Here is a 144179-nt window from a genome sequence, read left to right on the forward strand (position 1 = left end):
TTGTATTTCTTACCTTTGCCCAGTTGGGAGCAAACATACATCGTGACTCACTTCCTGCCTATATACCCCCTGCCTATATGTGATCAAGCATATACTGTACGGTTGGGCACAACCAACCTTGTTTACACAGGGACTTGAGAGGTGGCTTAATTTCTTTTTGCCACCTTGTCACAATGACTCATGGTTCCACACCAGGAATCAAGCTGTGTGTCCTCAAGATTGACTTGTCTGTCCTTAAGCAAGACTGGAAGGAGATCCTATACTGTTGCCATTTTATACTTGGGGAAACTGGGACTTGCAAACAATTCTTACCTAAGCAACTTGTTAGGTTGACAAGGACAAAAACCCATATTAAAGGCACTCAAATCTTTTCACAGACTCTAGCACGTCTCCTTTGTTTTGATTTGTCTCTTTTGTTTTCCAAGAAATTCAAAGCTGGGTGGGTAAAGAAAGGAATTTGATAAACTGCTCCAGCCTGGAGTTCTTCCCAGAGGCTTGGGGGCAGAGAACCAAGTTCTGCTGACACACCCACTCTGCCTGAAAGGCTTTTAAATAGCCATCCCTGACCTCTGGGTTTCTGTTTAAGGCACTGCGTAGGGGCAACCTGGGTTGCACTGTGGTTCTGAGAACTGTCTCTCCAAGATCCATGTACTCCTGACTGCATAGCCCACATCTTCCTAATTCCAAAGGCAAACTTGAGAGATGGTCCTGTCTGGACAATCAGGTCAAAGTGGATCCCAGGATGCAAAGTGACTTCTGCCAAACTACACAGCTTTACTGCCAACCCACAAACAGCTTTCAAAATAGTGGTGGCCTTGGGATCAAGGGTGATGAATGGAGACTGGAGAAAGGTTCCCTTCTTCTCCAGACCTAAAGAACGTCTCTCCTTTGTCCTAGTGTGTATGTAGCAGTTTGAACTTCCAAACAAGAACTTCTCCCCAGGATCAAGAACTCAGCCCTGCCCAGTAAGAACTCTGCCCCAGGAGACCTCAACTGGTGAGCAAAACAAGAGTCCACATAACACGTTTATTTTTATTGTTTCCTTTCCAAAACTCCAAGCCGCATTCAGCAACAGCCCGGACTCGCTCCTTGATAATGAAGGCCTTTTGACCTGGGAGACCTCTGAAAGCAGCTTTTCTCTGGAAGCAAAAAGAACACCTGTAGGAGAAGCCAGGCTCCAAGTCTGGTCACTGCCTTTTCCTAAGATGAGCTTGGTCTGAAGGTGCTTATGAGTGAGGGGCGCATCCTCAATGACCTTCAAGCCCGCTTATTAAATAGCTGTCTACCAACTGTAACTCTAGTTCTTTGGTCATCCAGGAATTTCTCATCTTTAAGTAATTGATCACATATGTAACTTGGCTGATGATCTTGTGCAAAGTGCTACACTCTTAAAAGATTTTCCTTTATTTTTATTTTATGCATATAGATGTTTTGCCTGCATGTACATCTATGCACCATGTGTATGCAGTGCCCTCAGAGGCCAGAAGGCATTGAATCCCTTGGGACTGGAGCTGCAGGCAGTTGTGAGCTGCCATATGTGTTCCTGGAATTGAACCAGGTCTTCTGGAAAAGTAGTTGAATGAAAAAAAAAATGAAATAAAAGAAGAGCATAACTACTCCTGAAAGATTTTAGGAGTAAAGATTTTTTACTGTAGATCTAAGGAAGAAAACAGGCAGAGAGATGAATCTAGGCTGAATATGACCTAAACCACAAGAGGAGAGAGGGGGAAGTCGGGCGAGGGAGAAGCTGCTGACCAAAAGAGGCAAGAAGCTTCCAGGACCAAGAAGGGATCAGTGAAGCCAAAATGACTGAGTTATACAGGGATCGGGCTGGGGGAAGGGAAACAAAACGCCAGCCCTTGGGAGGGAGAGGTTTAGGGTAAGCATGAGGCAAGAAATACTGGGAGGAGCCACAGGTATTAAGTGAAACATATCCTGGGTTTGAGACCTAAGAGTAGCCAGTGCTCTTAACTGCTGAGCAATCTGTCCAGCCCCCAAATATTACAGTCGTTAGACCTAAGCTTTCTCCACCAAACAAGAAGTGGTTCATCCAACTATTACCCACAAGTCAAGGTCCCTTTTCTTATTTTTAGATACCAAAGATGGCCTTCCCTTCTCGTATCTTCCTCTTCTGTTGTTCAAATACCGGAACCTGACATCGGTTGTCTCTGTGAGTTAATATTGGTTGGTGATTTGACAAGATCTAGTCTCAGCTAGCACGAGGCTGGCTGCTTCTTCCTTCAGCCTTCTCGGTGTTTGCTTTACACTGAGGAATCCTGAGGGTTGGCGCATGCCTAGTTTTAATTGTTTTACTCTATGGCAGATCGATTGATCTCTTATCATTGTACAGAGCCTTCAGTAGCTTATGGCAACTTTATTTTGTTGTAATAGTCTTGGTATGTAACCCAGGCTGGCCTCAAACTTAGGACCATCTAATGTCAGTGTCACGAGTGTTGTTGCATAGGCGTATAGCTCAACGTTCTGTATAAAAGAGTCAGTAGCTCTGTGATAGTGAAGTCTTGGCCCCTCCCCTCACACTCTGCAAGCACCTTGCCAAGCATGGAGCAGGAACTCTGTTCATTCTTTTGAATAAATACGGTTGGTGAGCATGTTAACATTTACCAAACACTTGCATTGGGTCAGGTGCTGTGTGAACGCATTTTGCTTCTGTCTTAGTTACTGTTCTATTGCAGGGAAGAAACATCATGATCCAAGAAACTTAGAAAAGAAAGCATTTACGGGGCGATTGCTTACAGTTTTAGAGGGTTATTCCATCATGGTGGGGAATATGGTAGCAGAGAGGCAGGGTAAGTGCTGAGTAGTAGCTGAGAACTTATATCTGATCTGTAAGTTACAAGGCAGAGAGAGAGAGAGAGAGAGAGAGAGAGAGAGAGAGAGAGAGAGAGAGAGAGAGAGAGAACAATCAATACTGGCATCATGTGTCAAATCACACCTTCAGTGACACACCTCCTCCAACAAGGCCACACCTCCTCCAACAAGGCCACACCTCCTCCAACAAGGCCACACCTCCTCCAAAAAGGCCACACCTCCTTCAACAAGGCCACTCCTCCTCCAACAAGGCCACACCTCCTGCAATAAGACCTTATCTCCTAATTCTTCATAAATAATTCACCAGCTGGGAACCACACATATAAATATGTGATCCTATGGGGACCACTCTCATTCAAACCATCACTGCTTTCATTATTTCTTTTAATTCTTCCCACAAATTGATGAAGTAAGGATAATGACTAATGATTGCTTGGTTACAGGGGAATAAAGGGGATTTTTCAGACTCTCTAAACTGGGAATAGCAAACCAGTAGTCAAACCCAAGGTGTCCAACTCCAGATTGAGCTTTTAAAACCCAATTATTATCTCATTTTGTTCCACGCAGCAGAATCCTCCAAAGAACTAACAACCCAGAGCAAAAGGAAATTGTTTATCTCTTGTTTGGAAAAAGCTGGACCAGGACAAGCACAGAGATCGGCACAGCAGTGGACCCGGCTCACCAGGACCTCCGAGTTCTCTTCTTTGTACTCCACCTTTGGAAGAAGCTGCCTTTCCAAAACCTCACAGCCAAGATACCTACTACAGTTCTAGGAAAAAAACCCAAAAAACAATAAAACAAAACACCCCCATTCCAGGTCCCTAGTGGTGGGAGAGAGGTAAGGATTGGGCACCTTTTGACTTTGAGGCAACTTTTTGAAGCTTACACATGTTCACATATTCTCTTTGTGTGTGTCTGTGTTGGTTAGTTTTATATGTCAACTTGACTGAAGCTAGAGTTATTAGAGAGGAGGAAGTTCCTTGAGAAAAAGGCCTCCATAAGATCCAGCTGTAGGGTATTTTCTTAATTAGTGATTGGTGGGATGGGGCCCAGCCCATTGTGGGTAGCATCGCTCCTGAACAAAATGGTCCTAGGTTTTATTAAAAACAAAAACAAAAGACAAAAACAGGCTGAGCAAGCCATGGAAAGCAAACTCATAAGCAGCACCCCTCCATGGCTTTTGCATCATCTTTTGCCTCCAGGATTCTATCCTGTTTGTGTTCCTGTTCTGACTTCCTCCTTTGAGAGACAATGATGTGGAAGTTTAAGCTTAATAAACTTACTTTTATGGTAAGTAAGTTACTTTTATGGTCATGGTGTTTCATCGCAGCAATAGTAACTGTAACCAAGACAATGTACATACACGTTTATGTGCAGGTGCAAGTGCATGATGCATATTTGTTTGTACATGTATGTGGAGGCCAAAGAATATCCTTTCGTGTCATTCCTTAATCACTGTCCATCTGCCTTGGTTGTTGGTATTTTTTATTTGGTTTTGTGGTTGCTGAGACAGTCTCTCACTGGCCTGGAACTCATTAAGTGCAAGCGTGCCTGGCTGGTCAGAAAGCTGCAGGAATCTATGTGCTTCTACCTCCCCAGTGCTAGAATAACAACCATGCACTGCCTCAGACATATTATTTTACATGGCTTCTGGGAGATGAACTCAGCTCCACATGCTTGCAAGGCAAGCCTTTTCCTGTCTGAGCTGTCTCCACAGCCCTTACCTACAGCGGTTCCTAGAGCTGCACAGTAAACCTAGCAGCACAGAGAATACACAACTATGGTACCAATGTCTCTGAAGCACGAGGCCAAGCATGATCCAGCTACCTTTAGAGTCTTAGGAGGCTACAATCCCAGTGACAATGGGCACAGACCTCTTCAGAAAATGAAGAAAGACTTTCTTCCAAGCTTACTTGTGGACTCTGGGGGTTGAGAGGATCTCATTCCTGTCTCTGAAGGAGCAAGGACATCTTTAATATTTAGTTATCTGGAAGCTAAAGCTATCCCAGCTCCTAGTCTTCCTGTGAGTCCTACCTTGTGGCTTCCTCAACAAGGTCATCTGTGTCATCCAGGGAGCAGGAAGGAAGAGCCCCCGACAAGATGACTCCTGAGTTCATCAGATGTTTTAGTTGGATGATTCTAACAGACTCCCATGACATCTCAGGAGATGAGATACTTACTCTGCTCCACTGGCTGAGACCTACTTTTGTGGTTCTATTAGGCACAAGGAGCATAGGGACAGCAAGCAGTTCATTAGTTGTTCAACTATGTCCATTTAGAAGGAAAGATCTGTTGCTCACACTGGGAGTATTCACAGCTGGGAGTCACCTCCAAGTCAGCTTGTCCTGCTGTTTCCTGTGACAAACAACAACAAAACAAAAACAACAACAACAAAAAAAAACCCCACAAAACAAAACTCTAAAGAAAGATCAATAGGAACAACTTTCTCTCTCTCTCTCTCTCTCTCTCTCTCTCTCTCTCTCTCTCTCTCTCTCTCTCTCTCTCGTCTGTTGTAATAATCTTAGTTAAAAACTAAAAACTAAAACACACTTCCTGTTTTTGAGAAGTTTCCTGTATGTGTGTATTTAGACACATTCATTCCTCATAGCCTGTATGACTGTCAGAGAATATCTTGCAGAAGTTGGTTCTCTCCCTGCAGGAGTCAAACTCAGATCCCCAGGCTTGGTGGCAAGCACCTTTAACTGGTGAGCCATCCTGCCAGCCCTTGTCTTTTACGTGGCTTTGTTTCAGGGTTCACCCTGTGCTTTATTGTAAAGTTTCATTACTTGGGAGTCAATGTGAGGGCTTGGGATTCTAAGGAAACACTTTGAGATAATTAATAAACTAATAGAACAGCCATGGGTACAGTATGGTCACTAGAGAGTTTGGTCTAGTGATTGGCATTTGCTACAACTTAGAAGCCCAGCTGTTATGTATCTAGCAGATGAGAAAAGGATAAACACCATGTGGTTATAGTGGCTGCCATAAAGGTTTTTATGATGTGTGTTTAGAAAAAAAAAGTCCTCTCAACACATTAAAGTTTTAAAGAAATAGGAAGGGCAGGAGTGTGCACAAAGCTGAGACTTCAATCATATAAAAATGAGTGATGGAAATAATCTGAAAGATAGGTGATAAAAATGTGGGCAGTGCCTATCTTCAGCTTATGAGACTCGGGAGGTAAGATCTCCGACGATGAACGGGGGTCTCAGCATTTATGCTCATTTTTGCATTCTCTACTTTAATAAGCAGATATCACTTCCAGCATAATAAAAAATGGAGGTGAAGTGTGTTTCTCCATAAGCACTATCAGGGAACATAGTCTCACCCAGTTAGAAGGGCATGGTGAGGCACAGCTTAAACGCCAGCCAGCTTCATGGCTCCTTCAGTCTCACAGAACGTGAACATTCATCTTGGACAATGATGAACTGGTGAGGGTCCCCGAATCCCTTACTCTGGCCACAGTCTCTAGTATTAGGTTCCAACAAAACTCTGGATAAGACTCACTCAGTACCTGTGGCTCCTCCTAGCACTTCTCACCCCTCCTGTACCCTAAACCTCTCCAGCCTGACATCTAGGATGGTCAGGAGTAGAGAAGAGTTAGATCTGGGGAGAGAAAGGTGCACCTTTGGTCCTACAGAGTTTCCATGCAAGAACAGCATCCCTGAGGAAAGCCTTTGCATCCTGCCTGCAGCTGATGTTGCTATTGTCCTATTCTTGTCCCCTCTGCCACCAAATGCATTCTCCTTAGAACCCATTTCAGCCTGAGCAGGAGCTGATGAGGTCTGTCTCTGCTGTGACAAAATGAATGTCAAAGAAATGGAATGAAGAAGGGAGGGAAGGAAGGAGTATGAAGGCAAGGCTGATTCCATGACATTCTTCAAATTGGCCTTTAAGGACACCAGGCCTAAGAACTGGGAAATTCCAGGCAAGTCCAGGCCTCAGAAGCTGCCCCTCCACTTGGCCTGAGGCAAGGACAAAGGGTCAGCAGCAGTTTCTAGATTTCCTCAACTACTTCCTCAGCCTCCCTAGCAAGTTTCCAGCTCCCACTCCCTGTAATGGAATGTCTGTAGAGATGGACCTAACAGATTAACGTAGAGGAATTCCCTAATGTGCTTTAAATCAGGCCTGCCAGCTTACTTAGTTGTCTCTCTATGCTGGTAATGGGAGACCCCAGCATGCTGGACTTCTGTAGAATAAAATCTTTTTGCAGTTATATGCTCTTGAGTCTAGGGTATCATTATTCGGAAAATCATTGAGCCCTACAGGAGGAGGGGAGGAGGTGGACATGAGGAAGGGAGGAAGGGAAAGAAAGAGGAGGGAAGGAGGGAGGAAAGGCAGAGGAAAGGAGCGAGGAAGGAAACATGGGTTTATTTTGGTTCAAAATCTGACATTACAGTCTGTCATGGCAGGGGTGGGGTGGGGGTGGAGATTCTACAGCAGGAACATGAGGCAGCTGGTCACACAGTCAGGGAGCAGAAAGAGAAAAAGGTCTGTGCTTAGTTCACTTTCTTCTTTTTATTCAGTTCTAGATTCTAGTCGACGATGCTCCCCACATTTAAGGTTGATCTTTCTACCTCAACTAACCTAGAAACTCCAACACAGACATATATTGAATGTTTGTTTCCCTGGCGATTCTAAATCCTATCAAGTTGACAGTCAAAATGACATCCCTGGGCCCATACATGGACCAATGTGAAGAAGCAGGAAGTGGTGGATGTAGGCCTAGTTTTCTTGCTCACCCTGTATCACATTCCAGCATGGTGATGGAGCCTCAGTGGCAATCTGTCCATTTCCAACATGGACATGCCCATTTTCCTTCCTCTTGCCTACAGTTCTCCAGGTAATTTCCAAAATAATCTCTTTTTCAGATTCCTTTTAACGTCTGATTCTTGGGAAGACCCAGCCTAAGGCATGATGTCACTACTTGCCTTGCATCTGGAAGATTCTTTACTCCTTCTGCGTCTTACTCCAGAGACACAGCAAAGCAGTCATCAACAGTTTGAGCATGGAGGCGAGGAGCTACAGGAGAGATGCTGAAGATACCCAGTGAGTTCATTGAGATGCTGAATCAACTCAAAAGAAGAGAGAGGATCACAGCACTGACATAGAAAGTAGGCCCTCCCCAAGTTAGTATCAATGGGGAACACAGCAGAGAATGAATGAGAACATCAGTGGGGAAATATGCAGAATCCAGGAGGCAGTAAAGGACACCAGAGGCATATGAAGGGGACATAATTCCTCACCTTACACAATGGGAAATTAACAGACACATCTTGAGGTAGGAGCCCTGGAAATTTCTGACCTCTGTGTTTTATAATACACAGCCAATCATGCAAGCTAAACAGTAGTTATCCATTTATATTTCATCTTTTGAGAGCTGTTTATTCATTTCATTAGTCTCTGTCACCTAGAGATTTATCAATATTACACCATCTTTTCCTCATGTATACTAAATAAAGTTCACGATCTTTACTGTGGCATATAATATGCTTCATGACCAGCTTGCTTCCTTTCTGCCTAGATTATTTTATCATGGAAAATCTCCTCTGACTGACTACACCTTGTGTATACATACCTACATACTCTAAGGAGCACTTGTGCTGTGTCCCCTGCCAGAGTCTCAACTGGCATCTGACCCCTTTGTGCTTTTGCCTCCTTTACCTAGGACTCTCTCTTTCTTCATTTTGCTCCTCTTTTTCTCTGCACAGAATTCCACCTCTGTTTCTCAAGCTCTTTGCTTCTTTGCTTCTTTCTTTGTTTCAACATCAGCCTGTAAGATCCCTGAGAAACTAGGAGTAAGGTACCACCCCTGAAAGAGTAGATGCTCAATAAACATGCTCAAAAGTGAGGGTACTGTGTGTCTTCATCCCCAGAGCCTGTCGATATGGTACTTTACCTGGAAAAGGGACCTTGCAAGCTTGATAACAGGGAGGATTTTAAGAGAGGGATACGGTTTTTGCAAACCACCATTCCTAGCTCTTTTGTACTGGTCCCGGGAGTTAAATTCAGGTTTTCATGTTTACAAGGGAAGCACTTTAGAACCTGAGCCATATCCCAGTTCTTGTTTTAAGATACAAAGTCTGTGGTTCATTCTGGGAGCCCCAGGATAGCACACGGCAGCAGCTAGCCCCTACTGAACCTCATATGCCCACCTCCTCCCTGCACAGGTTTCACTCCAATTCCTAGGACAAACAGAAGCAAAGCAACCTCATGTCTGGAAGCAGTTGGACTCCAATGCCTTGCTTTCAGCTCCTCTGAGTGAAAGGCTGTTGGAAGCCTGCCTTTCTGTGGCCCAGACACCCAGTGCTTGGTGACAAAGAATGCAGAATGGCCTTACTTTTTTCTCTAGTCCAGACCCCAGAGACAGGAAATCTGTTTCGCCTTTCATTTCTGTGGTCAGCTAAGAATACAGGCTGGTGGGGCATGGTGGCCCAGCCGGTAATCCTAGAGATAGGGTTGTATGTGGAATCAGGAAGATCAGGAAATCATGGCCAGTTTTGGCTCTTTAGTGAGTTGGAGGCCAGCCTGGAATACATGGGACCCAGGTTCAAATAAAGAGACAGCAGTGTGGAGTGGGCAGATGTTAAGGCTTACCAGAATCTCCAAGACACATCCCACTGCATCCCCACCTCAGTCTTTTGAGCTGCACCCCTGCCTTCATCCTTTTCTCCAACAGGCCTGACCTCCCTCTAAGAAGAAAAGGCTGATCATCGGGCCATCACTAGGGTGCCAAGTCAGCCTCCGGCACCAGTCAGGTGGGCTGTGGCTTTCCCAGAAGTCTTTGGACTGTGCCAGATTCTCCTGGAATCCACCTGTTCATGCTGCCAAGCAGATTCCTGTTGTGTGCTCTGATCTCCTCCAGGAGGGCAAATGGCATGGGGTAGAGTGGGAGAGAGGCTGTACTGGAGCTAGGGGCGGGCTTCCAGGCATGACTGCCAAGGCAGCTCCAGAGTCAGCACTCACTGGAGGTCTGCACCCTTGATAGTACTGCACTCTAGATAGTACCAAGTTCCCAGGAGGAGACAACAGGCTCAGAGAGAAGAGCAAAAGCAACATCCCATAGCTGCCTGCCAAATCCTTGCACCTGTAAAACTTACTGATAGGCACTGAAGGTCCTGACGCACATATTCTGCTCCAAACCCTAGACTCTGGGAAAGAAAACAAACAGAAAAGTCCCAGACAGAACACAACAAACTGAAAAGCAACCCGTTTTGGATCATGATTTATGTTGAAAAATTATTGTAAGATTGTTTCTAGGGGTAAAAATTAAGAAACAATACTAATCACATGGCAGGAGATCAGTTAAATGAATTTTAGTACTTCTCTGTGCTATTAGGCTAAACTGGCTGCAAGCTGAAGGTTTCATGACGTTTAAAACAGGATGACAGGAAACAGGAGGCAGACATGTGAGGCTATGTGATTCAGCAAGGAAACGCACACACACACACACACACACACACACACACACACACACACACACACACACGCTTCCGAAAGAATGCTCCAAAACACTTGGCACAGTTCTCTTTAAGGCTGAGATATAGTTTGTAATTTTATAATATTTAATTATCTGTGTTGTCTAAAATAACACATTAATTTATTTGTTTTTTTCTTTTTTAAGACATGGTTTTTCTGTATAACCCTGGCTGTCCTGGAACTCTGTAGACTAGGCTGGCATCAAACTCTCCCTGTCTCTGCTTCCCAAGTCTTAGGATTAAAGATATGTACCAACACACCTGAACATATATAATATATGTTACATTTTAAAAATACCTTTTTTTCTTGATACAAGGTTTAGGTCTGTAGCCTGGACTAGTTATGAATGCACATCAGTTCCCTTGGCATCCCAGGTGCTGGGATTACAGAAGTGTGCCACTATGTTTGAATAAATGGTTTTTTAAAATTTCTTTATTTGGTGTGTGTGTGTGTGTGTGTGTGTGTGTGTGTGTGTGTGTGTGTACATGCAGTGTGCCACTATGCTTGAATAAAGACGTTTTTAACATTTATTTATTTGGTGTGTGTGTGTGTGTGTGTGTACAGGCCCATGCAACAGTGCATGTGTGGCAACTTGTGGCAATTAGTTCTCTCCTTCTATTATGTGGATTATGGGGACTAAACTCGGGCCCCAGCTGAAGCAGCCACCAGGGACATTCTTCTGGAAACCTTCAGGGCTATCACTATCAGCTAGGGCAACAAGGTCAGCCGTGGACCAGTACCAAGTTGGCCTGACCTTTCACTTTGATGACATCCTTCCCCTTTTCTTCTTTAGAGGCCTTAGGTCTCTGAGTCTCCTGCATGGATGACCCTGAGCTCATTGGAGTTGATGTCCACTTTTGGGTCCTTAGATGGTATCCAGATAATCTCATGTATTTTCTTTCCATTCTGACACATGCCCCACATGCTCCTGGTTAACACTGTTCCCTGAGCAGACATGAGAAATTCCCACATGGATTCTGGGATTTTTAGAGGTAATTCAATGGTGCTTCCAAAGCTAATAGGGAGAATAAAGTTTGGGTCCCTGGCTAGCTGGTTCAGGACTGGGGTTTCTCTGTCCAGAGGACAGCATGTATTCTCAGCTCAATCCCCAGGGAGTTGAGGCCTATCAAGCTGTGTTTATAAAAGGCAGGTAGAAGCGTTAGAACTCTGGTTATTCATTACCCTTTATGAAATGCTGATATCTCAAATCCTCATAAATAGGCTAAGGGCTGGTGAGTCACTCAAAGGCCAAACCAGACAAATGAGCGCCTTACTGATTAACCAGCCTTGCAGCAACCTGCCAGCTGCCTAGCAGCATGGAGGAGGTTAGGGCCCATGCCTTGCCAAGGTGGCCAAGGGTCATAGTCTGCCCTTGTTCTATGGCTCTTGATCATCAGGAAACCAGACATTGCCCTTGGATTTTGGCAACTCATGGACTATCTTATAATCTTAAAAGCACAGAGGAGCTGTCCTTGAGCCCTGCCTTCCTGGACACCATGAGGCCCATGTCCTACTGAAGACATATTGGGACTTTTTTCATCTTCCTGTTCACTGGGCCTAGGGGTCCACTTTGAACTTCTACTCTGTGCCTTTAGCTGAATCAGAGGGAAGAATACAGTTAAACATTCTTGGGCATCCCTAGGACATCTAAAAAATTCTCTGCTCAAAGTGTTCAATAACAGTCTTTGTGTTAGAAACAGAAAAAGATGACCTATGAGGGACATGAACCACCAGGGACACAAAATTCCAGAGACACTGTCTTGGTTGATAGTTGGATGTGGTTATAGTTTAAGTGTGAACTATCTCTCTGAATGCTTGGTTTCCAGCTGGTGACATTATTATCAGAGGATGCCAAAACTTTAAGGTATAGAACCTGACTGGTGGATGTAGGCTGTTGAAAGGCTGATTGTAAGGGGTGGAGCCTTGGCTTCTTGATATAATGAAAAGCCTTCATTATAGGCTCTCAGCATCACAAACTCCATTGAGCCTTTCCACCATGATGGTCTGTACCCATGCACTAAAAATGTTTCCTTTCTTCCTTAAGTTGTCACTGTCATGTCAGTAGGTAGACACTGGGCCTGCCTCAGAAACCCAGAATAAATTCCCATATCAAGATGCTTAATTCATTCATGTATGCCAATTCCCTTTGGCTATGCTGGGTGAAGTCCTTGATTCTGGGGATGAGGAAATTGACATCTTTGAAGCTAAGTTCTGTCTGCAATGGTCAACTGATGGAACCTTTCTTCTAAGGATTTTCTAGCTTCCCAGTAGTCCAAAGACACAGTGTTTCAGACTCTTTTCTTAGATTTCTCTCTAGGGCTGGCAAAACAAGCCCTGGAACTCTTAACTCATCTCAACAAGGTAGGAGGACCTTATACTATAAGGTTTTGGCTCCTTAATAGAAACCTGTGGACACCACCCACATCAGGGTCCTGGTGATCTTGGCTTCTCTCTTGGTTTGAGTTTAAACCAGACTAAGCTAAGACAAGGCCACGAGGGACTTTAGGCAAACTGATGCCACCCTCATGCTCTGTTTCTACATGGACATGAAAGGGCCCAATGACATCCCATCTCTATAACTTTTATGGGAACAGCCTGAAATTTCATTGGGTAATTTAAACACCAGGAATGGTGTCCTGCCCCCTTGGAATCAAGCTAAAGTTTTTAAAGCAGTCTCTGTTCCAGCAACCCCCCCCCACACACACACAGTAGGTCTTTCAGCCCGTCCTGGGAGCACATCCACTTAAGAACAAGAGTCTTTCCTGGAAGGAAGTATGCTATAAAGAAAATCTCTGGAGTACTGTATGGTTACATCACTTGTCAATAAGAAAACCTGTGGCCTATAGGAAAGGATAAAATAGAAGGTGTGATGTGGTAGACAGAAAGGATTCAGGGAGAGAGAGCTAAACACAGGAGGTTAGCCAGGGAACATGGAGGAAATCAGAAACATAGGAGCTGAGAAGAGGTAACCAGCCACGTGATAGTGCTTAGAATAAATGGATATTAAGCTATAATCTAATCAGGAAACAGTCAAAATTTATGGCCTAGGTATTTGCAATTATTTTTGACTCTCAAATTTGTTATTCTGGGAACCTGAGGCCAGGAGAGAAAACTCAGTTTTTACACCAGGCCCTCTTATATTTCACCCCAACTCATTCTTCTCACTTTTGAGGCAGCAGCTACACTTGCCTAGTTTCTGTTCCTCAAACTCATTAAATATGTTTCTCGTTCTGAAATATATATTTGCTTTCTATCCTGCCCAGAGCACTTTGTCTCAGCTACTGGGCCATCTGATTCCTACTCATCCTCATCTTTTCATCCAAGCTCCTCCCCTCCTCCTTGGCCTCAGTAAGACTTACTTTTCCTACTGGTTCTCTATCTCCCTTCCTCTGCAATTTCTTTCCTATACTTGTTGTGTTCCTTCTTTTTCTGAAGCTAGCTGGCTCCATGTCTAAGATATGCATTCAGTGGGTTGAGTATGATGTGGTCTATCTCCAGCCCTAGTTTCTAACTCTGTGATCTTCCCAGCTCACCCTAGTCAGACAAGGTGCCAAGCGTCAGGGAAGATTAGGCTTCCTACCAAAGGAGAAGTCCTAAGATTTAGAGCTTGAACCCTCAACCCAACGCAAGACCTCTGATAGAAACCCCTGACAGATTCCCCATGACCCAATTATGCAGTTTTTGTTTGGTGATTTTACTCTTTTGGACTCATTCATTGCCCGTCTTTTCCTCTGAAATATAATACAAAATCGGGAGAGAGCTTGCCCATCAGGATCTTATTAGCACTAAGCATGGTCTCTGGCCTGTTGAAGGTGTATACCCAAAGCTTGCTGAGTAAACAAGCAAGTCCAATGGCCCAACTGCCCTTTCCAAGCTCTGTGGATGTCCTCCTCCCCCACTCCAGAGTCCCATCTCTACAAATTCCCAGGTATTTAGGCCAAAGGGTTCAGAGGTCTACAGTTCTTATTTCCTTCTTATTGAAAATTCAAGAGCTTTCTTTCCATCTCCACATTACAGTAAGTCTTATATCTTCAACCTTTTCTGTCATACATATATTATATCACAACACACAGACACATAGACACAGACACAAACAGACCAACAGAAAGACAGACACACATAGACACACACAGAGAGAACAAGAGAGAGTGTGAGCGTGTGTGTGTGTGTGTGTGTGTGTGTGTGAGAGAGAGAGAGAGAGAGAGAGAGAGAGAGAGAGAGAGAGAGAGAGAGAGCTTCCCGAGGCCTTTTTGTACAGGAAATTCAATTCGAGTTCAGGGAAGGGTGTTCACCCCCACAGCAATGCCTAACGCTGCCAAACGAAATCAACAAGCAGTTTTCAGCTTCCAGGGCTCTTGGACTCCACTCCTCCATTGGGCTAGGTATTTTAACTGGCATTTCCTTCCAGTATTGTTATTCCTGCAGGCTACTTTTCTGTTCTTCCTTTTCCTCTTTGGCCTCCCTTCCACCCCCTTGATACCAACTATAGTTGTTTTCAAGATGAATGGAACCTTGTTTCCCATCTTCCACACTCTTCTAGAGCCCAGCCCTGCTACCCTCTTCTATGAAGAGGGGATGACCCATGGCCTCTAAGACACGGCAGCTTCTCCCTTGCCTACTGAAATGCTGCTGCTGTGGCTTCAGTGTGTCCCCAAGATGTGTGCATTGCAAACTTAAGCTGTGATGTGGCAGTACTGAGCAGACGGGGCTGCTCTTGCCAGGGGCCAACGCCATGACCAAAGATTGGGTTACTTATTTCCTCCTCACACTAGGATGAGTTTGGCTCATTCCTTTTCCTTCTCTACCACCTTCCTCTTCACCTTTCTTTCCAGCCCCCCCTCCCCCATCCTCCATGTTCTCTTCCTTGCCTGCCTTCAGCCATGGGATAAAATATTTAGCAAGAACTTCACCAGATCTAAGCAGATTTGATCTCTTAACTTTTGAATTCCCAATCTCTTCCCGGAATGGTAAGAGACAAATCTTTATTTTATTACTTGCATGTATTTTGCGTAGGTATGCATGTACAGAACTATTTATGTATTTATTTAGTGTGCGTGTGAGAGAGAAAGAAAAATACAGAGAGAAAAAGATAGAGACAGAGACACAGTCACACCGGGAGAATTTGCTTCTCAGTTCTCTCCTTCCATCACGTGGGTTCTGGGAATTGAACTCAGGGTTAGCAGGGAGAGTCCTTTACTTGCTGAACCATCTTGCTGGCTCAAACCTGTTTTTAATAAATGCTCTAGTCTCCTGTATTCTGCTATGGCGACATGAAACAGATCAAACACACTTTGTTTTGAAAATCAGAGTTGACATGTCAGATCCCAGCTCTGGCTGTGATATTAGACGGAAGTTCTGGCCACATGATGCTCTCTGATAGATGTCCTGGTCACAAGCCCCTTCCAAAGGTTTATCTGTGAAGAGGGTGAGTGAGGTCACAGTTTGATGAATGATTTTGCTCATACCACAAGCTGAGGCCCCAGGCATCATGGGGCATCCCTGCCGGGCACTGTCCTACTTCCTGACCCACAGAATTTCTGAGCATAATGAAATTGCCATTTGACGTCACTAGCTCTTTGGAACATTTTGCTTTATAGTAAAACAGAAACCAAGCGGTTCCTTCCCTGTTCTCCGTAGGCAGGATGACCATTACTTTTCTGAAGCAGAACTGTGGGGTCACTTCGCTTTTGTTCTGTGTGTCCTGGTCTACCAGTCTCACATACTGCCCCAATGTGACTTATCAAGATGTTTTCCTAAACAAACCCTCCCAGGGGTGCCGCTGATGCCAGCAATTAAAATAGCAAAGACTTTTTTTCTATGCCAAGGTTTTGAGTCCTTGGCACAGACACAGGGACACTCAATTACTGTTGGTTTTTATAATTCCTGCTTTTCTTTGAAGTTGAGGAGCAGAGGGGTGAGTAGGAGAGAGCAGGCTTAGGGAAGGGCCAGGGCTAGGAAGGCAGGAATACACTACTGACTCACATCAGGCCACACATCTGTCTGGCATGATTCAGCTATAGAAGAGCTCCCATAGAAACATAAGGCAGATGAGCAGGTACCACATGCTGGGGCCTCTGAGATGCCTTAGGTGTAAGCTTGCCAGATAAAACCAGGTAGCTAGTGAAGTAGGCCGTTCAAGCAAAGATCCCTCCATCCCAAGAAATGTATGTCCCATGAAAATTTGAGAATGATTTTTACCCAAAAAAAAAAAGATTTTGGATTTGCTCTTTTCTCTCAATGCAAATGTATCCATAACAGGGCTTCCTGTGTTTTCCTTTGCTAATTTTGGTAATGCTACTCTGGGGACTTACTGGGAAATCAGAGGTTAAAGCAACAGGGGGCTTCCTTCCCTGGGTTACAGGATGGGAGGTGCCTGAATTCAGGGGACAAGGCTGTCCTGTTAAGTGACTCAGGCAGGCCCTGCCTGGTAAAAGCCAGGATGAAGGAAGCCCTGTCCATCTCTACTGTGGAGATGTTGCCTGGGCTGGCTACTGGAGCGTAACTCCATTCCAGCTTCTCGCCATTCTTGCTGTTCCCTGGTGACAGCAGGAGCCACTGGCAAGGAATCTTTGGAAATGTAATTTGTCAGAGTGACTCCTGTGGGACCAGCAAGGCACAACAAAGGCACTAATCTCTACACTCTATATTTTATTATATTAGTAGTAGCTATTATATTAGATGTCTAAAACACTTCTTCAATCTTCATAGTGTTTGCAACACTGTATTAAGCAATCTTAACACATGCTTTCAAATTCTTCTTCACACTCATCAGGACATTGAGGCTCAGAGAGATTAAGAAATTGGCTGTGATGTGTACACAGAAGTGGGGGTAGTACCAGCCCTTCTTACACCAACAGCATGGTGACCTGTTAGAGGAAAAGCAGAAGACAGGGACCCATTGACAGCACTATTTGCCACACAAGGAGGGTCTAGAAAGGATGCTATCATGACCCTGGCCCACATGCTTATCTGCTAGTGCACCAGAAATGGCCTTTCATTCTTATTCTTCATAAGAACATCAAACTCAAGAGTTCTTCTTTCCTGATTCTCAATAGACGTGTGCTGGCAGCCATGTCTACTTTAGGAAACAGCATGGAGTCCAGTAAAGCTACAACTGAACTCAGATGTCCAGTGAGAATCCTGGCTGTCAGTTAGTAGCTCTGGGCACTGGGCAAACTTCTAAGGTTGTCTGTGTCTTCAGTTCCTTGTTGACATGATGGAGCTGGCATTACAAGAATAACATTCATGGTGATGATAGTGTCCACATCACAGCTGGGCCCACCAAATGCAGCCGTATCATACAAGGTTCAGGCTGTCTCTGGGATGAGGTGGCAGCTGCCCTGCCTGCTGATATGAATGGTTGGTGGATCTATCCATAGCAATCCAGGGCCAGTGTGGCCAGGAACACAGTCTGTACCCTTAACATATTGATTCCTTATTAGATACATTGTAGAACCATCTGCATTGAGGGTTATGCACTGGGACTCCAGGACACAACGCTGAAGGTGCCATGCCGTGACATGAGGTAAGCATGTTGTACTGAATGTTTATTCAGCTACCATCATGAGCCTCTGAGCAGACAAAGCACAGAAGGGACCAATTCTTACTGGCAGGAAGATTGGCATTCCTGTCAGATCATAGAGGAGGCAGTCTTGCAGAAGACATAGGATTGGCATTAGAATCAGAGCAGAAAGGTCAAGAACTGGGCAGAGAGCAGCCATACAGTGGTGAGAGTGCTGAGCTGTGGCGTATTCTGAGGGCAGGGTGAGAAAGCAGGGTGACATGAGGCACAGACCCCCGAGAGCTCAGCAGGGGGCATTTGCTGTGAGCCTACTACGAATGAATGAATGATGACTTGTCTTCAGTAGCAGAGGTTGCTTTCTGGTTGGGTGGCTGGGAGAACAGGAATGAGCAAACTAGAAGGAAAGACTCCCTCCTGCCCTTGGTACCCTTTCTCTGCTCCCAACTCATTGCAGCCTCTCCTCAGCCTGCCCTCTGTTCCTCTGACCCCAGTCCCCAAAGGAGCTTCCAGTCTTGCAGGGTGCTGCATGCCAGAGATTCCTGCCTCATCTACCTCCTTCCAAATAAACCCTACCTCTTTCTCCCACCCCCAGGACCCACCCTGCTCTGCTCTGTGGTTGGTTAAGCAGTCCACCCAGAGGTCTCTGGCATCCCAGCTTGCAGAATTCCTTCTAGGTCTATTTTGCACTGGACAGAGAACATCATGGTCTCACGAAGGTTACCAGGGTTGTTTGCTGTGAACCCATGGACACAATCACTGTCTACACCTTCCCAATGAGAAACTTTGTGGCCTCTCCTCCTTGGCTCTCAGCAGGGTTTTAGGAAATAACATGGATTATGGTCGCTGAAGTACACAGGAAAAGTCAGAACTTGGAATACTCTACAAAATTCCTGAGCACACTTTGGTCTAGCACAAAGAGATCTTTTGTTCTAGGCATCAACATCAAGAGGACATTCTGTAGGAGGTCGCTGTCTAAAACTCCCCTTTGACCTGAGCCTCTGGCTGCAGCCTTTCCTCTCCATTCCACTTAAGGCATAGGATCCAATCTTGCAGGGTGCTGCATTCCAGAACACTAGAATGAGAATGGGGAAAGATCTTCAGAACTCCCGCTATGTGTCAGAATTCGGCATGCCTACTGCCATATAGTCATAGGCCCAATAGCTTGCAGCTTTGTTGGGGGTTGAGAGGAGGGGTGAGGTTCCAGGAGATGGCTCAGCAACTAAGAGCCCCAGCTTCTTTCTAGAGACCCAGGTTCAGTCTCAGAACTTACATGGCAGCTCACAGCCATTTGTAATTCCAGTTCCAGGGTATTCAAATGCCACTTTCTAGCCTCTATTGGCACAAGGTACATATGTGGTGCACAGACGTACCTGCAGGGGAAACACTTGTATATATAATAAAATAAAATAATAGTAAAGAGTTTTTCAAAGGGTTTTTTAAAAGGAGGAGCCCATTGTGAGGAAGTTAAGTCATTGGAGACATGCCATTCAAGCAGATGTTGTGAACCTGCCCCATCTCCTTCTCCCCGTTTTTTCTAGGTAACACAAGGTAAATGGTTTCTATCTCCCCAAAGGTCCTTAGTACAGTATACTGCCTTGTCACAGATACATGTCCAGGAATTGAAAGCTCTGAAAAACTGTGAGCCAAAATGAAATTATGTATCTCAGGCATTTTGTAACAGCACCATAAAGCATGCTGGTATACCTCTTAAGCTCCAGATGAACCCTGGAGTGGTCTTAGAGCTTTCTAGTGAGTCGGGGATGACACCCTTTGTCTTTGTTTTGGGCGCCAATACTTCCTCTCACCTGCATATATACCTATCTACCGTCTAAAAACTGATGCCTTTCTCTACTTAACCAACTCTTCCTGAAATTAGGTGCCAGGCTTTGGACTAGGCCCTGAATGTACATGGAGGGTTCCCAGAGCAAAGAAAGAATAAAAACATGAATATGAGAATTTGGGGGAAGGGGCGTTTTTCTTAAGTCATGTTGAAGGGATGGGACAAGGTGACTGATCCTGCTGATAAGAATGGAGAGTCCAGAATGCTGTTCCTTAGATTCAAAAGGCTGTTCGTGTCCCTAAGAATCATGGCAACTAGTCCTGCTGGCCGAAGGACAGGTGCTGCAGGCTGTGTGGCTCTTCCCACCACAGCTTGGATTTAATCTTGGGCATGTGGGCAGAAGGAGGAGGATTTTGTTCAGTGCTAGTTTTCTAGGACACCGGCCATTGACAATGCCTACGTGTATTAGGACATCTAAGTGTCTGCTGTCCACACCATAGTGGCTCCAAATGGCTTCATATCATATTTTCCACCTTCATTCAGTGAGTTCAGCTGACAAACGGAGGCTGGCTTGTGCACCAGGAAGTCCATTTCCAGGACGTGCAATGCAATCTCAGCTCTATTTTTGGAAGACTTCTACGAGTTCCTGTGAGTTCGTCAGAAGCTCACACAAAGCCTCTGCAGACCAACAGGCAGTGGGAGGGTTCAGCTTCTGTTTGCAGAGTTCCTGGATCTGACTTTTACCCCTCTTCCATCACTAGGGTCTGCTGCAAAGAATGCTTAGCGTGTGCGCCACAGCTGGGACTTAGAAGGATCCCAAACCACAGAACACAGGCCTTGACTTCGTGTCTGGGTACCTCTGAGCTCTCATCACTGGCCAAGAAATGTTGATGGTTAGCCCCAGGTTCTCCTCTAGTAAGGAGAAGCTAGGGAGTCTGTATCTAATCCTTCTATCCCTGCAAAGCCCCTGGGAGGCTCAACAAACTTGTTAGCCTCCCAGGGTCTTATTTCCTTTCCATACTCTTGGCGAAGGAGTAGCATGCTGCCTCTGAAAGAGAGCCATTTATCAAACCAGAAGACAAGTTTGAGATGCCATCATTTGTTATCTTATTGCTTTGAAAATTCAGCCCACAATCAGGCACTCGGAAATATAATCCTGCCCAGCCCTAGTACATTTGTGATGTATCATTGCCACCTCTACCTAGTTGTAAAAAAAAAAAAAAAAAAATTCCCACCATCCACTCAGAATAAAAGCCTCTACCCATTCAGAAACTCTTTACCATAGCCTTCCCCCAACGTCTAACCTCTCCTTACCTTCAGCCCCTGTAAACCACTGTTGTGTCTTCTCATTTTGGGAGACAGAGTCTCATTTAGTTCAGGCTGGCCTCAACTTTGCTGTGTAGCCCTGAATCTCTTGCCTCCATTTGCCGAGCACCTGGTTACAGGTGTTTTTACCATGTCTGGCTTATACCATGTTGGAGTTCCAACCTACAGCTTTGTGCAGCCTACGTAGGGATTTTCCCAATTGAACTGGGTCTTCGACCCTTGTTCTGCCTTTGGTTTGTGTGAATTTACAGACTGTGGACAGTAAGGATTCATAGAGCAGGCAACTTGATCAGGCTTCTGTCCCTCAGCACCATGTTTTTGATGGTTGTCCACACAGAAGCATGAGACTTGAGTAACTTCTGTGACTGAGGAACATATATCCCTGTGTGGGAGGAGCAGCCATTCCTCCCTCCATTCTGCTGCCGGATGAAGGTGGGGGTTGCTCTCTGTCAGGAATATTGTTTACCTGTCAGGAATATTGCTGCTGTGGGTGTGGGTATTTGCAAACCTGCTTGCAACTATCTGCCATGCATATCTAGGAACAGAATTGCTGGGTCATGGGCTACCTTGGCTTAACTTTTTGAGGATCTGCCAAACTACTTTCCTCAGCAGCAGTGCCATTTCCTCCAGGCAGCAAGGCCCAGGTGTGCCAGCTTGCCCACTTCTCATCAACACTGGTTCTTTTCCACTGTGCTGATTCCAACCATGTTGGCTGGTGTGTGTGGAGTATCTCCCTTGGGGTCGTTGTGAGTTTGCTTTCTCCTAGTGGTGAATGCTCTTGAGGATCTTATCTTCCATTTGTTCATTTATACGTCTCCTTTGGAGAATCATCTACACAAATAACCCCTTCACTTTTTATGTATGTATTTTATTTGTGAGTGTGCGTATCGTGCCAGCAGTGGCGGTGGTGGCTGTGGTGATGGTGGAGGTGCTGCTGCATTGTTGCTGTGAGGAGAGGCTCCTATTTCACGGGGGATGTAGCCTGACAGATGAAAACCCCCTAGTGTAGGCCTTCGCCTTCCATGTTGTTTGAGACAAGACCTCCTACTGCTCACCACCACACTGTGGATGACAGGCTAGTTGGCTTACAAACTTGTCAGAATTTTCCTATCTCCACTTTCTGCTTCACTGTAGAGGGGGCAGGAGTAGAGAGACACAAGTTACTTCATCAGACATGTTCTGTGAATCTGAGCTTGGGATTCTCTTGGGCAAGGAGCAGTTTACCCATCCCATCCCATCCCCTCCCCTCAGTCCACTTTCTCTACTTTTAAACTGCATTGCTTGATTTTTTTTTTAAATTAAGTCGCAAGGGCACTTTATGTATTCTGGGAAATGGGCCTTTTGAAGGGGATATTATTTCTCCCAATCGTTAGATCTTTTAAAGGCTTTATTTGGGGGACTGGAAGAATGGTTTACTGGGAAGAAGTGTTTGCTACAAGCCTGTCGAGCTGAGCTAAATTGATGTATCTCGTGGTGGAAGGAGAGAACTGACTCCTCAAGGCTGTCCCTTCGCCTGCACATGCGAGCAGAGGCATTGGCGTGTTTTTCTGACCCTCCTCCTAGACATGCGGGTTAATGTGTAAGCATATTCATAAACCTGCACATACACACGCTTTATAAAATGCCAGCAAGAAATTATTCAGAAGAGAGGAAGAGATTTGCTGGTATCTCTATCACATCTCTCTCTCTCTCTCTCTGGTCTTTATTTAGGACACTTGACAGATGCTAGCAAATATCTGAATATTGTCACACGTTTTTCTATTTATTCTGGAGATTTAACCATTCTTCCTTCAAAGAAGCAGAAACAGAGTGGCAGGGAGCCTTTGCTTGTGACTTTTCTATCTACCTGGACTCTCCTCTCTGACCTGACCTGGCTCCATTCCTCACTTAAGCAATCACTTGGCAATGTCTGAGGATACAATACATGGTGGTTTTAATACATGACAAATCGGATCTCTTGGATTTAAACTCCTGTTCAAATAAAACTTTGTAATTTGACTAGCATCTGCCCAGTGCTTCTCCAACATCTAATAATGCTCATTGTATCCTCGGCTTCTGTTTTGACTTCATCAGATTCTATTCCTAGGTGAGCTCAGGCATGATCTGTCCTCCTGACTCATTTCATTGTGTACAGCGCCCTTCAGGTTCATCATGCCAAGCTGACTGGATTTCCTACATATTTTGGAGGCTGACGGAACTGAACTCTTGTATACTGTGTTCCTGCTTCCTCACCCACTCACATGTGAGCACACCCATGTTTATTCCATCTCGTGACTGAACAGTGTTAAGGTGAACACAGGGTGCAGGGATTCTGCCATCATTTTTCCTCAAGATATACGCAGAATAGGAAGCGCTGGACCACACGGAAGTTCTATTTTTAGTTGTTTTGAAGACTGCACACTGTTTTCACAGTAACTAGACCGATTTACATTCCCACCCACAGAAGTGCACTCACTGTGGCTTTTCCTTGGCTGGTTGTGAAACACAGTGAAGTTTATGCATGGGGCTAGAATGGTCACCATGATGCACTGAGGGAGTGGTGACAGAGCTCCATTTTCTGTGTGCCTTGCTCTGCTTCATGGTGGGACAAGGGTCCTTTCTCACATTTAACTTTTACCTTAGCCATCTCTTTTGGTACACTGCTATGTAAAAGACAGCCCCAAAATAGAGGGTTCTCACTTTCCCTGCTCAGAAGCCGATACTCGAGGCAGGTCTGAGTGGGGAAGGCTCTTCTCTACTCCACATGACACAAACTGCAGCAGCTCTCTGGGGTACAGAATATCCTCTCATCTATGTTCATGTGGTTGCCGAGTCGTTTTTACCCAGGGTTCCTGTTCACACCACAGTCTCTGCAGGGCTGTGGTGTTTCCTTCAGGGTGGTGTGTCTGAAAGTTACGGAACTAAGAATGTGAAACTTCCGCAGTTTGGAGAGCTGATTTCAATGGCACAATGATTCCTGTCATTTTGTTAATGGCGAAGGGAAACTTAAGAGGAGGGATATCGAAGAATCTGAGGTTGTTTTTGATGTTTTTCACTGGGCGTTAGAGGACATGATAGGAACCAGATCTTTAAAAGTGGATGAGGTGAGAATAAGTCTGTGTCTGTAGTTCTGCTGCCTTCCACATATGTGTGTCTGGTCAAGAAATATGAGAGAAAGCAGAGACATCCTGGAACCCATGTGTAGAAAAGCCTAATGCAAGTGAGCCTGGTCAACAAGGAGAAGACGGTTATGTTGTAGTATAGCCACGGCAGCAGGGGACTGATGTACACTGGCTTGGGTTTTAGATAAACTGTACACAGCATGCAGAATGGATGGGTGAGCAGCGAGACAGGTAGCAGTAAAAGGAATTGATGATGAGTGATTTTTATATTATCTGACTGGAAGATAGAAATATCCTGAACACATGCTGAGGGAATGGGGCTGTGGAAAGTGTGGTTATGAACCATGTCTCTTTTAGAAGCAGAAGTGCCGGGCTGATGTTAGATAAGCGAGCAGAGGAGGTGGCAGGGTGAGACTTCTCAGGTCTCTACTTTGAGATACGGGTACACTCTTCCCGTAATGGAGGCTTGCAGACAAATGAGGACAGCAAAGGGAGGAAGAGGAAGTGTGTGGTTAGGATCTGTGGAGTTGAAGAGAGTAAACATGCTAGGAAACATCTCAGAAGGAGGAAGAGTATGGAGTCCTATGTGAAGAGAGTTTGTCTCCACAGGTCAAGAGCTGTGTTGCTAGTTTGTGAGAAGTAGGACAAGGGGAGGGTCTTGGGCAGTCTAGGTACATGAGTGTAATGTTGGGATATGAGGCTACCTGCAAGGTGTTCTAGAAGGATGTAAGCAAGGATAGAGGCAAGCCATGGGAAGTACAAGAGGGTTTCTGGCCCTTCAGGTGGGAAGGCTCTATCTTCTGGTGAAGTCGGATGATGCCCCCAACATCCAGCTTGGTGCATCTGTCCTGTGAACTAGGCAGTTCCTCTACATCCCTAACCCAGTCTGTTTTTGCAAAATAAACCTCTTGGAAGCCTCAGCCTTCCCTGCCTGGCTGGCACTCTGGTGATGTACCAGCCCAAAGGTTCCTCTCCGAGGTGACTCTGTGTGGAGCAAGACTTAGAGATCAGGTCCACCGGCCTTGAGGGCAGAGCAGTTGTCACCATTTGCATGTTCTCGTGCCAGGTTCAGCCCAGTTCTCTGGGAGTCTGGTTGAGGTGGTCCACACAGTTTCAGATTCCGTTCAGCTTTTCCACGGTACCATGGCAGGAGAGGGGCAGACAGTGTAGGCTCAGAGTCTGGGTGCCTGACTCGCACTAAGGTCTGCTGCTGCTGAGCTGAGCTGAGCTGTATGGCTCTGGGTCTCATGGCTCACCTCTTGGAATGCTAGATTTGTGTAAGATGTGTATGTCAGCGAGGACGCCTGCCCGGAATCATGTGAGAAGCAGGTGAGGTGCAGTCTGACACCTGGCTGGAATGTTTCAGCTCTCAATACAGGCTAACATCCATCCACTCTAAACAGAGTATTGTGTGACAACCAACATGGTTCTGATTTACCTGCCAACCAGGTACCTGTACTTTGCTAGATGCTGTGCATTCAGAAGGAAAATCACCTCTAGTGTCTCTGCCTTTCCAGGTCCTCTGGGAGTGGAATGACAGGGTTGGGTGGAACCTTAAGATACAACGATCTTGCTTAAGCCTTCCAGTGTGTACTTTAGGTACGAAAGCGTTGAAGTGAGCACGTGGAAGCAGTCACCTTGAAGTCCCTAGAAATGGACATAGTTTGGATTTTTGGCCAATCTGTAGTCTTTCCCTTGTATTCTCTCTCATGTTTAAGGTACCATTCAGCGTTCTCCACCAAGTCCTCTCTGCCTTTGTTAGCACACAACTGCAACTGGGATGAGCTGCCTGGATCTCTGTTCTCTGATGCTGGGCTTCTTGTCCCTTGGGGTGTCTGTCTATGACCACCCCCACCCCCGCTCGCATCTTCTAAACCTTCTGATCAGCTTTAACCCAAGGCTGACCAAAGCAGACCTGCTGAGTTGTCACAAATTGGCTCTAAAACTAGGACAGGATCTCTGACATCAAGGAAAGATTTTGGAGAGGTGGCCTGTTGCCCTCAAGGATTCTGGAAGTTCTATCCCACCATTTATTTTCTTATTTATGATGTTGTTGGGCAATGAAACTCCACTGGTCAATGGACCTAGCATGGAAGTTGTAGGTATCAGATCTAACTGGAGACATTTGAGAGCTTATGAGCCATTTCCAGCTTCTTGTGCAGTGACCTGGAAGGCTATGGGCTGAAGGAGGTGAGGTTAGCAATATCTTTCATGACGGGCTGGGTCTCCACATGAGGGAGAGCCCAAAACCCTGAAAACTGCCCCCAAGAGAAACGAGTCTTGTTCTACGTTAGTGGAACTTGAAGCTTATTTCTTTTTGTAGCATTAGCCTGTCCCAGCCTGACAGATACCATAATCAGCTCTGGTCTTTGCTCTTGACTGTTATGAATAGGGTGACCCTGGCAAATAGCACTGCAGTCACAGGTGAACACCACTACCATCTCAGTCTCTTGGGAGAATTCGGGGAGGAACATGATAAGTGTTAGGCACATAGGAAATCTCAGAAAATCGCTGGCACATTGCTTCATGTCTACCATGTCATTTAATATCCTTTACAGAGTAGTAAACCATGATTCAGAGAGATCAAGCTCCCTCAGAGGCATATGGCTCAGAAATAATAGAAAGCAATGACCAAGTTTCAGGTCCAGGGGTCCCCATGAACCTGGGTTTCATGTGAATCATGGAAGGGGGACATCAAGGACATTTATTATCTTGTCCACACTGGCTGGGGACTTGGGCTGTCCCCTACTGGGTCCAGACCTGTTTTCTTGACTGGTTTACTCAATTGACTGACAGAGATAGAGATCTTATCAAAAGGGTGTTGCACTTGCTGGTGTCTAAGGCAAAAAGTCCTTTGAAAGTCTGACTTTGTTCACAGGTGTGTGCCTTTTCTCCTGTGGCTTTCAAAAGCTTCTGCATATCAGCTAAACTCAATCAGACATGATCTAAGGTGGCTCTGTTGCACCCTCTGGTGGCCACCACCACTGAACACTCTGGCTGGCGCTGTAAGCCAGGAGTCAGAAGGACGTGGGCAGCCCCGGGCTGGTTCTGTTTACTGCCTTAAACCATTGTGTAGGGCTCATGCCTAGAATTCTTCTGCTAGGAACACCACCTAGAGTCCTTGTCCTCCAGGTCCCAAATGCCATGATCAGTGTTCAGAACACAGTGACCCAGAGCTCACTTTTGATGTGCTTGCTAGCTTCACCCTCTGACACACTTCAAGTCGTCCTGAGTCTGCCTCTCTTCCTCAAGGTGCTATGCCTCATCAAATTAATGCATATGATGCCATAAGCAACGTACTTTCTTGTTTTTTATGGGTGTGACTGCTGTCTGGTTATCTGCCTGTCACCATGGCTTCCAACTTTCTCCTGGCAAAGTCCTATTCTTGCCCACAGTCATCTGCAGTGTCCCCCATGATCTTGTGTTAGATGAAGCAGATACTAAGCCTGCGTGTGCTCATTGCATAAACTGTAGCATCCCTTTTTCTTTTAGTCTATCTCTGGATGCAGGCTTTGACCACTGACTCCCAGGACCCATGGGTACCGCTGGTCCAACCAGGGCTCCTCTTGGGGGGAAGAAACCCTCCATCCCTGTGTAGACCCAGATCAATTTGAGCTCCTTGCTTGGGACAATGCTTCCACAAAGCTAGTCCAGATGCTGGAAAGTATGGAGGAAGAGTGTGGCAGAATCCAGAGGCAGCCCAGGAGGCTATGAAAGGAGGCTGGGCCTAGGAGTGTACAGCTGAGAAGCCTATGGAACTTTCCATTTCAACAGTATTCATGGAACCTTGACCTGAGAGCTCAAAGCAGACACCAAGATCTTTTGTTTTAGGTTTGTCACAGGTCAGGAGTACACCTGTGCTGAGATGATGAGGACCTGAGAGAAATGGCTTGACTCCCCAATTGTGAACCATACCTGCAGTGTCCGGGGACCCACAGTTCTGGCCTTTGGCACTTTCTCATCCATTTTGTTGTCCAATGACACCAACCAGAAAAGAACTCCTCTATCACTTTCACACATGTGAATTTCTGGTGCTTTCTCTGTGCTATATGGGACCGAGCCACTTGGTCTCATCAGCCTGACGCCAGCACCTGGCTGTCTATGTTCCCCTGTGCTGGTGAACTGCAGGTGGGTCGATGTGGTTTGACTCAGTTTCAACCTTTGTACAGTTGTCCTCCATGTGCCACTGCATTCATGTACATCCCTGGGGACTGGTGGCCTCTCTAGCTCTTTCTTCTATTTTTTGTATAGTTGTCCCGCCTCAGATCACTCTCTCACCTGTCAGCAACTGTGATCCAGACTCAGGGCTTCAGAAACTGCAGCCTGACCAGGCTCCACTCCTGTGATCAAACAACTCAGACACAAATTCTCGACCCTGCTTCAGGGCCAGTTGAAGGGATGGAGAAGCTAAACCAGCAAACAGTGGAGGCTACGTATATTTTCCTCTGCTAGAGACTAGAGTATAACGCTTAGCATTGCAAGGAGCTATGGGCAGTCCTCTTTCTCATCTTGACCATTTGAAGTGTTGATTTAGTTTCTTGTGTGTGTGTGTGTGTGTGTGTGTGTGTGTGTGTGTGTGTGTGTGTGACCCTGTGGCACCTGTATGTACATGTGAGTGTGTGTATTGTGTGTATGTGTGTATATATGTGAGTGTATTATGTGTATGTGTGTGCACACATGTGTGTATGTGTGTGTGTGTGTGTGACCCTGTGGCACCTGTATGTACATGTGAGTGTGTGTATTGTGTGTATGTGTGTGTATATGTGAGTGTATGTATTATGTGTATGTGTGTGCACACATGTGTGTATGTGTGTGTGTGTGTGTGTGTGTGTGTGTGTGTGTACACCTTATTCTGTAGGTACTGGAGCTGAAAGTTTGCAAAATACTAGATGTGAGAACCAGGATCAGCCAGTTTCTGTGAGGTGACTGAGAATTAGGACGATTAGAAATGTGTGTGGAAAGAGGATTCACTTTACTTTCTGGTTCAGGCCCAGGACAGTCCCTGTGCAGGACCTGAGAGATAGGGAAGTGAGGAGAAATTCCTATGGTGGTAGGAGTGTCTGAACCACATCGTCTGAGGTACCTGTGGTGAGTGAGGCTGAAGCAGAGGGCAATCCCTCCCCAGCAGCTCCTCCTTAGCTCTCCTAGTACAGGGTGCTGGGCCTCTAAAGTCCACTACTACTTAGTAAGGGATGGCCTCTGAGGACACAGTTATCCATGCATATCAGGGGACTTGCTCTAGTTTTTTGATTTCAAAATCCATTGATGCTGAAATACCTTATATTAAAAACAGTAGCAGCCTCGAGGACTCTGAATTTTCCCAGACACTGTGGTCAGATGGGATGTCCCGAGGACTGGCTGCTGCTAAAAGCCACTATAGGCAAGAAGTGCCAGGAAATGTCTTTACATTCTTACTGCTTTTTGGCTAATGTACATTCCAGGAACTCAGGTCTGAGACAGCGCAAGAGGAGACATACAGGGGACAAAGGAAGGCAGGCAGGCATGGTTCCTCAGGGACTGACTACAGCATACTGCCACCATGTGGCTGCTTGTCCATTGTGCGACTGAAACCGTAAGCCGGTATAAGGGAACTGGGTCTGGTGTGTGTGTGTGTGTGTGTGTGTGTGTGTGTGTGTGTGTGTGTGTGTGTGTGTACGTGTGTTGGTTTTGGTGTACTGTATATGTGTAGAGTGCATATTGTGTTAGGATGTGTGTTTATGTTTTTTATGTGTGTGATCTGTGTTGATTGAGTATATGTGTATATGTGTGATATGTTATATGTATATGTATGTTTTATATATATACACATACGCAGGTGTATATATATAGGTGTATATGTAGTATGTGTTGTGTCTGTGTACACTGTGTATGTGTAGTGTGTTGTGTATTTGCAGTTCGGATGTATATTCTGTGTGCTTTGAAAATGAACACGCCTGACCTGTGGTGAAGAAACAGATGTGATAGAAGAAAGGGGAGTCTAGAGATGAATGAGTCACACAGAGAAGATGCATGGTAAAGCCTGTCACTGAGGATAGGAGGCAGGGATGGAGACAGGGAGCGAGGGTGAAGTCAGACAGGGCTGGATACTGGCTACCTTTCCTCTGAAGTGCCTCTGCCCAGTGCTGGGTTCTTTGCTAAGCCTGTTACCTGTGCTAACTCAGTGCTTAATGCATGTGAATTAATAATAGTAAATTAATAATAACATAATAATAAATTAATAATAATTAATGGGTGTGTCACTATCCCAAATTTACCATGGAGGTCAGGCACAGGCCACTCAGCAACCTGGTCAGGCTCACACAGCCAGGCAGTACCCCCCACATTGCCTGGCTTTAGGGCCACATCTGTACATGTTGTCTTGGACCAGCAAGGGCAAGCAAGCGAGGTGGCATATAAACTGTAAAGTGCTGTACCAATCGTGAGGAAAGGATCACAGGCACATACCAGGTTCACATGGCCAAGTTCCATTCGAAGGCTTCTGGAAATAGTTCTTTAAAAATTCAAGTAAGAATGCTTCTGTCATTCAGAGCTGGCCTGTGTTCCTCCCAGGGTGTGGCTATCTCCTCTGTGTACACTGGACCTCAGCTAAGCAAACATTGGAGTCACAGGCCCTGTATCCAGTTGGGCCTCCTGGGATGCTTTGTTTTGATCTCAAGCTCCTCTGAAGATTAGCAAAGTCAAGTCCACGTGATGGACAAGAGCAGAGATTCATGGAGGTTAGGAAACTCACAACGGTCACACCACAGGGAATGGCTCCACACTGTCTCCTGAGCCCCCTTCCAATGGCGAGGGCAACATCCCAGGAGACCCTAGAAGACGATGCATACAGCCATTTCAGGACTGAACTGAACCCTCGAAGAGAAACTGCACCCAAGCAGAGCTCTGAACACACCCAAACAATAAAATAACTCTTTTTATTTACTTTGATTCAAATCATTGGAAATATTCAACAATAAATAAAACAGCAGTGGCTGAGGAAGGCAGATTTGCTAACATCATTGGAAATGCGTTCAGACCAATCAGGAGGATGACAAGATGTGGGCAGGAGAAAGCAAAGTTTAAATGGGCAATGCTGGGCCACAGGAGGCAAGGAAGGAAAAGCTTTTGGGCAGAAAGTGCTTGGAAAACTTTGGCTCTGAAGGAGACTTGGGAAATGGCTAAACTGATTGTGCCTGGAGGTGCAGGAGGGACCCACATCTACCTACTAGGGTGGTTTGATCAGGCTCTTGGGAAATAGTTAAAGTGATTGTGCAAGGGTCTGGGGTGGAGGCAGGAGTTACCCATGTTCACCCAGTAGGGTGTGCAAGATCCGGATTAGACTCTGGAGAAAGGGTTAAAGCTGTTGCCATGAGGCAGACTCTGGGCAGGAAGAGTCAAGGAACAAGCTAAATGAGCAGAAGGGTTAGGGAGGTAAGGATGGGGTTCAGCAGGGAGAAGCAGGCTCCAGGCCTAGCCTGGCTGATGATGCATTTACTATATTCTGAGGCAGAAGGCTTAGGGGCACTGCTCTGCTGGTCTCTGCTTGCTTTCTTCCCCATGCCTGCTTTTTCCAGGTATTAGGTAACACCTGGGGCACAGGAGAGGGTGACAAAGAGGAGAGATGATCTTATCTGAAAATTGGCTAGTCAGGCCTTGGTGGCTGAGCTGCCTAGGAGCCAATCTTTCTCACCTGACTATGATGGCACCTGTGGCTCCAGCTGCCAGGTTCTGAGGGTATACAGCTGTCACTCTATCCTCTGGGCCTCCCTCACCCTGCATGTTGGGAGCTACTTTGAGAGGCACAGGTGAAGCCTTCCCACCTCTGACAGGGAGGCCACATTCCCAGGAAGTGTGATGGGCCTTTAGCAGACCCGTGTGGCCACAGCGGAGACTGCAACACCAACTGTATCCTCCCTCCTTTGGTCTCTAGACCTTCAGATCGTCAAGCTCCTGGATAGTGGCTGGTGGCCTCCCCATTCTACACTGTTTTGGGGTGTGTTCCACTAACCACGCCCACATGGCTTATTGGATGATGTCTGATGCCCAAAAGCCATCCTAAAGACATTGAAATCAAGACTTTCCTCTTCGGCTTGTCACTTCCAGGAACCAAAGGCTACAGATCTGATTCTCTCTCCCCTAACAGAGGCTGAGAGGAGTGGAAGATTGCAACCAGTGCAAGAAACACCAGCCTCCTGGTTCACTTTAGATTAGTAGTCTTGGGTGCTGATGAGAACCCACACACCCCAATTCCCTTAGATTTAGTAGATTCCTGTGCACTGGAAGCCAGCTCTTTGCTCTCTGCCTGGTGCCCAGGACCAGCTTTTCTGTCAACCAGCCCAGTCTCTTTGGGGAAGCCTCTTCCTGTACTCAGCCTCCCACACCCAAGGAACGCTCCGGTTACGTTAAACTAATTGCTGCACATAATTCTGGCCACAACTGACTGTATTTTATTCAGTTAAGGGCCCACTACTGAGCCAGTGAAACACAGGGGAAGGATGAGGATTATGGGACAGAGAACCATTGGCTCCTTGGCTGGAGGAGGGACAGAGGGAGGGAGGGAGGGAGAGAGGAAGGCAGCGAGGTAGGGAGGCAGGAGGCCCCAGTGGGGGTTGGGAAGAGGAGTGGGAGGAGCCAACAGAGACAGAAGCGCTTCAGAGCAGCAGCACTCAGCTAGAAATGGCTACACTCCCGATGCAGGCACTTGCTCTCATACAGTAGAACCCAGCTACACCTGAACTGTCACCCCCTAAGCCAATGTCCACTACTTTTGATTTGTCTTAGGGACTGACCTGTTGACCCACAAACATCTGCTGAGTTCCTCAAACTGGGACCTTTGAGGAGGCCCCTCCACTGCAAGGACCTCGCAGGAGTCCAGCCTCTTCAGCCAAGGATTTTATGTCAGAGAGATTTTAAAAGTGAAACCATATTGCTCCCTCATTAAACGCCTGAATTCTGAGTCGCTGAAAATTAAACAAAAGCAACACCAAAGCCACTCACAGGACACACTCCTAGAAAATGGCAATCTTGGTGTCTGCTCTTTGGTGATGCCTGTGAATGGCCTAAAGTTGAGTGGGGTCCCTGGGCTCTTACTTGCAGAGAGGAACCTGAGCAAGGGGAGATCACCCCAAACCTTCAAGACACCTCTCTCATTATCTGCCTTGATGAAGTTGTTGTGATCTTTAGGGAATATTTTTCAACAGGAACAGGTTTCTCTTCCTGAATATCTGTAGGGAGGAGACAGTTATCTCCAAGTGCCTACTGTCCTCCCTTCTGCAATGAGGAAGAAAGCATCACTTGTACTAGAAAGGGAGGTGACACGGATTCTACCAAGGATTGTCAGTGCCACAGGATCTGCCCACCAGCAAGCCCCGAGTCCAGATGTCTAAACACGTACATTTGGGTGTTCTCCCTTCAAGCTCCTGCTCTCACACGACACAGGCAAAGCAACAAAACACACTGTGAGCAGCTGTGGGGAAGAGTATGCACAGGGTCAGCTGAATTAACAAATCAATAAATAATCAGGATTTCTGTAGAGGAAGGAGGAAGAACAGACAGAACTCTGGAAAAGAGGTACATGCATTTCAATTGTAGTCCTAGAATGTCCCCAGTGCGACCCCAAACGAGTCCAGGAAGGTGGCTGCTAGGGACTTGGCTCAGTGTTCAGGACCAGGGAAGAATGCTGGTAGTTAGTGATCCTGAACCCAGCAGTCTGAAGAAGTGAACACCCATCCCAATCCTGGTATACTCTGTGTGGTACAGAGTATCATCTGAAAAGATTTTGAGCTATGCAGCAAAGCGGGGTGCTGGTGGAGGTCCCCTTTCTCCAGTTGGGGATTTTACTTCATGTCAGCCAATGCATGCGTTTTTTTTTCTTCTCAAGTTCAAAGGCACGTGGAAGTAGTCAGACCTGCTCTGGCCATCAGTATCACTACAGATGGGGGATCACAGAATGGTGACGAGGGTTTCACTGCTGTCAGCATTACATGGCCTGGTTTCCATGGAAGAACTCTAGAGACAGAAGCTTTGCCTAGCCATCATCAGTGACCTTTTTGAAGAAAGGGACAATGGGGATGTCATATCAAGAGACAGGTGAGGCTTCATGCAAAGGAGAACGGCATCTTGCTCCTCTGCTGGTGTAACCTAGTGTGGTTCTGCTCTGCAGATGACTGTCCCAAACATCCCTAGCCAGAGTCTGAGTTGAGCATGAGGTCCACAGTTCAGTGGTAGCCTCTAAATGACTTCCTGGAAATGTTCACTCTTTTGAACACAGAACCTTCAGGATTTTGTTTTCCCCATCTCTACCCTCCAATCCAACCCAGAAGCCAAAATAACTGTTGTTGTTTGGAGGCTAGGCCTTTCTTGGTATCTGCTCACTTTTTCCCAGTTAGGGGACTGCAGTGGGGAAGTGCTCCTACTGTGGGCAGGCCTGAGACCTGCTCTGTATCCTGGGAGAGTTGAACAACTTTGCTATGTAGATGATACCAAAATGAGGGTGCAAGAGGCTGCCAGAAAGCCTGGAAACACCCTGAGTTCAGCCCTGGGAACTTCTGGAACACAGTGGCTCTAGGGAGATGCTGGGGCTGCAAGTTGAGAGGTGTGATATGTTGTGTCCATCCTTACTAGGTTGCAGCATCATCTCCCCTTGAAGATGCGGATTTTGTTGATGGCTGCCAGGGTAGTTGTGACATTGTACTCGAAGTCGCCATCATGAACCCCCGTCTTTCGGAATGCACCTGCTGATGGGTTGTTCTCCCAGTAATGGTGCCAATTTCCTTTGCTGTCTGCCCCAAAGCCATATAAGTCCACCTGTGGGGAAAAGCCAAGGTGAGATCCAGATAGCAAGACCATGATAGTGGGGTGGGGGAAGTAGGAAAGGTAGCCTGTGTTTGTCCCTGGAATTTTATGTTAAACATTAATGATTCATAGAAACAACTTTCTTCATATGCCAAGTCAAGCCAAGGAAGGCTCGAGTTCAATTCTAGCCCAAAGGCACTTTGGGGTGACTTCATGTGGGTAGTCCTGAGGTGGGCAGGGCCTAGAGCCCTAAGGAGTCTTGGAGAAAAGGTAGGGAAAAGGGCTTGGGAGGCAGGCAAATCATCTCTCATCCAAGCTGACTCTTGACATATCAGATCATTTCAGAACTACACTTCCTCATTTGGAAAGGAGGCCAAGAGGCATGACCAGAGAAGGTAGGTGACAGGTTCTAAACCCTTCCTTCTGAGGCCAACATCTGAGGCTGGACACATGACAAACACAAATGGCTACTTATTGTGCACCTCACATTGGGCTGACATGTCAAAAGGCAAGCAGGCCTACTCTCTTTAGTTGCCACCTAGCAGGTACTGGGGACATCAGTGACACACCCATCAAGGCTCAACTCTTCCAACTTATGGAATTCATGAACAGAATGTCCCTTAGAGAGGCAAGGGTTAAATTCAGGTTCCCAGGGCACCGAGGAGAGGCCACAGGCCCAGGTGATAGGAGGTTCTTTCCAAGAGGGGACAATTGAGTTGGGTCTTAGCTAGTGAATAGGTAGTGGATGAGTACGGAACCACTCTGATGAGCATTCAATGAAGGGCATAGCATCTATCTGCAGGGTGGAGGATAGACTGGAGCTAGACAGGGGTGTGCACAACAGAGTTGGGACAGCGAAGTTCAATGGCATTCAGTTTCTCAGCACAGGCCTACCTTAGAGCAGGGATCTCTGGGTAGGACTGGAGATAAGAGATGGGAACAATGTCTTTGAAGTTCCACTCTGGTTTTCACAGTTGGTGGGTAGTGGGAGTCCCATAGGCCTGGTTGGCTTCCTAGCAGTGCTGGCAAAGTGTGTGGGTCAGGGTGTGGATCCCTAGGGGACTCTTAACAAGCAAGCTGGGGCTAGTAACTATGGCCTTTGTAATTCTCCCTGTCTAAGCCGTTTAGAACCTGCTTTTTCCTTGAGCTGAGTCAGAGCCGAGCCACCTTCACTGGACTGAGTCTGGAATCCTACTCTTGAGAATATCATACTGTTGACCCTCTTACACATGCCTGGTGAGACAAGGATCAGGGACCCATGAAGAGATGTGGTTGGAAACTGTCTTCTTCCCTCTCCCCTACCCTGGACTCCCTTGGAAACATGGGGTGATAGCCCTTGATCCTGCAACCTGCAAGAAGGTGGAGTAGCATACCTCATCACAGATATGAATGGAGAAGATGACCGAGAGGATGCCGGTCGATGGATACCGCCCGTGGCCCTGAAGCCAGTTGTCAAAGACATACTTGATGAAGGCTGGGTGGTAGATCAGGATCTGCAGGGAGAATGGACTGGGTGAGTACAGTCAGCAAAAGACACAAAGCATCTAGTAGGTGCCATACTGCCAAAGCCATAAGTACATGGTCATGTAGGGCTCTGACAAACATCTTTGCATTTATGGACTTAGTGCTAGGGACACTATAGACATCCTGCATCACTGAGAGGGAGGGCTGAAGAGTGACGTGGGCCACAGGCAAGAGTTAGCACAGAAGTGCTTCATAGCACTGAAGGAAGCCTTGAACAGGACAGTGGTACTGAAATAAAAATACTATGGAGATAGGGAGTGTGACCCAAGACTCCAGAAGTGCTTCAGGAAGCAGTGGAAGGGATCATGACAGTGTCACGCTGCATTAAAAACATATGTATGTGCTACCTGTTCTGCCTGGCACTGGCTGGAATCGTTGACCTGAAGCAAACTATATGCAAGGCTTTCCTCTCCTGCTAATGAAGACACTAAGGCTCAGAGAGGCTCAGCAGCATGTTCACATCCAGGGAGGTCTCCCTGTGACAGGCATTGCCTTGGCCTTGTCCCCTGTGGCTGCCTTGGGGACAGTGAAGGGGACCTTGGGAGCAGCAAAGGGTTTAGTGGCCTTATATTGTTCCTTAGGGAAGGGCTGAAATGACAGATTTACAGGCCTCTGGAGGTCCCTCCATTTCTCAGCCTTGCTTCAGGATATTAGGGTCACAGCAGAGAGACCCACCCTATAAGATGCCTGTGACTTCTTTCTGGGACTGTGGTGTCCAAGGCCAAGGACAGCATGTCGCAGGCACAGGGGGACTTCATCTAGTCTTAGCATGATGGAGGTAGGCTATGTCCCTGGGGAAGTTACTGGCTCTCTCTGAGCCTCCTCAAGCATGACAGTGCATGCAAAGTTCAGTGTGCCGGGTTTTGCACACATGTTCTGCTTTTTGCCCAGGACTGGACCCATGCAGTACAAGAACCCACTGGAAAGGGCAGGGTAAGGAGAGAAAGGTGAGTATGGCTTTGAGAAGCTCCCAGGAACAACTCAAAAGAAAAACACCGAAGCAAAGCCTCTATTGCTCATGCCCTCCAAGGGCTTGGGAGATGCGGATGGCTGGGTGCCACCCTGGGTTGACTGTGATAGGTTTGGGTATTCCTGGAGGGTCATGTCTGTGGTAAGTTCCCAGTTGGTACTGATGTTCTGGAGATGCACTTTAAAGGCCTGTCCTTAGCAGTGAAGCTTCATAGGTACCAGCAACTGCACTAGGCCAGGGCCTGGGCACTCGGTGTAGCCCAGTGAAATGTCACAGCACCAAACCTTGGAAAAGAAATCATGGGAGAGTAAGAAGGTCGAAAGCTGCCTCTTACCTTCTCTTGTTTCACTTTGATCTTCGGGGGCACAGGGACGTAGGTGCTGCAGATGGAAAAGAGGAGGTATTTAACATGGAGAGTGACAGCCAGAGTGGTATGGGTAGGAAGGCTTAGGTTCCCAGGAGCCATCTTCCTGCCCCAGCATAGCTCCTTCTGCAGCAGCTCCAAAGGGGAACCAGGAGGTGACCCAGGCTGGTTTGAGAATATTCTGTGGCTAGATGGGCCAGAATGGAGACTTGCTATAAGCACAGCCTTTCAGAGGTCTGGGGATATTTATCTCCATTTTAGAGAGTCAGAACATCTGTGCTCATTAGTGGGATCAGGCTAATGCTAAAGAACTGACAGGGGTGACCTATGGCTGTCACTGACTCATGCAAGCAGACACAGGCTGAAGCATCAAGGTTTAAAATGCACTACCACACGGAATCTAACTAGTGCAATCTAGGCTCTCCATGTGGTAGAGTATCAGGGGAGCACCTTGAGTCAGCCGCCTGGCCCAACCTCTTGCTGAGCCCTTCCCTCACACTCTGTACCCTGGAGGCACAGAATTCTTGGAACCCACAGTTTTTGACTCTGGCCCTGCTCCTGGGAGACCAGGACTAGGACTAGGAGTTATGTGGACATCTGGAAATGGAGCCACTCCCCTTTGAGAAAAGTCAGGGACCGAGGAATTAGACCCAGATGGTTGCATGGGCTCTGGGTCCAGTTCAGTGTTGGGCAAGTGGTTTGGCCCAGCCACGGTTGCTCCCTGGAGGTCAGAGCTAATGAGAAGCACTGCTGGGAGGGCCAAATGAGATGCTGAATTTCAAGTGATAGGCACCATGCCTGGGGAGCAGATGGCAACACTTACCATCGGAGAGCCAATCATTGACTTATCCACAAAGTATGCGCTCAGTATGCCTGTTCTGTGCTGCAGTTTATGCTGGAGCAAAGGGGCTCCCAGCACTGAGGATCAGCATGGAGCTACCACATGCTGAGTCCTTTTCTGTGGTTTATCTAAGAGATTCCAGAGAGTTGGAGGGACGCAAACTATAACACAAAGTTCAGCATAACAATGCTAGGTAGGAGGTGAGGGGGAACCAGTCAGGTAGGGCTTGCACATATGTGCCAGGAGGCATGGGGAAGAGGAATCCTATGGGACAGTCCAGCAGGAGCGTGATGTGGTAGGTAGGAGACAGATGGACACAGGGCAGACATTAGAGAAACTCACTGAGTGATGGTGCCTGTGGTGGTGGCACTGATCACCCATTGCAGGTCGGTGATCTTGAAGGGGACCAGGACCATGTTGACATTCTCTCCCAGCTCCCGGAAGCTCTCAGGATACACAAGATGGTGGGTGGTCCTGCTCCCAACATCTGCCTCAAAGCCCACTGTGGGTGCCCTGTTCATCCTGGGAGGAGAGAAAAATTGGGTATGTGGTAAGGATGCTAGAATTGGAGTCACCTGTGTGGTAACTGGAGGTGAATCCCTTGTTTCCTAGGCTTCAGTTTCTCCACATGTACAATGGGAACCTTGTAGACACAGACCAGATAGGTGTGGCAGATCAGATCTGAAATCCCAGCTACTTGGGAGGCTGAGCCTAAAGGGTCGTAAGTTCAAGACCAGCCTGAGGTGTGGGAAACAACTAGGTCAGAGGAAGACAGCCTGTCACCTGTGCACATCCAAAGTCCATCCCTAGTTCAGCATAACAGAGGGCAAGGCACTTGTATATTTATTTATAAAAGCAAGTTGGGTGGGTCTTGCCCTCCTACCATTGACCAACTGTGTCCTGGGTAATTATACCTAGTAGGTGCGCCTTTTTTGTTATCCAGAGTTCAGATAAGCTGTCTACCAGACAATAGCTTTAAACTCAGGTCTACCTGACCCTGAGCCTGACTCTGTCTCTCATCATGGCCATTCCCACAGGATAGTAGGCCCACTGAAAGCTAGGAAAGGGGCCTATGGACTTGAGGCCAAAGACAGAGAAATAAGGTTGTTCTAGGTTCTAGAAGGTACCTGGGGGATACTGTGTCCCACTTCTAATTATGCTCTCTGTCCGAGAATAATTCTGAGTATGGATTATGATAAACTCAAGGGTTGTATGGAATTTTTTTCCTGAGATATCAATTCCACTTGGGGACAAAGGAATCAGAGTATTAAAAGCTTCGTGTTCAGGGTCTAGATTGAATGCTGTGAGTAGATCTGAATCATAGAAACCAAGACTTCAAATCAGTTTTGCTACTCAATAGATAATAGGTATCAAGTCCCCAGACCATTGGAAATCTCTAGCAAAAACTTGCTAGGGAGAGAAGAAGGAACTAAGTCCCAGAGGTCAGTCAGTACTAGGGTCACACGCCTGGAACCTTGGCTTTCTGAGCTAAGCCAAGGTGTTTTACACATCTCTGAGGAACCGTGGACTCGGGTCCATTGCTTACCTCAGCACAAAGTCATGGCTGTCGATCTCAGGCCCATACGAGGAGTCTTTCAGGTTACCAGAGTTTCCAACAACTGCACAGCGTCGGCAACCCACCAACCTCTTGTTCAACATGGGGTCCACATTCCCAGGTACCAGGCGAAACAGTTCCTTGACGGTGTCGCTCAGGTTATTGGGTTTCCTCTCCCGCTGGAGCCTCTGGGGCAGAGAACAGAGGGAATGGCCAGCTTGGCTCCACTGCCTCTGGCTGAGGAGGATGGCTCCCCGGCCACCAAACCCAGCTACTACTAAGCATGAAGGCACAAGCAACTACTACCCCCATCCCAGGACAAAAGATAGGAAGGAAACTCATTTATCCATTCTACAGGTACTCCCTGGACACCTTCTCTATGTGAGATCGGGACTTTAGCTGACCTTTGGGCATGTAGGAAGGGGCTGAGGCCAATCCCTAGACACCGAGGACCACTGTATTTATTGAATCCCACATTCGCACCTCCTGCTAAGATCTAGTGTTGCTATTGCTGGCGGGTGAGACCAGCCTGGATTCATGGTGCCTAGAACCAAGGCCACACACCCTTCCCAGGAAAGGATACCAGAGACACAGGGAATGTGGGGGCAGAGACTGGGTGCTACATCTATGAGTCAAGAGCTGCCACAAATGGTCAGCAGCAGCTGTAGCAGTAGTGGGAAAGAGGCATCGGGGGAAGAATCTTGGCCTCCAGGATGGTGACCTGTGACCACCACTGATGCCTTAAGCCACCAAGTCCATGGTGATTTGTGATGGAAGCCACAGGAAGGAAAAACAGTAGGGCTTTTCTCAGATGTATACATAATAGACCAACAGTTGCTGAGTGACGGGATAGTGGGGGGGAAAAAAAGCTATGTTGAATGCTGCCAGATGCTTGGCGGGTCCCCATGACTTCCCCCAACCCTGCTCCCAGACCCTATTTTCCTCACCAGCCACCACCGATATGTGTCCTCCTCCATCAGAGCATTGTGGGCTGTCAGCAGTGGCTGCATGGTCTTGTTGAAGCGCTGGTCGAACCAATATGAGACTTTGCCCTGGCTGATGCAGTGTCTGCAGGTGCAGGGCTGTGACTTGATAAACTTGCGGAAGTTCTCTGAGAACTCCAGGACCATCTGCTTGGGGAACCAGGCACTGGGCACTCCCGAGTTGGAGTAGTTCAGGACAAAGGAAGTGAGGAAGATGAAGAGCAGGAAGAAGGTGAGGTACTTGAGGGTCCTCTTCCTCATGTTCACCATCTCCACCCTTTGCTGGGACCTCTGTGTTGACGGAAGGGTGGAAGAGAGGAGACCCCTCCTAGAGTTGAGCAGAAATCTCAGAGACACAGGAGCAGGCGGCAGGGAAGGGAATCTGCAGGGAGGTCTCAGATGCAGCTAGGGCAAACTTCAGCCTGTCGGAGATACATCTAGGACTGTGTTCTGGACATCCCTGGGTGGCGCATGAGGAGAGCCTGTGCAATGCAGTCCTGGCCTTATTGGTGGACAGCGTGGTCTACGTCTTCTGCATCCCAAGCAAAGTCAAGAATGTGGTTTGATGATGCTTTAGCGAAACCTGGGAAGAGCGATGTTCTCCCCAGTTCAAAAGGGATTAAGTTTAGTTAGTTAATCCTCAGCCTGGGTGACTCCCTGGATCATCTGGAAAAGGGTCTTGGCACAGGATGTGAAACTGCTTGGCCACCTTCCTCTGGGAAGTGTGGCTAAGGACAGTCCTTAATTAGAGCTGTGTCTCCGAGGCTGTCACCAGGAATGGGGACTTCCAGGATGTCTCCCGGAAGGCGCAGGGGTTGCCGAACATCTGTGCAGAAGGGAGGGAGAAAGAAAGATGAAACTTGGTGACCTTGTTATGAAAATTATTTCTCCAGACTTCTGCCCCAAGCCTCAGGGGCTCTCTGTGGGCTACAGGGAATTTAATAACGTTTGTTAGTTTTTCTTGCTTCAGGCCTGAATGTTGCGTCCTCGTCACCTGAGTTTGTCACTGCTGTGCGTTCACTCTTGCCACTGTGGACAAAGTCACTCAGGCAGCCATGTTTTGCCTAATATCCTGAAGCAATTCACCCTGAAGTCCTGAACCAAAGTAAATCTGACCTCTCCCTGAAGTTGTTTCCTGGCTAGTACACTGTTACAACCGAAATCAAACCAAACAAACATAAAAGGACCCAAGACAATGGCCAGAGCTCAAAGTTTAGCATTTTAAGTTTCTCAGTTGCTGTTTCCTGCTTCTTAAACTACGAACCTCCACAACTTACACACGAGCAAATACCTGGCAGTGAGGGAAAATGATTCAGAGCCTAAGTCCCTTACCCCAGGGTTTCCTTTCCTATGGAAACACAGCCTCTCAGTGTTGGACTTAGTGTCTGAAAATTTCATCTATCTCTCCACCCTTTCGATCATATCTCTGTTTGGCTCGCTGCTGTCCTGGGAGGCAGTATGCATCCGGTGTAGGACACGGGCAGCTTCATCTCCACTTTATCTCTCCTCTTCGCCTTACTTCATCTCCCATCTCTTAGGTATCCCCGCCCTTCAGGCCTTGGCTGTTTCTTCCTGGAGCTCTCTGCTTTGCAGCTACTCTTGGATGGGGGTGGGGTGGGGGATGGGGGCGGGGGTGGGCGGGGAGGGTCTTACCTGTGTTAGAACCTGTGTCAGACAGAAAGGTTCCAATAAGCTCCAGCAACCTCCCCTCTTTATAAACCTGAGCATATGGCTAGAAACGGGCCTAGAAACAGCTTGTGTATTATCTCTATATCAGACATTCTTCTCACGGCAGCCTTGACTCATGGCCCAATGACTTCTGGCCAAATCTTGTCCTCATCACTGAAAAGTAGACCCTCTCCAGGCCTCTGGGTTCTGGCTCGATGGCTTCATACAGCAGAACCAAAAACCAGAGTAACACCCAGGCCAGTGGAACACCTCCAACACACTACAGAGAAGGGAGAGCCTTCCTCAAAATGCTCTCAGGCCCTGTCCTGGCCAGTGGCTGTTCTGTCTTTGTCTCTGTCCTTGTCTTCTTATGGAAGGTTTTTCAGTGGAGCCTCGCCAACAGCACCAGAGTAAAAACAGTCACAGAAGGCACACTACGCAGTTCCTGTGTGCTGTGGGCCAGGCCCTGAACTCCTCTGATCCTTGCTTCCTGAAACACTGTTCCTCCAGGCCAATGGGGAAAGAATGACTGACATAAAGGTGAGCAACTCAGAGCACTGAGTGCAAACACTACACAAGTCATGGCCGTTTCTATTTCTATTCTAATCCCCGATGCTTCCATTGTGCAATGTTGTCCAACGAGATCCCTGGACTGTCTCAAGGGCAAGGTTACTTAAAGGACCAAACGATACCAGGCATTAAAGAATACAAGCCAGGGAAACCCTGTCGCAGTTCCTCCAGGTGGTGTCGCCTGACTCTTCTGAAGACCCTGGGGGAAAGGGATCCTAACACATGGTGTGTGCGTGAGTGTGTGTGTGTGTGTGTGTGTGTGTGTGGTGTGGTGTGTTAGGGATCCCAGAAACACAGATACAGCAAATAGCCAAACAGTGAGACTGATCCAGTGAGCCAGCAGCTAGTTTTGACTCCCCAGGGGCTCCTCCCCAGGGGCTCTACTTCCACTCTTCCACTCTCCACCTGTCTGTTTCACCTGTTCCCTTCCCCCATACTTGGGCATACAGATAAGAGTAACACACCCCAGGAGAGGCCTGTCACCCTTATAACACTGGGCCCCAGGGTTGGATGGGGCCAACTTGTTCTTCGTACTTTGCAAGTCAGGGTCCCAGCCGCCACCTGTTCGGCCTCCAAACGGCCCCGTGCACTGGGCTCTGACTAGAGCAAGTCTCTGTGATCAGTTAGGCCTAGTGAATGTCGAGCCCATCTTTCCTAGGTGAGTGGCCCTGTATAAGTCATTCTTCCTTTCTGGTGGGTCTGCTCCATAAGGCAGAGCAATCACACCTCTTTAAGGGTCTATGGGAAGTGTGAGCAGACCCTCCCGGCATCTAACGTGCACAGAAATAAGTTATCTTTCCCCACGATGCACAGGTGATGGGACTGAGGCTTAGTGGGGAAGCCTCTGACTGAATTCATGTACAAAGGAACTGAACCATGAATTTGAACTTGTTCCTCCTCCTCATGGTGCTTTCTCAGACTTAGAAACAGAAAGCCTAGACACCCCTCCATCCCCTTCCTTTCCTGTCTCTGGCACATGTACTCTGTGCTAAGCAAAAAATTCCAGGAAGAAGATGCTGGCTTGGAAAGTAGCATCCCCTGAGCAGGATCTGGGGTTTCTGTGTTCTCATGCAGGGGTGTGCCTCACTTCTGCTTTAATCCCTCATTTGGAGAACCCATGGCTCAGTGAGTCAGAGCTGGGAAGTTCCTGCCTGGAGCTCAACTTTGCTTTGGCTCCTGGGCCATCCATAACCAGCAGCTGAGGACATCTCAGCTGACACTAGGTGACTGGCTTCCTCCCTGATGGTATTCCCCAGTATGACTGGGGCGGCCAGGCGCTAGGGCGGTATCTGCTTTTAAAATGCCTGACTCCTACTCAAAGGTGACACTGCTGTATACCAACCGAGGACTTTTAGGGAGCTCTGCTTCTTGCTGACCTGGACCCCAGTTCGGGTCACTGTCTACCACAGTGGGGGGTTTGCCTACTCTCCTCCATATCCCTTCCCCAACCAACAATGCAGGGCTTGGGCCTCAAAAATCTCAGTTTTGAGCTTTCACTGCTCAGACAGCTCTGGAGTCAACTAGTTGATGTCTGGCTTGATAAAACCGCAAGAAGTGAGGCCTTTCTTCTGCCCTACCTTTATGGTGGTGGCTTGCAGGTAGCTTCACATTTATGTCTGAAGGTTGATGTGTTCTCTGCTGATTTCCTGAAGCTTTCTGGTTTCAGGGTTCCAGCCAGAATGGGTTCCCTAAGTGCCTGAGGTCTCACACCTCCTCCCTTTTCTCATCTTTGCAAATGACTGGTCTCCGGAGGAGTGCTCATTTTCCTTCCATTCCTTCTCAGACAGGATCCTCGCTGCTGGCCTTATAGATCCCCAGGACTCTTCCAACCAAGCCTGGTGTCCCAAATGACTCTCCATTTTACCTGTACTTGGCTGGCCCATCCCAGACAGAGCTGCCACTAACAGCCTCTATGCATAGTATGTCCGGGTGTGATGGCTACTTTTCCTTGTCAAATTGACTAGATATAGAATTACCATGGAAGTATAATCAATCTTATGAATATGGAAGGAGGTAGCTGGAGGAATGGCTCAGAGGTTAAGAGCGCTCACTGCTCTTATAGAGGATCGGGGTTTGAATTCCAGAACCCACAGCGGACACCATACACATGCCTGTGTGTAATCCCAGTTCTGAAGGATCTATGTCCACTTCTGACCTCTACAGGCACCTGCAATGCACACATGCGTGAGCGTGTGCATGCGTGAGCACACACACACACACACACACACACACACATACACACACACACACACACACACACTTCTTTTTGTTTTTAATTTAAAGGATTTCTATAAAAGAGGTTGTCTAGAGGGTTTAACTGAGCTGGGAAGACCTATCCTGAGTATAGGGGACATCATACTGGACTGAATAAGAAGGAGACAGTCAGCTTAGTGCTAGCATTCATTCCTCTCTGCTTCCAAACAGTGGAAGTAATGCATTCAATCACTTCCCTATCCTCCCACTGTGCTACCCTTGCCTAGGTGATCTGTACCCCAGCTGTGAGCCAAAACAAGCCCTCTAATGATGGTTGGAGTGAAAAGTGGATCCCGCATTTGAATACTTGGATCCCAGTTGGTGGCACTGTTCAGAGAAGTTACAGAATCTTTAGGAGGTTGAGACTTGCTGGAGGAAGCACATCTCTTGTAAATGTTGCTTTTGTTCAGAGTTCTTGATGACAGCAACATAAAGTTACCAACATACCTCCCTTCCTTCCTTAAGTTCCTTCTGCCAGACATTTTGCCATATCAGTGAGAAAAGCAACTGATACATGAAGTTCAAGCAGCCAGAGAATCTCTGAGTAACTTTCTGGATCCCTGTTTTGTAAAGGAGGAAGTTGGGCTCTGAGAAGCTGGCCTTCACAAGACACCTGGAACACCAGTTCCAGTCAGCCCTGTTCAATAGAATGCAAGGTGAGGTCTTGAATAAAGGAGCTAGCTCTGGGTCAAGGGTAGGAAGGGCTCTGTTGGTTCCTAAGTCTGTCCTTCAGTGTCATGCTGTCTTGCCTGTCCCTGGGAAACCTGCAAGACCCTTCTGAACATAGGTGTGGTGGTTTGAATGAGAATGTCCTCTGTAGGATCTGGCATTTGAACATTTGGTTCCCAGCGGGCAGCTCTGTTTGGCAGGCTTAGGAGATACCTCCTTGCTGGAGGTGGGCTTTGAGAGCTTAACGCTTCACCCTAATCCGAGTTCACTGTCTGGTTTTTGCTTGTGGTTCAAGACATAAGCCCTCAGTTTCTGCTCCAGCTGTTATGCCTGCCACCTACTGCCTCTGCTCCATCATCCTGGGCCCTAACTGCCTAGAATCATAATCCCAAATAAACTCTCCTTCTATCAGTTGCCTTGGTCACAGTGCTTTATCTCAGCAACAGAAAAGTAACTGACACACCTGGGTGAGTCATCATCACCAGTAGATGATGAAGCCACAGACTAGCCCAGAGCCAGGAAGTATCTTGACAGTCTCTGTGTTAAATCCACTCGGAGGGGCCAGTGCCTCGCAAGAGACCTCTCCAAAGACTTAAGTGACTCTGAAGATGGCTGACCAGTGACAGCTCAAGAAAGGCGCCTTGGAACAAAACGCTCTGCAGGCAGCTTAGGCTTGGTAAGGATGAGGGATGAAGGGTAAGAATGAGGTTCATCACAGCATTTAGGGGAAATACTAGTCAGGATTAGGGAGACCTGGTTGCCCTGTAGGGCGCCTGGGCCAGTAGACACTGACTGGCCTTGGAGTATTTGGAAATGTGGACTTGAGATGAAGGCAAAGGTGAAACAAGGTCAGTGTCTGAGAATCATCAGGGCTACAGTGACATACAAGGCTGGAGTGTAGAGGGGGCTTATGACATTCTACGAAGGCTGGAGAGTGGCTTTAATTCATCTCAGAGACTGTGCAAGTCTATCTTGTTAGAGTCCTTGGGTTCCATGATCCATCCTGTACACTCATCTATCTCTCCATAACCAAGAGGTGTTAGCACATGGGAGAGCCTGTGGCTACACTTGCAAGTCTCTTTCTGGGCTCTCCTACCTGCCCCTCTTGCTGATTTCCTTGCTGGGAGGATGGGGGAGCAAAACCTCCCTTGAAACACGGATAGCGATTCAGAACACAGTTTAGAGACTCCACGAGAAGCCTGATTAACCAGGATTAGCATCACATGGGGGACGGTCAGGTTGTGTTTTCATATTCTCAGCAGAACAAAAGGAATTTAAGTCCACAAATCTTCTTATGGGGATGGAAGGGTGCTCAACTTGGAGTGTGACGATTTGCAAACAGCAGGAGAAGTGAAGAACAGGACTGGGAGCCTGGGGAATCCTGCTGTCTGGGTACCCAGGTACACGGGTCCTCAAAGGAAAGGGCATTCCTGATTTGGATGGAGTAGCAAACACAGCACAAGAAAGGCCGCTCAGGAACCTCCATCCCACCACAGTGGCCCCTGGACCTGTCAGTTGCTTCCAAGATGCTCATGTGAGTGAGAAGTTTCAGCCAGGCTGCTCAGAGCTAAGCTTCAAAAAAGCTGAAAGGTGACTCAGAGGGTTCTTTCTGCATTGTCCTTTTTCACAGGAACACTTTAATTTTGATTCCAAAGGCATTAGATGGTTCTGGTAGAGGCAGGGACTCCTGATAGTGTGCTTGGGATGGGCTAGTGTGCTATGGTACAGAGTCCTGCTTTCACCAGCAGGTACCTGTGAGAGTCCACTGCTATGGAGGGTTCGGGCATGTCCCTTTGTGTAGTGGGGTCTTAGATGACGCTGCCTAGCCCTTGAGGTGAACAAAAGCTCATCAGAAAGAGTCACCCTTCCACTTGACAGTTTACTGCACCCAAGTTGCCTGTTGATATCTTTCCTAAACTCAGGAAATAAGGGACATTACCCTAGCTAAAGGACCACTGAGCAATCCTCTTAGAGAACTGGGATACCAGGCTGGAGTAGAACTGTCGGACCAGCAGTGGAGAAGCAAAGAGCTCAGAAAGCAGCAGCCAGGAGAGAAATGCCACTGTTAATGTCCCTCCATGTGTAGCCTTGTTGGTGGAGCCTGAGCACAGTGATGCAGACATATGTGGGGGAGGATAGTACAGGGCCCTGTCTTTGGTATATAGCCTGCTCTGTTGAGTGACTCTGGGAACCTCAATCTTGCAGTTCAGAGCTCATTTTTTCTTAGTATACTGGGAACATGGAGATAGGAAGGTCCGAGGACATAATTTCCTGCCACATTGTGAGTGACAAGCCTCCAGTCGAAGATAGACATGACTCCTGGGTCATGCTGCCAAGGCCTGTGATGGATACTACATGCTGGGGGCGGGGGGCAGAGACATTCTGAAAGCACCATGTCACTTGATGAATCCCTGGTGTAGTGTGTGGTCACAGAGACCCTTCCTCATCAATCATTACATGAAGGCTTCAGGGTTCATGGAAAAACTCACTAAGAGAACAGCTCTTAGGTCTGGGGTCAGCTGCAGGGCCATCCTGCTCCATGGAGGAGACAATATAACAGTCCCTTCACTGTCTGCTAGAATAGAGTGAGAAAATGCAGGCCCTGCTTCCAGGAGAGTGTTAACATGCCTGCCCCTTCTCTGGTTCCCGTACATTCTGGGCCCCAGGCAGAACTCAGGCAGTTCCATTCAGCTCCATCCGATCAATCTGTCAATGTGTCTACTTTATGCATCAGGATAATGGAGCTCAGAAAAGGGGATTCACTTGCTCCAGTATGGAACATCTTATAAGAGTTATGCTAAAAGGCTGGCTGGCTAACCAGTGTGGCTGCAGAGCCCATGCTCTTTCTGTTGAGTCTCTTCTTGGGCTAGACCAGTCTCCTGCCCCAGGAAGTCTGTGGAAAAGGGAGCGTCATCCCACCCTGTCCTGAACCTCCCAAAGTGACCACAGATGCTATCTACCCTCTCTGTCTAACTGAGGAAGCATGCGTGGAGAAGAGAGGTGTCTTGAGCTAGTATCAGTTATGGCTGGAGGTGCAGTGGGAACAGACCCAGGCAGCTGGCAAGTAGGTATTTAATATAGACTTTTTATGCCCCCACCATGCAACCTGAGTTGCAAGTTCTGAGTATAGGGGATCGGTGAGAGGACTGGATTGTGCATCTCTTCTACCGATTAAATAACCTCTTTATAGGGAACACAGAGTTTTAAGAGCATCATGTTGGGTTGGAATGATAGCTCAGCAGTTAAGAGCACTGACTGCTCTTCCAGAGGTCCTGAGTTCAATTCCCAGCAACCACACGGTGGCTCACAACCACCTATAATGGATCTTCTGGTGTGTCTGAGGAGAGCAACAGTATACTCAAATACATAAAGTAAATAAATAGTTCTTTAAAAAGTCTTTTAAAAAAAGAGCATCATGTTTTGGTCCATTTGTTTTAAAACATACAGATGTCCTCTTATCTCCTCCTAGCACCCATGGTGAAAGTTTGGTTGCTCCCTTTGGCTCTCAGAGAGATGCCAGGGCTGGAAAGTAGGAGGGCACAGATGTTCTAGGTGAGGGGAAACACACAGGTTGGGGTGAGAAACATCTCCTGAACCTTGCTGAAACTTGGTCAGTCAGTGTCTCTGCATTGGCCTCTTCCATAGCATGTCTTATTTAGACAATTTAAGGTACAAATCTTTCCTGAGAACACGAACACGGGCATGGGGCACATGTATGTGAGGGAGGGCACAGTGTGGTTATGCAAAATGAAGTACAGTTCTAAACAGGGGTGGACCCTTAACATTTCCTTTTGTCCATTTTTGTCCCTCGTCACCTTCCCTCTTTTAATCCTTCCTGACTTTTGTCAGGGAACAAACCAACAGTCCAGAAAAACTGGACTTTGAAACGTTCAAGAATGTACAAGTCTGTGTGTGAATGTGTGTTTGTGAGTGAGTGTGAGTGTGTGTAAATGTGAACGTGTCAGTTTATGTGTGTGTGCCTTAAAAACATGTTTTAAAAAAATTGGGGTTGCTTACAGGTTCAGAAGTTATTAGCATTAACTAATTATTAGCAAGGTGGGGGGGTTGGGGATTTAGCTCAGTGGTAGAGCGCTTGCCTAGGAAGCGCAAGGCCCTGGGTTCGATCCCCAGCTCCGAAAAAAAAAAAAAAAAAGAGCAAGGTGGGAACGGGGCAATGTCCAGGCAGGCTTGGTGCAGGAGGAGCTGAGAGTTTTACATCTTCATCTGAAGGCTGCTAGCAGAATACTGACTTCCAGGCAGCGAGGGTGAGGGTATTAAGCCCATGCCCATGGTAACACACCTATTTCAACAAGGCCACACCTCCTAATAGTGCCATTCCCTGGGCCAAGCATATACAAACCATCACATCAATCCTACCCATATGTTCAAATATTTTTATTAATAAAATTACTCCAGGTATACCTTGGTGACAGAAGGGAACTCTGTCCCTGACTCTTCCCAGCTGAAGCACCCTGAGTCTCAGCACTGCCTTCCTCTGAAGCTTTGAGGTCTCTAGCCCTCCTCAGGGTCTTTGGGATGTTTGGGTTATTACATAGAAGGCACCCAAAACAAACTGACCTGACTGAAAAAATAAAGTTATCTGTATCAACAGGACTACAGTAAACCAATGAATTCTGGGCAGATATTGGGGAGGAAGAATACATAAGACAGTGAGTGGGAAATTTCTAAACTTTTACATTTCTGAGACTGCGAGAATGAATTAGCCAAGAACTCTTTGCAGTACGGCCAATGGGGAAGGGCTGTTAGGATGTCAGAAAGAGCATCTTGTTAGAGATACCTTTGTTCTGTCCCCACTCAACTCACATATGACACATTTTTCTTGTTCCCTGCCATCTTCCAATATGATAGGCCCTTGCAGATGATGGACAGAGGAAAATAAAGAGAAGTGGTGGCTGTGATGGTGGGGCAGGGGGAAAAGTGAACATACAGATTAGTCAAGCTGGAAGAGGGCAATGGGGTACCAAGCACATTCACTGCCTCAGGGCCTTTGCACACACTGCTGTCTACACAGCAGTCTCCTTATCCCAGGTCTGACCCTCCTGTAACCAGGGTCTGAGTCTGTGCTGGAGACTGGGTTCTTGACCTTCATGAGGATTTGTTTCATATCCGGCACATGGGATCAGGCTAATCTGATGATGCCCAGTGAAGCAGGCTTGCTGGCAAAGCCACAGCCTGCCCCTGAGGTTGCATCCCACCAGGCTGGAGTTTTGGCTTGTTCCTTATGAAATACTTCCAGGCCCTCCAAGCCTGGATCCAGGCAGAATGGCTTTCTGATGGTTCTTTTTCCAGGTGACTGAAATCCAGTTCATAGAAGGTTTAATAATTCCCTCTGGGCTTCCAGAAAAGAACTCCTCAACTATTCCCAGAAAGGAATTTCAGCCTCCGCATCCCCAGGCGATGGAGGCTGTGGAGATACAAGGCTAGCCCAAAGCTCCAGCCTGCAAGCCTTAGACAGGAGTGCCACAGTTTGTAGTTTGCAGGGTACTTCTTTGCTAAGAGCTCGAGACCTGGAAACCAAATCCTGAATTGCTGCCAGATTTCTTCCCCTGCTCACTGCTGCAGACCTCAGAGACAAGCTCTGTCACATCTCTGGATTGGAGAAATGCTACAATGGCACCACCTCCCTGCTTTAATATGTGAGGTTCACAGAGAAGATAGAACCAGTCTAGGGATGTCCACCAGTCTGTGGTGACATTGAGGCTAAACTGTGGGGTCCTTGGCTGTCTGAGCATAGCACTTAGAGTGTGACCAGCTGTAGGAAGTGTACGGTGGGTGTCTGGCAGGTACCAATGTCACCACTTATTGGAGAAGAAGACCTGGGTAGAAGCCATGCCTACCAGCTGCCTCTGCACCCCTCTAGCACCAGCCTCTGCCTGCTGGTCCTCTCTCTCCGAGGCCAGAACCCCATATCCACTCAGCCTTGCTTTCTGAATTGAGCCTTCTGCTCCACTTGGAATTATGGGTCTGGCTTACTGATGTGCAGAGGGCTCACAGTCCTATCTCTAAAATGCATTTTTGAGAACGAAAGCAAAGCAACAAAATGAAGTCATTTCGAATTTCACTTAGGGCAGGGCACTGTAAGGACCAGCTAATAGCTTCCTGTTAGAGACAGCCTTGTCCTGTTGTCATTCCATTGTCTGAGGTTTCTTGTTCCTTCCTAATCCTATAGGCACTTGGAGATGACAGACAGAGGAAGATAGAGAGGAATGGTTGCTGTGTTGGTGGGAAAAGGGGAGTCTGAACACACAGAGAATCAAGGTGTGGAAGACGTCAATGGGAGATCAAGTACATCCCTGCCTCAGGGCCTTGCACACACTGCTGTTTTTAGAGCAGTTTCTTTACCCCCACTTATTCTTCACTGTAGTCTGTTATTTTGTGTCTATGCAGGTATACATATATGTCCATGAGTGTGCACAGGTACACCCTCAGAGGCCAGAGGTCAATGACAGAACCACCTTGAGTTTTGAGACAGGGACCCTGAGATCATCAAGTAGGCTATGCTGGCTGGCCATCGAACCTCCCGGATCTGCTTGTCTTAGTGTCCCTGGTGCTGAGACAGCAAGCATGGGTCACTATACCCAGCTTTTGAAAACGTGGGGTATAGAAATCAGACTTAGGTCTTCACCCTCATGAGGCAGGACTTTACTGACAGAGTCACCACCATAACCTGAATATGTGATTCTGCCCAATAGTCCTCCTGAACACCTTAAAGCCATCTTGATTCACTCCCTGGCTCCGTGGCATTTCCCCTCCCACCTTAACCATGAGATGACAGACACTGCCACTCAACTTACATGTTTTTCTGTGTGTCCTCTGCTGATCTGTGGGATCAGAGCTCACTAATCTGGCTTGCCCTGGGCCCTAGTTGACAACAGTGACTTGGGACACAGGAGAGCACTCAGGGCTGGGAACCATTTTCTTCCTGCCTTTGCCTCACAAGGGCTGAGAGATCTCAGACTTCTCAGGTGCTGAGACCTCAGCTGGACGAGGAGCTGGTCGGACAGCAGTGTCCGCTTGGGGCAAACAGTCTACAACCTTGAGACCTTAAGCCTGGAGTTTGGCTTTTCTGGTTGGCCTCGGCTGAGCAAATTGTTGTTTCCGGGGATGGCTTTCCTTTGGCTTTGCAAAAATCAATTTGCAAAAACCAAAACAACCTAGTAGTGTAACTGTCTAACCAACCACCCAAGACTGTGTCACTGGGCGTGAGAAGTATCTGTGGGCACCTCTGAGGGCTGAGGTAGGATGGGATGAAATCACAAGGAGGAGCCTGGTCTCTCTGTGGGCTCAGGGTCTTGCTTCCTAGAGAGCTGGATCTTCAGAGAGCATTTTGGGGACACGGATTCTTGTCAGTCACCTAGGACTCATTCCTTATACCAGAACACTGGAGTTCTGGAGTGTCCTAACCATACACCAGCACCCCCTCATCCCAGTTAAAGGCCCTAAAACTTTTCCCTATAAACTCACAGTTCTGCATGAGGTCACATCACAAAAGCCACAGCCCAGCCTTTGGTGGAGGATACAATCAGCCCAACACCATCCCAGACGATCAGAGCAGAGTCTCTAGAGTCAAGGAGAATGGAGTGCTTACCGGAAGTGCCACATCAGTGGAGTCCCTTAACCTCTTTAGGTCTCAGTTTCTTCATCTGGAAAACAGAAACAAGGGCTCAGCTTCACCATCAAGAGGGCCGATGCTTGTAGGACCAACAAGAGGGTTCCTACAGTTTGCCCAGCTCGGCCTTATACAGCAAACACAAACTTGTGAAGTGGAGTGATGGCCCTGTTAACCATTCAGTGCTAGGGTTAACACATAAGTACCTAAAACAGCACTGGCAGACCGAGAGAGCCATATGTCTCGACTTCCTGTCTGGAAACTGAAACAGCAAAGCTCTGGGGACCAGGCCTTTAAGACTACTTTCAGTTCTAAAATGTTAAACGTGGAGCACTTGCCCCAGAGCCTGAACTACCTGGGGATGTTGGCTGGTCTAGCTCCTCCCACTCCCGGGGGATGACTAGTGCAGGAAGTAGACATGGGAGCAGGGAATAGCCCCTTCCTGTGGGCCCACCAATACAGGCTAAGCCCAGCACATATCCTAACCTCCAGGGCATAGCAGCCTCACAGGAAGCCTGCAGCAGGAAGACTGTGAGCTTTACCTGAACCATGAGGTCACAGCCTGAGCTGGAGATAAGGGTCTTAGGTGAAAGGTTATGACCTCTGACTCAGGCGCCTGCTGGAAGTTCTGTAAGGGTCTCAGAATTGGGGGTCCAGGCACAGGTTGACCTTTTTGGTGAGAGATTTATTAGGTGGGTTCTGAACATGACAGAAACCCAGTGCAGGGGGGAGGAGAGCTCTTAGAGGTTTCAGGGGTGGGGGAGGGACTCCTCTGCCATGTACTTAGTTGATGAGTAGCCCGTGCCTGCATTCTGCTTGTCTCTAATTCCAGGGACAGAGGAAGGCAGAAGTTCCACCCTTCAGTTAATGTGTGTCCATCATGAGGGACATGTGACACATAGCCCCTTTGTTTAGGGTCTCAACAATCTTCCTTTAAATAAGATAGAATGGAAAGAATGGGGCAGATGGACTGTCCCAGTGCCCATAATTTCCCTGTAGCAGTGGGAATTACAGAGTCAGCTGAGTGTGGAGGCTGCTGCAGGTGAACATGGATTGAAAGGCCCTGGCCCAAGCTTAATAGTCTTAGGTCACCCTGGGGCAGGAGGCCTAAAGAGGCTTTGAGTCTATATCATTCTTTTGGGGGGAGAAGGAAACTGATAGTTCATAGTTTGTAGAGGGAAGAAGTTGAATTTGAGAATGAGGGAGACCTGATGGTTGGCTGAGCTTGTGTCTTAATTTCTGAGAGGGATGGAGACATCCCCAAACATCACGTACTGAATAACTGCTCCTCCCTTGGGCTATTCCTCCTGCCTGGAGGAAAAGAACTTTCTGAGAGGCGAAGCCCTTCGTTTTCTTTTACTAGAATACTTCAGTGGCCTTGAATCTGGGTTAGCTGAGGGCTGTCATTAAGGGCGGATGACCCAGAGCCCAGGATGTTCATGGTACATGTGTGCTTAGGGACACTAGCTATGGATCCAGGTGTCTGGGGCTGTCATTCATGTCATGTGTGCTTAGGGACACTAGCTATGGGTCCAGATGTCTGGGGCTGTCATTCAGTGGCACCACGCCCTCAGTGAGCCACAGTGTGTGGTTACCCCTCAATTTTCCCATCTATAAGGAATGCCAATAGTGCTTACCTCCCATGGTTGGGTGGGATGATTCAGAGACCAAAATAAAGACAGCATTTAAGATGTGTATGATAAATGCTATCTAAAGGCTGTAGACCATCCTCACCACCATCATGGTCATAACCACAACCAACATCACCACCACCGCGCTCATCACAAACATTATTACTGGACAGTGCAAATAGTTATTCCCTGCTTTGTACTCATTGCTACTATCACCATCAGCATCATCACAAATGTGACTATCAACTCATCATCTCACCACCATTACCGTGGTTATTATCAGAAACATTGCCACCATCACCACTATCATGATCCAAAGGAATACCACCATCATGGTGGTGACCATCTGTCTCAGTTTCTTTTCTGATGCTCGGATAAAATGCCCCTGCTAAAGCACCTTAAGGAATAAAGGATTTGTTGGGAATCACAATTCCAGATTATGGCCCATCACTGAGAAGAAGTCAAGGCAACAGAAAATTGAAGGGGCTGGTTATATCACAGTCAGTCAAGAGGAGAGAGCAAGACATTAATGGATGCATGCCTGTGGTCAGTTTGACTTCTCCAGTCTTCAAACGTTCATACCACTCCTATCTTTTTATTCCTTTATAACCCATTTCAGCCATGCCCTTGGTCTCCCTCTCCCTCCCCCCTTCCTTTTTCCTCTCTCTCTTCCCCCTCTCTCCTCCCCTCCCCCCCTCATCTTTCTCTCTCTTGGTTATCTCCTTTCCTTCTTTCCCCCACCCTTATGTTTCTACTCTATCCTGCTGGCCATGTTTAGTCTCCAAGTTTCTCTCCCTGCTCTCTACTCTTCTCGATGCCTCTGGCTCTTTTCCCCATCACATTTCCAAGAAAAACCGTCCCCCCAACCACATCTCAGAGTAGCCATGTCCTCACTTTATCCATCTGGTGCCTGAATGAAATGAGGACATGACCACTTCTAGGTATGGTTGACAAGAAGGTTTTCATTGTAGATATGAGGGGGGCATCTGAAAGAGTCCAGACTGAGCATGGCCAGCAGAATACATGGGACCATGAGAGAAGAGAGAGAAAGGAAGAGTGAGAGAGGAAGAGAAGAAAGGGGGATACAAAAGAAGACCAAGATGGCAAAGAGAACTAAGAAAGCAAAGAGCCAAACTGGTGAGTTAAATAGGAAAGGGAAGAGAGGCAGAGTTCAAGGGTTGGAGATGTTTAGAGTAGGGGGTGGGAGTGAGAAGTTCTGAAAGGAGCCCCAACTCTATAACAGGTACTTTTGAGGCTGAGAGAGACTGGTGGTCAGAATCTGCTTTGATATATTAATAGGCACCTCCAGTTTTTTTGAGACCTGACAGTGTAGAAATCCTCAGTTCATATATTTGTTGCCCTATTTTATTTACTCCCCTACCTAGGGAATGGTGCCATTCACAGTGAGCTGATCTTTCTACAACAATTAATGTTATCAAGACAATCCCCTGTAGATAAGCCCTCAGACCAACTTAATCTATACCCCCTTCTCAGGTGATTATCCATCTTGAGCTGTCATCACCATCAAGATAACTGTCACCATCATCATGACAGCTATCACCACTACCACGGTCACCACTGTTATCACCTCACCTCCGTCACCATCATCATTGCTTGGTCACCACCATCATCGTCACCTGCGCTTGGCCAGATGATACACATTTCCCATTTTCTTGTGCTTGCTTGCTTCCCAGATAAGGAAGTTGAATTAGAATGATGACCAATTAGAATTAGTCATCGTTTCAATGGTTAATGATAGTGTGCCATAGGGAGGTCATGTGTTAAACAGCCTCAAGTCCCACAAGACTACATGTGGCACCAGAAAACATGAAAGGATAGAGTTATACCCAGACAGAAAAGAAAAGGCTGTGAGGAAGGAAGGAGAGACATCTGCAAATTTGGAGGAATCTTCACCAGATCTAGCACTAACACCTTGTCTTTGAACTTCTACACACATCTCCACAACTCATTTCTGTCCTGTAAACCTGTTGCTGATGGCATTTTTTTATGATTACCCCCCAGCAAGGGAATGCAAAGGTCTAGCAATAAGCCCACCTTAAGATGGGGAAGCTGAGGTACAAGATCACGATGTTGATAGTTACACTGCAGCCAAGTGCCAGAGGTACAGGTAAGACCTGGGCATCCAGCTATACAACCAGCTGGCTTGTAGACAAAGGTACTGTGAAAACATTCGTTAGTCTCTTAGCCCATCCACTTTGTGAGAGGGCAATACACCATCAACCCACCAAGGTCAAACAGCCCTGAAAATGATGTGTGACATCTCTGGCAGAGGTACAGACGAGATTGGGTGGTCCTTTCAGGTATCATAGAAGCTAGTCATGTCCCAGTTAGTGACTACCCTCAGCCTGGTCAAGGCTGAGAAAACTCCCAGAGTAGCACTGAGCCACAGCCCCCAGATAACATTCATTTGCCACATGAGCAAAATCCCTTACTAGAGTTAAGCATTAGGTATTGTTTGTATACAGCAAAGCTGAAAGGTCCAGGGCACTAGCTACTTCCTACCACCAAGCATCTGATTTGTAAAAATCTACCCACTGTGATCTTTAGCCCTTCAGGGGCCATGAATAAAGTCAATTCATTTCTCTGACCCTGTCTCCATACCTGCAAAAGAAGGGCAGTGTTAGGAATTACTGCAAGCTCACAGAAAAGAGATGACACAAAATTACCCTTCAGAACTTTATTAGGAGAGCCTTGTGACCATGGGCAGCCATGGTGGAGCCTTGAAGTAGGAGAGAAAGAGAGAGCAGCCATATATAACATGATGGAAGTCCTGAAGGAAATGGCCTTGAATTCCTGAGAATGAGGTAGGGTTTATACTCCTAAATTAAGAGAGCTGTAGCATGGTGTGGCCTGATTCTAGGAGAGAGGGAGAGGGATAATAGAGGGTCTATGTTCTAATGCAAGGTAGACCTGTGTTCTAAGGCAATTATTAGGATTACAGGAGAAGCACATAAACACTGAGCCAAACAAAGGAGAGCTCAGGGATGGACAGATTGGGGTGACTGATGTATGAGGGTTGAAGATAGGCACAAGGGGCTAGATCAAAATTGATATAGCTTTCACACATGCTTCTAGCAACTCTTCTGGGGCTCACTGGGTAGGAAGTTCACATTGCACTTGAATGGGAATGAGGGCTTCTGAGAAGGGAAGGTTGATATCTTTAGGTACACAGAAGCACAGAAGGGACAGTAGGGTGGAAGGCACATGTGGGACACCCCCTTACTCCTTTTATTTGGCTAGCCCAGGAATTTGGAGATCTGCCAAGCTTCATCCTGCTGTCTTCTGCTCACATAAGGGGAGCAACTCACCCCACCTGTATGCTGTGGGCTGCTAGAAGTTTACACAGCACCCCAAGTTCTGAATCACTTCCAAACTCCTCCTTTGCCTGGGCAAAAGCTGTTACACTTGGCATCTCTAAAACAATACACAGGACCCAAGGGATCTGGGGTATCTGAATCCCAGCCAGAGAAATAAACACCTGAAACCTGCCTGTCCAGTGAAGTGACCCCAAGGGTCACTGGATTCATTTACAACCCAAAGAAAGCTCAGCACCGGGTCCTGATCAACAAGCCCCACTTACTCCTTTGCTGCTCAAGTTTCCTGCCATATCATATAGTAGTTGCTTCACCTTAGAAATCCCTTCCCTTCTGGCCCACCTCAACAGGAAGGTTCCCCCCCAAATAGGGCCATCCCTGTGCTATAGATCAGAGTGAAGGCCAGACCTCCCAGTCACCCCAGAAAGCTGGTCCCCCTGCCCCAACATTGGACCATATCTGTGCTGTGGTTCAGTATAAAGGCTAGCCCCAGCAGGAGCTATGCAGCACCTTCTGCCTGGCCCTGCTCCCGGACCCCTCTGGAAATACTTTTTAGGTAGTCCACATGCTCTGAACTCCTGTGTCAAGTTCTGTTGGGAGGAGCCAAGACACAGCGGGAGGCCGATCTGAGCTGTGAGCATCAGATAAAAAGCCCTCAGAAGTGATGCCTTTCCATGTTCAGAGAACTTGCTGAAAACAAGATCCTCAGCACACACCTGGCTTAGGCTTAGTCCTCTGGCTTCAGATGCTGCGATAGAAGCCTGCAGTCACTTGGCAAAAAAAAAAAAATTACCAAGTTCCCCAGTACATTCCAGGCCCCATTCCTGATCCTGGTAACTGTACTGTAAACAAGATGAAGTCCTTTCTGTCCTGGTTGCTTGTTGAGTCTAATCATACAAACCAGTAAACAGTGAGCAGGTTCGTAGAAGAGCTTTGAGTCTCTGAGACAAGTAGAGGCTACGGCCCCCTGTTGTGATGGACAGCGTGAAACTCTTATGTCTTGTCCAGATGCTAGGGTCTTTGCAGCATCTGCCAGCTGATCTGTTAGCTGACATGGAAGTCTCACCCAGTGCTTCAAAGCTACTGGCTTCATGCAGCTAGTTCTAATTAAAATTCAACCTTGGAACTAAAACATAGCTCCTTGGTTGTACTAATCGATGAACCAATTAGCACTACTAATTCAATAAGGTAATTTGATCAGAATTAAATAGAAAAGGAGTCCCTTGATGGTGGCAAACTTCGGGTGCTTATTAGCCTGGTGGCTGGTGGCTACTGCCACAGCTCATGCTGCTCTATGACTCACTGTCACAAGCAACGTTCTAGCTCCAGTAGAAAGTGCAGACCAGGGAAGTCCTAACAGAGTTCCTGCTGAATGCCTTGGGTAAAATCCCTGTCCCATAGCTTCCCTGGCTGTGGTCTTTTGTAGATGACCAGCTCTTTCTGGGTTGTTTCTTCACCTTTAGGAACAGAGCAGGACTGATACCGTGAGTTCTGATGAATACCTTCTGAGTCACTGAGGGGGTCTGAGGGTGGGAATTGGGGAGGGGCTCCAGAAGAGCATCTTGCCGAGCTCCAGAGGGAGCAATTTAGGAAGCACAGGGAGCAGAGATCAGGAAGATTGAGGGACAGAGAACCTCCAGGTGGAAGGGACCTGCAATGCATGGTGGGAGTTGGCAGAAAGCTGAGCAGAAAGAACATCTCTGTAGGTTGGTAAAATAAGATGTCCCTTGACAGATTTGGGGACATCCACCCATCAAATTATTGAAGAACAAAGTCTCTTCACATACCTATTTTCATGTCCCTTCCACGGTTTCATCTGTCCTTGAGATCCTGAATACCCCAGAGTCCCCAGGCCAAGTCCATCTTTTATGCTAGGTGTTGTTATACCAAGATAGAGTAAATCCCAGGAAGAAACTATCAGGGGCCTCTTGTCTATCCTGTAAGGCAGCAGTTCTCAACTTGAGAATTGCCACCCCTTTGAAGACTAATGGATCTTTTCACAGGAGTTCCCAAGACCATTAGAAAACATGGATATTTATATTATGATTCATAACAGTAGCAAAATTATAGTTATGAAGTAGTAATGAAAATAATTTTATGATTGGTGATCACCACAACATGAAGAACCAGAATTAAAAAGGTCTCAGAATTAGGAAGGTTGAGAATCATTGCTCCAAGCACTTCTCTGGGCTGCAGGTGAGGATCCAGGATGGACTTCAGCCAGCAGGCAGCTCATCATCACCTTCATCTCATATCTGCAAAAGGCTGGCCACAGGGGTGTGTGCACCTGGCAGGGCCTGAGAAAAATGTCGGGAGATGGAGCTGAGCTGTGAAGCGACTCACTGTTCTCAGAAGACAAGACTCTGCAAACTTGCTGATTATGTGGGACAGGTGAAGTGTTTAGTCTTGTAGTGGTCTCTTTCAATAGGCACTTGGAGGCTGCTTGTGCTAAAATGTTCTTTACTTGGGCCCACACACAGGGCCCAGGCTCATATGACTATGGTTCCAATAGGCTCAAAGGGAGTGGCACAATTAGGAGGTGTGGCTTTGTTAGAAGGAAATGCCAATGGGAGCAGGCTTTGAGGTCTCAGATGCTCAAGCCAGGCCAGTGTCTCAGGGTCTCTTCCTGCTGCCTACTGATTAATATGTAGAACTCTCAGCTACCTCTCGAACACCATGCCTATCAAGCATGCTGTCATGCCTCCAGCCATGATGATAATGGACTAAACCTCCAAACTGTAAGCCAGCTCCAATTAAATGTTGTCCTTTATAAGAATTACTATGGTCATGGTGTCTGTTCAGTGGTTATCTAGCATTCTTGAAGTCTTGGGTTAGATCGTTATCATCTCCAAAACAAGGCATGGTGGTCCACACTTATAACCTCTGCACAAATGGAGGTAGGATCAGCTGACGTTTAAAGGCAGCCAAGCCTACAAACTCAAGTTCAATGACAGCCTGGGATAACTAAGATTTATTCTCAATTGAAACCAAACAAATGGAGGCAAAAAAGATACGTCATGGCCCTAACCCTGCAATTCCCGTGAGTTCCAGGAATAGTAAGGCCTGTAGGCAGACAGCCCACCCTCAAAATGAGAACAATTATCTGTGAAGGAGAGGCTGCACCCAGGAGCAGTTCATCTGGAAAAAAATAGATTGGTCCCCTTGGGCAAGGATGGTGAAAGCCGTGAAGCGAGAGATTAATAACTTATTGACCACCTTGCATGACTGAAGCTGAGACAACGAGGAGTGAGACTAAATCTTAAACAGGGGTGATGCTTACACCAGGAGCCCTGATGGGAGCCAACTGGGAGTCACTGGAGTCCCCCAAGATCCACTGATGGAATCTCTGTGTTTCAGCATTTTTCATCTCCTTTGTAGATGTGTCTGGATGGGGTCGAGTTGAGACTGCTGGAGCTGCTGGGGATGGGACTTGAGTGTAAAGTTGTAGATGAGGAAAGCAACTGGCATAAAACTGCAGTAAAGGTGACATGCAAATCTGCCTAGGTTTTCATCAGTACAGATAGCGCCGTCCCATGCTGGACACAGAGACGCTCTCTGTGCATGTGGGCATCAGGTAGGCATCACAAGCTGAAATAGTGAAAGCACAGGGATTAGCGTGTGGAAAGAACACGAAGTGGCCAGTGCCCAGGTCTTTATCTCTAAGTTCTGGCAGTGAGCTTTCCAATTGGGGTTTGAAGGGATAAACCTAAGTGCCTATCAGCATAGCAGAGAAAGGGTGAGGAAGTGTAAGCCTTTCTATTTCCTCTGGTAATCTCCAGCATTCTCTCAAGCTCCTGGGTTAAACCTGGCTGTCTTGGCAGTGTGCACCCATCTCAAGAATGCGAAAACACTTTTTTTTTTGCGAATTCCTGTCAATCCAACATTTGCTAGGGTAGAAAAGCAAGGCTGGAGGCATTGAGAGCTCATGTGAGTGAGGTTTGTGGGGAAAAGGGTGTCTGGCATCTTAAATTTTTGCAAAAACCGCAACCAAGAACAGAATGGGACTTTTCTGGTTTATCTACCAGCAGATGGGTGCTTGTACTTACTGATTACCTAGTGTATGCTTGGTACTTTGTATGCTAGCAAATGTTAACTACTTAGGTGTACACAGTTTCAAATATGTCATGTAGATTAACCCATCAGCCTTTGGAGATGAGCTATAGGTAGGAGACTTCCTGTCATCTCCAGTTTTGACAGGCAAGTGACGAAGCTCCTTGTTTTGGATCACAAAGCTCTGGGAAGGCAGTACCAGTTCCTGAATTCAGGTCTCCTGCCTCTGGAGCTGATGCCTACAGGCACATATGATCCTAAGCTGTCTCACTTCACCTTGGACTCTGACGTTTGATTCCTTCTGACTCTCGGTCCCCTCCATTGTAACAAGAGATCCTGGAGATCAGAAAGGAGACGGGGTTCCCCAGATAAGGACCGTGTAGGCTCCACTCCACTCAGCTCTTTAAGTCTGGTTCTGTGGTGTATTACCAGGTCATGGAGCATGGCGAAGTCAATGGGGAAACAGTTCCACAGATAGCCTCTACAAAGACAAAATGGGTTTCCCAGTTGACAACAAAAATTGGTGAAACAGTCTTGACTGCTTGAACATCTCTGGAGCTGGGTCAGAGGAAAGATGTTCTGCAAGCTGTAAAATTTTCCTATGTTCTTCAAACATAGACTGACAGGGTACTTTTGTAGAAGTTTCCTCCAAGATTGGAACATTCCATTTCCTCCTTCATAGAAGCTCAGTGAGATGGGAAGTAAAGAACTCAAAATAGCTTCAGGAAGTCCTTGAAGTGGGCTGGATTCTCTAGGTCCCTCCCCTCTATTGTAACAAGAGGCTGTGGAAACCAGGAAGGAGGGATTTTCCCAAGATGGGGTCCAGGTAGGCTCCACCCAACTCCTAACCTTGCTTCTCTGGTATGTCACCAGGTCACCAAGCAAGACAGAGCCAACAAAATAGCCACCCAGAGAAGCCTCTGCAAAGCCAAATTGGATCATTCTTAGACAAGGACAACCCACTGGAAGAAGCAGAGGCTAGAAGACCTTCCTGGAACTAAGAACACCAGAAAGGACACTCTCCAAACTGCCAGGCTGCCTGCAGGCTATGCAGTGTGTACCAGGTTTTATGGCTGTCATCTATTCTGCTTTGATGATGCAACTGTCATTGAAACATTTCTCTTCTGTAAGTAATCCCTCACCCAGATTCCTGCACTAACTCCAATAAAATTCATTGAGACACCAAGTGGAACTTTGGTTGAATCCACACTGGAGTCTGTTGATGGTTTCCTGCTGTGCATGCTGTGTCTCCCAGGAAAAGTTTGTCTCACAACAGTAAATTAGTGGAGGAAGGGGCTGGTGGCTTCCATGGAAGGAAGATGGGATCCTCCTCTTATCTCCTCTATACACATCACACCTATACTGTCAATTTGGCCCCTATAAGTGTAGCATTATGATCTTGTTGGTGTTCACCTTCCTAACCCCTCTATTATCCTCTGGGGCACACAGAATGCTCAGCTTGCCGCTATCCCTCCCACTGCCTCCTGGAGGGATCACTCTTCCTCTGCTGGACCCATGTATGCTCTGACCAGCAGAAAGACCTCAGGGCACATTGAGAGCTCTGCCACCACCAAGGTGGCCTATAATTACCTTCTGCATAGAATCAAGGCCCAGATCAAGAAACATAGGAAAGCTCCTATAGGGAGCACCTTCCCTTCCATTAATTTCCTGCTAGTAGAATTCTAAGCTTGGGAGGGATTTAAATAAAAGCAGCCAAATTAACTCAACATTTCATGCTACACTCTCTTCCAGGAAGGCTGGCAACTCCTTTGAGGTCTAGGCTGTGCATACAGATACATCTCTGCTGTGATGCATATCAGCCCAGAAGCCCAAGAGGGACTGCAAAACCACTCAAGTCTAAGAACTCGCCCCTGCTCAGCTGTAGCATGTGTCAGGTACTTCCTAGTTCCCAAGAAAACTCTCCCTGCTCCTTTAACCCTCAGCTTGCAGGTAGAGACCCAAAGTTCAGAGAAGTGGAGGCCTCTGACTATACAGCCTGTATAGGTGGAAAAGACTCAAGCATGCCAGACTTTAGAGACAGGCTTGTAAACCTGACTATAGCCTGTTATGTCAGGAGAGAAGAGCTGAATTTAATCTGTCCAGGTAACTTGTGAAGGGCAAGAGGAAGTGAGTGGTGTGGGAGGGCAGCTGAGGCCAGATGGAAGGTGGAGAAGGTAAAGAGCCTTCTCCAGCTATTGGAAAAAGGCAAAGGAAGACAGATGGTGACATCCTGTGACACCGATCAGTTTGGTGGAAATGTGAAGGCATTGGGATGCCGTGTGCAGGCTATGATGTATTCCTGGTAATCTGTACCAATGAGAGGGAGGAGGCATTAGCCATGCTGAAGAACCCTCTGGAACTACTATAAGACATGTTTCATACAGGCTTGTGAAATACCAGTAATTCCCCACGCTGGAGAATCCCAGAGCTGCCCAAATTATCGAGCAGTCTCCCTGGAGGTTGTCATATGTGTTCAAAGAAGAAAAATGGTTATCTGTAAAGAATTTACAATAGCATGGGACTATACTGCTATGACAACATTTACAATATCATGGAGATGTACTGCTATGGAACCATTTACAATAGCATGGGACTGTGTTGCTGCGGCATCAAAGTGACAGGACTCAGGAAATAACTATAGTATGAGGACATAGCAGAGAAGCAAGCTTAGGAGCTAGGTGGAACCTGCATGGACCTCATCTTGTGAAAATTCCTATCTCCTTCCTGGTCTCCATGACATCTTGTTACAATGGAGAGAACTGTCAGTGGCACCAAAGGTCTGAGTCAAAGGTGAGGTCTTTAGTGTTTGTATACTCCAGGGGACAAAGGGCCTAGTGAATTTGGTCAGTTTCCCTTTGTCAGTAATACAAATGCCTTCTGAGAAGGCATAGGACACACTTCTAGAACTGAAAAACTGAACTAGCTGAAGGACTGTGTACTGCCTTGTTTTGCTTGTCAACTCAACTTGACACAAGCTAGAGTCATGAGAGGAAAAGGAGCCTCAGTTAAGGAAATGCCTTCATGTGATCCAGCTCTAAGGCATTTTCTCAGTGATCAATGGGGAAGAGTCCAGCCCATTGTGGGTGATGCCATTCCTAGGGTGTTAGTCCTGAGTTGTATAAGAAAGCAGGTTGAGTAAGCTGTGGGGAGTAAGCCAGTAAGTAGCACCCCTCCATGGCCTCTACATCACCTCTAGGTTTCAGCCCTGTTTGCATTCCTGTCCTGACTTCCTCCAATGATGAATTGGACTATGAGCTGGAAGTGTTAGCCAAATGAACCTTTTCCTCCCTCCACTTGCTTTTTGGTCATGGTGTTTCATTGCAGCAATAGCAGCCCTAACTAAGGCCTACTGACTGTTAATGTTATATCACATTTGGGACCTGGGTGTGAGTCTCCACAACTTCACCTATTCATTCTGCATTCATTCCATTCATGATGACTGAACCCTTGCATTGGGTCAAGTGATGACATAGGTGGAGGAGGACTACAGCAGGAACAAACCTGACTACAAGGTGAAATTTTAAGAGCAGCAGAAAGCAAATTAAGTCAGGAATGCATGACAGGTTCAATGTCTCTAAGGCTCTTGAAGAAGAATGCAGAATTGGACCAGAGACAGGGTTCATAGAGCTACCTCTGGTTCCCATTGATATTGTTTTGTGATTACTCTTTAGGGACTTCTATCTTGCTGGAGGTGGCCCCTTTTCTGGCATAGAAGCTTTGGTGCACAGATATGTCGGGTCAGCCCTTCCAAGAGCTCTGAGTCATTCTAGCCCTAAGACAAACTTGATCTGATCATAGGGATTCTTACAGCTGCCAAGACACCAGTGTAGGATGCTGAGTTAGGTGCCGGCCATTCTCTGCCTTTGCTGAGCCAGAAGCACCTAGGGTTTGGTTCCTGCTCAGCAGAAAGAGCCACAAGTCCCTGCCAGGAGCCCTGGTCCTCGCCAGGTCTGCTCTACCACAGCCTTCCATCTAGCATGAAAGAACAGTCACCCAGGCAAAAAAAAAAAGTCTAGAAAAACTCTGTCCCCTCCCATCCTGAAAACCTCCTAAGAATCTATTCCAGGAACAAGCTCGATGTATCATCATCTTGGTGTGCAGAGATGTTTATCATCTTGTCATTTTTGCGAGCACCATGTCAGAGTGTCTCAACACATGCTGGTGTAAGGAAGTCATCAGTATGGGGTGAGGTGGTGCATGGTGCAGGCTGCGATCCTAGCACTCAGGAGGTGGAGGCGGGAGGATGAGGATTTGAAGGCTAGTCTCAATGACAGAGAGAATTTGAGGCAAGCCTGGGATATGTAAGATTCTATCTAAAACAAAGAAGTCATCGGGTATGTCAGGGACAAATATGCTGTCAGCTAGACTATGCAGCATTTAGCATGCAGCATCCTCACACCTCAGAGCACACCCAGAGTTTCCAATGGCACCAGAAGTTTTCTGTTATAGTGTGTAATCAGGGAACATGGGAAAAAACATTACTGAACCAGAACTCCAAGGAGTAAAAGAGTCTTAAACACTGGGGACAGACAGTTACTTCCTGGTAGGGGTGGCCCATGGGAATCTGGGTATCTGCTTTATTTTTGTTTGTTTTGTTTTGTGTTGTTGTTGTTTTTTTTTTTTTTTTTTGAGCTCTCATGGTTTTCTTACCTTTCCATTATTTTCCTTCTGTGACCACACAGCAATTTCATGACTGGAAAATATAACTGTCTAACTAATTTAGAACACTAAAAACTGGTGGTGTCCTGTGCTGGGCAGGAGAATAGGGGTGGGGTGGGGTGGGGTGGGTTGGAAGAATCCCCACTCTCAGGATCTTGACCAGAGACCTCTAGAAACTGAGTATCAGGTTAGAGGCAGCCTAGGAACTACTTTCTCAGGATCAGCTTAAAGTCAATGGAGCACAGAGCGGTGAAGGACACCCCAGGAAGTTGAGGGTAGGACCAGTGTGTGAGAAAGGTAGCCCTAGCAACACTTAAAAATCAAAACCAAATCACCGAAGCTGCCTTGTGCCAGTGTCTAGAGGATGCTTCCCTGCTCCAGGGAGACCAGCCCCTACCGTTGTCTCTAAATTCCAATCCCGAATCCACCGGAGACAGTGAGCCTCCCAGATCATATAGGTCCCTTCTTTACTACAAAGCCCTTCTTACTTTAAAGTCACTTCCCTTAGGTCTTTGTCATAGCCAAGGCAAGCAGAGATGGCCACTGACCATAAACCAGCTAAGAGCAGGTGATTATCAGGGCCTCAGAGAGGTTCAGCTTTCTTATCCTTGGAGCTTGGCATCCGATATGTAGGTCTTTCCACACAACCTTGGGCCAACTTGTAAGGCAAATGACTTGCAGCCAGCACATAGCTGAGCAGTGATGTTCTGGAAGTCCACCAGGCTTGGGGGACTTGAAGGGAAGATAAACGGGGTACTTGGAGTTGATACAGCTTTGAGTGTACACTAGAAAGCATGCTCATTCAGTCTGAGGCCCTCACAGTGTGCCTGGCCATGGGGAAAAAAGCCTTGAATTGGAAGGTTGGTCCAGCTCAAGGACCACTCTGTGTAACACTTATCTGTGAACACCAAAAGACCTTCTCAGCTCTGTCTCTAGACAGCCCAGATCCTCAACCACAGTAACTGTTTGGTATCACCCAGGGCAAACAGGCTGTTCCAGAGTAACAGGTGGGAAGGTAGAAAGAAGTGACAAGGACTGTTAAGGCCCTAGTCATCCAGAGCCACAGAATTCCCATGGGAAGACTCTGCATTTAGTTTGGGTGATTGCAAGGTTTGGTTCAAGCTGCTGATGGCTTCTTTCCTACCCAGACTTCTGTGGTGTTACAAAGCATCTCCAAAGTCTTGGGGACTAGTGGCTGTGAGTTCTTTGAAATAGAATTAAAAGTCAGAGCAGAATAGAGAATGCTGGGCTTCAGGCAGCAGAGACTATCTTGAAGGCCTACAATCACAGACAAATATAAGGTCACAGTCAGGACCCCGGGTAAAAATAGCCCACAGGAGTTTCCTAGACTAAAAATTCACAGGCCCAAGAGTTCACTGGGCTCTTACATGAACTCTCCAGCTTAGTACAGAAGGTGGAGTCCCCTTGGTTCTTGGAGGGCTGAGAGAACTATACAGAAGAGAACAAGAGATAGAGGAAGCCATGTGTGTGGAGGGCCAGGGCACAGCCACTGGGGAACTGCAACCCAACATGAGCTCAGCTCTCAGAGCAACCCAGGCAATCAGTCTCCATTGACCAGCCAGGATAACTGAAGGCCAGAGAGATAAGAAGACTAGCTGAATCCCACACTAGCACTGTTTTGATCCTGGGGTTGATGATTTGAAACCCACACTGGCTCACTCACGTGAGCATGTATAGTCCGCCATCTGCATTTTAGCAAAGAATAGGTTACTTCACTCTCCACAGAGAGAAAGAAAGGTGAGGTTTTGTCTGTTTGTCCTCAGTTGAAAATGAGCTTCTGTCTGGGGGACAGATCCTGGAAACAGATACAGTTTCTCACACTGTGAATACTGTGCAGCTGTGTTCACATCTGGAGAATGGGCACAGAGGTGGGAGAGTTCCTTGGGGCTCTGAGTACTTTCCAGGGTGTATCAGCTTGCTGCATGAACAAGGACCTCATCAGATTATCAGGTACAAATCCCAGCTTGCCCTAAGCTTCTGTGTGACTTTACTCAAGCAATGTTCCTGTGGCTCAGTTTCCTCTCTAAAACAAGAGGATAGAAACTATGGTACTTGCCTCACAAGTTGCAATGACAGATAAATAAGCGGATGTACACAGAGCTCTTTGTATGTGGCACACACAGGCTCTGCAGCATGAATACTAGGAATCACCACCCTTGCCAATGAAGAGCCAGGCTGTCCTCAGACAGGAATAGCTTGTCTCTGAGAGCTTTAGCACCTCTCTGTCCCTGTCCCATAGCTACTCCCCAGAGATTTCAATCCTAATGGCACCAAGCAAGGCTGGGAAGTTGTAAATCCAGGGCCATTGCCAAGAGTATAGCATGTCCAGACACAGGAGTCTTGAGAGCTAAGGTAGAATGCCCCAACCAACCAGCTTAGGCCACTAGGCCAACCCTGCCACAGCTCTTTGAATATCTGCAGGATTTAATCATGCATATGAGGAGAGGTTTCAGCTTAACTCCAAGCCTAGAAAGCCACAATGATCCCCTCTTTATACTACGAGCATACAAAGCCACAAGTGTCCCCTCTCCAGCCTTTATACTAATTAGGCTGGTAGTCACTAGGCATGGTACCCACAAGACAGTATCTACTAGTTCACTGCCCATCACACACTGAATTGGGGGGAGCAGACCATAGTCCCCGTGCAAGGCACTGAAAGTGCTGTGCTGTCAGCAGCATAGTCTAGGGCCTGGAGTGATGGGGACATAAATCATCAGTAAGCAGAAACACACTGGGTCAAATATGGGCTAAATATGGCCTGCTACCTATGTTTGTGAAGCGGGTGTCTGTTACCGGGACACAGCCACACCCAGTTGTTTCTGGGTTGCTGTGGCTACTTCTAATCCAACTTGGTGAAACTGAGTAACAGAAGAAGAGGTCTGGTCAGCAAAACTTAGTCAGTCTATTTACTGTACTGTCTCTCACAATAACCCTACTCTGAAGCATACATAAAGGCTGTAGTATACATCTGCCCTCTCTAGCCAGGGTCCCAGGTAGGACAGGACAGCCCAGTTCAGTGAGGCTCTGGTACTTTTATGTCTTCTAGGGGCAGGGCCTGTTGTGATCTCCTTAGTCAGTGGATCTCTTGTTAGGTAAAAGAAGAGGGGTAGGGCCTCTGGGCTATGAGGCTAGCCTGTACAAACAGAGAACACCACAGAGTGAGCTAATGATGCTTTGGGGGGCCTACTGGAGACAATATGGGGTCACAGGGGACTAAGTGTATGGCAGGAAATACTTGGTGCCCTGTACTCAGGTTCTTAAGCTGATAGAAATAGGCCACTGAAGAATTTTTTTTTATGTCTCTCTGGCCACAGAGAAGCAGGGGATATTTGTGGAATGGGCATGGGCCACATTTCTGAGGTAGAACTTGTAGAATTTAGCATTCACAGGGGGAATCTGATGGGCAAAATAGCAGCTGGCACATAACAGGTTTTCAGGATGGAGAGAGATACATCTGGGGATAAGGGAACAAAAGTCCTTGAGGGGACTGTCCTTGGGAAGAGCCCTAGGGGCTGAGAGTGGGGAGCTGTTCCAAAAGGAAGTTGGAGTTTATAAAAATCAGGACCGCCTACTGTTAGGTGAACTTTTGAATAAACTCAGGGGGTGGGCACTCCAGCATAGGCCTTCAGAGTATATCTTCAGGCAACTGTCACTTCAGGACCTCTGCAATGGCCTCTGGGGACCTCCCTTCCTCCTGCCAGGGTGCAGCTATGTCAGAACAGGAAGGCCGGATTTGGTTTCAGGTCCTGAAGAGTCTCAGGGGTGGAGGCACTTGCACCTTGTTTCAGCTCACACCCTGGGCATTCAAGTGGAGAGCCCTGGAGGAAAATATTCTTAGCTGAGGCTTGGTGGGCTCTGGGCTGGCCCTGGGGCTTCCTGAGCTGATTTCTAGGCATCTAGGTACTGCAGAAACAGCAGCAAAATGCACGAGACAAAAGTCACAGCTGTCACCAGGCTAAAGAGGGACTTCAGGGAATCAGAGGGGAGCAAGCGGGTGGCTCTTAGCAGCTGGTCATTTATTTGTACCCCGCCTTTGAAACTACATTTTGTACATCACTTCTGAACACACTGGTGGTTGCCCCCTGTGTCCCTCACTCTGGGTGCAGAGGCAGGAGGAACTGGTTACTAAATATTCTAAATATCAGAAAAGAGAAGAAGCAAGTGACTTGCTAGAGTGACCCATGGGATTTGTTTAAATTGGCTTTAGTGTGTGCACAGGATATTTAATATATTTATAAATGCATATGATACACATAACACAATGGTTTAATGTAGCACATGCTACATAGTGCTTCTGTAGATGTACATATATGTCATTATACGAATGATATAAGTACATTCATATATATGCATGCATACAATGTGAATATGTGTGTAGAAATATATACACACATAAATGTTCTGCAGCCTTTCTGATATACCCTTGGAGTTTTGTACAATTAACTGTTAACTCCCATAATCCTTCTCTAAGTAGGTCTTGTTATGCCAGTTTATAGAGAAAGGAAGTGAGACACAGGAAAATCTTCAACAGCTGGGTGTGTACATTGCAGCTGGATGAGAAATATGGCTCCTCCCGATCCAACCCAAGAGAGCCCATGTACCCGCTGTTCTTAAATCCATCCCCCTAACTGCAAAGGACAGGAGAGGGTGAGGGGTACAGTTCTTCAGCGATCATGGCCTGCTCTGTGCCTTCTGTGGAGTTCATAGTCAGAACCATTCCCCACTAACGCCAGGCTTCCTCCTTCAGAGGCAGATGACACCTGATTTCATAACAGACTGAAGCAAAGGCAGAGACTGACCCTTGGAAGGTATCTTCTAAGCCAAACCCTGACAAGATTGGCCCAGCAACACCTCTCTCCTCACTAACTGGGTTCCTGTCGAAGCATTTCTCGTTGAAATGCTTCAGGCATCACCTTATAGCCAGTTGTTACTGTTTTCGGACCACAAAATAAACATCCCAAGAATTCTTCAGTATTTTCATCCAGTACAGGTCTGAATTATGTGAGTGATCGAGTTGGGACCATCCTGCAGCGAGGAGGAGGGGCTTCCTATGATGAGCACTGTGAATCGCTGCCTCGTACAACCATGCCATACTCTAGGCACACTATTTCTCAGGAGACCTCTTCACTAGTTCCTTTCCTGCCATTGCAAGCCCATCCCTGGGGCAGCATGCTGTGCCTAGAAAGTGCAAGAACTTTCCTGCTGCTAGAACAAGAGTTTTCAACGCCCCCCGGGCCCGTGTGTGTGTGTGCGTGCGTGTGTGTGTGTGTGTGTGTGTGTGTGTGTGTGTGTGTAGGACTCCTGCTGTGCCTCCCTTCCCTGGCTCACTCCCATACTCCCACATCCAAGTCATGGATAGCTGGTGACATGTGGCTTATGCTATTAAATTCTAGTGGATTTCAGACATTTAGAAGATCCAAGGCTATCTGGATTCCTCTGGATGCCGGAATCTCTGAAGCCCCTGAATTTAATCAGAACATGGGCTTTCCACCTCTCACTGCCCAAAGGCATTCTCGATTTCTTGCAAGTACCACCACCAGGTATGAATGGCCTGCAGGCCCAGAAGACACTTGGAGCAAGCACCAAGAACCATTGCTTGTTTAATTTTTGCCCTGTAGATTATTAACAACTCAACATGACCCCAAGTGGGTCACGCTCCCGTGTATCTCATTAACTGCTAGCAAACACCCTGCCCCGCCCACATGCTAGCCTCTGATGAGTGCAAGATTGGAGAATGGGTCCTCATCATATCAGAAACAAGCTCCCTTGACCCCATGGCCTGCCTTTTCTTTGCTTGACATCTCCTTGCTCCTGTTCTTCCATGACCTGGATACTGAGCCCCGCAGAAAAAAGATCCACTTGCCTGTTACATGATCCCACCATGCTGTGGGATCACCTTGGTTTTTGCCCTGTCCTTCTCCCAGCCCCTTAGGATCATCTTCCAGCTCCTGTTCCCAATCTTCCTGGCTTCCTTCCCCAGCAAGGTCACAATTGCAAACAGGTGGGAGAAATTCTCAAAGCCGCTCCACTTGACCTGGGAACTCATCCCAGGAACACAGAGTACAGTCAGTAACCAGGGCGATCAGATGTATTGATGTGCATGACAGACCGATACGCAGCAATAGAGGGATGGAAACTTCCAAGTTCTACTGTTTGCTAGAATATTACACAACCACCAGGCAGTGTAATGATTCCTGGAACACTTTTAGACTGACTCTCCTTGACTCAAGCACAGGATTGAAGGAGTTGGGGGTAGAGAAAGTCCCTGACCCCTAAAGGCCCTATTGAATACACTGCCCATCTGCAGAGGCTACTAAGTGGAGGAGGGCGATTTTATTCTAATGGACAAAGACAAAAGCAAGTCTCTGTCTCCAGCCTTAAAGGTCCCTTTCCTGTCCCCCCCTCCCCCGCCAGTGGCCATTACTCTCAACACAGAGGGTAGTTTTAGCGCTTAGAAAAAGTGTTTATACAAAAACCATTGAGCAACATAGTGACGTGTCTTCCCCGAACAGCCTCTTGGACGCGCTGTAGAATGTAACACAAAGGCTTGCCAAATGGATTTCACGCAGGCTGGCTCTGTTACTCTCCCTTCCTCTTCCTCCTCCTCACCCAGCCATTGATTTCAGAAAGGGCTGAAAACTACTTGGGTGTGCTTGCTTAATAAAGTGGGAGGCATGCAGACATGTAAGTGGGCCAGTATCCAGAAAGAACGAAAGTTCCCAAAGTCAAAAGACCTCAAGGCCACAGATAGAGATCAGTTTCTGTTGCCCTAAGAGTAGATCTGAGGTGGTGTCACAGGTTGGCAGGGACCTGAAGAGGCTGAAGAGGGAAGACAGATACGTAGGAGTCCTGCCTGACTCTCACCCACTTAGCTAGCTGCACTCTGAATTTTGTGCTTATGGATTGAGCAGATGGGTCAGCCTGTGGCTCTGAGAGCAGTGGGACATAGCCTGGCTTTGAATTGCGTTTTCTAATACATTGGGAATGCCTAGATTTACCTGGTCCATCACCTGCCTCAGTTCTAGAAAAGAAAAGCTATAGTTGGTACATGCAGGAGCTCACAAGGGGGAAGAGGAAACACCAGTTCTGTTCCTCCAGAATCCTAAATAGCACAGGGATACTCAGGACTGGCCAGGGTGACAATGACATGCAAAGGAAGGTGGGGGTAGGAGATGCCAAAGGCCTGGTTGAAGACAGGGGTAAAAATGGAAAGAGAAGGGGTGATGTCCACAAGACAGGACATGGGCATGCACTGAACTTTGAAGAAAAGATGATGACAACTGAGTCATGATGAGGCAAGGAATGAGGTTTTCCAGCAAGGAAGAACATACACAAACCTGAAGTCCCTGAGGTACGGCAGGCTTCCCTCTGGAGTGGTCATAAGAGCTATGACGTCACAGCCATAACTCTACCCACAGTCACCCTTTTGCTGTGAACTCAAATTCACAGAAAAAAAGCCACACCTTTGTTAACTATTTAGCAGACTGATTAGTGCTCAGTAATTTTGGGTAGCTGAACTGTTGTAGACAGAGAGAAAATATGGCCCCAGGTTGCAGGTGTAGCTTAGGTGGTAGGGTGCTTACTTAGCATATCCTGGCTTCAATCCCTAGCACTGCAGAAGTGAAGCCTGGTGTTGCAGACCTAGAACTTCAGCACTGGGGAAGTAGAGGCAGGAAGAACAGAAGGTCAAGGTTATCCTTAGTTACTTAGCAAGTTTGGCTATATAAGACCCTGACTCATAAAAAAATGCTACAGATTATTTTTAAGTCTTCTTACTATCCAGTCATCAACTGTCTCTGCTCTGACCTAACAGTCTTTCAGCTTCAAGTGAGACCCATAGTACGTATTAAAACACCACTAGCTTTCAACAACTTTAAAACTAAGCATGTCATCAGATCACCCCTGAAATCTATAGCACAGGTAGCCTACCTACCCTCTTTGCTGTAACTTGCCCACCTGATGTTCCCACTGAAATTTTGGGTAAATGAATTGTTTTTATGACTTTCTTTCATTCTGTGACTATAGCATCCATGTTACCAGTAAATGGGGGAAACATCACTTGGGGGTAACCTGAGTCTGTGTTCATTATCCATGTTCATTTATATTTGCCTCAGAATAAACTTTCCTTCCATCTGGAGCAAGAGCTGCTCTTTGATCAATATGTCCTGAAGTCTTTTCTGTTTCATATGGGACATCAGAGTGTGCTGTATCTAAAAGAACTCTGAGTACTTTTCTATATATTAACTAATTCAGGCTATCATTAGCTATTATGTCCATTTCTCAGGTAAGGAACTTGAGGTCAGGATTACTCGGTGAGTAGCAGAAGTATGATTTGCTGCTGGGCCACATTAATCACTGTTCTATAGCAGGAGGGATGAGATTGGGAGACCTAGGACGAGACTTGGAACTCTGAGGAGACACTGAGTATTGTCCTTCTTCCCACAAAACCTGGAAGACATACCAGGGCCATCATGGACATGAACATTAGAAGGAGGAAGGACTCAAATCAAAGCCATGCCTGAAACTGAGCTTATCTGCAGAACCTGCCTGAAAACCTCCTACCAGCTGGGTGTCCCAGACCAAAAGCTGATCATTCGTGAAGAGCGAAGGACTCAGTATGTGAGGTTGGCTTCTAAAAGCACCTGCAAAATTCCCATGCCACTGTTATGCTTCCTCATCCTGTGTCACTGGGCCTGGCCACAATAGTTGACTGAAAATATCCGTTGCCCGTGAAGCAAAGTGTTGGATCCAAGGGAGGCTGATGTGAGTTACATCTGCTACAACAGTGAAGAAGCAGGGAAAAGCAGAGAGCCCACAACAAGCTGGACAGTGAGGAATCACAAGTGCCGGGACACCTCTGGTCCTGATCTACCCTCAGGATTTGACCAATGGAATGAATGTGGGTAAATGAGTCTGCTGTAACAATGTAACAAGCACAACTGAAGGTGTACAAACCAGAGAGAGAACTCTACAGCATCAGCCCCCAGTATTCACTGTTTACTATACACAAATGAGACTTTCCCTCTTAGCATCTAATACCTGGAACATTTATTTCAGTGCTCTCTGGAAAACTATACATGGACCCATTATGAGTGATTCCACTCTAATTAACCCTACTACTGAACTTGGCCTTCAGGCTATTTTCTCAGGCATTTGAAGCTATAAAAATTAGGAGCAGGGATCCTGAAAAGGCAACAGAGCTGTTGGACATGGCTCTGGAAACACGCTGCAACTTCTAAAGATCATCTCGGAGCCATGTGCCTGTGGGTACATTACTAAACCACTCTGTGCCTCTGCTCCATAAAAGGCTTAATCAGTTTGGAATTGTTGCTAAGGAAACACTATACAAAGCCACATATTTACAATGAAATGCAAGCTCTTGATAAGTCGAGTGCACCTGGCTTGTAGGTAGCTATTTCCCATGGTGGCTGGCCACGTGCTCTAAGAAATGAACTCTAGTCAAGCCTTGAAGGTACTCCGACCTGCTCCACCAACACTCAGCTCAGCCCTTCTGTAGTTCATCTCATCCTTGAGATGCAGCCTGGAAGTGGGATCCCTAGGTCAGTGTCTTAGTTACTGTTCTACTGCTATGAACAAACACCATGACCAAGGCATCTCCTAGGAAAGAAGGCATCTAACGGAGGGCTTGATCAGAGTTTTTAAGGGTTAGTTCATGATCATCACTGCAAGAAGCAGATGGTCATGGTGCTGGAGTGGTAGCCAAGAGCTTTACAGCCTGATCTGAAGGCAACATGAAAAGGGGTGGGGGGTGGCTGGGACTTGGTTTTTAAACCCTCAATGCCCACCCCTAGCAACTTATGTCCTCCAACAAGGTCACATCTCCTAATTCTAATCCTTCTCAAACAGTTCTACTCCCTGGTAACTAAGCCTGCCAATACGGAAGTGTCTGGGGCCAGGACACCCTTAAACCACCACAGTTGGCCTAAAGATTGTATAGACTGTGTCCTTGAGCATCCCAGCAGCATGAAAGGAACAAGAGACTTCAACCCATTTTCATCAGCCAGAAAACGAAAACAGAAGCCCCCATGTTACCAAACAGCACTGTGGTTCTTCCTATCCTTCCCAACGGCCTTCCTAGCATTAACAGATGACCTGTTCCCCACCTGAAAGCTCTAGAGACCAAGGAGAGAAAGGCAGATAGTTCCTCAGCTACAAATCCACTGGAGACTGGCCCTCACCCAGGAGAATGGTACCCCATCCGCAGAGCACCCCACTTATCAAGGCTTATATTTTATCTTAAATCCATGACAATATATTATTTCTCTACAGAGAGCTCCAAACTGCACATGCTACAGGCTCCATAAAGGCTCTGCCTCCTATGCCTGCACTGACTGGTGATTCTATTTTCTGCTGCCTGGGCTTATCAGCAACATCCCAGAGGTATGGGGCCAGCTGACTCCTTCCACCTTCCATGCCCAGCAAAACCTCAGGGCTGGTGACACCCATGAGTGCCTGCCAAGAAATGGAGGATGGGAAGTACAGACAGAAACAAAAGCTATCTTCCGTTTCTATTCATTCATCCACCAGGTTCACTCATTAAATCACCCTTACTGCCTAATCCTTCGCTATCTGACAGTCTTGCAGATTCTCCCTTGCTTGTATCGCCCCTCTTCCAGGGAAGGGGCACCTGCTCTTGACACTGCCCCTCTCTTTTCAAAGGCCATCAACAAAGAAAATTCCCCAAGCTCCTCTCCACCCAGGTCAGTATCTGGGGGCCACCAACATGCCCTCTTATCTCAGTTACTGAGAGCCTCGCCTGCAGGCTGTCTCTGGTCTGGCTGATAACAGGGCCTGTTGTTTTTAGAGGAAATAGCTTAGTGCTGAGAGCTTCCATGCACATGACTCTGCCTGAATGTGTGGAGGCAGGAACAGTCCCAGGTCTCTACACGGTCATAGCTCCTATTAAAGAGGAAAGATTCCCATCATGAGTTGTGACCAACAGTACTAGTTTCTTCCCTCCAAGTTTTTCTCAACCATCAGCAGTGGGCTTAGGCTTCCCACAGACATCTAAACAGACCTCTGGTTGCACCCACAATTGCAACATTCCATACCTGGTGCCCTTGCCCACTATCCTGCCATTTTGATGCATACTTCCTTCTTCCCCTTAATCACTCCAGGCTAGGACATGAACTCTCTGTGGTCATCATCTAGAATAACACCTGACACATTCAAGAACTCAAAAGCACTTGTAGAGCCACAAGGGAAACTAGTATTTGTCCAGTGATGTTGAGAAGACAGCTCTATTTAAATTAAGGTTTCCTTCCTTGTTTCAGCTCAGCTAGGTAAATCCAGGACAAGAAAAGAGAGTTCTCAAGTCTTCCTCCCATTCTGAGCTCAGGACAAGAGGCCATGTTCTGTGTTCTCACATGCATGTATATTCACACATTGTTAGGTATTGTCGGTGGACTTTTTTTTAAAATAAGACTGTGTGTGGGTGATGTGGATTAGGGATCAAGGGAGAGGTGTCCATCAACAAGGTCCAGCTGACCACTGCCAGGGTCGGAAATCTGTACCCATGGGAACAAACACCTTCCTATTGTTAAAGTTTGGAGGTAAAATGTCTTCTTCTTATAGTTTTACATGTTTGAATGATTGTTCCCCTGTTGGTGACCCTATTTGGGGAGTTATGGAATCTTTAAGATGTGACTGTGGAACTCTCTGACGACTCTCTTCCTGACTGGAGGAAGTTGGGCCTCCCGTCCCCCTCTCTCTTTCTGTGTGTGTGTGTGTGTGTGTGTGTGTGTGTGTGTGTGTGTGTGTGTTTATGGGTTATAGCTCAGCTCTAGTACCTGTTATAACTCTTACTAGCTTCTAGGTCTATCTGATCTTCCCAGATGTGAGTAAGCTTCCGCTGCTATAGCTGAAGCTATTCCTGCCCACCATGTCTTCACAATCATGCTGGGGTAGCATCCCCTTAACCCAGAAGCCAAAATAAATCCATTTTCCCTAAGAGAACCTTTGTCAGGTATTTGATCACGGTAAGGAGGGATGGATCTGTGACACCCACCCTCTGCTCTGGGTTTTCTTCTTCCTTTTATGGTGCATTCCTGGCCCTGTTGCATTCCTGTTGGAGCACAACAGGCAAGATAGGTGTTCACTAGGTGTAGCTGCTTTCCACGACAGTGCAACGTAGCATGGCTTTATTAGTGTTCCAGATAAGGGTCTAACACAGGCTCTGAGAGTTTAATAATGTGCTAGCTGGAGTAGCACTGAGCTATTTAATAGCAAGATAGGCTTGAACCTCATGGATGGTCTAGCATCATTAGTGAGAACTTAAGATGCAGTTCCTATACAAGTCAGTCAGTCAACTTGAAGAGGATTAGAACTGCCATAGAAATCAAGTTCTGGACACATCTCTAGGGAGTGTTTCTAGGTTAATGAATTGAGGCGGGACTATGTATACTAATGGTGCTGGGCATACCAGGCATGGACTGGGTCCTGAGCTAAATCAGACGGAGAAAGTGAGTCAATCCCTAGCATTCATCTCTTGCTGTTTCCTGAATGTGGATGCAACATGTCCAGCTGCTTCATGCTCCTGAGACCATAACATCTCTGTCACGCTGAGCTCGCTACACCTCCAACTGTGACCCATAATAAACTTGTCCTTTCTTAAATGGCTTTCAGTCAGTGAGAGGCCATCAATACAGTTTTTTTAGTTTTAATCCGGATGATGTGTATGTGTGTTTATATGTATATACCTGTGTGTGTTTGTCTTACACAATACATAATCTTCCCTAGCACTATATTTAGAATGCAGGGCTTCACTGTGCCCGCCACACCATTCTCCCCTGAGAGGTGTCAAGGCTCACTGACAGACGCTGATTCCGCACAACCGCCAGCCATCTTCAGATCTAGTTGCATAATGTACGAAGCACGTGAGCCTCTTCAGTCTTGTCCTCAGTGGCAGCACGGAACTCTTGAGCTACGATGCAGTCATGGCAGGCCAGGCCGTACTTGTATTGACAGTCATGTGTTGTGAAAGAACTTTCACAATTCAGGTGTCTCTTCTCAATTTTCACGAGAACGGCAAAGTTCTCTATCAGAAGCCTGCTCTGTACCTCACAGGGAAAATGGTTCCTCTCAGGGGAAGTTGCTCCATATGGCAGACAGGCAGGGCACGCTACAAAGAGTCTAAGAAAACAGGGCAATGGCCCTTTGCTTTGCTACATAACCCACAGAAGAGTCTGAAAAACAGCACATGTCTCATCCCCTGTGAAATCCCTCAACATTAATTCCAAAGAATAGAAAAAGCAGCATATTTTTCTCATCCCTCAAGGCAACCCACAGCACAACCCTGTGGGAGGGTCTGGAAAAGACAGCACTTCTTCCTTACATGGAGAAAAACAGACACTTACCTCAGGAAGTTGAGCCACTGTCTGCCTCTGGCTCACTGATACAGCTGTCTGGCCGCAGAGCTCTGAGCCTTGCTCAGCACAGACCCAACAAAGTGCCAGTTGCTCCTTGATGGCATTGCTAACTCAGCAAAGTCAAGCCTGAGAGCAGAGAACAGAGAGAAAGTATAGGTTAGTTTGGGCATTAATCCCATTCAAGGTCTTTTTGAAATACTCAGAAGACAATGACAAGGAATCCAACTACCGAGCAGCCCGCCCAAACATTCACACTATACAGGGGGTTCCAACAGCACCACAGTCCCATGTATGGACAGAACAACAACTAACTATAACTTCTGCCTGCAAGGGGTGAGAGTCAGACAATTGCACAGAAAACATAGGGGGATGGGACACAGGACATAAGGGACACTTGGGAGAATGAAGGAGGAAGTGACCAAGTCGGTCTGAGAGAAGGATGTGGAAAGAAGGAGGTGAGAACTGTTAACCACGACTACCCATGAGATCTCATTTCTATAAAGGCAAAAGTCTTGAGGGAAGTGTACTCAAGGACCAGGAAAAACAACACCAGCATGAAAATTTAAAAGGATTATTGTATAGGGAACACCAATGGTGAGTCACTGGTCTCCTCTGGCTCCCCAGCTCTGTAATGCATTCATGACATTACCAAGGTCATAGTCTCAAAGATCCCCAAATTATGGGTTTGAAAAGCATTCAAATGAGCATGGCACAAGAAGGACAACAGAGAACAGGAAACAGATTGCACTGTCCCACCAGGACCATCATTGCCGAGGGCGTCCCAAATTCCCTGCATCCCAACATTCCCCGCACTATCTGTATTCAAAGCAGTCCTGCTTTCCCTCACACATAGAGTCCAGTTTTTCACCTTTCAATCCTGAGATTGACTTTGCACTAGTGAAATAGCAGATGGAGCACAAAGGCTCAAGACTACAGTAGGGATTGGGTGTAGCTTAGCAGCAGAGTACATATTTATAGCATTCAGGAGGCCTCAGGTTGTACTTCTAGTATTATATACACCCCAAAGAGTACTCATGCAACAAATCTACTTCCTCATTGCTGAAAGGACTCATTCTAATACCAGTCACTGGCTGCGACAGCTCTATCTTGGATGTAAAACATCACCGAGAGGTCTTGGGTCTCCGTGGCTAGCCTAGGTAAGCATCAGACTTGCTTGTGTGGCTAGTCGATTGGACAAGTCCTAGCTAAATGAAGTAGATCAGAAGTATGCATTTGCCCAGAGTCAGGACGATGAGAGCAGTGGGCTGGATCAAGCCCTGGGGCCTGAACTATGCATCTTGCAGGGAAGGACTGCTAACCGACACACTCACCCTGGCACCTCTCCACACATGGCAAATTAGGAAGAAAGTTAGCTTATGGATGACAGCAAATTCAAAGGGTTGGCACAAGGGAGAGGGAGTTCAAGATCTGTTTCAGGTGAAGAATTGGCTGATAAGAGATCAACAGAAGCCAGCTTTGTCTAACGGCTTAGGTCCGGCTTTGGAAACTACACATGCTGTTGACTATAAACGGACTGTTAGGAGCTGCTGATGGGACAGGATGTTTACAGGGAAGATACATGGACATAAACAGCAGGACTCAGATTCTCAGTATGGAAGCAAAAACCAAGGCCCGTTCCTTCCGGCCTCGTCTTAAATGAGTTGCAGGGGAGGGGATACCGGTCCCAGCAGCCCTCACTATCTATCCCCACCTCCACTGAAGACGTCTCGCTGCTCAGCTGAAGCAAGACTTGTCTACCACTGGAGAAGGTCTTTACTTCTCATAATGGGCCAAAGGGGACTTGCCTTTTAGCAACTGCTGGAGGGAGGAAGCGCCGACTCTCTCAGCAGCAGCTAGGATAGTCTGTTAACCTTAAGATCTTAACCCGACCTCCCACTTCACTGGCTGACATGACTGTGCCCCTCCCACCAATTTCTGCCCACCCCTCTCATTCCAGTACCAGAGGCACTTCCCAGGACCCTGCTGCTCACTCTCGGATGGGAAAGACCTTGCCACTGTAGTTCCTGGCATCTGTACTTCCACAAAATCCTTTCCCAGCCTGGTAATCAGAGCACCAAGTGTGGCATACAAAGAACAGTCATTACAAGTCTTCTTCCTCTTCCTCCTCCTTCTCCCTTTTTCTTCTTCTCCTCCCTCTTTCTCCATTTCCTCCTCTTTCCTCTCCTCCTTTTCTCTTCTTCCTCTCCTCCTCCTCTTTCTCTTCCTTCTTTTTGGTACTGCTAAGGATCACGTTCAGGCATACAAGCTGGGCTAGAGGTCTTACCCTGGAGTCCCTACAGTTTCCTTTGCTTCACCCACTTTTTGTCTATTCATTCTTTCATTTGTTTGTTTGTTTGGTTGGTTGTTTTAACACCAGATCCCTCTCCCTGGCCCCAGTGTCTTGTTATTGCTCTTCCCAGAATGAGCCTCTTAGAGGAGGGGCCACACTTTGCCCGCTGGGTTTCCCAACTCACCCTTGTTACCCTTGTTGTAAAATAATACTGTATTTTATAGACAATACTGAGGAGGCACTTGGTGATTGTTTAATGAATGAACGAGAAAGAGATGGAGCTCTGAGTATCAGTGGGAGTAAGGCTGGCTCACCACTCAGTAGAAGCCTGTACTTGAGTTTGGGCTTTATGAAAGTTACATTTACTGAATAGTTGAAAACCATCCTGAAAGAAAGGACTACACACACACACACACACACACACACACACACACACACACACACGGATCCTCAGAGATAATATGCTGATTGCACTATATCCTAAGGCATAAGGGGGAAATTGAGGCTTACTTTAACATGGAATCCTGTTCTTCATTGAGCTTCACTCTATATTCTGGTACTGCAAACACTAAGTGAAGACCAGAGATCTCACTGCAGCAATGCAACCAATCCCTTGCTTTGTCTGGATGTGACTGGTTTGAATCTGAAATACTTCCCTAAGGATTGTAGATCAAAGGCTTTGTTGTCAGCTGAGGAATCTCAGGGAATTGAATGGATCTCAAGGGCCCTGACTTGATCCATGGATACATCGACTGATGGGCTGCTAATTCAGTAGGCTTACTGGGAAACGATGGAAAGAGGCCATAGGGGTCTGCTGAGAGGAAGGAAGTCACTGGCAGCTGTGACTTCTCTTCCCCTTCCCCTGTCTCTCTCAGCTTCCTGGTAGCTTTGAGTTGAGTGGTCTCCTTTGTCCCATGATCGCACAGGTTCTGCCCTGCCACAGGCCCGCTGCCATGCAATCAAGTCACAATGGATGGAAAGCTCAGAAACTGGATCAAACAAGCCCTCTACACTCATGTGGTTCTTCTCAGACATTTCTTCAGAGGGGTGAGAAACAAAACCATCTCTCATCATCTGCGCTCAGCTCGCTCTCCGGAGCATCAGGTGCTCCATTTTGAAGCCATAGCACTGAGCTCTCAAACACAGAGAAGGCACACTGTTGGTGCCAAGAAGAGTCAGTTCATTACTGTGACTTCCCATGCCTTGCATTTTTTTTAAAAACACAAGTCCATGAAACCCTTTGCTAAAAGGCCCCATTGCAGCTATGTTGACATCAAGCCCTGACGGCATGCTGGCACTGTCCAGGTTGATGCTTCCACGGGGCCTTCCAACATGGATGACAACTAAATCCTCATCACTGAAACGCCATGGTAGGTGTTCAAACACTCCAAACATGAGCTTTAGATGCAAGAAAATCAGACATAATAGCTATTCTCTGTGGGGCCAGGAACAACCTCCCAAGACCACAAACAGGAAATCCAAGTTCCAAGTAGGGGCTCCCTTAAGGCTTAAGAATGCTTGCTCAGTTACCCAATTGGTGCACCGGGTCTACAGAGCGCATAGAGTCTCCAGGTTGTAACAACTTGTTCCAGGCAACTCACCTGTTCATGATGTCCATCCCCCACAAAGCATGAGTTCCAACTTACATTCTCAGTGGGAAGCTGCTGGTATACTCAGGATACTCAGAGACAAGAAAGACATTTACCAACTAGCTAGAGCACGGACTCAGACAAACTCCAGCTAAACAAATCATGGTTATGCTCCTCTGTGTTCTTATTTCCCCTGCTCTGGATCCACAAGTCATTCTTTCTTTGACCCTATTAGTACATCCACCATTCATAGTTCCTAGAGCAATCAGACGTGCCTTCTTGCTGCACTGTGTTATACAGTAAATCTCACAGGAGACTGTTCTCCAATTTTGTTCCTTCTCAGGTTAGGGCAGTGAACAAGAAATAAAACTCAACATCATTCCTGGAAAGACAGAGCCAGTTTGCTTAATAAATAATAACTTTTCCCCTTTAAGTAGAAAATGATTGTCTGAATGTTGATTGGCCTGCTACTATTCCTGCATTAAATTACAGGACTCTTTCTTTAGTCAGGGGCCTGTGGGCATGTCAAAATCTGACACAGCATGGATACTTCTAGATGTGCCATATGGAAGGGCAGTCCAGTCAACTGTGTGATTTTACAAAAGTAGCTTTTCTCAAACTTCCTCATGGATATGATGCAAAACGTGCCTCCTTCAACACAGCTGGGCTGTGTTGGTAAGCAAATGAATTATCAAGAGTGCAGAGGCTGGGATGATGGCTCAGAGAGCAAAGTGCTTTCTGCACAAGCCTCAAGACCTGAATTCGGATTCTCAGAACCCATATAAAATCTCAGCACCATAGTGTGCCTGTAACCCACGGGCTAAAAAGAGATAGGCAGGCCTGCAGGTCTTCAGGTCAGCCAGCTTAACTGAAACAGTGAGTTGCAGGTTCAGTGTGTGACTCTGCCTCCAAAATTAGGGAGTAAAGGAAGACCCAAGATCAATCTCAGGCCTATACACATACACGCACCAATGAATGCAAAAACAAAATAAAAAATGTAAAGGATAAAAATTGTAAAAAGAACACAAGGTCACTTTGGTAAAACTAAATAAAACAGCAGTAAGTACAACAGGTTGTATTTTTAAGTGCTGACTGGCACTTTCTTAAACTATTCTTGTGCGTGTGTGCATGCATTCGTGCGTGTACTGTCAGTTTTTATCACTTTGAGCACGAATATTGTGATGGCTTGAATAGGCAAGGTCCCCATAGACTCTCGTGTTTGAATGCTTGGCTCTTAGGGAGGGGATCTATTAGGAAGTGTGACCTTGTTGGAGTAGGTGTGGCCTTGTTGGAGGAAGTGTATCACTTTAGGGCAGGGCTTTGAGGTCTCATATTCTCAAGCTATGTTCAATGTGTCACCCAATCTCCTTCTGCTGCCTGCATATCAAGATGCAGAACTCTCAGCTCCTCCATCACCATGCCTGCCTTCACACTGCCATGATTCCCACCAGGATGATCATGGACTGGACCTCTGAAAATATAAGCCAGGCCCAATTCAATATTTTCCTTTATAAGAGTTGCCTTAGTCCTGGGCCTCCTCCTCCTATGGGGATACGGATGGAGATAAAGGAAGTCCTTGACTTCAGGTAGAACATTCCTGGGCATTCTTGAAGTGGACTGAGTTGGTTGTCAGCAGAGCTGGTGGCAGCCTAAGTGGTTCTTCTCTGGGCATCAGATGCAGATCAGTGCAAGTTTTCTTCATCTCCTGAGGACTCAGAGGTAGTCTCTCTCTCTCTCTCTCTCTCTCTCTCTCTCTCTCTCTCTCTCTGTCTGTCTGTCTCCGTCTCTGTCTCTGTCTCTCTCTCTCTGTGTGTGTGTGTGTGTGTGTGTGTGTGTGTGTGTGTGTGTGAGTGATGGGCAATGTTTTCTAGATAACTTCTTCTTTAATGAAGGAGGTTTATGAACCTGATCTTGTAATCGGGGGAAGACAGAATGAGGGAAATGGGAAATGGGGAAGAAGAGAAGAAAAACCTCACTTATGACCATGGAAACCTTGGACCCAGCCTCTGGCGCAGGCCACCTGGAGTGCCACTAACAACCACTTTACTTTTGGTGCTTAGTAGTAGCTCAGAGTACATGCTGTGAGGGAGGATAACTGTTAGTCTCTAATATTTATGTGATTGAAGGAATGAGGTGCAGAGAGGTAGAGAGGTACAGAGAAATGAACAGGGGACTCAATACAGCAAGGGATAGAGGTACTGCCATACCACCACCCCCTCTCTTTCAGAACAAGTTTGTTAGAAGGACTTGGTAGAGAAGACATGTAATAGCCCTCATTACATGTCCTGCCCTTGAAACTTGGGTTTTGACTGGTTTCTATGCCTCAGCCTCTCACTGTCAAAACGCTAATAACACTGGCATCCCCAACCCTACCCAGAAAAAGAAATGAACCAGAATGGCCAAACAGTGCACTCCCTGGTAGGTGCTTAGATGGATAAGAAGCAGAGAGACACTAACTTAAACACACAAAGGCCAACACAGACATGTTCAGTGTGTGTGTGGGTCTTCTGAAAGTGGTCACTGATGTGGATGCCTAGCAGCCATAGGAGGCCTGATTCTCGGCCCACACTGATGTGTGACGAGAGTAAGACAGGGACACCGAGACTACTACTAAAGGGGTGGAGCAAGCACAAGGCAGGGCCTGACCTGAGCTGAATAAAGTGCAAGTCCAGAAACCATTTTGCACTTTTCAGTTGCCTCTCATGTCTAGCAAACACTTTCTGATGTCTCAAACACAGACAAAGCTCCTGGATTAAATTCAGATAGCTCAAGAGAACTCCAGTCTGCTCTAGAAAGACCCTCCCCTCCCCAAGTCAGAAGATGCATGAGGAATCATTTTTCTACCCTGTGGAGCCTCTGTGGTCAGAGAGGTCCCTACATGTTGTGTGCAAACCCCGTCAGCATATCCACAGAGAGTCTAGCCAGGGAAATGGCATCAAAGTGGTCAAGCAAGAGGGTTCCAACAGGCCCTGCAATGCTGAATGAGGGTGTCATTCAGAGCATTGTGTCAGCTATCCTTTCCAAACACTTCCAGAGCAGTGACTCCCTTGGTGTTTACATAGCACCTCCTGGAAGATAAGAAGACCTCAGTTTTACAGACGAGGAAATGGAAGCACAGAGCAGTTAAACCACTTGCTCCAGGTCACACAGCTAGTGCGTTAACAGATGAGCTGATGATTCAGTGCGTGACTCAGCAGATATGAATAACTGAAGAACTGGGGAGAAGAAGGTTGAACAAGGGCATCCACTAAGATTTCATAACTCCGTTTCACACTATCTTAGCGTGCACCCTCTGTAATGTGCTATCACTGGCTTGCCTCATGGCCTCCTCACTCACGCCAAGCAACAGTTACGATTCCATAGCCCAAGGTTAAGAAGGAAACCTCCCTGACTGCACTCCGGGGATGCTTTCCAGTCATTCGGGTTGTTCAGATTCCAAACTCAAACTCACTCCATAGCCCCCAGGGCTTCCTCTGCTTTGTGGGTTTGGCAGGGCATAGGGATTAGTTTCATTTGTAGATTCCTGTACGTACTTGGGGCTCACAACTGCCTCCTTCAGCCTGTTCCAGGTTGCAGGTAGGGACAGGCAAACAGCAAAAGGTTTTATGTCTGAGACAGTGGTGTCACTACAGAAGGTAGGCTCTCTCTCTCTCTCTCTCTCTCTCTCTCTCTCTCTCTCTCTCTCTCCCCCTGTGTGTGTGTGTGTGTGTGTGTGTGTGTGTGTGTGTGTGTGTGCGCACGTTGGGGTTGTGGCAATGCAAGTTTGCACATGACATGACACGGCATACATGTGGAAGTCAGAGGACTTTTTCTGGGAGATAATTCTCTCCTTCCACCAAGGTTCTGGAGATGGAACATGTCTTCAGGCTTACTTGGCAAGCACTTCTATCGGCTGCCAGCTCCCAGAATGTATTTTTTCCTTAATCCGAAGTTCCTATGAGGTGGGTGGGCAAGTACAACTAACAGCTCATCTTATCTTCTCACTTCATTTTTAATTTCCCTTTTGGCCAAAAGACCACATTTTTACACTGAAGATTAGCCTTTGAAACTTCCAGCTCTGCACCCCACAGAGCAGCTCTTGGCGCTCACAGCTAATATGTTTCCCAAGCAACAGCCTTTATCCCTCTGACCCTCTGCCAGGTGGTGGGATTAGCAGATCTTCCACTAAAGGAACAAGGCACCTTCCTGCCTTTTGTGAAGATGTTTTTAACAGGTGGGTTTTCAAAGTCATAGGCTTTCACTCCTCAGCTCACTGGAAGCAGGTTAGCCTCCCAAGGCGCCCATCTAGGGAGCCAGGGAAAATTCTCAGGCTGGCTTGTGCCACCTAGGTGCTTAATCTTCCTGCTAATTTCTGTCTCATCCTGGGAGGCTCGCGATGGCTTTGAGCATCACTTGGTCCCTGGGCATCATAGGTTCTATAGGTATGTGCCAGCACTAGGAGAAAACAAATCCCATCAGAGACCTGGGATGGGGATTTTTGTGAAGATGGCAAAATCACACAAGTTCAGAACCAACCAAGAAAACTCAGGAAGCCTGATTGCAATGTGACTCTTGGGGCACACTGAAGTCAAGCTCGGGTCTCCCAGTGGGTGAGGCTGCTGGTCTTAGACTCAGGAGAAAGGAAGTGGGGGAGACTCAGGACCTCCTACTGACTAGGTAGTTGAAGCATCGAGTCCATGACTATTAATGAGAGCGCTCAGATGGGGTAAATCTAGGCTAGAAGCTGATGTCCTGTCAGAGGCAGTTCTGCTTTCCCATGTAATTCCCATGAAAGCTGTAGGATACAGAATGATGTTTTAAGTACACTGCATGTGGTCAGGGTCCTGGCCTCTGAAAGCGCCAGTAAATTCCAACTCTGTCACTTTCAGCTATGGGATTCACCCACATCAGTGTCTTAACCTCGTTGACCCTCAGCTTCTGGTACCAGTGAAATAGGATTAGGATATAAATACAGAGACGACTCAGGCTGCTGTGGGGAGGAAAGTACAATGTTAGAGAGGTCAGATTCTCCAACCAGGGAGCCTGCTTGCGGGCTAGGCTGCGTTGAACGATAATCTGTGGTCAGGTGGGAACCCAGACACCATGAAGAGAAACAAGATGTAGATCTAAGACAAACCAGACGGCTCAGGAGGTAAAGGCACCTGACACCAAGTCTGGCTACCTAAGTTAGATCCCCAGGACCCTCCCAGTGGAGGCAGAGAACAGAACCCAAAAGTGGTCCAGTGACCTGCACAAAAGCACCTGTATATGCTGATGTCTCAGTCTCTGGAGCTGCAAAGTAGGAAGAACTTTCATCTCTAGTCTGACACTTGGAGGGTGACCCAGCTACAGATACTCAATCCATGGGAGCTGAGGCTGCCTGTTCCCAAGATATCTCAGTTCTGAGACCCTGGAGACCCTTTCAGGCCATGTTATTGCCTCAGTTCACCAAAGCAGAGTAAAGGGCCAACGGAGTCCTTCGCTCCGTGACCAATGTAATCAGGAGATTTATTGGAAGCTTCCATCCACACTTCTGAGGCTCTAAAGAAAGAGTTGTACTTTTATTTTCTTCCCACTGACCCTTTTATTTTGGAAAAAGTAAATAGCCAATTAGAGGAACTGTCATCTTTCATGTGAAGTTGTCCGTGGCCTGTTGAGCCTGAAACAGTATTTTGGAATCATTCCATTTTCTCAGTTAGAAAAGTCATAGGCTTGCTTTGGTTGTTTTTTGTTGTTTGTTTGTTTTGCTTTTTTAATAGATGATAGATTTTTCTCAAGAGCTCTTTATTAAGTAAATATGTGTGCATATTTACTTGGCTCCATTAGTTTCTTGTACATTCAAATGGATTTCTGTTGTTTTCTTTTAATGAAGCCAAATCCATCACATTCAATCTGTGAGGGTTATTTTTTTTAACCCGTATCTAGTAAAATTCAGGGAAAGTATTTTCTCTGTGAATGCTAGTTGTCCATTCCTAAAGTCACTTTTTAATTCTACCAAGTCACTTGGAACTAAAGAAATATTCAATTTTCCTGATGATTTATTTTTTTATATTTGAAAAATGGATCTTACTATATAGCCTTGGCTGGTCTTAAACTTGGAGATCTACCTGCTTCTGCCTCCCAACTACTGAGATTAAAGGCATATGCCATTAGGTCAAATTGGTTTTGACTTTTTAAAACCCTTATTTTATATTCTCTTTAAAATTTTCAAGTTATAGACAGGAGAGTGGCTCATCAATTAAGAGCACATGTTTCTCTCCCAGAGGACCTGAGTTAATTCCCAGCAACCACATCAGAAGGCTCACAACCACCTGTAACTCCAGCTCCAAAGGATCTGAGCGAGATCTGAGGCCCTCTGGCCTCTATGGGCATCTGCACTCATGTGCACAAACCCACCCACAGAGGTATGCATATATATATATATCACATAAATAATATATCACATAAATTAAAAATACTTTTATACTTACATGGTTGAATAACTTCAGTACTTTAGAAGAGAAAACAAAAAACACACATAAAAAGAATCAGAGAAGAAAGGTCTAAATAACCCCAGACTAGTCGGAAGGCACTTTTAACATACAAATATTTCCAGTCTTATTAATGTGATCTTTGAATGGGCTTTTGAAAAGCTATGGTGGACTAATCTGTCCACAAATTAACCTTCTAAGGAATAAAAGAAAAATAAAACAAAAAAAAAGTTTAGAAAGAAAGCTAGGGAGAGGGCTTAGTGGGCAAAACACTTGCTTTTCAGAGAGAAGAACCTGAGTTTGAGTACCCAGTACCCATGCAAAAAGCCAATCATGAGTGCACAAGCCTGTAACCTCAGCACTGGGGTTCAGAGATAGCTGGACCCCAAGAATTTGCTGTCCAGATAGCCTTGGAAAAACAGTTAGCTTCTGGCTCTATGAGGTACCCTGTCTCAAGATGATAAGGTAGAGAACAATAGAGAAAACACTCCATGTCCTGCTGTCACTTCTGAAGGTACCACTGCATATAAATATCACTGTATGTATTTACATGGTCATACACCCACTCAGATGTATGCACCAGACTCATACACAAACACGCACACACACACAAAAAAAATGCCCAGCATTGCTGAGTAATTTTTCCAAAGGTTTATTTATTTATTATGTACACAGTGTTGTGTCTGCATATATGCCTGCACCTCAGAAGAGAGTGCCAAATCTCATTACAAATGGTTATGAGCCATCATGTGGTTGCTGGGAATTGAACTCAGGACCTCTGGAAGAGCAGTCAGTGCTCTCAATCTCTGAGCCATCTCTCCAGCCCACTGGGCAATTCTTATAACCCAAAATTTACGGTGAATTTATTTACAAATAGATTTGTTTTCTCAGCAATTATACAAAGTATATCTGTGTGACAAAAGAGAAAACTGAGTCAGGGAGCAGGTGAGTGATCTGGTCGCTGAATTGAGCATCTCGTCAAGGTGCCCTGAAATCCAGGCAATGTTCAATCCTTTGCATTGAAATGTGAGCAGAGACAAGCTGAAGGTCTGCATGGTTTGGATGTGGCTTCAGTGGGTCCCCTAAGGATCCAAGTGTTGGAAGCTGGGTCCCCAAAAAACAATGTTAAGGGAAGGTGGAACCTTTCAGGGGTGGGTCCTAGTGAGAGGACACCAGAGTAGCCCATCTTCACCATGTCCTGCTTTCTGACTGCTGAGTCACTAGAGGAATCTCTCCCTTGGGTACTCCACCCTTCATGCTTCTTGCTAGAACCTGAGCCAGGGGACCTCACTAGGGCCTCTGCCATGCTGCTTGAATTCTCAACTCCCAATACAGTAAATGAGACAAACGGAATCCACCCTCTGCCTTCTCACTGGCAGTAGGATAATCTTTGGGCTGACATACTGCTGCCTCAAGCTGTGGCAGAACCAGAGAGGGTGACAATGTGGGTTGGACCTCACCAGTCTACCCAGTCTATACCTGACTCCTCCCAATTTCCTCCCCAGGAGGCTACACTGAAGAATCCCTCCTGCTTGCCAGTCCTAAAACCCAGCTGCATCCATGCATACTGGGTGGCTGTTTTTCCAGAGGCTTGAGGTTGTGTATAGCAGGCTGGATTAGGACAAAGTGCTTGAGTTGGTCTTTCTTCCCCCGGTCCCCGTGGTCTCTCCCCAGGGCCTCTGCACATTTGTACAGCCATGCCATCCTGGATCCCAGCCTCTTCCCGTGTCTCCTTTCCAGAAGTAAAATAGGTACTGCATCATTTCATGCTGTATTTTCCCCAAGTGCTGCCCCAACCTGTGTAGGAGGGGTAAGTCCTTTATTCAACCTTTATTCAACTTGAATTTCCTGTCTAAACTCAAAATGTCAAGATGTTTCAAACACACACCTTGGGGCATACACTAAACACTTAGTAAAAAGTAGATGCCACGGAAATCCTTCTCAGAGAGGCAAATAAGGCATGCTTACATAAACCTCTGTCACCTGGGCTTCTTTCCAGGAGACAGAAACAGGGCGGGCCTTTTACACTGCTGTCTCCTACATAGGACATGAAGGGTTAAAGAGGAAAAGGGAAGAGCCTCACTGGGACCATAGGGCTAGTCTCAGTCCATTCTGGGTACCTTAAACTCGATTGAAGTTCTCCTTGTTCTCCCAGCCAGGCTACAGAGTGTTTTGGTCTTGGGTGACTCCCAGTAACAGTGCTCTGGGATCACTTCTCAGTCCCTGTTCTGGCCAGTTGGTAATTTTTCACCCTCCTTCTTCCATAGGGAAGAAGGGGATTTTAATGCTTTAATACAATTCAAAAGAACAAGAAACATAGGCTCCCCCAGGGCAGCATGGGGAGTTTTCAAAGAGGCTAATACGCTATTTTACCTTTAAGTCAGCTGCCTATTGACAGAGTTTTTCTTTGAGCTTTCCAGAACTTTTGTACTCCATTCCACCATTCAGAAGAGACTCGTGCCCCGAAACAATCAATTTCTCTGGTAAATAGACTTAATTCAACTGGAACTTGGAGCCTCTGAAGCTTCCATGAGCGAACCTGGCCTTTTATTTTCTCCATAACTCCGCAAGCCAGTGGAGAGGCCCACGCACCTTACCAAGACTTAGCACAGAGGTACAAGGACTGAGTCAGTCACACAGCTGGCCTGTGGCTGTGTCCCGCTGAAAGCCAATACCCTTTCCTCACCTCTGCCTGCTGTTTCCTTAACTCCACCCTCCCAAATTTGTTGTTCAAATCTGAATGGCAGGCGTATGTACAGGTGCAAGTCCAATATTCAAAATCAAGTATTAAGCTATATCTTCCAAGCAAATCCAATGCACCCTCTTGGCTTTGCATAATCATGCTGAGGTCCGGAGTCATACTGTCAGAAGTTTGCAGTGAGGGCCCTGCACTCTCTGACTATCCTAGTGTGTAAAGTGGCCCGAGGAAAGGACACACTGCAGGAATGGGAGGCGAAAGCACCTAGCTGCCTCACCTCTTTGTACAGAAGCTGACAGCAGCCTGTCATCTCAGTCCCTCTGTTTCTCTTGCATGCACAAGGTGTACAACACTTCTGATATCTGCATGACCTCACCCAAGAAAACACATCTGTTCTACTGCAGACTGACAACAGAATCCACAGGTTTCCTTCTGTGGCCCCTTCAAAGGTGGGGACTCTCAGCATCTTTTAGCACAAGTGGCTTTGGTTCTGATAAATACCGAACAGAGCATAGCGCTTCATCCCATGCACCTCCTCCAGAACACTGAGACCTCTGGGATAGAACTCGAGGACCATGTGGCTTTCCACTCCAGTACCTCCAGAATCCTGTGAGGTATCTGGAACTAAACAAAGTTCCCATAAACACTAGCTCAGATAGAATCAATGAAACCCAAGCCTCACCACCAAAGTAACCAAAGAAATAGTGAATCCCAGACTTTTCAATGATGTTTGATGTTGGGTCTCCAATAAGAACATATCAAGACGTGAGTGAACAAAAATGAGTGGTTTTGGAGATGAAGAGCCGGAAGTCACTCTGGTGGTGTTCCCTGGGGCTCATGGTTTTGCATTAAAGATAAAGAATTGAACAGAATGTCTAAGATAAATTTTAGGGTGTGGACAAGGAGGTCATGCTGGTCTCTTTACATCTGTACATGGAAGCCCCTTAGCCACTACTATAAATGCACGGTCAGGAGTCAGATCTCATCTCTCAAACCCAGCATTGAGAACTGCTGGCAATCACTTGACCTAGTGAAAGACAGGAAGTCACTCTGTCAGTGAGAGAGGAGGAGCCAGGGGGTAAACACTCCAGCCTCCCCAAATGAACTAGTTCTGAGGAAGAATCTGAGGGAACCTAAAGGAGGTGGGGACTGTCTTCACAAAGAGGCTTTGCTGTATGCCAGGTGCCTATCAGCAGAGAGCCACAGTTTCTTAATTTGCAGAGAGTGAAACTGAGACCCAGGACCCAGAATAGCTTGGGTGCCACGTTGCAAAGCAATTGAGCCTTGGCACTGAGACTCAAAGACAGGCTCTGACGGGGATCATGTCTGGGTTCCTCTGACCAAATTAGAACAGACATGCTCTCGGGTTCTCAAGCCAGTGATGAGGAATGCAGTTTCCATGTGGATCATGCAACTGATCAAAAGGGCCTGAAAGTTTGATTCTAGAATTTGTGCTAACCAGGCCATCTCTCTGTGCACAAAGCACTGAGAAGTACTCTAGAAGTCCCCCTTGCCAGTTGTTTCACTTCCCCATTTTTAGTAATTTACAATCAGCTGAAGTTCACAAAAACAAATTATATAGAAAGTTCTAGAACTTTTAAACTTATAAGTTTTGAAGCAACTTTTATTGCTGATTATTGTTACAACTGTTCCGTTTCACTGCTAGTTATCCTTAACCTTTTGCTGTGCTCGATATAAAATTTGGACTTTATCATAGCACTTCATATTAGCCAGGATCTCAGGTATTTACCGGGATCTTGGGAAATATTTCTGGATAAGAAACCATTGTACAAGGACAAGCTGACTGGTGGACTTTACTTTTTTTTTTTTTTCTTCTGTTCTGTTTGCTTTCTGGAGACTGGGAATGGCTTGGGATGAAAGCTAAGGTTCAGCTTCCACAAAGTAAAGCTCTGTTCAAACACAAACCCCCTGAGTCAGCAATTCCAGCCAGGTAAATTGATAGGGGTAGGTATCTAAGGCACACATCTGGAGGTGCCTTCCTGGGGAGGTCTGCCTGACACTTGTTTCTAGGTTAGACTTCTGACAAGACAGGCCGCTTGGTGGGAGGAGACAGGGAAGATGTACTTGTCACAAAGTCATACTGAGGATCCAGGATTTCCTGACATCCTTTTCTTTCAGGCCCATCCCCAAGGGGGAGGGGGAAATCAAGAACCTCTAACATTGGTGACAGCCAACTGTTCAGAGGCCCCAACCTCAGGAGGAGTGTAGGAGGAGTGGTGGTTAGCCTGCACCTGAAGGTTGAACTCAGCACCATCTACAAATAGCTCAGAAAACGGTCAGTTTCTGCTCAATGCTACAGAGCCCAAGAGCGTGGTGCTCACACTCCTGAAGAAACTTCTGTGGTCATTTCCAGCAACACTTCCTGTTTTTTAGCCCCAGATCTGGACAAAGCCAGTGTGGGGAAGCCCCTGCTAAGCTAAGCTAAGCTAAGCTAAGGCCGTGGCTTTGCTGGCCAGTGTGACCTACACAAACAAGGCGGGAAGAAGAAATATCATGTCAGAAAGGACAGGGAAGAAGTTCTCTCTCCATTCGTGTATTCCTTTCTTCTGTTCCCGTTCACATACATGTAAACACACAAGCATATTGTGAACATATTTGCACGGCAGATGTCTACACACGGTTCTGTGTAATATCTATTCTTCAAGACTCATTTGGGTGTCCGTAGTAACGGCGGCTCCGCCTTACAGATATGGAAATTGTGGTTTTTAGAGGCTAAGTCACACGTTCAAAGCGAAATTCTTCATTTTACATCCTTTTTTAGGCACACACAGGAGACACATGTGGGGAATTTTAGTTATTTTTTTTCAGCCAATCATGAAAGTTCAGAAAATGAGTAGGCTTTGGTGTTTGGGACAGGAAAGGGAAGTGCAGAGGCACAGGGGCCCAGCCCAGAGGCTCTGGTCACAGGCTTAGGCGGTCTCATAGCTTAGCCTAACAGTTGTTTCCAAAGCAACCGACAGGGGGCAATGCATCCTTCTTTTTCAAACCTGGGGGTGCTCTAGCCCATCATCCAAGAAAGAAAACCTGGGGACACTGCCTTTAGTTACCAGAACACGCACATTGGTTTAGCAGGGTGCGTGCTCAGCGCTCTCCTGGAAGCCAGTGGGTGAATTTTAAATCAGTAGTAATAATGGAAAGAGAGGAAGGGCGTCCTGATCCTTGTCACGAAGTCTTTTCAGTGAGCACGTATTAGCACCAACTATGTGCCAGAAGCGGTGGCAGAGACTGTCCCCTGCTCCTAGCAGTTTTTCTGCTGGGGAGCGCCCCTCACCTGCAGCTGGGAGGCGTGAGCGCTCCATCTCACCACAAAAGCCGTGGAGGTGTGGGGACCCGAGACAGTGGTAAGCTGGGAGAGGACAAGGTTACCCATAAACACGCTCAAAGTCTGGCGAATACCTGATGTAGCAACTATGCGAGCTGTCCTTGGGGTCACTAGTGTCTCTTGAGGAGTCATTCAGCTTCTGAGATGCCTTGGCCAAACCATCTCCCACCCACTCGCACGCTTTTGGGCACGCACATGTCCTCTCATGGAGCGCGGCCAATTCCTGCTGGCGGAAGAAGCCGGCTAGGACCCTTGTGCAAGAGGCTGGAGAAACTCCAGGTTCCAGCAGATAGATAGATGGAGGTCCGGGCACTCTTTTTGAGACTCCACGATGAGGCAAGGCGAAGCGCCCAACACCTTACCTGTACTATGAGGCGGGCACCGGGAGGCTTAGTCCCTGTCTCGAGTTCAGTCGCGCTGCCTCCCGCAAGGTCACACTCAAACGCCCACGCGTAGAAAAACGAGGGCTGAAAGTTGCTTGCGCAAAGGTCCGATTCCGAGCTAACAGTACTCCAACCAAGTCGCCTTGGCCGGTGTCACCACTTCCCACCCCGTGCACTTATCAAAGCGGCAGACCGTGCCCTGCGCAGGTCACACTACAGAGATGCAGACAAGTTGCTAACTTTTGTCACATTATTTCTTGGCAGCTGCGGCGCCTAACGGGTTTGGGGCAGATTCCAAGTTTAGAGTTGCCACCGCCGAGCTCACTTTGCCCACCCTAATCTACCCACTTTTCAACACACCGCTTCTTGTTGTGCTGTCCTAAACTCCAACTTCTCCCAAGATCCAAAGCAGGGCGGTATTAGAGGTGTCCCGGGGGACGACAGCTTCCTCCCAGGGTTTGCGCCTGCCCACAGATGATTGGAAGACTCCATCCGGAGACTGTCCCACCACCTCTGGTCTAGAAAGTCAACGCTATCCTAGCATCCCCACAGTGTCCCAGCCCGAGACCTCCGCCTCTCTAGAGAGGGGGGCGTTCTGCGCCTGATGGAGTCTCCTACCCGCGGCCCGGGAGGAGATCCACTGCGGTGCTGGGTGCAATGTCACGGCAGCCGCTCTGGGAGTCGCTACTACAACCGCCGTAGGCTCTCCACTGAGCTCCAGGAGGCTCCTCCAGTAAGCACCGAAGAGCCTGGAGCACCAGAGCTGGAGTCTCCTCCCTGACCCTCTCCCCGAGACCACCGTGGTGGCTGTGGCAGAGCCAGGGATCTCTCTCCTTGTGTCTCCCTCTTGGCGCCAGGGGTCTTTGGTTCCACTTCTACTGTTACACCTTCGTAGTCCCTTCCCCACCCCTTCTGTTCCCGGGTCGGGACGATCACCTCAGCACTCAGAGAACACAAGCGAAATTTCTCCAGCCCCAACTCGCGAGGGGGCGCCGTCCCTGGGGCACCGGGACAGAGACCAGCTGGGTGCGCACTCACCAAAGACGGAGACACGCTGGAGTTGCCCGGTTTGGGGCACTGAAGAGGTTCAAAGGGGTATCTAAGGAGATGTGTCCAGGATACTTACCCCAGTCAGCTCACACCTCACGGTCCTCCTCTGTCTCCTCCTCTCTTCTCCCTCCGGTCTAGGGCTCTTTGTCTTTGCAAAGTGTCGAAAGTGTCTGGCATAGTGGGCTCCGCCAGCAGAGGTTAGCGCCGGAGAAACGGGAGGCGGGGTGAGGATGGGAGCGGCCTCTGGAACACCTTCCCCCGGGTGTAACGGGAGTGAGAGGCGGGGCGTCCGGGGAGGGGCCGCCTTCGCCCGCCGGCTGGGACCAAGCCGGGACTCCGGCGCGCCCAACCTGGTGGCCGCCTCCTCCGCGCTCGGCCCTCCCCTTCCTCCGCCCAGTGCCCGCCCCTTGGCGCCGGGGCGCCCCCCTCCGCCCCTCCTGTCGGCCTCAGCTCGGCTTTCCCCTTGCTTGGGGCTTCCTGCGAGCCCAATATAGCTCAGCCGAGCCACGTGGACCGCAGCGGACTGGGTGGAGGCCCGACCGGCCTGAGAGACGCCGGAGGAGGCGGCGAGGGGACCAGATCGCTGCCCCAAGAGAGGGATCTGCCGGAACAGTTGGCGAGGCTAGGGAAGAACTCCCGAGAGGCTCGAAGCCCGTGGGGTCAACCCCGGGGATGAGGCTTTGGGCGTGCACACAGAGGTTGTGGCTGGCGGTGCCCAGAAGAGCCCCATTCAGGGGCGCGGTGGAGAGAGGGGTCTATCAGGCAAAGCCATCTCTTTCTCTAAGGGCGCGGGACTCCAGGTGGGATTTAGATAGTCTGGGGGAGGGGCATGGCGGGTTAGGGATCGCGGTGACCTGAGCCTTGGACGGCGCGGCCCGGACTGGGAGCCGCAGAGCAGGTCACTAAAGGCATCCACATCCCCGCCCTTCACGCCTGCTCTTCTGAGGGCTTTTCCTTTGCCGATGTACAGACGGCGGCGGGGTCCCGAGCTGGGATAAGGCTCATAGTGCGAACCAGAGTTAGAAAGGTCCCCGAAGCAGTCTGGGGATGAGGATTTGGTTTAGGTTAGAGTAGAGGTTTTTCTGGCCCTGCCTGTTTTAATAGGGAAGTGAGGCTAGTTGGTACAGAATTTAATGCGTGTGGGTTGTAGATCATAAGTGGTCGATTTAAAACGCATTTCTAAGATCTGGTTAGTCAGTGGGTGTTCTCTCACTGGGATTATCTCTTCCACAACTTTTCCGTGAAATGTTAGGGAAAGACGGTCGCGCGCAGGAGTCGTTCCGTTTTCAGCTCTGACTGCTTCTGGAGACAAGCCTTTGCAGTGGAGGAGGCTAGAGCTGTCTGGCTGGTCATTCACCAGAATGAAGCTGTAATGTTAGGGCGAATTCGCAGCGCTTCTCCGTTACTGTGATCTTTGGCTCCTGGCGGGAATGTCCTCTGTTTCCTAGGCTTGTACTCCCTGGTCCTAGAGTTTGTTTGCTTGGGTTGTTGTAGTGAGCAAATGGATACGGGCTCTTGAAAGTGCCTTTGGCATCTAAGAGCTCAGTTCAAGCTTGCGGAAGGAGGAAGGAATGGGTTTCAGCTGTGCTCCAGGACTACCTAGATAGAGTTGAGACATTGTGTAAGTCCCAGGAAAGTAGAAGAGAAATCATTAAAAGGGAGGAAGGGGAGAACAAAGAAACAACAAACTACCAGAAAAGGAAGGAAATGAATAGACCTACAAGTTCCACTTGTAGGGAGGAGGGATAAGAGGGTAATGTTGCTAGGACCCCTCCAGTGAAGCCTCACTGGGGCCTAATCTGTCACAGGGCTGTCCTTCATCGGGATTTTGAGAGAGGGGGGTCTCTAAGGTGTTCAATGACCTGTACTGAGCAATTTTTCTCTGCTGTTCTAGGTTGGTTTGGGTTTCCATGCTAGAAATGGGGTGAGGTCCTTGTCTCTGGAATGATCTGTATGAGCTTCATTGTTTCTGAGAAGCTGTTCAAACTGCAGCACCTGACATTCTTCTGTGTGTATGGGGGAGTAAGGCAGAGGTCCCATCCTGTGAGCTACTGTCCTCCATAGCACAACATCTCACAGACCTATCTAGTGTGAGCCACTTAGATACTTGGTCCCCGGAGATAGTTTGGAGCAGGCACACACACCACAGTGACTTTCAATAGAATACAATTTAAATGGTCATCTAACTGGACCTCAGGATTAAGAAAAGAGCCCTGTGGTTTGCAAGACCGTATCTGCTAGCCATGTGCCTCTTGATTTGATGAGGCTTACTGTGGCTGAGGAACACTGTGCCTTGATTCCTGCTGGCTGGAGTCCTCTCCCTGTGCTCCAGAAGCTCGTAAGGGAGCACTGGATGAATTAATTGTATTCTTCTTGCAAGGAGGCAGAGTGCATAGGGAATCACTTAGGGAGATGGAAAAAAAACTATATGAAGAGAAGGCTGCTATTATATTCTAATGGATTCTGTGGAGGGAGGGTTAGATTAGGCAAATGAAGAGCCCCATGTCATCCAGCTGGTTACACTAGCATGGGCCAAGAGCCCATGCCAGCTCTGTGTCCAGCCCAGAGTCTTAGTGGAACCCTGGATGACTCCAAAAATGACTGATGGGCTCTGGTGAATGTGTATAAACCACCTTGTCTACATAAATGCACCTACTTCTAGAAAGTAGAAAATCCACCCACTCCCTGCCTGTCAACACATTCCTTTCTAGGTAACAGGGCAAGGCTCCATAGCCTACCCTTCCTTCTCTTCTTCCGTATGTATGTATGTATGTATGTATGTATGTATGTATGTATGTATGTATGTATGTGGCATTCCATGCAAGCAGCACTTTTGAAAGACACCCCGCACCATTTCCAGAAGCAAGGGAAACAGGCCACAAGCTAGGGAAGGATGCATGCATTTCTTTTTGTCACCCTGATCATGTCTCCCAACATTTCCTGCTGGGAAACAACTGAAAGTAGACATTACAGGGAGTGCCTACACAGTGGGTCTCCTGGGGAGCCCTGACATGGATTTAGTGCCACCTCCCCTTGAGTTCAGAGCACAGTGAAGCTATCGTACTGATGGCTGGGGAAACTGATTTTCTCTTTTCCCTTCCCCCTTTGTTGGCACACCAGAGTGGAAAAGTAGTAATGGGCTCTAATCCCACTGGGCAATTGTGCAGAAAAGAGGAGAGTGATGGGGCTTGCTGGAGGTTTGAGTTTTGGGTGGTGCTTTCTTAGGTCTCAGGCTATGAGGAATTTCTGAAGTTTCCTTAGGAAAAGTGGTTCATGTAGAAATGTCCAAAGTAACGTGACTTGGGAAACTAGAAGAAGAGACTGCTTGTTGCTATCATTCATTTTTTTCTCCCCCCTTTCTTCCTCTCCCTTTCCCTTTGTTTTCCTCCCCCCTCCGTGTGTGTGTGTGTGTGTGTGTGTGTGTGTGTGTGTGTGTTGCATTAGTGTTTCTAAGGAGATGCACAGAAACCTATTCACACCTGGTAGAGAGGTCATTGACAGTCCAAAGAAATTATTCCATTCAAGTTTAACTTAGTGAAGCAACACATTGATGAGCTTACTTAATTGGAGTCTGGGTGTTTGAAAGATAGCATCACTAGAGATCTCTACATAATGTGCAGACAGTTAGTAGATCAAAGACTCCTCTCTCGCAGGCAATTGCTAACTGCTTATATAATCTCAGGGAGGGGTCCCACAAATCCTATACATTTCTTATGAGTTTAATGAGTTTCCACCTTACTTACCTCTTGGGAGGATGTTTTCAATATGAAGTTACATAACACATTAAAAACAGTTATGCATCTCTGTGTGTGTGTGTGTGTGTGTGTGTGTGTGTGTGTGTGTGTGTGCATGCTTGCACAAGTGCATGTGTGTGTGAAGTTTCCCCTTCTGGAACACCCCTTAATATTTTGGGTCAGTTTTTGCCCCAGCTTCTAATACTACTGCAGCCATAGAGAGTTGTTTCAGTCCCACTCTCTCATTGTTGATCCCTTCAATCTTTGAGTTTGTTCAGGAGAGGAATCCAATTGATAAGCCAGTCCAGGGGTTAATGGGGTCACAAGTCCAAACTGTGCAGGCTGCCAAGCATTGAGTGTCCGTCCCTGAATAGACCTTGACATGGAAGAGCCCTCTAGATTTGGCACTTGGCAGAATATAGAGAATATAGCCTGTTAACCCCCTCCAGTCCTGAGGTGCCTTAAGGGCTTTTGAGCCAGCTAGACCTGTACGATCAACCTCGTTTCCAGACTCAGTGTCCATCCAGGCATGCCTGCGGTGTCAGCCTTTGTGACTACCCTAATTTGTCCTGAGGTAAGCTTTAATACTAGGTAGAGACACCAGAATAGGGAGATAAATGGACTTGACTTCTTAAGAATAATGTCTAGCTGGATATTTGGCTTCATGCTAGAGCACTTGACTAGGCTGTATGAGGTCTGGGTTCAGTTTGCAGGACTTTAGAAAAAAAAGGAAGGAAGAAAGATAAATTTGGAGTAGAGCCAGAAAGCCCTTATCTACTTTGTATAAAACCAACAAGTTTACTTTGTTTGTTTGTTTGTTTATGGGGGAATACTCATGTAGAGAAGAGAGGACAACCTGCAGAAATTGATTCTCTTTACCATGTCAGTCTCTGGAATCAAACCAGTCATAAGGCTTGGTGGCAAATGCCTTTACCAGCTGAGCCGTCTCACTGGCCTGAACAGGACATTTTTAATTCATTTTCTCCATTATATATCTTGTGCTTATGAAAGAAGTCAGATGGGAGACCAGTAGCTTTCTGAGTGGTGTTCATTTAATCCTGCTAGGACTGTAAGTGAAGGTTTGATCACAGCATGGAAATAGTAAGATGTGCTCTGGCCTTTAAGAGGTGGGGCCCAGTGGGAGGTCTTTAGGTCACTGGAGCATGCTGTCTCTGAAGAGACTGTGGGAGACTGCCGATTCTCTCTACTTGTTTAGACCCATGTCTGCTCCTCCGTGAGATTCTAATACAAAGTGTTGCTGTCATATCCCCTCAGCAGACAGCCTAACCAGTGGTGCCACTTGATCATGGAGCTAAATAAATTTCTCCACTTGTTAAGTCAACAGTGTCGGGGATTGTGTGGCAGTTTTGCCCTACATCTGTAGATCCAGACCTTGTCACATGTCCAAAACCTATCTCCAGACTTGCTAATTGCATGAATCAATCAACATATTTTCCTTAGACCACTGCAGGTCACCATTCTGTGACTTACAGCCAAGAACATAGCAACTGTAGCCAGGATCATTTTCTGGGACTACTTCCCCACCTTCTCTAAGGTCACTCCCAAACCCAAACCCTTAAAACCTCATAGATCTCCATTAACAGGTTTCCGAAGTCCTTCTTGGTGTGACCCGAGTGTACTTCTCAGTTGTTCTTTAGCTTTCAGATCCAACGTTAGCAGGTGATTTGGGTAAATTACATCATGTTCCTGATAACAACAGTTTGCTGGACTGAATTGGAGAAACACACCAGACACTGCATCTGCCCTTAGAGTCAGATGCTGCAAGATGGCCCCAGTGCAATCGCAGCAGACATCAGGAAAGGCACAAATGCATGATGAGGTGGGCTGAGACAAAGAAGACAGTGGCAATGTAAAGTGTTAGGGTATGTGTATGCACTTTGTGCTACTGTTTGGGTAAGTTCTCAGGGTTGAAAGGCTGGCTTAGGGAAAAGTCCTTGCAATAGAAACCTTTTCTTCTATGATATTTTCCCTGACTGAAGTCAAAACAGCCAAGACAAAATGACTGGTTTTTGAAATCTGCTCCAGAACACAAGGTCAATGCCTTCATTCTTGGAAAGAAACGGTGAGGCTCCTCTGGGATAGAGAATGCTCTGTGTCGTGAGTCTTGTAACAATCACAGTCAGCACCTGAACATGAGGAACCGAGAGTGAGGCTCCAGAGAGGGGTGAGCCGACTCCTGCTGTTATCAATGTGAATTGACAGTAGCCTTAAGCCCGAAGGAAGCACCTACTTAGTTCCTCACGCTGGGGTCTTTGGCTCCAGCATCTCAAACTGACATCTCAGCTGCTTTCAGGAGAAAGGTGCCATGCGGAATTGACTAGCTGAGTGCCACATACTCGGAAAGCCTTTGATAATTGATGGCCATTATTAATTTAAGTATCTTTCTGAAGTATATTAGGCTTGTCAACATATCTGTGGATGTTTTATAAATGAGAAAGGAAAAGCACACAGTTTGTGAATTGCTAAGACATGAGAGGTCTCTGCCAGGCTGGCTGCTCCTCTTTGGAGAAATTTCCCATTTTGTGTGTGTGTGTGTGTGTGTGTGTGTGTGTGTGTGTGTGTGTGTGTGTGATCTGCCTATGGGAGTGGCTTCAACACTGCTGTTTTCCCATTCCCTCTTTTCCTTTTTTTTCTTGTTTTTTTTGTTTGTTTGTTTTGTGCCAACAAGAAAACTAACATTTTTCTCCAGTCAAAACCAAGTATCAACATCTAAATCTGTAGTAAAAGATCCCCATGCTTGAAAGGGATGTAGATGGTATCTATATCTGTTCCTGGGAAAATAAATAAATCCTGACACAAAGTACCTGGTGTTTTGTTTTGTTTCCTTTTGCACCTTAGTAGAACAGGTTGACTATTCCTAAGACAAGTCCACCATCCTTTCCCTTTTGCTTCCGGCAGTTGAAACATACCCCAAATACACCAGTGGGGACATCTCTGTGCTTTGTCAAGTGGAACTGTTTTATACATAGGTCAGTTGTCCAGACTCCGCTTGCAGGCCTCCCTCTAACATGAGTAGTGATGAAGCTAACCTCAGGCTTCCAGGAAGGTCCAATGTCTTGACTTGCTAAATGAGCACATTATTATTATTATTATTATTATTATTATTATTATTATTATTATTACTACTACTACTACTACTACTACTATTTTTAGTCTTACTGTTGGGACCACACACCTAAAGGGAAGAAGGCTTCCATGTGGCTCACAGTCCAAGGGCACAGTCCATCATGGTAAAACACGGCACCAGGGCTATGACAGCAGAACTCTGGGCTGCTTGCTCACATCCTCGTGGTTCAGGAAGCAGGAAAGAAGATTGGAGCCGAGAGCAGCGATGGGCTATAAACCACAGGCACAGTCCTCCAGCAACCCAGTTCCTTCAGCAGACCCCCATCTTCTAAAGTTTCCACAGCCTTTTGAAACAGCACCACGAGCTGGAGACCCAAGTATTCAAACGCACGAGTCTATGGGGGATATTTTCTTTCCAAACCACAACTACTTAGTCATGTAGAAGTGAATCGCTCCCGTTTTCAGCTCTGAGAGCAGTGCTGGTATGTCATTTTACAATTTGCAGGGCTCAGGCTTCATCTACCTTGATCCACAGACGTTAATAAAATTCCAGCCATTCCCGAGTATACCTCATAAGACATATTGTTCTAGCTTTAGGGCATCAGATTTTTTATTTTGAACACTAGGAGAGGAGAGCACCCCCTTTACCATCAAAGGTACTACTTATAGGCTCTCCCAAACACTTCCACCAACATATCCCTGCTTGGTCTAGTTCCAATTCTCTAGCGTTGACAGGTACTGAATAAACATTTCTATTCCAAGTATTCAGATGCTAAAGGCAATGAGCGTCTGGGGGCCATTAGCAGTCTGTGCTGCAAAGTACAAGAGGGCTAAATCACTAAACTTAGATCAAGGCCAAGAGTATGAAAACCAGACCCATCTATAAAATGTGGACTTGTAGTTTCTTGTTGTCATAGTAACTAGAAAATAGTCTAAATCCACCTGTGAAGAGGAAGGAAGCCTTTGCACTACAGCCAAACTGTCTGGCTGTTAAATCTTAAGTTCAAGACAGATGTTGCCTGTAGTATTAAGCTCAACTTCTTTATCCCAGCTCCAAACCCCCGTCCACACTGGGAAAGCTCAGATTTATACAGAGACTTGGATTGGCAGGGATGGCTGTGGAAGAACCATCCCCTTTGGGAGCGGGGTGTACTTAAAGCTATTTTAATGGGCTCAAGGCAGAGGAGTCTTTTGATGACTATTTCAAATAGGACTGGGTTGTCCCTTAATTTGAATATAGCTTTTCATTGAGGAAATTTAAATAAGACATTACCAACCTTGATCCATTTAGTTAATTCAAAAAACTCTTAGCCCTCCCATTTGTAAATCTCTTTATTCTCTTACTGCTGGCTTCCCATCTGTTGGCACGTCCTGTCAGTTTAAACACTGGGGGAGGACATTTAAGGAATCTGTTCTCCGAACTCTTTAAAGTGAGCATCTAACAGACCTCTTAAGGAGAAAAGTTAAGATTTCATCTATGTTGACATGGATTTGTGAGTTGAATTCAAAGACTAAAAGAAAGCTGGAATTGGCCAATTCAGGGCCAGGCACTGGAAAGATGAATGACTTGGGAAAGAAGAGTACTTGCTGTTCTTGCTAAGGAATAAGGTTCAGCTCCCAGCACATACACAGTGGCTCAACCATTTCTGACACCTTCGTCTGTCCTCTATGTTCTTAGCAAGAAGATGGCATACATACAAGCAAAACACTCATAAAAGAAAACTGAAAAAATTTTACATGAATACAACTATAACAACAAATTATTTATACAGATGATACATAGATGTGTGTGTGTGTGTGTGTGTGTGTGTGTGTGCAAGCTTGAGTGTGCACATAGAGGTCAGAGGTCAGAAGTCTTTCCTCAGGTAATGTCCTGATTGTTTTAGACAAGGTCACACTGGTTTGGAGCTTGCCATGTAGACAAGACTGGCTGACCAGCAAGAGTCTTGACTCCACCTCCCTGGGACTAGAATTGCACCTGTGCACATCACACTTGAGCTTATATGTGAATTCTGGGAGTCAAGCTCAGGTCTTAGTGTTTGTAACAATGTTACCAACCTAGCCATCTCCCCTCTAGTCGTAAGTGTATGTTTTAAATGCATACTGACACAATAACCTTTATCTTTGTTCATTCATATACCAAAAAGAAGGCTCTTGGATTGTTTTGTTTTTCTTTTTCTTCTGTAAGAAGAGTTGTTATTTCTTTTCTTGTTTCATATTGAATTTCATGCTAAGTGTTGTGTTGACTCTGTTTTGGGAAGTGGCATTCCCTGTCCCAAGTTGTCTAAGGAGCTTGTAGCCAGGAGACCTCCTCTTGCTTTTGGCAGTCCTAGTGAGGCCATTTTACCACCTTCTCTCTAGATTCCAGAACTTCCTGGCTTTAGCATAAGAGCCTACATCCTGATCCATTATTCAGATTTTGTGTATTTAGTTCAAGTACCCATGCTTTGTAGCCCTGTGACTTCTCTGAGTCTTTGTTTTCTCATCTGTGAAATCAGATTAGCAACTGCTCCTTCCTACAGTTATTGTAGGAAGTCAACAAGTGGATACATTGCGGGTCTTAGGACAATGATAGGCTCAGAAAGGCTGCTCTACATTAGTAAACTGCCAGAATGTGTTCTTCAACATTACCTTTCTTTGTAGTAAAAGATCTAGTTGCTGAGGCTTCTCTCCTCTGAACCCACTCCCCATCCTCTTTTGAACCTGCTCTCTGCAGTCAGAGCACTCTAAAGATACAGGCTGTGTACAAGTAGGGATACAGAGCAGAAGCAGGGACCAGGTCCAATATCTAGACTCCCGCTGCCTTCTACAACAATTGAGCATCCCTCCAGTATCATGGGCAAGGGCTGGGTCCTAAAGGGTCCATTGGAATTTCCAGCATGGTGAATCTTGGAAAAATGTTTCAGACAGTGATGTGTGGAAAATAGTAGAAGCAGAGACAGCTTATTAAGAAAGAAGGCTTCTGTGGGTTGGAGAGGTAGATCAGGAGACAAAATGCTAGCCTTCCAGTGGGAAAGACCAGAGCTCAACTTCTAGAATCCATGTGAAACTGCGGAGAGTGCTGGTAAGACCTTATGGATATAGCTTCTGACACTACTAGGACATACGGTCTCAGTAACCTCCCATATGCTGTGTGGCTCTTACAATCTTTCTGTCCCCTCTTTTGCAATGTTCCCTGAGCCTAAGGAGGACTGAGTCATGAGGGTCCCTGGAGAAATCGGCACACATTAGATCCTATCTTAAAAATAAGATAAGGTGTATATACCTGGGGCATGATACCCAAGATTGACATCTGGCCTCCATGCACACACATGCCCAGAAAGAGAAAAGAAGGGAAGAGAGAGAGAGAGAGAGAGAGAGAGAGAGAGAGAGAGAGAGAGAGAGAGAGAGAGAGAGATCACGTACTAAGAAGGAAGTGTGTAATATTCCCTGGGGAAATGTCAGTGGCTCAAAGGCAATGGCTGTACAAAGGGCTTCAGCATTCCATACTGAAGACACTGGGATTGCTCACGTGAGCATGCTGAGCTGTGGCACAGTTCAACCCTAGGTAAGAAGAACTTTCATTCTTCCTTTCCCACATTGGCTTATGCTAATTTTGACCTCACCCTCTGCCATACTTCCCTATTCTTTGTCAGGACAGGGTTCAAGGCTTCCAGGCAACATACTGGAAACTGCTGGCTGAGATAACCAGCTGAATGCTGTTTTAGTGCCCTCTCTGGCTCTGATTGATTGTCTTTGTGGACCACAGGATCGTGTAAGCAGTAGGGACTTCAGACTGCGATCGTAAGAGGTGGGTGTCCATAAAAGTCTTGGAAAGACACAAAGTCTCAGTATAAGAAAAGTAGAGGATAAGGAGGAAGAAATGGAGAAGGGGAAGAAAGAAAAAGAGGAGAAGGTAGAGAAGGAAGGAAGACAAGGAAGGGGAGGAAGAGGAGGAGGAGGAAGAAGAAGAGGAGGAAAAGGAAGAGGAGGAGGAACAGAACTAACATATGCGTGTCCCTGTAGCTATTCATGGAACCACCTTTATACCTCTTTCATCAGTGGAGTATAGGGGACTACTCCTCAGGAAGTCTCCAGACTCTTATGATTCTGCCCTAATTCCTTCCCTCAGATACCCGTTTATCCTTCCTCCTTGAGGTGGTCCTAATGAGAAATGTCCCCCCTAACCCTGGGAACTTGAATACTTAGTCCCTACTCGGTATGCTTTGAGAGTAAAAAGCCTCACTTATCTCTAGTTTCCTCTCTCAGCTTTGTGTTTATGTTTGAAGATGTGAGCCCTCAGTTTCCTGCTCCTCCAACCATGCCTGCTGCTTACTGCCATGACTCTACTCTTATCCCCATTGGAAACCCAAGGCAAAGTAACTCTTCCATAAGTTTCATTTCATTATGTTTTACCACAGCAACAGAAATACTTTTATATTATTTAAATACTGATATATTACATCTTGCTCTGTGTCCAGCAGAAAAGGCTCTGTGCATACTACTGCCCCATAATCTGTGTACTGCTAACCCTCTGTGAATTTCCTTTCCTCTCCATTTCTCTCCCATGTCCAACTTCTGCGGCCTCAGCTCAGTTGCACTCTTCTGTGAAGAAAGCCCGTGACTTCCCAGTGGGTTATAGAATCACATTGTCTGCTGCTAATTGGGTCTCAGATGGATCCCAGTCTCCTGTTTGACCACAGGTCTCGTTCTTTCCTATCATTTTATACTCACTGTTGGCCTGTTTCCTGATGCAGAATCTCTCAACAGTTCCCAAATTTTCCTTTGTCCGGCCATGCCACCTCTCTACGGGATATTTTTTTTGAGTGTCTGGCTGGTAGAACCTTTGCCAGTAGGCTGGTTGGTGGGCAGAGGTATTTCTTTAGTGCCTGCAGTCCTGCATTTCCTTTTATAATGATGGTTCTCCAGTACCAACATAGGTGAGTTTAGAAGACTATAAACAATATGATTTAGACATAATGGATTTTTTTATTTTATTGGATTTTTATTTACATTTTAAATGTTATCCTCTTTCCCATTTTTTCCTCCAGAAACCTGCTATCCCATCCCCCATCCCTGCTTCTTTGAGGGTGCTCTCTCACCCACTCACTTACTCCCTCCCATCACCCTGCCCTGGCATTCCCCTACACTGGGGCAACTAGTCTTCACAGGACCAAGGGCTTCTCCTCCCATTGATGTCAGATAAGGCCATCCTCTGCTACATATGCAGCTGCAGCCATAGCTCTATCCCTGGGTACTCTTGGGAATGTAGATTAGTCTCTGGGAGCTCTGGGGAGTCTGGTTGGTTGATATTGTTGTTCTTCTTATGGGGTTGCAAACCCCTTCAGCTGCTTCAGTCCTTTCTTTAACTCCTCCATTGGGGACCCTGCTTTCAGTTCAGTGGTTGGCTGTGGCCATCTGCCACTGTATTTGTCAGGCTCTGCCAGAGCCTCTCAGGAGACAGCTATATCAGGGGGCATATGTGATATTTTCTGGGTTTGGTGTCTGTATCCCTAACCTTTAGATGTTTTACAGAGCAATAAGTGATAAAAACTATATGGTATTGGTACAGAAGCAGGCAGGTAGATCAATGGAATAAAATTGAAGACCCAGAAATGAACCTGCACACCTATGGTCACTTGATCTCTGACAAAGGAACTAAAGCCATCCAATGGAAAAAAGATAGCATTTTCAACAAATAGTGCTGGTTCAACTGGAGGTCAGCATGTAGAAGAATGCAAATTGATCCATTCTTATCTCCTTGTACAAAGCTCAAGTCCAAGTGGATCAAGGACCTACACATAAAACCAAATACACTAAAACTAATAGAAGAGAAAGTGGGGAAGAGCCTCAAACACAGGGCACAGGTGAAATTTTCCTGAGCAGAATACCACTGGCCTGTGTTCTAAGATCCAGAATCGACATCACAAACCACATGAAGCTCGAGAAGAAGGAAGACCAAAGTGTGGTTGCTTTAGACTTTCTTAGAAAGGGGAACAAAAATACTCACAGAAGGAATTGTGGAGCCGAGATGGAAGGAAAGGCGGTCCAGAGACTGCTCCACCCAGGGGATCCATCCCATATAGAGACATAATGGAAATTCTTGCATGTGCGCACATACAGGCCCCTGAGTATAATCCTGCTGAGACCTTAAGTGCAAAAGTGATTAATTCCAAGTAGTTAGATAGACTGTCACACTTGTCTTTCATGACCATAAACAGATACCTGTGATACCCAGGTGCAGAAGCTTGACCCTTGAGATCTATAGATACCAGCACCCAGAGTCACAATGAAATGATCTGGGTAAGTATCAATCAGTAGTGCAGACTTACAATAGGTGTATGAGATAACGTCGGCATCACTCAGTGTCAAAACGATACATAGCAAATTCCATTAGCATGGATTGAAGGAAATGTTAGGACAGTAGTGAAGCATCACTTGAGGCAGAAAGGGAATGTGGCAGGTGCCAGGCTGCTCATTACCCATGACCTCTTGTCCTCTTCCCCTCCTAACCTGCAAAGGAGTGCACAGGCACCCATAGTCTCTATTGCTACTCGGCTGGGAAGGTGACAAAAGTATGCTGTGTCTTGTGTGCTCATTTCTTTAATAAAATATAGGATGCTCCCCAATAACAAAATGACAGCTTCTTGCCAAAGAACAAAAACACGAAGAAGAATTCATTCATCCAGAATCGTTGGGAAAGCCATAGTGGCCATATGTGCTACCCACCTACTACCTGACAGACTTGACCTTCTCTGTGGCAGGCAGATAATCTGACACACAGTGACTTTCAGCCTTACAGAGTGCCCTCCAGAGTCTAGGCTAAGTTCTGACTCCTACTCTGTATTGAAACATATGGTGCTCCCTCCTGTGTCCATGTGCTCCAGACGCATGGGCAGCTGATCCCTTCTTGATACAATCCACCAAGTGCTCCTTGAACTACCTAAAACTTGGAAAAGGACAACCAGCCTATGTAGTGATTTGACTATGTACAGCTTCCATAAGCTCATATGTTTAAACACTTGGTTCAGATTAGCACAACTTTGGGAAGGGTTAAAAGGCCTTGTTGTGGGGAGGTGTGTCACTGAGAGTGGGCCCTGAAGTTTTAAAAGACTGGAGGAATTGCCTGTACCTTTCTTTCTGCCTAGGGGTTGTGTTTCAGGAGTCCAGCTCTCAGCTACTGATCCAGCACACGTCTGCTGTCATGTTCCCTGTCTTGATGGCCATAGACGCTAACCCTCTGAAACTGTAAGCCTCAGACAAACCCTTTCTTCTACAGATTGTCCTGTTCATGGTGTTCTATCACAGTGATAGAAAGTAACCAACGTAGCCGGCTAGCCACGTTTTTCATCACCCAAAGTGGGCTCTGTACTGCTTCACTAGGCCTGGACACTAGAGTCAGGCAGGATCCAGCTATGCATTCATTCAAGCAGTTCACTCTGAGATCACAGAAAGTTAGTCACCTGATTTCTCCATTCCTTCTTTTCAGCAACAATACCATGTAATGGATTCTCCTCAGCCTCACAGGGATCTTGTGAAGAGTCACTCTAGCATCGTTTGTGTAACTTTATACACAATCCCAAGCTACATGTTGGTTTTGTGTCAGTACTTGGTTCTCCTACATGCCTCCATATCCAATTTGTGGTCCACAAGCTACCTGTGTCCAGGGACAGCTACAGATGGAGCCCAACAGAAAGCCATCAATATACTCGGAACATAGAACATTTTTCCAATTTGTTCTGAAACTTGATTGCGCAGACCTAGAGTGTGAACATAATAAATGACAGTGTCATGTCGCTATGTCAAAAAGGTGACATTGGACCTTTGACACTAGAAGTCACACTGTTAGGCATCTCATTCAAACCTTTCATTTTACCGCAGGACAGACCAGGGCTCAGGGAAGCTCCCCACCTCTCAGAGTCCTGAGTGGAGATCAATTCACATGGAGTCCTATGCTGATTTATTTGATTAATAGATACTTAGATAATGCTTATCAGTACTGTTTCAGGTTATTCACAAATATTAGCACTTTTTCTTATGTGTGTTACTGGAAATTGTACCAAGGGGCTTCAGACATGCGAAGCGAGCACTCTCCCAGTGAACTACTTCCCCCACCCTCACCCCTTTTGTATTTTATTTTGAGTTAGAATCATACTAAGCTGTTGTGGCTGACTTTCAACTCTTGTGACCCTCTTGTCTCAGCTGCCCCAGTAGTTTGAATGTAAGCCTTGCCACCACCAGTTCAGCAATATTAGCATGTGCAGAAACATTGGAATATTATCTGGTACATGTCACATGTCTTAGTTATGGTTTCTGTTGCTGTGAAGAGACACCATGACCAAGGCAACTTTTACAAGGACAACATTTAATTGGGGCTGGCTTACAGATTCAGAGGTTCAGTCCAGCATCATCAAGGCAGGAAACACATTAGTGTCCAGGTAGGCATGGTGCCGGACTTGTTCCAAAGTCTTCCCGGCAGTTGTAAGGAGGGTCTCAAAGCCCACTACCACCCGCAGTGACACACGTCCTCCAACAAGGCTATACCTCCTAGTAGTGCCACTCCCTCCCTAGGCCAAGCATATTTAAACCACCCTATCACTTCATAAAAAAGAGGCAGAAAATTAACTAATCTGTGTATCTGTAGGAATAAAGAGGCAGACCTGACCCACTGTCTCTGGACTTTGCCTAGAGCCCCCACATAAATCTTTGTTTTATGACACCCGTCAGTTTCCCTTAACAGCAACCAGAAGTTCAGTGTCTCCCTCCCCTGTTTCTCTTTTCCTCCATCCCTCCTCCACCCTCTTCTTCCTTTCCCCTCCCCTCTTGAGCCATCATAGTGAAAACAGGGGACAACTGCTTTCCATGGGGCTCTGCCATATCTTTTGAGTTTCCTTTATAAATGAGGAGAAGGGGATGAGAACAAGTTGGAGCTCATGCTCCTGGGCTGTGCATTGCTCAATCTATCTCATGGTATCTCTCCCAGGATCCTATAGGGTGGTGGTGGCAGGGAACTCCTCCTGGAACTAAATTGCCATGGACTCAGAGTTGTCCTTTGGGATGCCTACATGGCCGCAGGCAGGCTTCCGGTGTCTCATTAAGCAGGAACAGGACAAGTGTTTGAGATTGTCATGATGAAAGGGGCTAAGCTATGGGAAGCTGGGTGGGAAAGAGGCTAAGGAGTAGAGACCAGGTAGACTGTGAAGAACGGAGGATTCCAGGACAGCAGGGAACTTCATTTACCTGCTTCTGGAGGCTTTAGGGCTTATCAATGTCAAGTCTGCTTTTCTAGGAGCATTTGGATGTTGTCCTAACAGTACCATTGGAGGTTCAAGTGTATGTCTATCCCAGACAAAGGAAGCAAAACCAGTTCATGTGCCCTGTGCTTCAGGCCTTCCCACCTCTTCTGCATATCTGGAAATCCAGCCCCTGTTAGGCCACTAAAGCGGGAGCTCCTCATCCTGAGGTAGGAGCCATCAGAAAAGGCTTTAGACTCTGTTTCTCAGTGGGTGTCCCACTCTTCAAAATGGCACATTAAATGTCAGCAATTTCCCTTATTTGCCTTACTGTAAAATAGGTTAACTGAGTGCCCAAGACATTTGGAAATGATTGATAAAATGTGCAATTCTGTGAGCGATAATTTTTCGTGAGCCTCAAGGCCTGCAGAGGAGGCTGTTGGAGGTACCAAGCATCTTTGATAACTTTATGCTCTTCTAGGTTCCAGACACAGTTCAATGAGGGAACAACAGGCACAATGCACTGAATCTTCCCTGCAGACCTAGGACAGAGGAGTTTCCATGAATATCTCTGTTTTCTAGACAAAGAAAACATGGCTGGGAGAAGTTTGAGGTCTTTCCTCGTGTCGTGCAAATGACACAGAGTAGAACAGTGACTATAGGCCAGACTCCTGAGAGTGCAGTCATGCTTTAAGCTTCCCTTTGCCCTTTAAGAAGTACCCTAACCACAGCCACCAAACTAGATAAGATGGATGAAACAAAGAAGTGCAGGCTGACAGGAGCCGGATGTAGATCTCTCCTGAGAGACACAGCCAGAATACGGCAAATACAGAGGCGAATGCCAGCAGCAAACCACTGAACTGAGAATGGGACCCCCATTGAAGGAATCAGAGAAAGAACTGGAAGAGCTTGAAGGGGCTCGAGACCCCATAAGAACAACAATGCCAAGCAACCAGAGCTTCCAGGACTAAGCCACTAACTAAAGACTATACATGGACTGACCCTGGACTCTGACCTCATAGGTAGCAATGAATATCGTAGTAAGAGCACCAGTGGAAGGGGAAGCCCTTGGTCCTGCCAAGACTGAACCCCCAGTGAACGTGATTATTGGGGAGAGGGCAGTATTGGGGGGAGGCTGGGGAGGGGGGGCACCCATATAGAAGGGGAGGAGGAGGGGTTAGGGGGATGTTGGCCTGGAAACCGGGAAAGGGAATAACACTCGAAATGTAAATAAGAAATACTCAAGTTAATAAAGATGGAGGGGAAAAAAAAAAAGAAATAAAAATACCACATGCCAAAATTAACCAGTCCCGAAGATTATACAACTTATATGCAGTTAAAATTATGCATATATAAATAATTTTATAAGCTTAAATATATAAAGCAAAAATGTTTCAAGTTCTAATCATGTCATAGATCGATGTTTTTGTTTAGGTGGTGGTTAAGTGCACAGAATATATCCATTACTAAAAGCGTGGAAGTCAATGGGAAACTGCACAACTTCCATTCTGAGCACAAGTTCTAGCTTAATATTTTAACACAATGTTATTTTTCGAATAGTAACCATGATATAAAGATTGGCATTTTAAAAAATAAATTCATACAAAATTTCTTGATTCCAAACACTAGTAGACAACTATCCTAAAGTGAATAAAACAGAAGTTTTTCATTGTTTTAAATTCAGGTACCTCTTACCTATGAATGCAGTATTTTAAGTAAAATTAGCAAAAGCAATAATGATCACAAATTACAGGAAATACGTGAGGGTATTCAAAGTTATTCAGGAGCACAACTGTCTCCAGGGTAGCTCTGCGCACACACACTCCTGATGGGTGAAGCCAGAAACCACCTTCTGTCTTGAGAAAGGAGATTAAAAGCAAATGACATTAAAAAAAATATGTCATATTTGAAAAATAAAACTCTTGGTTATAAATAAAAAACAAAACAAAAAAACAAAATGAAGAAGTGCCCTAACCTAAGTGAACTTCAGGTTTCTAATTTAGGCTGAGGGATAAATTGAAAACCTTTCTCCAGGAGGCCTCAGGGTGAGACTGTGGACCATCCATTACCCTGGGACCCTGCCTGTGCCAGGAACGTCCCACTTTAAAACTGGGCTCAGCTACACTCCGCTTCAATGACCCTGAGCCAATCTTTACTGAGAATTCATATCATAAGCCTCTGGTTTTTTTTTTTATCAACAAAGAGAGGAAATTCTTCTCATACAAGGTCAGGAGCACAACCCTGAAGCTTCCAGATAACCTCCAGCTCAAAACCAGGAACCCCAGGAACTCCACCAATGTCTGCATCCTCCCCTTCCCCTGCTGAACTTCTGAACTTCCCCTGAGATTACCCTGTAACTGATCTCCTCGATTCCAGATGCCTCAGCTGTGCTCTTTCCCTGCACATTCCCTGGTAGTTGTGAGCTCTGCATTTTCTTCATTGGCTTGTGTCTGTCCTGTCCTAGAGTTTCTATGTAGTTGGGCTGTGAATTTACCTCCTCGAACCATCCCAGTACACAGTCACCTCCTAACACATGCTAGTTTCACCGATAACCACCAGTGGGATGAAGACAGGAACTCTTTCATGTAGGCACTTGGTAACGACTCAGGATTTAGATTTGATTGTAGCCAAGTGTGCGCCTGAACTGCCCTCCATGAGGGCCAGGGGAGAGGGCTGTATGGAGTCTAAAGTGATTGTGGCAGGGGCTGATCTTACAGAAAGAACATAGCCCTGTCCTAATCTCTGGCCTCATCACAACACCTCTTGCAAAGTCCCAAGCAAACAAATTAGCCACCTGTGGAACATTTTTAATGAATATATTCTTGTCTTCTTTTTTTTTTTTTAAAGCTGGCAGCTCAGCAGAAAAGGCAAGTAGGCAGACTCAAATACAAAAAGGATAAGGGGTATTTGCCTTCTCTATCCCTTCCCCCATGCATGCACACACACATGCATGCACACACACTTCCACAGATGTACACAGGCACACACGTGCACACACACACACACACACACACACACACACACACACACACACAGTAAGAGGGTATGCGACCCATTGGAAGGAGTCCACCTGCTGCTGTATCGTCATGCACAGGTGCATCTACTCTGATGGCATTCTGTGTGATGGACAGACGCACCAGGGAGAAGAGGAAGACATTAGAAGCCAACGTGCCCTCACCTCCAGGTAGGCACAGGCTGATAAACAGTCAGTGTGTGACCTTCAGGTAAATGAGTTTCTGGTTGGCGGGATGAGCTCACACAGACATGTGGCAGGGCTATACTCTATTCAAAATAAATCTGTGGACCATTTTATCAAGGAGTGCCATTAAAGCACTCCTGATTGGATCAGATGGTGCATGAAAAGAACCTGACGTAGAAAGACACATGGAGGCAGATACCCTTGCTTTGTTATGTGTTATAGTATTCATGGTGTGTTCGGGGAAATGCATTTTTACCTAAGCATGCATTTATGTGCAAATAACACCTAGACCTCACTAGATACAACCCCAGTACTCAGCTTTGCCCATTTTGGCAGAGTCATTTTTTTAACAAAATCAATTTTTACATGTATGTATGTAAATACGTACGTATGTATCTATGTGTGCATAAAAGGAAGCATGTATAGGCCATGGCATATGTGTGGGATCCGTCCATTCCCTTTCACTGTGTGAATTCCAGGATTAAATGGAAATCATCAGTCTTGGCAGCGAACACTCCACCCACTGAGTCACCTGATCGGTCCCTATTCTGAAATTTTTATTTTAAAGTATCATTTGTTTTACCTTATGTGTATAGGTGTTTTGCCTGCACGTATATCTGTATATCATGTACATGCAGTGCCTGTAGAGGCCAGAAGAGGGTGTTACATTCCTTTGAAGTGGAATTACAGATGGTTGACAGCAGCCACATGGGTGTTAGGAACCAAAGCCAGTCCTTTCAACAAGCAACCTGTGTTCTTAATCAACTGGGGCATTCTAGAAATTCTTCGGGGATTATCCCTTCCTGTTAACTTCTTATCCCAGTAGAAAAACGCCCTTCCCTTTGGGTCTCTCTTCCTTCAGCCACACCTTACTGTCTTCCTGGGGTGTGAGGGTATAAAAACACCTTGGCACGAGCACCGGCCTGTGAAACAAGGGAAATAGAAACCCACCTCAATTAACTGTTAGGCAAGAATTAAAAGGCATTCATTTTAGTCATACCGTCCTTTGAGTGGAGAAATGACCTATGGCAAAGAATGTTCCAGAATATTGCTATAAGCAGAGTTAGAATCTGGGCCTTGTGATATTTTGCCTCGGACTCAGGGATGAGATGAGAACAGCCTGCTTGATCTAGGTTCCATCCCACTCCATCCCGGCTTTGTGACCTAAGGAAAGTTACTGAATATCTGTGCACCTTGGCTTCCCTTTCCTGTGAATGAACAAGAGCACGGCCAAATTAATGTGTAGTCTTAATGTAATCTTAAGACTATGATCCCGCCTCACACGCAGAAACACAGAGCACATTCACAGGTAAGTGTAGCCTTTATTTCCCTCCCCAAGCATATCAGATTGGCATCCACCTCACATCCTAATTACATCTTTTTAAAGAAATGGCTGCAGCGAATCTGTAGTCCCTCTGTTGCTGGTGCTGTGTCATCTTGGAGAAGAATTTCCCTATTTGTGGTCTGCTGTCTGCTCACATGACTGAGCGTAGATCCATGCAGCCTGCCCAGTAAGCTTGAGTCTATAAAACTGGCAGCGACCATTGCACTGGACAAGAGTCTGCAAAGACAGGACTCAGCCGAAGAGTCTCTTGCCTGTAGGGCCAGTTTTCAGGGAAACATGTGCTTCTCACCTACACGTGGAGGGAGGAGAGGCATCTCCTTGACCCAACATTTTTACAACGCAAGTGATAAAATCCAAACTCTCCCTTATGCTCGACGGGTGCTCGACAGCAGTGTTACACCCCAGCCCTACCTTGTGTATTTTGGTTCCGTGTAAAATTTATGTTCCACAGAGCATTGTAACCATCTCTTTATGCTGCCAGCATTCACTTCTCTCCACCCTTTCCTTTGTGCTCCCCTCCAGACGTTTCCATGTATCTTTCCAGGTTGGTTTTTCTATTGTTTAGAGGACAATATTTTATGTTTCTTCTCTCATGGTCCTAAAATTATTCTGTTTTTGCTCCATTCTCTTTTGAAGATATTCTTAGAATATTATAGAATTCTAGGAGGCAGATATTTTCTTTCTGTGTTTTGAGGATGTCATTCCATTGTTTCTTGGCTCCCATTGTTTCTGTTTAAAAACTAAGCTGCATCAGGTACAAATGCAGTTTAACTGGCTTACACAAACTAAGCATGCCATAGAGTAGCAACAAGATGGAGATAGATGTGCCCTACCACACACAGCCGGCACTCTTTCCTAACACTATCAGCACAAGCTGGATTTTAAGTCTCTTCTGTGCTGTATTTGAATGGAGTCACAGAGAACTTGTGTTGGCTCATGTTCAGAATGTCTGTGAGGGCTGTTCGTGAACCTGATCTTGCAGCTACATTCTCAGTGCTGAGTGTCGTTCCATGATAGGAGGCTCTACAATTCACTACTTTATTCTACCTTGGATGGACTTTGGTCAGGGCCACTGGTGCTAAGAGTGTTCAAATACATTTCATGGCTAAGCAAGGCATCTAGCTACATGGGTCCATGAAAATGCTCATGTTTGACATGTTGTTGCTGCGACCAGTTAGCTGCAGACAATGGTTGTGATTTCCAGCTGCACTAGTGTGAGTGATCTGACTGATTCATACCAGGCTGGCCAATACACTTTGTCTTTTTCATCTCTGTCACCCTGAGGGATACTCATTGCTGAAACCCCAGGCTCACAGGACACACAGACCTGAGAGCTGAAGTGTAATGCAGTAAGGTTTGCAGATCTGGAAGGCAGATATAGTCACGTTGGCTCTGTTTTACATGATGAACCGAGAACCCCCAAGAAGCTCCAGGGACTTGCCTATGGTCACACAGCTAGCAGGAGACGGGCTGCAGTCCAGATAATTTTGCTCTACCCCTGAGCCCCAGCAGATAATACTAGAGGCTCCTTGTTTTCTTCTAGTGCAGCTTGCTGCCTGCCTCTCTTGAATCTTTGTGCCTGACCTTAGATATTGTCTCTGGGTCTTTTTTCTGCAAATGCATCCACATGAGTGCACCTGTACACACACACACACACACACACACACACACACACACACACACACACACACACACACACACACCATTGAAGGATAGAAGGCAGAACATGTACACCTCGGCTTTCAATGATCTTCCTGTTCTATACAGATTTGCAGATGAGACTGGCGATCAGAGCAGTGACCTGATTTTCCTGAGCTCATAGAACTACCTGGCAACCAGGCAAACTCCTGACCTGCTAAGCTGATGCCACCCTGCCTTGCCACTTCTCCGGCCTACTGAGTAATGCTGAGGAAAGGAGAAAACAGATTTGTGTTTCATATCCTTGGCATGAATGAATGTTTTATTTGCTTTGAACCATAAGGTAAGAGTTATTTCTGGTGTGTGTGTGTGTGTGTGTGTGTGTGTGTGTGTGTGTGTGTGTGTGTATTCATTCACAAGCAACTGTTATGTGGTGGCCCCAGTATATAAAATATTACGACAGTTCAGTTCTTTGCTTCAATTTCAAAATCTTCACTAGAAAAAATCTTGAACACACTTATATTTTTCAAATAGACAGATGATTTTGATTATTTGTATATGAAGCACAAACAGTTGCATTCATACACACATGGGGGAGTGCTTTATTGATGTCCCTGTTTTGAGCAGAATAGTGACAAGGTGAAAGGATATATTTATTGCTCAGGGTATTACGCTATGAAAGATTCCAGAACATCAGAAACCATACATTTAGTTTAGTTCTAGGTCTAGCATGTGGTTAGAAATGGAACCAAAAAAGATCTTGGTTTATGCTCTGCATGTATCTATCTGCTCACTGGTGTATCCACCTACTCAACCATCCACTCATTCGTCCATGTACCTATGGACCCATCCATCCATCCATCCATCCATCCATCCATCCATCCATCCATCCATATTAACAATGAGCATCTAACTTTCCCTACTCTTGACATGTGCAGAGAACTTAGGCTTCTTGTTCATAGGAATTTGGAGTGACATACTCACAATGTTTACCCATCCTGTATGGACAGATTTGTGTTTCATATCCACATACATGCAGGGTTAGGAACTCTGAGAAAACAGGGGTCTTCCATCTTCTTGTAACTTCCAGACCTCAAATAAAGTATAAACATTCCCTGTGCTTCATGGCAAGCATGAAGGTGGACTTTGCCTTACTTAAGCTTAGAGTAGGGAGTTAGCTAGCTCAGAAGCTCTCTGATGGATGCTAAGCTTAGCTAGCAAGAAGCTGGAACCTGCTTCCTATTCATTCCATTTACTCAATGATCCATCCATTCATCCTTTGTCCCCTCGGGGGTTAAGAACACCATCTCCTCTGTGCTGCTCATCATTTGGATGACAGGGAAGATAGAAAGATCACCCCACTCATTAATTCCCTTGTCCAGGCTAAAGAGAGACCTTGTCACAAAAATCAAGGTAGATGACATTTTGAGATATGGTAGTTTAAATGAGAATGGTCCCATTTGCTCTTATGTTTGAATACTTGGTCCTCGGATGGTGGAATTGTTTGGGAATAATTAGGAGGAGTTAACTTGCTAGAAGAGGTGGGTGACTAAGGGCAATCTTTGAGGTTTCAAGAGCTCATGCTGTCCTCAGTCTCTCAGAAAGGGGGGGCGTGTCAAAGACCACAGAACAGCACAGACAGAGCTGATAGCATATCTAGGCCTCTTACCTTCCATAGGAAGGATTCTTTCATGAAGCACCATGATGGTAATAGACTGACTCTCTGAAACAATAAGGGAATCCCTAACTAAACGCCTTCTTTTGTAAGTTGCCATGGTCATGGTGTCTCTTCGCATCAACAGAATGTGTTGGGGAGAAACATCAGGTGACAGGAAGATGTTATATTGGGGAGAAAGAATGTCAGGCATGGGGGGGGTGGTCAGAGAGAGGAAAGGTCAGAGACCAGGTGTATCAGATGGACAGTGTATAAGAAAGAAAGAGAGTGTAACAGAAAAGGAATTTGTAAGAGTCTGAACATAGGAACCCATAGGACTTTGCTAATGTTGTCTGCTGACTTAATGTCCTGTGATGGTGGACTTACTACTTAACATACCCATCTTAATCTTATAAACAGGGAGGTTCACCCTAGTCTGCAGGATTGTCATCAAGTGGGGGAGAGGCGGTGTCTGCTCTGTATTTTAATAACATGGCCAGTGCCTCTGAGCTCAGACAATATTTCCTCTAATTAATGTTATGCTGGATATTAAATTTCTGACCCAAGCCTTCACCCTGCTGAGGAACCCAGAGGCACAGTGAGCAGTTTTCAAAAATGAGTTGCCCACAATAGGAGGAAGTCCTTTTGTCCCCTATCCTGGCTTCCCACCCTTCTAGTCAGGCTCCTTGGTTCCACCCCAATAGCATACTTCTTTGATTAAGGTCAGAAGGGCTTGAAAGAAGCATCCCCCCATCTGGAGGAAGGGGCCTTACTCAGCCTCTGGGATGTGTTATTTAGTGGATGTAAATAAAGCCAACAAGACAAGCATAGCCCAGAGGCTCACAGGGTAGTTCTCAGTTTGAATCCACAAGGCCTTTCTATAAATACAGTCATTCAACCAAATAAAAATAAATGCTACAACATCTGTCTATCTACATTGTGTTCCATCAGAACCTTCTGGCACTTTTCTGATTTTTTCCTGTGGAATTACTCTGAGTGGAGATTGTATAGGGACATCCCCACACCTATTCTCACAGAGGGGGAGGAGCACCATTTTGAGGGGAAGCAAACCTGTAGAATTGGTCAGCTGGTAGCATACCTACTATGTGCAATGAGGTTCTTCAAGGCATTATTCATGGTCCTCTGAAGTCCCAATTGGGGTAGCACCAACTGGCTCTTCAAGTCTGGCTCTCAACATTTCTGTCATTAGAGCAGCCCTTTCTCAGCCTTCCTTATTGACATTTGAGCACTAGGCCAAACCATGGTCACACTGGTTGTGTTTGTAGATGTGGGGACACTGTTGACTTGGCTGATCCCAGAAGTCTTTCAACTTCTGGGAAGGGGCTGGGGAGTGGAGGGTAGCCATATATGCCCTGCTCCTTTGGAACTTCCAAGAATATGTTGCTCTGATTTCTCTCACAGACCTAGAACAGAAAAAAGGAAGTCTTGGTGTAACATGGTGAGCCATTTCTGTGAGGGCACAAAGGGTGTGTGCATTCCAATAGAAGTGAGTCATCATCTCCAGTTCTCTATTTCTATGTCTGAATGTGGGGGTGCTCACAGCCTCCAAGTTCAGTGGTGAACACTGGCAATGGCACCGCCACAGAAAATGATGTTCACAGTCATCTCCAGGCCTTCAGACCCAGGCAAGGGGATAGGAGCAGCAGTCATGGTACATGGAGGAAGGGGCAAGAGTAGATACCTCAGTCATGAAGTCTGGGGACAAGTGTAGTTGGTGACCTTGAAACAGTTCATTTACTCTCCTTCCCAATACTATCATCTGATAGTGGAACTGTCCTGGTAGGAATGAAGATATTCTGAAGAATAGCATGCACCCCTCCCTTTGGCTGATCGATTATTCAAACAATGGTCCCCAGGGATTTGAATTTCTCAAGAATCTCATGCTGGGAGAAAGAAAAGACAGTCAGAAGAGGCACTTGTCTCCTGAAAAGAGATTTCACACAGTTTTGACAACTTGTCTTAGTATCTTGGAGGAGAGTCTGGAGCTCAGACAAGGATGGGCCAGTGACTGGGATGGCACTGCACCTGGATCAGGACTGCTTAGTGATGCCAACATTTTATCATCTATTTAAATAGAAACCTCATGTCAAGCTCCTGAAGATGAGCTTGTTGGGGTGTGGGGGTGTCATTAGATCTCTTTGTTCCTCTTCCTGAAGTAGCCAAATTGAATACATTTCATTTTTTTCTGCCTTTTCACTATTAATCATGTTTTTATTTGTCCTATCAAGGATAGGTATGTGAGCCTGGCTTGTTAGGATTTCCAGTACCCAGGTTCTCTTCTGAACAACTGTAGTAACAATAGGGACTACTGAGAGTAACCATTCCCTTGGTTATCCTGAGAATTCCATCTATGCTGAGCACAGCTCTTAGCTGCAGAGTTGAATATAGAAATAAGGTGAAGAAGATGTGATGGGTTGACTGACACTTTCAGGCCCGGACTGAGTCCAATTTCCCAATTCACAAACACCTCTCACACACGGCAGCTCCAGCCTATGTGGGATTAGGACCCACGCACAGGGAGCAGTCCACCAACAGCTAAATGCTCTAGCAGCAGAAAGGGAAGGCCAGAGTCAGGGTTGTAGTCACTCACAGTTGACCTCACTAATCTGCGGGCCTAGGTCCATGTCTTTTAGCTTCTGAGACTGTCTTGACATGTGCAGAGGTTTTCACCTTAGCTCTTGGTCCAGGATATAGCATCGTGATCCCACCTGCGACATACTGTCTAGGCTGTATCCATTGTGGGGAGTTGCTGAGTGTTCTAACTCTGGATCCCTCTCCTGCTGGCTGCTGAATGCCTGCTCATGTGGGGAGTGCTCTGATGATGTCATTGATACCATTATCCACTGAGTAGATCCACAATGTTCTCTCTCCTTTCTTGTGAAGGAGAGTTCCTAGAACTCATATACCTTTTGAAATATGTACTTTGCCATGGCTTTAGAGCAAAATGGTAACTGATCCCATGCCACATCTTTCCCCTCTAAATTTCCACTTTTATACAATGTCCGTCAATTATACTGAGATCAAATCATGTTCACTGGAGAGGCCTTTTTAATATTTGCCATATCCTTGGTAGGAAGGGACAATTGAGGCTGTGAGAGCCCTTAGGCCTGTAGAGATGGTCATGGACACCAGTACAGACAGGTACACTAGCACCTCTCCTAAGATTCCTTATGCCTGGCTTCATTTAGATGCAGGCCTTCCTGCACTAGTCTAGTTCAGCAGCCTCTGTATTCTAGGGCCTTCTGTGCTGCTTTAAATCTCTACTCAGTGCTGCCCAGTGCATGCTTGTGAATAGATACAGCTTGAAAAGGCAGACACATCCTTCTCCCTGTCAACTGACCATAGCAATGAACATGGGGCCTACACTTTCCCTGGGGGTGTTCCTCCTCCCTTCCCCAGCAGCAAGAATAGTCAAGCCACTCATCTTCCTCTTGTCCTGGAAATGAAGCTTCTTACTCTCTTGATGTGCTGAGCAAACAGGATGTGGCTTCCTAGCAGTGGGGGCGGGAAGGGGGAGGGACAGGAGTCTTACAACTTTAGAAAACAGTGCCCAAAGGCTGAGATTTGCTGAGAGCACAGTTTTGCCTCAGGACATTAGTGTGGCCCTTTCTCTCCACCAATGAACTTCTATCTCTGAACTTCTGTCTATGTGGGTCACATTGAGTCACTATGAGGAAGACTTCTGTTGTCTCCCATGTACAACCCATCACTCCAGAGAGGATTTACTAATGACACTTTGACCATGTGGACAATATGAACGTATCATGTCCTATCCCAAATTTTCTTCCATCTCACTTTGAGAAATCAAATCAAATACAGATTAATGAAACTGTTTAAGAAAACAGTCTATGCTTAGAGATTCTGTGTGTTTGAAGTACTAGGATAGCTCCTGATAACAGAAAGACAATTCCCTACATAAAGGCTGCTCACCTCTTGGCAGGCCAGATCTGTCTGCTCTCTTCCTCCTCTACATATTGCGATTCTCTCCAAGATGCCATTCATCATTGTGTGGTGACATCCACTTAGCCAGTCGGTCTTCTTGTCTGCCCATGAATTCCATGAATGCTGGCCGTTTCTAGACAGGTTGTGTGAAAGAAGCCTTATCCAAAGGAGATGGTCAGCCATTTTGCATAAATGGCCAAATGACTGCCACAGCTCATTCTACCCCCCCCCTGGCAGTTTGATGGAGTGATGCATCTATTTTCTGACATGTTCAGCCCAAACACCTGGATGCTGTGCCTCCTCATCCTCTCTGACGTCTAGTTCAGTATAAAGTCTCCTCAGGAGCAGGAAGTAGCTGGATTGGCCATTGTTCGCATACTTGACTGCAGCTCATGCTGATGTTTTTAAAAAGCAGCAAATGGATAAAGTTCAATAAGCTATTCCCTGTAGTTGATGAAAAATTTCCTTTTGATTAAAAAAAAAAACACATAGAATCCACATGTGGATTGTCTTCTTAAACTGTTTCATTATTCTAGAATAATTGATTTGATTTTTTTCCAAAGTGGGATGGGAAGAAAAACTGGGGATGAGGACATAATTTGCTAATGTTGTCCACGTGGTCAAAGTGTCATTAGTAACTTCTCTTTGCAGAGGTGCACATGGGAGTAACCGTGGGTAATGATGGCTGACTCAGTCTTGTCTCATGGCTAAATCACAGGCTTGTGAGCAAGCAGGGCAAGGGAGCTGCTGGCTGATTTTGAACCTTAGAGCAGTAGGCAGCTCCTGGCTTGAAAACTGCTTGTGAGAAGCAAATACGGTTCTGTCTATTTTCAGTCTTATGCTTCCAATATCCAGTCCAACGTAGCATCCATTAGCGCTCAGGAGGATTGGAAATGAATTCATGAGACCAATATTTCACAGATCCTCCTGGTAGTAGCAAGCCATGGTCATGTTGAGTTATTTCTAAGTGTGTGTGTGTGTGTGTGTGTGTGTGTGTGTGTGTGTGTGTGTGTGTTTGTGTGTGTGCTGGGGGTGGTAGTGATGGCAGTGAGCACCATCCTTTGTCCATTCAGTATAATTTTCATTCTCATGAGATAGGAATGCCTCCAGCTAAATCTCACTCACCTTACGTCTACAATGTCTAAGGCACAGATGGATGGGAGAGGATTTTTCTTGAGACTAGCTACTGTTCTGTCTGTTTTTGACCTGTGTGTTCTCAGGAAAGTCATCAGCCAAATTCTTGTTGTCAAGGGCTGACCAGGCTGATGGCCTTTAACAGCCCTTTTGGGGCTGATGTTATCACCCCCACCTCTCAGAATGACAGAATATATATATATATATATATATATATATATATATATATATATATATATATATTCCCTACAGAATGAGATGACTGATCCTGGTGAGATAACCTTGCAGTGAGAGCTGTTCCTTCTTGACTCAAGAAACATTAATAATTTGTTTTTCTATGACCTGTGATGTCCTCAGGCCCAGAAAGAAGAGCCTGATGGGTACCCATTAGCTCCTTTATGAGTTTAGCTTATAACTGATGAGCTCTCTAGAGTTTATCCGTCCTTAACTCATACCTTTTTGCAAGGGTAGGATTGTTTCTTTTCTTTACTCAATAAACACTTGCCATCCTACAAAACAACTCCAGCATTCTTTTTTTCCTTTTCTTTTTTTAGGATGTCTTCTCTGACCTGTTTGGGAACATTGAGTATTTCAACCTTAATTTCTGAAATATGATTAATTTTCCTGATGTATTTATTAGAACAACAATAGCAACAGCAAAAACTTGTCCTAGAGATGAGATAGGTCCAAGCACACACATCCCTCTCTAATAACCATGATACAAGCTGTATGTCTTATGATGAAGGTTGGAGTAGAAGAGAGCACAGACATCTGTGAGAGCAGAGCTCTGAATGAACCTAGTTGCGGATGTCCTCCTCACTGCACCACAGGCTGATGGCCAGAGCCTGGAGAATATGTAAGCTCTGAGTCTTTCAAGGTGATGTCATTTAAGGTCCTCAGAGCTGCCTACAGAGTTAATAGTGATGTTTTCTTAATAGTGCAGCTTTCCTAATTTAGCTATGCAATATGGTATTTTTTAGTGTTTTAATATTACTTAAATGTAAAAATAATTTGACCAGAGAGTTACAAAGACTGGGGAGTACAGTGTGTGCCTGAGAGCTCTTGGTCTGCTTCCATAGTGTTGATATTGTATGTGACCATAGTGACTTTTCCAAAATACAAGGAGGTATCATTAGTACAGAACTACCTGAGCCACAGACAGGAGTTTGGCTTCTTGGACTTCTCAATGAGCTCTCTGTTCATGGAGACTACCTGGGATCACACACTATAATCAGTCATCAGGCCACACTAATCTCCAGTCAATGTTCTATCTCAGCTTTCTTAGCTTTATTAGCCTCTTTCTTAAGATGTCCTTCAGAAATTACCCCATGGAACCCTCCCCCCAATCTTAGATCATTTGTAATCTCCAACTAAATGCATATGCAGGAATGATGCATGTATACATTGAATGCTTCTATAATTTATTTCTACTAACTAGACTTTGAGGATATTTGCAACTCTTGGAATGCATTAATTATTTGTTTCCTTAAATTATGGATGACATGTTTGTAACAAGTACATATAAATTGTGAGTGTACATTATAAATATATAATCCTGTTTGCCAACATTTATCACCCTTGTGCTGGGGGCTGAACTTCATGCTAAGCACTTTGCAATCAGCCTTTCATTTGAGCTTCATTCGTAAGCCCACAGAGAAAACAAAATGTCTCATGTTTCAACTTTTGTTAAACAGAAACTTAAAAATATATATTACATAGAAAGTTTACTATACAGAAGATGAAGACTTCTGGGGAAGGTGAGGGTGATTCTTCAGAGGTGTCTGAATCGGGGGACAGTGGTACTCCCTAGCCTATGAGATTAAGGCTGCTCCCAGGTACATTGTGCAATACAGACAAGCAGAGTAGACCTCAGTGAGCTTCTGGTATCCCTTCAAGGAAGTCACTGGATGTACAAATGTTCTCGAGTGTCAAATACCCAAGAACCAGCATGCCTTGAAATGTTAGATCTCTCCTTGGAAGGAAGGCATGGGAGAGTCCTGACAGTGGCTGCCAAAGCCAAAAAGGTGGCAATCTGCTATAGCCTGCAGAATGGCTAAGAAGACCGGCTTCCTCATCATTGGGGTCTTTGCTAGACTCCAAGTTCAAGCAAGTCACTCCTTCCTCCAGGCTCAGTTCTCAGTGAACAGCTAGAAAATTCATCTCTTTAGAGACTCTTGAGCAACTGGGGAGAATGTTCAGTTTCCCTGAGCTTCGGATCCTTCAACCCAGGGTATCACCCCAGGACACCGACACATAATCTATGCCTTTTAATGTAGATCAGGACAAGAATGGAGCTGTTTTGCAACCAGTACATCCAGGAGATAGGAACCAAATATTCTACGGCTGTACTCCCAAAAGGAACACTTTCCTGAGGCCCATTCACTGTCATGCCCATAGATACCATTGAACCTTCATTTGCCCAATTGGAAGAGGAGGGTTGCTGTTTTGATTCCTGCTTCCTGATAGAGACCACAAAGATGTTTGCCCTCCTCAAGGTCAAAGAATCTGTTTCAAAGAGCATTCCAGTCTTGATTCCTCAGATTTTACATTGCTACACTGCCCTTCATTTGACCTAAGATAAGAGGAGCCAGGAGAAGATTTGATGCTTCTAATTAGAGAGAGACTGCAGGGACTGTCACCCATCTGGACAGTGTGCACTGTGTGCCCCAAGTACTGCCCTAGGAACTTGTCCAGATGCCTAAGCCTGGAAGCAAAGGAGACTTCAAGGAGGGGCAGTGTCTCTTGTCCCCTGAGTTAAACTATGCTATTTATTTCCCATTCAATCACAGTGGAGGTGTGGAAGCTCCCATTAACACTCAGGATGCATCTCGAGGGAGTGTCTCTCAAACACTGGCACATAAACGTGTCTGCTAAAGCCAGACCCTATCACTAAGCATCCCTGCAGGCTCTGAGAGCTTAATCTGTCATGAGTTCTGCCTCTCCCCAGCTTTGGAGACTAAGGGCACACGCTTTATCACCTTCATTAGCAGTGTCAAGGCAGTGGCTGAAGGTACGGACAGTTGTCTCCATCTCAACATGACGTGTCAGGTCAAGTCTAGGTCCTGAACACTCTGACACTTCCTGGTTCACTCTATCACTCCCTAACTTGAAGGAACCAATTCCATAGGTAAAATTGGCATAATTCAGGAGCAACCTTTGACCATAACCTGACCTCATCTCCGGGGAATGGGATTATACATTCAAGGGCTTCATCCACCCAGCTTCATCATTATTTCTCATGATGATGATATATGCCTCATGTTTCTTGAGCTATAAAATGAGACTTGATCCTGACAAAATCCTGGTCCCACACAAAGGTGATGAAAATTAAGATGGGCTTGGCACCTGTATCCATCAACTTGGTGCATAGTCTGGCACAGAACAGATACACGTATACAAAGCAGAGCTGGTGCTCAATCCCATGATGCCTCTGTCTCTTCCCCTGCCCCTGATGTTCCTTCACCACGAGCTTTCTGCAGTTACTATAGCCTGTATCTGTGAAGCAGGCAGGCTGAGCATCAAATACCCCAACCACAGGGATCACCTTTTCACGAGCATATTGCGTCATGTCTTTGTCTTCTTTTCCCTGTTGTGTCTTTAGAACAGGAACCTAATGTCACTCCAGGCCTCTGCCTCTCCATGAGGCTAGCCCAGCTCAGTTTCTCACTTTTCCCACTGAGTCTGTGCTTTTATATAGTGGACATTACTCATACTTTTCCTAGAAAGTGTGAACCTGCCTCTGCCTCAGGGCTTTTGCAAGACTTCCCCTTCCTTTTGCCACCTTCTTCCTTCAGTTACTGTGTTATTGATCATCCTGTGCTCGGATATCTCAGCTAACTTGTTGGAGGAAGAGTGACTGAAATACATTCACAAGACAGGGGAGGGTGACCAGGAGATTCAAGTAACAGATTAAGAGGTAGTAACAGTTAAGGATCAAGCTAAGTTAAGTGTTCCAGAGCCTAGGGAAGAAGTACAGATGCCTTGTAAGGCACTGGGTAGAACAAAGATTCAAGTCGCAGCCACTGAGACCTGTCTCTCACCTCTGCCTAAAAAACCAGCAGGTCTGTGTGGGTTGTGCTGGGTGGAGAAGGCAACAGGCAAAAGACTACATCCCTAGGGTTGCGTGGAGGTAGAGTTGTGTGGGTCCACATCTGCTTCTCTGACGGGCATGGCCTTTTGGGGAGGCAGAACTCAGGGAATTTTACTGTGCTTATCCCATGCCGGTGCTGCGCTGTAGGGAAGCACCAAGATATTGCTCCAGGGATGGGAAAGCACAGTGTGAGATGTGAGAAAGCCAGAGTTTGGTTCAGGGGTTTCCCGGGCCTGTGACTAGGCCAGGGCCATGGGGTTCTCAGACTCTTGGATATCCAGGGGCCATTGGGAGTACAGAAGTACATTTTAGCCATCTTATTCTTTTTGTGCCCATGACAGAACTGGCCATAGAATAGATGCAAACAGCTCAGCTCTAAAGAGCTTGCTTCCCACACGTTTTGCCCTTCCCTTGACCCTGATCACAGACCCTGGCCATGAGCTCCTCTAGGTGGAGCCTCTCAGTGATGAGCAGGGATGACTCACAGAGTTGGAGGTTTGGGGCCTCCAGGAGGGTGTTACAAAATCACTTAAGTATTCTACCAATTGAATAATATCTTGATGACTCACAGTGTCAAGGATACCTGGAGCCAGCCCTGACTCTTGATCCCAGGGAAGAGAAAATCACATCACCATGTTTTGTTATGCCCAGGGGCCCCACATTTTCTTTTTATCTAGAAGCAAGCCCAAGTCTTCAGTAAGTAGACTTTTGACACTTGTACTGATCCATAACAGAGACAGATTTTGTGCTTCAGAGAGCACAGAAAGGCACTGGGGATAGGGCAAGTCATACTGAAACCAATACTATCTCTAAGTTGTTCATTAAGCTCAATGAGCTAGGTGCCCAGCTGTCCAGGTATTTAGGTACATTTCTAGTGTCAGTGGGTCATCTCTTAACTGTACTCCTTACCTGAGCTGTTACCCACTTGAGGTCAGCCATGATGAGAACCAGAGGGGGAAATAGGGCCTTATGTATGGCTCTGTGATAGAAGACCAGAACTCGGTCACTAGCCTCAGCTGTCTTTTTCTTGCCACTTAGGACTTAAAGATGTATGCCAAGACACACTCTTCCTCTCTTCCTTCATTATTGCTCTACCCACCAAGGGCAAGCCAGCTCTCCTATCCCTCTGGGGAAATTAGGTCAGTTTCATGACCTTAACTCTTTCATGACCCTTTTATCCCAGATCCAAAGGAATCTGCAGTTTTCTCCCTTGTGGCTCACACCCTCTTGTAGGTCCTCAAGAGAAGTACCCTGGAATGTCAGGCTCTGGAACTTTCTGATGGATTTACTAGTACTTCTAGAGTTTAGGTGTTTTTATGTATGCTACAGCCAGTGGTCCTGAGATCCTAAAGCACATGGAATGGGATCCTACACCAATAGATGCACTGCTTAATATTCTTTTTCTCAACTTGAAACAAGTTAGAAACATCTGGGAAGAGAGAGCCTCATTAGAAATACCTCTGTCACTTTGCCTATAGGCATATTTGCAAGGTATTTTCTTGATTAATTGATGTGGATGGGTCTTGTCCACTAAGGGCAATGTCACTACTGGTCAGGTGGTCTTGCTTGGGTGGTAGAGAGTCATGGGCAACAAGCCTGCTAACAGGGCTTCTCCATGGCCTCTTTAGTTCCTGCCTTGTGTTCCTGTTTTGATTTCCCTCCATGATGGACTATAAGCTATAAGCTGAAATATATTCCTTCTTCCCTGAGTTGATTTTAGTCATTCTTTTTAAATCAAACAGTAGGAAACAAACTAAAACATAAATGTGCACAAATAAAAGCCACCATTTTAAACTATGACAGCATTAAAGCAGGTCTCCAAAGTGACAAGCACTATCTATTGCTGATAGAGTATGACTTGTACTCTATCTATAAGAATCAAGGGCTATGGGCCACTCTTTGTAAGTCATCAAAGCATGGCTTATCTCTCTCTCTCTCTCTCTCTCTCTCTCTCTCTCTGTCTCTGTCTCTCTCTCTCTGTCTCTCTCTCTCTCTCTCTCTGTCTCTCTCTCTCTCTCTCTCTGATTGACCAATGCAGAGTATCATAAACACACCACCAAAAATACAATCTTAGTAGGTTGTATTTATAGATAATTTGGCATATACATACACACATGCATATGTATATCATAACAATAATAAAGAAAAGGGAGATATTAATTTAGGAGTGGGGGATGACATAGCAGTGGTTTGAGGGAGGATAGCTGGGAGGGACTGGAGGGAGACAAGGGAGAGAAAAGGTGATATAATTTTATTTCGATAACCAACAGAGACACGTGTTAAGCAAATTATCTGCCTTGCCCACCATGGTACCATCAGAATTTGATTCACAACACAGCAGAAACATCTTCCTATTGTTTTAAAATGTAGATGAAGCCACAATATGAAGAAGTAAAGATGGATTGCTATCTAGTGTGAGAATGGCACATCAGTCCAAAGAAGGACCCATTCCCTGTGAGAGGAGACTTATCCAATGAATAAGAGGAACTCGGAATGGAGACAACACATTGGACTCCAAAAGGGTGCCCATGGAATATGTAAGGAAGCTTGGAGCAGGAACATAGAGAAACTTGTCATCCCATGGAGAGAGAAGAGTAGCTAGGATCCCAGTGCCTCACAAGCATGAGACACATACAGTGGTTAAAAGGCAGAAGGTGTGTGATGCTTCAGTAGGAAGTGGTTGGGCTTCCTAGGCAAGCACTAGGTTTCCTCAGGTGCCATTCAAGCAGCTGCATACTGGATATGGAGACTAGAAGATAGTGCGTGCAAGTGGGCCATCTGGGCCATCCAGGAGAAAATGCCAATAAGTCATCAAATGTTAGGTAGAAAGAATATGGCTCTGCCTGGTCTCCAGTGAACTGTTTCAAGAGCCACCAATCAGATGTCTGGTAGGCAGGACCCTAGTACAGCTAAGGAGAAAGACATCTACTTCTGTCTTCCTTCCTTCTTTTTCTGCTGCTGACCCTAGAGCATCCAGAGCAGCGGAGGAGAGTACAAGGCTGAGATGGTTGGCTGGGCATATATGTATAGAAGTTGAATCTTACTCTGGGCTCTTGGCTATTTCTGAAATTGAAATTGAACTTAGGATGTCTCTTCGAGGTGTCATTCAGGGGTGGGGAAGGGAGAGATGACAAACTGTGTCTAAGCTGTCTAGCTTGTAATTATACCCAACCAAATTTAGCTGTTAAATAAAAGCAGTAATTACCAGCAGGCCTGAGGAGCATCATGGCATTTGCCCAGAGCAAGCACACGCCTCAGATGCATTCAGCTTTAGATTAAGGACTATTCAGGCTTCTGTTCTATTGTCGAGTCCTCCATTTTGCAAGGCATATTGCTGCCCAACCAAGTCATGATTTTCTATGACCATACTGTGCTGGGTACATCACATCATATTCTTAAGGTCAAAGATGGTAAGGAGTATATCTGTCCATATAATCTGGGACTAGTGCAGGGTACACAGGCAGTCAGGGGACAGAGTTCCTAAATATTTTGTGCTTCAAATCAGAGATGATATGTCCTTCCTTACAACTTATGCAGCCAGGGAATGCTTCTGAGAAGAGTGAATTTCTAGGGTGACTCGTCTTCAAGAAAGTAGTAATTCTCCAGAAAGAGAATATATATATATACATGTATATATACATACATATATATATATATACACACACATATATATATATACACACACACACACACATATATATATAAATATATATATAAATATATATATATATATATATATATATATATACACACAGAGAGAGAGACTTGGAAGTAAGAAAGCCTTAGAAACGTAAGGACATCATTAGTATTGAATGGCTGGAATGTGAAGTGTAAGGCGTGGGCAGGTGAGAAAAGTGAGCTATGGGGAGACACCATGTCTACCCACACACACATTGTTCAAAATTCCCTTCACCCATCTGTCATAGATGAGATACGAAGGTGCTGGCTGTGACCAAATTCCATTGCTAAAAATTCATTCTAGCTGAAGAGGAGAGGAAGTGATATTAATCCTAGTCACTGGGCAAAGCGAACTGCAGCTGCAGCCATCCAGAAGGAGGCTATGTGAAAGAGGTGGAGGCTGGGAAGCAAGCATTGCTCATCCATTTGCTGTGGAAAGAAGGGGTCTGCGGAGAGAACTAGGCACTTCATTGTGATGGATTTTACAACTGTGAATCTAGAGAAGAAATTGAAAATGAAAGGCATGAAACAAACAAACAAACAAAAACCAAATTGAATGTTATCTACAGGAACATGGTTTGTATGTGGAAATAGAAGTAGGAAGCCAGTCCATGTGGAACTGGATTGAGCTTTGGTGAATCTCACCTTGACCCAACTTCTCCAGTAAGATTTGATTATGATATTCATGATTTCTAGTCTAACAAAAAGATGCAATATTTTCCATACACGGGCTCAGTGTAGCTGTATTTACCTTGTTATGTAAATGTCCCTCTTCTGAAGGTCTTCAAATGATTCTGAATTATGCAATCTTGGACTGGGACTTTTTGTTTTGTTTTGCTTTTTTTTTTTTCCTGTAGTGAATTAGACATTTGGAACAGGCTCCAGAAGCAGCAAGCTGGGTGTCAGAAGTGAAGGCCACTCCACACTGTTACTCATCCCATTTTAGTGGCTTGACCCTATAATTAGCCTCATAAATTGGAGAGAGAGAGAGAGAGAGAGAGAGAGAGAGAGAGAGAGAGAGAGAGAGAAAGAGATCAAACATTTAACTGCTATCATGGTCCTGGATAAAAATAAGGAGCTGGGGGAAAATCCCTTCAGTTTAAAAAAAACATGCTTTCCCATAAATTATGAAACACAGTAGAGCTAATATCGAATACACAGATCTATGGGCAGAGGTGCTGTTCCAATTGACAAACAGTCTCATATGCAACACACTACTTAGCACCGCTATTTTAAGCAGGTTTGGATGCAGGCTCAGGAGATTGGCATTCTTAAGGGGAAGAAGGCTCAAGAATTGTTCTCTCAGTGGAACTGTATGAGTCACTGTCAGGGCATCATATTGGTTTGTGGGTTCAGCACTAGCAGAGAAATTTGCTGACCATTCAGTTGTGGAGAGGGTGGGTAACTTATAGGTAGTCTGTATTTGTAATTTTAGCCATGTCTCTTCATATTTGCCCAAGTCAATTCTCTGTAAAAAGGTTTTGCAGCATCATGCTGTGACACAAGGCTACCCTGTCTTAATTATGGCAGTTAAGAATGTGCTAGTCAGGCCTGGTAAGTTGCGTCAGCAGGTAAGTCTGCCATGTCGGGTGAGCTGAGTTTGATATGTAAGATGCACATGGTAGAAGAAGAAAGAACTGACCTACACACACACACACACACACACACACACACACACACACACACACACACACACAGAGTGTGTACACATGCCCCTACTCTTGGCCACCGAATAAATAAATAAATATAACTAAGTGTTCTCAAAAAGAATATCCTAGGCACATTTAGACATTATAGTAATCAATAATATGCTAAGCACAGCCAAACTAGATGCTTTCAGAGATGATGGCTTTATTCTAAAAAATGTTCCGAGTAGATATTAAGGTTTCCCTGTATAAGAGATGCCAGTTGACTTTTCCAAGATCACATCGTCAGAATGCAGTTCTCCTATCCTAAAAGTTTAAATCATTTGGAATGTTAGGAGGGTCTTAATGTGGACTCTTCTCCTATAATGGCCAGAAAATGGATGAATGATTGTATTCATGGTCCATCAAACCTTTGTTCTCTAAAGGAAGCTCAATGACAGTTTATAAATAGTAAAATTGTATTTGGAAGACTAGACTCTGATCTGGTTAGAAGGGCAGAACTTGTGTGTAGTACAAGTGTTCAAGGGAGTAACTTTTGCTAACTTCTGTACCTAACAATGACACTTGCAGCCATGTCTTGGTGTCATGCTGTCTTCTGCAGATCAGAAACACATCTGTATCCCTCAGTGCTGGCCCAAATTTGGCATAGAAGAAGGACTCTTTCTTTGAATCATGGAGACACAGATATACTGTTGTACGGGACAGTTCTCTGAGCCAAACAACTGCCATCTTTGGGAGTCCAGCTGCTCCCACGTGCAAATGACCATCCCAGGTGGGCTCATTGACTGGTGAGACGTACTCATAGAAGGACATGTGAGAGAGTCATAAGGCCCTCACCTGAGAATTTGGTCACTGCACACTACCTATTGCACCAAATTCTACCTAACTGTATTTGGTGTCAGGGAGAGCAAGAGTATGTAGGCTAGGGAAGATTGGGATGGGGATGCATCTATGGCTACAAGAAACCCATTACCTTCTGGATAAAGGATTTCCAGTGAGGTCTTTGTCAAAGGAACACCCATACTCCTGTAAGTAATCCCTTACCTGCGATCTCAAAATAAACCCAACAAGTGTATTGACTATTCTGAATGAACTTTGCTAGATAATACCTGAATTTGTCAGTGGGATCACAGGAGAAGGAGGAAAAAGAAGAGGTTGGAGGAGGAGAGAGAGGGAGGAGGAGAAAGAGGAGAGGAGAGGACAGGAGGAGGAGGAGGAAGAAGAGGAGGAGGAGGAAGCAGCGGCAAAAGGTAAACAATGTTTATGTCTGTCTTGTGGAAAGACTTCTAAGTGATCTGGTCCAGGTTGCTCTTTCTCCCATGGCTTCTGACTGCTCTCAGCTTCCTGACTGTCCTTGATCATCTGCTTCTAGGCTCTCCCTACAGAAACTCATCATTTCCTTTGCTACTCAACTTTTGAAAATTTTAGTTGAGTGCTTTTAAACCTCATAGTCAGTAACATAAATAGAATAAAAATCTCATATTCAATACTTATGTATTCTGGAAAAATCTAGAAGATAACCAGGCAATAAATCATCCTAGAGCAAATGCAAAATCAAATTTGGCCTCATTTCTTTCCAACTTTTATAATGTGAATGTCTTCATGATTGCTGCCAATTAAAGATTTGTTGCTACTAATAGGGGATAGCCCAAAGGGTCATAGCAACAGAGGAGGGAATGAAATAGAGAAATACATTATCCTTTCTTATCGCTATCATCCAGAATGAAAAGAAACACATGCTTTATAGTCATATGCTCTAGAGTCCCAAAGATCAAGTTGGAGGACCTTGTAGGAGAGGATCAATAGGTCTTCAAAATCATTTACTGAGTCCATCCATGCAAAAAGTTCAACAAAGGAAGAGAGAGTAAGGGATCCCCCACCCCTGCCACCGTTGGCCTGAAAATGCACTGATGCAGGTGACAGATGTAGGGGATGCACAGATGGTTTAAGAAGGTGAGAATTTGTTATCTCTCATATTCATTTACTACTAGTACTAGTACTAGGAGCACAGTGGGTAACAGAATCGTTCAGGTTTTGGGCAAGGCAATAGGAACTTAAAAAAATAGCTGAGACTACTGTCTTTAAGAAAAATACACATAGACATGAGCAAGTGTTCCCAACTATTCTGGTTACTTTTTGTTTGTTTGCTTTTGTTAAGTTGATACTTGGTAAAAGCTACAGTTATCTGGGAAGAGGAACCTCCATTGAGAAAATACATCCACCCAATTGATCTGTAGATAAGCCCGCAGAGCATTTTCTTTATGAATGATTGATGTGGGAGGAGGCAGCCACTACCAGTGATGCCAGCTCTAGGTCCTGGGAAGTAAAAGGAAGATGGTCAAGTGTGAGCTAAAGGAGCACAGGAGTAAGCAGTATTGCCACTTGGTTACTGCTCCAATTTGTTCTATAAGTTCTTGCGTTGGCTTCCCTCAATGGTGGTCTGTCTGTAAACTTTAAGATGAAATAAATACCTTCTTCCTCAAGTTGGTTTTGGTCAGTATTTTATCACAGTGATAGAAAGAAAACCAAAGCACTGACCTTAGCGTTGATAGTAGTTTGAGTCATTTCATTCTCTGTTGGCAGAGAGGGGCTGTTTGAGGCATTATAGGTTTTCACCATTCTTTCTCTACCATCCAAACTCTCACCTGGAAAATGCCAAATGTCAAGGGGAAGAAATGCCCACCAGTTGAAAAGCTCTTTTATCAGAAGTATTGAAGCAGGTAATTTGGTAATGTGGAGAGAATCCAGTCAGTCTTCTTCCATCGAAAGTTCAGTGTCCAAGAAGCCAATCTGCCATATATTTAAAATTGGAAAAAAAAAGTCATCTGGTAATCCAGTGGAAGTGGATGTGATTTGCATAACCCTCTGAGAATGTCTGGAAGTATTCTCTAAATGTGTTTTCTCTCTGCTATAAGTCAAATTTGTCCTGCATAGGTGGTACTTACTGCTTCTGGAATGAAGAGACGTGGGGAACAGAAGTGTATCTTACTTGCAGTTTGCCATAAATGTTCTCGTCCATCCTTATCTGTGATTTCTTTTTCCATGATTTCCATTACCCACAATCCACCGTACTTTGAAAACACCAAATGAAAAATTCCAGGAATATGAAATTCTTAAGGTTCAAATACATTTTGTTATAACATATCATGGTAATTATTTTATCATTGATGATGATTGTTATTCTCAATGTGGGCTTGATTTATAGACATGGCTTCATCATAGGTTGGTATGAATATGACAAACAGTATGTATAGACTGTGTGGTTTTGGGCATTGAGTAGGAAACTTGGAACAGATTGTCTTAGGTGATGGCTTAGCACTAAACCAGAAACAAATCTTGGTTTCTATAGTCCTTTATGATTTTTTGTGGTACCCTGTTCCTGCAGTACAAGCCTACCGTGATGATATACCCTTTGTGGCTATGGCTATGGAAGAAGAATTACATGGATAAAAGGCTGGGGGCAGGAACATTGTAACAATATATTTGTAATACACAGTCCACGGGGACATGGGGACCCAGAAGCTGGAAGGAGAACCTGCTGAGAACCTGACCTTGTAGACATGATCATTAGCTTAAGAATCCTAGAAGACTAGTTTCTGTCCTAGCAATTCGAGGTGTCACTTATGTGATGTTTTTTATATGCCAGAAGGCCTTCCAAGTGAGATCACAGGCATCATGGCCTTGCATCTCCCCTCAGGTTCTAGAAGGTAGATGTCTATTATTAGCAACACTTTAAAGACCAGGATATGGAGGCTTAGAGCAATTAGTCATTTACATGCACAGTTCACCTGAAGCGGAGTGATAATTCATGTTCATCAGATCTCTTTGATGCCAACATCTTCCCATTCAGTGCTAGGGTGGATTCCTGGCCGGGCTACCTGTAGGCCTACTGATGAAAAGATAGTTTCTGCTGGAGGCTGACAGTGGGTAAGAGTCATCAGAGCAAATTGCTCCCCGGAAGCACCGATTCTCCACAGTTTCTTCTGGGGGAGACTCCTCCCAGTGAGCCTCTCCAGCAGGCCACATTTATAAAGGCGCTGCTCTGAAATTAGAGGTGAAAGAGACACGACATGTAAATCACGGCCGTTCACAAATTGAATTAATTATAGTTGGCTGGTGCACAGGTGGAAGGAATCCAGCTGGAGTTTGTTTACAAAGCAAGAGAGATAATGAGGGGGAAGAAATGAAGGCAGTAGTAAAAGGATATTTTTAAAAAATCTTGCTGTGGGGTTTCTTCCCAACTTAGACCATTTATGTTCCTGGGTGAAAGACACACGCACGCATGCATGCATGCATGCACGCACGCACGCACAGTATTTATATTTTTTAAATATACCTTATGTAGCACAATAGCTGGGAGCTTCCTACCTTCCATGCCGTTAGGATCTACCTTCGCACCGACAATTCTAAGCCATCAGTCAACTATTTACTATGCTCCATCTGGGTTCCTCTCAACTACAACCTGGCAGCCCTCTGGGTTACGTTCTCTTGGCCCCTAGCCCATGGCGGCTCCCCTTTCTCCTCTCCTGCATGTTCTTTTCTATATCATGGCTGCTTCAAGCCTCTTGTTTCTCTTTCCTCTTCTTGTGGTCCCAGATCTGGAAACCCTAACCCCCGCCTATGGAACAGCATGAAGGGTAGGCAGCTGCCCAGCTATTGTGCTGCAAAAGGCATATTTAAAAATATAAAGGGCATGTGCATGTCTTTCATCTGGGAACATAAATGATCTAAGGTGAAAAGAAACCCTGCGTCCAGTTTTTTAAAATATGTATTACTACAGCGTCTAGAATGGGGCATAGGAATGTGGCAGGGCTCAGGAAAGCTGGAACCAGAGCCTGGATTCCCTGTGGCCTATTCTCAGTGTGTTCTTTGGCAGAAACACTTTCCATTTTCACAGCTCCAATCTTATGCAGCTGCCATCACCTCTCAAGTTTCCTGACTTTTGTTTTGGCCACCATGGACATGCATGGCTCATTTTCATTTCCAAACACCAGAGGAAAAGACTAATTCAGTGAGCTGGGGATGCAGTTCAGTTAACAGAGTACTGGACCGCCATGCAGGAAGCCCTGGGCTTGACCCCTAGCATCTCAAAATTAGGGCATGGTCATGCATGCGTATAATCCCAGCATTTAGGTTCATCAGGAGTTCAAGGTATTCTTAGCTACAGAGCAAACTCAATGCTATCTGGGGCCATGTGGAAGCCAGTCTGAATAAAAAAATAAGTTTGTGGCGTTTGATTCAAGTGCTGTCTGGGTGTAGGATATTACACTCAATTCTTATGCTACAAGTTGATGAGGCAGAAGGATCTCGATGGGTCCCTACGAGTGGGATAGCCACCTCTTTGGAGGCCCAGAACACATATGCCCCAAAGGATGGTTAGATCTGAGGAAAGGCAATAGGGGAAAGAGTGGAGAACATAAAGATACCTTTTTTTCCCAAAAGGGGCCAGTCAGAATTGTCTGGTGTATGGTTCTATCATATACTCTAAATACCATGTTCTATGCGGTTGAAAATGTATCACAAACACTAATGTAAAGTACTATTAACAGAGACTCATTCTGATTGCCAAAGTCTTAAAAACTGCTTTGTAACATAAAGCATGTGTGTGTGTGTGTGTGTGTGTGTGTATATATATATATATATGTATGTATATGTGTGTGTACATGTATATATATGTATATGTATATATATGAAAGATACATAACTGCTTGCATCTGTGAGTACAGAGTACCATTTTAGCATATGTGTACAATATGCATACAATCAGGGTTCTAATATATTTATTGCCTGGATTATTTATCATGTTTAGGGGTGTTGTTAACATTTCAGAGTCCTCTCTGGGAGCTATTTCGAATCACATGACTAAATGTTGTTCACCATAGTCACTCTATCCTATAGGACATCTTAGAAACCCCGTTGCAGTGGTGGGTTCTGCTGTCGGAAGCTATAGTGACTTAGTAATAACAGCTCTTATATCCTGGAGCTTTGATATTCCTCCACTGGTTCACTATCCTGGAGCTTTGATATTCCTCCACTGGTTCACTTAGCTGACTGCAAGTAAATCCAAATTTCATGACCCAGAAAAGGTGACCTGAGGCCAACTGGCTTTATCTTCTGTCCACTGAAGTCTGGATCCTTAGATTGATCTGACTGGAGTATGTTCACTGAAGACACCTGGGTCAATCTTGACATGGAGCCAAACAAGCAATCAGAAATTACCTAGCAGGAAGTGAACAACAGGATAAAGGGAAGACCTAGGTGCTCTTAGGCATGCCGAACCTCAAATGCCTTGTAGGGTGATTCAGGGCAGAAGTGAGCAAGGCCAGTTGGAACTTGATTTGGCTCCTGAACTGAGGCAACAGTCTCTTTATGCTCCTTAGAAAACCAACCAACCAAAACCAAAATCAGGGAATCGACACAGAAAACTTCAGTACCATCTCTCCTTTTGGTAATGACTTTTTTGATGCTGCCAGTTCTGGAGGGTTCTCTGGTCCCTGGTGGAGAATATGCTACTGAAGGAGACATTGCCTTTGTAGTGAGCCCTTCCCACTCACTGCCCTCCAGAGTAAGCTTGTTTCAGTTGGTTCTGCCAGCTGGCTGGCGTCTGGCCCTGCTCTGCCATCCCTCCAGCCCCGTTCACTCCATTACAACACCCACTACCGCCACTGGATTAATGAGTCAGACTGGCCTGCCACACGTCTGGGCCATTATGCCATTGTCACAATTGGCATTTTGCTGGTCCTGTTATCCAGTTACCTTCTGCGTGCGTAATTGCAAAAGGTTCATTTTTCCATTTCAGCCTGCTACTTATTTAATAATGGAGCTTCACAGGGAAAAGCATCTAGCCAGTAAAATTATGGAGAGCACTTAATGCCTCCACCTAGGTGTCTATATTGAGGTCATTTTGCCTGGAGTGGGGCAAAGTGGTACCTGACACTACCATGAGCCAGGGACCAGCAACTAGAGTCAGGTGTGTATCTGGATTTTAGAATCCAGCAGAATGTGTGTGGACACACACACACACACACACACACACACACTCTCTCATGCTTAAATTTATGTTCATACTTGTATTTGCA

General features: G+C 46.1%; 1 protein-coding gene and 2 long non-coding RNA genes across 14 annotated transcripts in view; 2 read left to right on the top strand and 1 right to left on the bottom strand.

Annotated features, from left to right (window-relative positions):
• Positions 1–8309, top strand: part of LOC102550354 (uncharacterized) — a 30816-nt gene extending 22507 nt beyond the window's left edge. For 4 of the 7 annotated variants that reach the window (XR_015625638.1, XR_015625635.1, XR_015625636.1 and 1 more), the window contains 4 exons: positions 898–996; positions 2094–2170; positions 3397–3667; positions 7698–8309. This is a non-coding gene — a long non-coding RNA (uncharacterized LOC102550354). The remainder of the gene's footprint in view (positions 1–897; positions 997–2093; positions 2171–3396; positions 3668–7697) is intronic. The other 3 variants (XR_015625641.1, XR_015625639.1, XR_015625640.1) reach the window with 1 other exon arrangement.
• Positions 8310–30929: 22620 nt separating this feature from the next.
• On the bottom strand, positions 30930–98892 carry St3gal1 (ST3 beta-galactoside alpha-2,3-sialyltransferase 1). Of its 6 annotated transcripts, none has more exons than XM_087558052.1 (10): positions 98797–98892; positions 80907–81044; positions 62081–62388; positions 53814–53868; positions 41009–41870; positions 40053–40249; positions 38849–39028; positions 37636–37681; positions 36181–36300; positions 30930–34819 (listed from the first exon to the last, which is right to left on the bottom strand). In XM_087558052.1, the coding sequence occupies exons 5-10, from the start codon at positions 41312–41314 to the stop codon at positions 34646–34648; spliced, it is 1023 nt and encodes a 340-aa protein (XP_087414178.1). In that variant the 5' UTR covers positions 41315–41870; positions 53814–53868; positions 62081–62388; positions 80907–81044; positions 98797–98892; the 3' UTR covers positions 30930–34645.
• On the top strand, positions 63724–72504 carry LOC148004827 (uncharacterized). The gene is made up of 2 exons (XR_015625642.1): positions 63724–63976; positions 64603–72504. It is a non-coding gene; the product is annotated as an uncharacterized LOC148004827 (long non-coding RNA).
• Positions 98893–144179: the final 45287 nt, after the last annotated feature.

This window comes from Rattus norvegicus, chromosome 7 (genome assembly GCF_021556685.1).
Source record: "Rattus norvegicus strain SHRSP/BbbUtx chromosome 7, alternate assembly SHRSP_T2T, whole genome shotgun sequence".
In the NCBI taxonomy this organism is placed as follows: Eukaryota; Metazoa; Chordata; class Mammalia; order Rodentia; family Muridae; genus Rattus; species Rattus norvegicus.

Coding starts and splice junctions, on each gene's coding strand:
- St3gal1 (XM_087558053.1), bottom strand. CDS start 41,314: ATGGTGAACATGAGGAAGAGGACCCTCAAGTACCTCACCTTCTTCCTG. Junction 40,250..41,008: donor ACACATATCGGTGGTGGCTG/GTGAGGAAAATA, acceptor TCTCTGCCCCAG/AGGCTCCAGCGGGAGAGGAA. Junction 36,301..37,635: donor TCAAAGTGAAACAAGAGAAG/GTAAGAGGCAGC, acceptor TTCTCCCTGCAG/ATCCTGATCTACCACCCAGC.